At 43.4% G+C, this 143,359-nt stretch overlaps 4 protein-coding genes and 2 pseudogenes across 7 annotated transcripts; 4 read left to right on the top strand and 2 right to left on the bottom strand.

Annotated features, from left to right (window-relative positions):
- The first annotated feature begins 6,221 nt into the window (after positions 1-6,221).
- Positions 6,222-33,199, top strand: ZFP1 (ZFP1 zinc finger protein). Of its 2 annotated transcripts, XM_071209063.1 has the most exons (6): positions 6,222-6,377; positions 14,910-15,013; positions 16,035-16,093; positions 17,732-18,211; positions 29,500-29,626; positions 31,326-33,199. In XM_071209063.1, the coding sequence occupies exons 4-6, from the start codon at positions 17,990-17,992 to the stop codon at positions 32,402-32,404; spliced, it is 1,428 nt and encodes a 475-aa protein (XP_071065164.1). In that variant the 5' UTR covers positions 6,222-6,377; positions 14,910-15,013; positions 16,035-16,093; positions 17,732-17,989; the 3' UTR covers positions 32,405-33,199. The 2 variants fall into 2 exon arrangements, with proteins under 2 accessions (XP_071065164.1, XP_058135680.1); XM_058279697.2 differs by lacking the exons at positions 14,910-15,013; positions 17,732-18,211 and having other exon boundaries at positions 6,223-6,377.
- Positions 33,200-38,262: 5,063 nt separating this feature from the next.
- On the top strand, positions 38,263-47,280 carry LOC101414673 (influenza virus NS1A-binding protein pseudogene; annotated as a pseudogene).
- A 2,464-nt stretch (positions 47,281-49,744) lies between these two features.
- Positions 49,745-52,305, bottom strand: LOC101429676 (chymotrypsinogen 2-like). Its single transcript, XM_004466321.4, has 6 exons — positions 52,144-52,305; positions 51,923-52,002; positions 51,763-51,841; positions 51,340-51,520; positions 50,378-50,511; positions 49,745-49,906 (listed from the first exon to the last, which is right to left on the bottom strand). The coding sequence occupies exons 1-6, from the start codon at positions 52,303-52,305 to the stop codon at positions 49,745-49,747; spliced, it is 798 nt and encodes a 265-aa protein (XP_004466378.3).
- A 16,577-nt stretch (positions 52,306-68,882) lies between these two features.
- On the top strand, positions 68,883-69,939 carry LOC131274302 (circadian-associated transcriptional repressor pseudogene; annotated as a pseudogene).
- Positions 69,940-78,026: 8,087 nt separating this feature from the next.
- On the top strand, positions 78,027-121,277 carry LOC101429250 (zinc finger protein 1 homolog). Of its 3 annotated transcripts, XM_071209062.1 has the most exons (6): positions 78,027-78,217; positions 79,377-79,412; positions 91,198-91,255; positions 97,719-97,845; positions 117,329-117,455; positions 119,108-121,277. In XM_071209062.1, exons 4-6 carry the CDS (start codon positions 97,804-97,806, stop codon positions 120,436-120,438), a joined length of 1,500 nt encoding a protein of 499 aa, XP_071065163.1. In that variant the 5' UTR covers positions 78,027-78,217; positions 79,377-79,412; positions 91,198-91,255; positions 97,719-97,803; the 3' UTR covers positions 120,439-121,277. The 3 variants fall into 3 exon arrangements, with proteins under 3 accessions (XP_071065163.1, XP_058135676.1, XP_012383652.3); XM_058279693.2 differs by lacking the exon at positions 97,719-97,845 and having other exon boundaries at positions 78,028-78,217; XM_012528198.4 differs by lacking the exons at positions 78,027-78,217; positions 79,377-79,412; positions 97,719-97,845 and adding an exon at positions 86,964-88,257.
- A 10,347-nt stretch (positions 121,278-131,624) lies between these two features.
- On the bottom strand, positions 131,625-135,949 carry LOC101428502 (chymotrypsinogen 2). The gene is made up of 7 exons (XM_004466320.4): positions 135,898-135,949; positions 134,087-134,190; positions 133,867-133,946; positions 133,707-133,785; positions 133,284-133,464; positions 132,320-132,453; positions 131,625-131,844 (listed from the first exon to the last, which is right to left on the bottom strand). Exons 1-7 carry the CDS (start codon positions 135,947-135,949, stop codon positions 131,683-131,685), a joined length of 792 nt encoding a protein of 263 aa, XP_004466377.1. The 3' UTR covers positions 131,625-131,682.
- Positions 135,950-143,359: the final 7,410 nt, after the last annotated feature.

The raw sequence follows: 143,359 nt of genomic DNA, 5'->3' as shown, positions 1-143,359 counted from the left end.
GCAATACTACTACTTGGTATAGACCCAGAAGAACTGAGAGCAGCAATATAAACAGACATCTGCACAGCAATGTTTGTAGCGGCATTATTCATGATTGCCAAAAGTTGGAAATAACCCAGGTGTCCATTGCAGCTGTCAGAAGAAATGAAGTCGTGAAGTATATGACAACATGGATAAAACTGGAGGACATTATGTTGAGTGAAGCAAGCCAGACACAGAAGGACAAATACTATAATGTTGTGCTATTATGAATTAAATATATTGTGTAATCTCATGGAATTAATAACTAGAATATGAAACCCCAGAAAAGAGAATCAGGTTATAGAATGGAAACCTGAGAGTTAACTTGTACAGAATTGGTAAAAAGGTTGTGTGCTAATTTTTTGGAAATGAATAGAAAAGGGGAAAGCATAACATGATGTTTGCCACTAGCAGTGCTATTATATAGGGATGACAGTGGTTGAAAGGGAAAGTCTAAGGTCATATATATTGCTAAAAGGAAAGCTGAAAAATGTAACATGGGTCTGTAAAACATAATAAAAGCCCAGGTGAAATATGAATATAGGTAATATTGCATATATAAGATTGTTTTTCTTTGAAACTGAACAAATGTTATGTATGTCAGTGTTACAAGATGTTAATATCAGGCAAAAAAAAAAAAACCCATTATGGTAAGTGAAAGAATGCAGACATAAAGTACTGCATATTGTATGATTCCATTTTATAAAATGTAAATATAAATAAACTCATAAAGATGAAATTGTATTACTGGTTATATAGGCCTGGGGAAGGATAGAGGGATTGAAAGGTGACTGCTAAGGGATGTAAATTTTTCTTTTTGGAGTAATGAAATTGTTCTAAAAATTTCTGTGGTGGGAAGTGGATTTAGCTCAATGGATAGAGCATCCGCTTACCACATGGGAGGTCCAAGGTTCAAACCTAGGGCCTCCTGACCTATGTGGTGAGCTGGCCCACACACAGTGCTGCTATGCGCAAGGAGTGCCATGCCACTACTCAGGGGTGTCCGCCGCGTAGGGGAGCCCCCCACACAAGGAGTGCGCCCCATAAGGAGAGCCGCCCAGCGCGAAATAGTGCAACCTGCCCGGGAGTGGCACCACATACACAGAGAGCAACAAAAAGAGACACAGATTCCTGGTGCTGCTGACAAGGATATAAGCAGACACAGAAGAACACACAGCAAATGGACACAGAGAACAGACACCTGGGGGGGGGGGCGGTGGCCAGGGAAGGGGAGAGAAATGAAAAATAAATCTTAAAAAAAAATTGCTAAATAAAAAAAAATTTCTGTGATGATGAATGCACAATGATGTGATTATACTAAAAACCATTGATTGTATGCTTTAGATAGATTGTAGGGTATGTATATAGGACTTAATAAAACCACTTAAAAAAAACAACAACCCTGCACTTCTGCCCCACCTCAGCACTCTCGATTCTCCTCCATCTAGCAATGATCTCCACCTGCCATGCTCTAGGTTTGCCTAGTTTGTCTGGCTCCCTCACCCAGGCTAGAATGTGAGCTCCACAAGGGCAGACTTTGTGTCTTATTCTCGGCTGTGCCCTTGCATAGCACCTGCATGGAGCAGGTATTCAATAAACACTGGTTACAGAAATGCTGAAGAAAATTGCAGAAAATAAAAACACTTGGGGAAGAAACATTTCAGACTTAAATCTGTTTTCTGATTTCTGGACCCTCAGTTCATTTAACGGCTTGGCAAGGGGAAGGGAATCACTTGTTAATATTTGCTTTCACATTCTCCTTGAACATGGACCTTCTCAAGTTCAGTGTCCAGAAGAAAGAACAAAAAATTGCTAACTAAAATGTAAGGTAGCCAGGAAAATCCAGATTTCATGGGAATGAAGTATCTTCAACAAATAAATTTCAAAGGAAAAAAAAAAAAGATGGGGTGAGGGAACCTATAAAGCATCAAATAATCATAGTATGTGGAATCATCTGGATCCCGAGTTTAAGAAATCTGAAGAAATATGACATTTCATGAAAAATAATTGGAAATTCAAATAATATTAAGGAAATAGCTAATTGTTTATGTGGGGAGCTGGCGAAGCTCTGTGGTTGAGCACCTGCTTCCCATGTATGAGGTCCGAGGTTCAATCTCTGGTAACTCCTTAAAAAAATCAATTGTTAACATGTGATCATGGACTGTGATTATGCTTTTTAAGTGTGACCTGTGGACCTTTTAAGAGAGTGGAAGAATATTATTATTTTCCTCTTTCATTGTTCAGTGTGACTTCTGCTTTGGTGGTACAGGGCCGTGGTGGGGAAAACTGCTGGCACTGCAGCAGGAATCAAGGCAGTGGCCTCAAACTGCAACGAGGAGTCATTGCATCCTTCGCTGTCAAACACTTGCAGGAAACAAATGCTGGTTTCACTTGAGAATGACCTTGATGATCCTGTAAGGACTACTGATTTTGTTAAATCTCTGTCTTTAAGTATACATCTTTTTAATATCATCTGATGGAATGGGAAGTATGCATACTTCTGTTGCATACTGAAGCATGAAGAGTGACTCCAGGAAACGCGTTTGCGTAGTTGTGAGTCGTGAACTGAACTAGCTGTCATTTTTATGGAACACCATTTTTACGTGAAAGAACGACAGACAAACCATGGCTCTTCAGACTATTTGGCAAACATCTCCAATATGAATGAAGTGAGTTGTCATTTCAAGGAAAACAACTGACTAGATTTGTTCCCCAATGGTATATGAAATTGTAAGTGAAAATTAGAATTTTGGCAAAAACAATTACCTGTTTCTCAATACTTAAAGCTTTTCTGATAAGATCAGTGGTGAGTCTGACAAAATTTTTTTGATACTATATAATGGAATTTATGAACATTTAGGAGGATGTGAATAACTCTGAAAAACCAGTATTTTTCAAATGACCATGGCATGATATTACAAAATTGTGCCTTGGTAGAAGATCCACTCAAACTGCAAGGTAGGCCAATGGATTTTAATGTAACAAAGTACAAAAAGTTCATTCATGTGGACATGGGCAGTGATACGTGATCTGTGCCACATGGATGGTGATGTCACTTTAGTAAATAAAAATAAAAATTTTTGTCAACATTCTATGAACACTTCATACTGTTATTTATGTGCGTTGGGATTTTTGCCATTTTAAACTTTCATTATTATTAGAATTAAAATCTCTTTGCATCCAATAGCAAGCAGTATCATTAAAGCATTCTTGCTGGTGGTGCCAGTGCTTGGTGGAATTATAATATGCATCAAGGAGATCCACTGGGAAAGGCTGTGGAATTGATTTAGGGCAGAGTACTCTGAAATCTTAGGGGAAAGTGAAACTAAAATTAAATTAAAAAGTGGTGTTTAAATAAAAATATACAACATATTTTCTAAACACTTTCTCTGCATTTTTCCTTTATTTCTAAAGGAAAATTAATATATAAAATAATGTGTTTTCTAATTTTGCAGGGTCTTCAGAAACTCAGTCCACACACTTAGTATTCTGTGTTGTTTTGCATAAGGAGGTAGGGAATTTTTTTCCACAGTGGGAGGGGAAAGGCCTTCTTTTTGTATATTTTAATGGTTAGTCTTTAAGAAATATGAATAATTTTTACCAAGATGGGATCACACCCTACATATTCTTGTGTAATCTGCATTTTTCCATTTCTCAATGCATTGGACACACTTTCCAAAGAGTACACATTATCATTTTCAATACCTCCCCAAATTCTACCCACAAATCACAATCTATTTTACTTATACATAGTGTAAGGTTTTTTAGATTGCTTCCACATTTCTGCAAATAGAAACTGCAAGATGAAGAACATCGTGGTATATACATTTTTATACAAGATTAAAGGCTTGCACAGAATTATATTATAGAATGATAAACTATAGAATTGTATAGTTTTCCATATTGATCCAACCCTAGATATTATATTTTGAATTGTTGGCCAAATGTATAGGCCAAAAAATGTTATTACGTGTTTTATAAAATTGCTTTTCTTTAATTTTTACAGAAAAAAAATTGGATAAATTTATTGTTCTATGTATTTCTTCTTTAATTGCTTATTCATTTCCTTAGCCTATTTTTCTTATTCTGGTATTCATTTTTAAGCCAACTTTTATGAGGAATTTATATATCAAGACTATTTATCCTGCCTTCCATATATGTACCACATATATTTTCCCAGTTTATTGGCTTTTTAACTTTGTTTATGGCAATTTTTTTCAGAAATGGAAGTGTTAATTTTTTTATAATTAAATTTATCAATAATTTCCTTTATGATTTCTGCCTTTTGGTATCATACCATCTCACCCCAAGAGTATGAAAACATGCACTTATCATTTATTTATAACTACATAAATAGCTTGCTTTAAATTTTAAATTTGTACCAAGGCTGTATTTAATGTGCAGTCCATCTCAGGAATCAAATTCTTTTCCCCAGATTGTTAATAAGTTGCCCAAGAGCAATCATAGAATACTCCAGACTTTCACCAGGCTTTGAAATCAGACACTAAATTAATATATACTGTTGAGTCATTATTTGGTCTTTTCTGGGGCATGTACCAAAAGGTTTTCATTATTTTAACTTTGGTCAACATTTTTATATCTGACAGGTATTCATTTCTTTTTACAAAATGTCCTGAGTTTTCGGTTTTTCTTTCTGATGATTTATGGAATTATCCCACCAAACAAAAAAAATAAACCAATGCAAACAACGAACAACAAAAATAACTTACTGAGTTTAACTGTAATTATATTAAACAATATTAAATTATCCACTTCAGGATTGTGAGGGTTTTTTTTTTTTTAAGATTTATTTTATTTCTTTCTCCCCACCCCCCTAGTTGTTTTTCATTTGCGTAAGTCTTCCTTGTTTCTGTAGGAGACACCAGAAGCCAAACCCGGGACCTCTGATGTAGGAGGGAGGTGTCTAAATTGCTTGAGCCACTTCTGCTCCCTCCTTTTTTGCATCTCTCATTATGTTCTTTCCCACATCTCTTGTGTCATCTTGTTGTATCAGCCTGCCGGGCCTGCCCCTCAAGCCAGCTAGCTGTCTTCTTTAGGAGTCACGGATCAAAACCAGCGACCTCCCATGTGATTGGCGGGAGCCCAGTCTCCAACGTCACATCCGCTTCCTGAGAAGTTTTTTATAATGACACTTCAGTACATTTTATACCTTACTTCATTTAATTTAGCACATTTCTTGCTTAGATTATGCCCAGATATTTATACCTTGTTATTCTTATGAATGGAAGTTTTCTATATTATTGTTGGCACATGAGACAAAAAAACTTAAGAAAAATACTACGTGTTCCTTTAATTAAAAGTTAGTTGCAAGGATCAATAATGGGTGGATATAAAGGGGTATGGGATTTTTCCTTTTGGAATAATGAAAAACATTCTGAAATGGACTGAACTGATGACAGCACAACTCTGTGATGAAACTGGGAGCCACTGAGAGTACACTTTGAATGGATTGTACAAGGACCCTATAATACAGTGAACCCTGTGGTGAATGATGGACTGTGGTTAATAGTACAAATATGAGAATGTTCTTTCATGAACTATAATAAATGTACAATACAAATACATGGTTTTAATAATAGAATGGTTTATGGAAAAAATATATGAAATATAAGTTATGGACAATAGACAGCAGTAATATTACAATGACTTCCTTCATCAATTGTAACAAATGTGTCACAACAATGTAAGGTGGTGGTAGTGGTGGGACAATGTATGGGAATCCTTTTAAGAGTATTCACGATTGTTTTGTAAACTCACAAGTTTTCAAATTGAAAAACACACACACCGAGAAAAAAAAAAGCTAGTTGCAACACCTGATACCTTTATGAGCCAATTTTGCAAAATTATCAAAAGGTGCGAATTTAATGTTACATATTATTACGGAAAGTGAGATTATGGATGATATTTGCTGTCCTCTTTCATTTTGTACACATTTTGTAACTTAAATTCAGTTTTCATGGATGATTTGCATAATTCTTAAAAGCCAGGTTTTTCTATTTTGGGAACATGGTACTAGCTTCCAATTCAAATCCCGCTGGAGAGGGGTGCAATCAAAGGATCCGCTAAACAGGGACTTTACTTAAGAATCCCTAAGGGCGGGGCCCCGGAGGCTTCTGGGAAATGTGGTCCTCAAATTCGCGGATCATCCAGCGGAGAACCCGGGGAACCGCGCGCAACCCCTGCGACTGCGCATGTGCACTTTTGTGAGGGCGCCGGAGGCCGCCCTTCCCCCACCCCAGCCGAGAGTGGGCGACTGGGCCCCCGTCTCGTGTGTCCTCGCCGCCTCGCTCCGTGACCCGACCTGGCACTGAGCCGTGACTGGGGGTGCCCTCCAGGTACAAGGGAGACTGCTAGGCGGCTCCGCGGGGCTGGGGGCCGACGGGCCGGGGATGTGGGATGGCCTCGAGCCCGCGCGGGGTGGGAGCCCAAACTTCGGCGACTCGCAGGCAGCGGTGACCCTCGGGGCTGCCGCGCGCTCCTCCGAGCAGGGCGGGCGGGGCGGCCTGGCGGGACCTGCGGGGACAGGGACCAGGCGGTCGCAAGACTTCCCCTTCCTTTGTCAGGGGAGGCGGCCCCGCGAGGCGGCGAGGGCACCTGGCCGTGCGCGAGCGACTCCGGCGGCTTTGGGGGACGCGCGCGTGACCAGGCCCCGGCGGCGCGGGGCGAGGCTGGGGGCGGGGCAGGCGCACCTGGCGGCACCCGGGCCTGGCGGGGTGTGGCGGGAGCGCTGAGAGCCTCGGCGTGTTGCCCGAGGCGCTCTGTGTGCCCAGGTGAATAGCTGTGGGCGCTGGCAAAAGTCATTTCAGCAAAACGTTCAGCGAATCCTCGCATGTCTCCTGTGAGGGTCCTTATCTGCGCCTCGGAAAAGCAAAGTGATTTATCCAAGGTCACGCAGCGCGCTGACAGTTTACTTATAGGGGTGTCAGATATGTTTTCACTGTTTTTTACCTTTGCTCACTTGGTATTTTTGCCATGCAGATGTTTTGAGAGTTTCTCTGTACCTGAATTTGCTGTTCTTTCCCTTTTTGGCACCCAGAAGCCTGCCACTTTGATATTATACAAAGGTTTTCCAGGGTCCCCTACTAGGACTTTAGAACCAATTGTATTATTAAAAAGTTTGTGTTGATACATTTATTGCACTGGTTATTACACTGGTATTGCACCAGTTATTACACTGGTTGTGTTAAATTAGGAGGAAAGGGCTTTTGATGTCTGCAATTCCCGTACACCTTGTCGTTTGTTCCAAGTCTTTGTTCCTGTTCCTCAGCAGCCTTTCATAATTTTGTTCATAAAAGATTTTCCATTTTTCTTAATTCCTTCTTCTTGCCTTTGGAGATGCAGTCTTTCCCCCCTTATTTTGTCTTTTTTCTCTTATATTTGTTGGTATTTCCCATCTATTTTGTGCATTTGGGATTTCTCCTCCCCCCCTTCATTAGCTTCACTATTCACTTTCTGTTTTTGTTTTCAAAGAAAACTCTTTTAATGCCTGTAGGATTTGTACTGATGTCTCCTTTATTATTCTTGATATGGCTAATTTGTGTATTTCATTTCTATTTCCATTTGGCACTTTGGCTAGAGGTTTATTAATATTTTTAATCTTTCAAAAAAACAGCTTTTGTTTTCATTGAATTTTTGTATTTTTCTGTTTCGAATTTACATGATCTTTACTCTTATGTTTATTATTTCCTTACATGTGCTCATTTTGTGTTTAATTAGCTCCTCTAGTTTTTTAAGGTGGAAGCTGAGAGCTTTAAGACCTTTCATATTTTTTTTAACATAAACCGTGTAATACTATAAATGTCCCTCTATATTCTTTTTTTTGTTAAGATTTACTTATTCTCCCCGCCCCCCGCTTGCAGCTTTCTTTGCTGTCTCTTCTCCGTGTCCATTCGCTGCACGTTTTTTCAGTATCTGCTTGTCTTCCTTTTGTTGCGTCATCTTGCTGCGCCAGCTCTCCTTGGTGCACGGGCGGTCAGTTCTTGGCAGCGCATGGGCCAGCTTTGCCTTCAAAACGAGGCCTGGAATACAAACGGAGGGCCTCCCATAGGATAGACCAGAGCCCAACTGATTGAGCCACAGCTGCTTCCCTCTATGTTTTTCTTTAGCCATATTTGTATGTGTTGTGTTTTCATTTCCATGCAATTCAAAATATTTTTAAATCTCCCTGTGACTTCATTTTTCACCCATTGGTTATTTAGAAATGTTTAATTTCAAATGTTTGAGGATTTTCCAGATCTCTGTTACTGCTATCTAGTTTAGTTCTAGTTTGGTTAAAGTATATACTGTGTTACAGTTTCAGTTCTTTCAAATATGTTGAGCTTTGTTTTGTCTGAGATAGATCTATTTTAGTGAATATTTTTGTGTACTTAAATGTGTATCCATAAGAATAAAATGGATTGGGCTAGTTGATAATATAGTTCAAGTCTGCTATATCCTTACTTTGTTCTGTATCTACTTGTTCTGTCACTTTACTGAGAGGAGATTATTGAAATCTCCAGTGATGCTTTTAGATTTATTAATTTAAAAAATTTTACTTCTGTTGGTTTTTACTTCTTGTATTTTGAGGCTTTTTTTTTTTTTTTTTTTGGTTATATATGTATTAGGATTCTTATGTCTTCTTGGTGATTAGACACTTTTATTATGTGATGTCACTTGTCATTCCTGGTTATATTTCATCTGAAGTCTATTTTGTCTAAAATTAATAGAATTACTCCAGCTTTCTCTTGATTAGTGTTTGCAAGCTATCTTTTTTCATCCTTTTACTGTTTTTTTTTTAATATTTCTCTCCCCTCCCCCCACCCCGGTTGTCTGTTCTCTGTGTCTATTTGCTGCATCTTCTTTGTCCACTTCTTTTGTTGTCAGCGGCACAGGAATCTGTGTTTCTTTCTGTTGCGTCATCCTGTTGTGTCAGGTCTCCGTGTGTGCAGCACCATTCCTGGGCAGGCTGCACTTTCTTTCACGCTGGACGGCTCTCCTTACGGGGCGCACTCCTTGAGTGTGGGGCTCCCCTACGCGGGGGGCCACCCCTGTGTGGCACGGCACTCCTTGCGCGCATCAGCACTGCACATGGACCTCCCATGTGATAGACGGATGTCCTAACCACTGGGCCAAGTCCGCCGCTCCCTTTCACTCTTAATTTATGTTTTTATAATTAAAGTAGGCTGCTTATGCACAGTATATAATTTAGTCTTTTTTTATCCTGGTTGACAATTTCTGTCTTTTATTAGTGTGTTTATACCAATTATTGATGGGGTTAGATTAAAATCTATCATGTTTTTTTTTCTATTCATCTGTTTTTATTTATTTTTCTACCTACTTTTGGATTAAGAATTTTTATGATTCTCTTTTATCTCCACTTTTGACTTATAGTTTACGCCACTTTAAAAAATTATGTTACTGGTTGCCCTAGGGTTTACAATGAACATATTGTGGACCTAAATTATTTACTGCTTCATGTTTAGTATAACATCCTTACAACAGTATACTCCCAATTCCTTCCTCCCATCTTTTAAGTTAGTATTGTCATACATTTTTCTTTTACATGTGCTTAACTCACAATTGCTACTGTTTTTGCTTCACATCATTAGTTATCTTTTAGATTGCTTAAAGTAGGAAAAATGTGTATTTTATATATTATGTCTTCAATTTGACCATCTCAGCGCGTATTGCTCTGTGTTGATTGGGGTATCTGTCTGCTATCATATTCCTTCTACCTGAAAAACTTCTTTTAACATTTATTGGTAGTGCAGGTTTACTGGCAATGAATTCTTTTCTCTCAATTTTTGTATGTATTTAAAATTTTTACTTCACTTTCTTTTTTTGAAGTATTTATTAATATTTGCTAGGGATAGAATTCTGGGTTGATGATTTTTTTTCTTAAAGCGCTTTGAAAGATTTTGCTATATTTTCTTCTCACTTTTATAGTTTCTGGTGAGAAGTTGACTGTGTTTCTTTGTTTGTCTGAAGTTTGCCTTTCCTCATTTTGCTTTCAAGTCTTTCAAGTTTTATTTATTTCTCTCCCCTTCCTCCCCACCCCAGTTGTCTGCTCTCTGTGTCCATTCGCTGTGTGTTCTTCTGTGACGGCTTATATCCTTATCAGCGGCACTGTGAATGTGTTTCTTTTTGTTGCGTCATCTTGTTGTGTAGCTCTTTGTGTGTGCGGTGCCATTCTTGGGCAGGCTGCACTTTCTTTTGTGCTGGGTGGCTCTCCTTATGGGACGCACTCTTTGTGCGTGGGACTCCCCTGCATGGCATGGGACTCCTTGCGCGCATCAGCACTGCACATGGGCCAGCTCCACACGGATCAAGGAGGCCTGGGTTTTGAACCGCAGACCTCCCATGTGGTAGGTGGATGCTCTATCCATTGGGCCAAGTCCGCTTCCCTTGACTTTTGTTTTCAGTGGATGATGTGTATGTATACAGGTGTGGATTTTTTTTTTTTTAAGATTTATTTTTATTTATTTAATTCCCCTCCCCTCCCCCGCTTGTCTGTTTTCTGTGTCTTTTTGCTGCGTCTTGTTTCTTTATCCGCTTCTGTTGTCATCAGCGGCACGGGAAGTGTGGGCGGCGCCATTCCTCGGCAGGCTGCTCCCTCCTTCGCGCTGGGCAGCTCTCCTTACGGGTGCACTCCTTGCGCATGGGGCTCCCCTACGCGGGGGACACCCCTGTGTGGCACAGCACTCCTTGCGCGCATCAGCACTGCACATGGGCCAGCTCCACATGGGTCAAGGAGGCCCGGGGCTTGAACCACAGACCTCCCATGTGGTAGACGGACGCCCTAACCACTGGGCCAAAGTCCGTTTCCCGGATTTTGGTTTTTGTTTTTATTTTTTGGTATTTATCCTCTTAGGGTAAATTCTCTGACCTTTTTGGATCTGTGGTTTAATATCATTCATTATTTTAGGAAAATGCCCAGACATTATCTTTTCAGGTATCTCTTCTGCTCTGTTCTCTCTCTCTCTTCATTACATGTTGGTTAGAACATTTGATATTGTCCCACATTCCTCAGGTGCTCTTTTTTTTTTTCCATTCCACTTTTTGTTTGTTTGGGTAATTTCTTTTGACCTAACTTCAAGTTCATGGAAATTTTCCTTGGCTTTGTTGAGTTTACTGAGCTGTTGAAGGTATTCCTTCATCTTTGTCACCAAGCTTTTCTAGCATTTCTATTTGATCCTTTCTTGGAGTTTCCATCTCTCTGCTGAAGGTTGCTATTCATGCCTGTGACCACCTTTTCCATTAAAGCATTTATCTCGTGAACCATGTTTTGTTTTTGTTTTATTTTTTTAATTCCCTTTCTGATATTTCAGCAGGTGAGCCATTCCTTGAGTTGGGTTTTGTTGATTGCTTTGATTTTTTTTTTAAGATTTATTTTTTATTTATCCCCCTACCCCCATTGTCTGCTCTCTGTGTCTGTTCACTGTGTGCTCTTCTGTGTCTGCTTGCGTTCATGTCAGTGGCACTGAGAATTTGTGTCTCTTTCTTTTTTTTTTAAAGATTTTATTATTTATTTATTTCTCTCCCCTTCCCCCCACCCCAGTTGTCTGCTCTCTCTGTCCATTTGCTGTGTATTGTGTCTGCTTGTATTCTTGTTCAGTTACACCCAGAATCTGTGTTTTGTTTTGTTGCAAGAAAGATTTTATTATTTATTTATTTCTCTCCCCTTCCCCCACCCCAGTTGTCTGCTCTCTCTGTCCATTTGCTGTGTATTGTGTCCGCTTGTATTCTTGTTCAGTTACACCCAGAATCTGTGTTTTGTTTTGTTGCATCATCTTGCTGTGTCATCTCTCAGTGTGTGCGATGCCATTTCTGGGCAGGCTGCACTTCTTTCACGCTGGGCGACTCTCCTTATGGGGCACGCTCCGGGGGCACACTCCTTCCGCGTGGGGCTCCCCTGTGCGCGGGACACCCCTGCATGGGGAACACCTGGCAGGGCACTCCTTGTGCACATCAGCACTGCTCATGGGCCATCTCACCACACGGGTCAGGAGGTCCTGGGTTTGAAGCTTGGACCTCCCATGTGATCTTGGACCTCCCGTGTGATAAGTGGATGCCCTGTCCATTGGGCCAGATCTGCTTCCCTCTGTGTCTCTTTTTGTTGCGTCATCTTGTTGCATCAGCTCTGTGTGTGTGTGGCGCCGTTCCTGGACAGGCTGCGCTTTTTTTGTGTGAGGCAGCTCTTCTTTCAGGGCACACTCCTTGTGCATGGAGCTCCCCAGACACGGGGGACACCGTTGTATGACATGGCACTCCTTGCATGCATCAGCACTGTGCATGGGCCAGTTTACCACATGGGTCAGGAGGCCTGGGTTTGAACCCTGAACCTCCTGTATGGTAGGAGGATGCTCTGTCAGTTGAGCCAAATCCATTTCCCTGCTTTGATTCTTTTTTTTTTTTTCAAAGATTTATTTTTTATTTTTTATTGTCTCCCCTTCCCCCCCCACCCCGGTTGTCTGATCTCTGTGTCTATTTGCTGCATTTTCTTTGTCCGCTTCTGTTGTTGTCAGTGGCATGGGAATCTGTTCGTTTTTTTGCTGCGTCATCTTGTGTCAGCTCTCCGTGTGTGCAGTACCATTCCTGGGCAGGCTGCACTTTCTTTCACGCTGGGCGGCTCTCCTTACGAGGTGCACTCCCTGCACATGGGGCTCCTGTAGGGACACCCCTGCGTGGCAGGGCACTCCTTGCGCGCATCAGCACTGCGCATGGGCCAACTCCACACGGGTCAAGGAGGCTCGGGGTTTGAACCGCGGACCTCCCATGTGGTAGACGGTCGCCCTAACCACGGGGCCAAGTCCGCCGCCCTGCTTTAATTCTTGACAGTGGGTTAAGTCTTGCTCTTTTGGGGTGTTGCGTAATGTTTAAGTGAAGGCTTGATATCGTGCAGAAAGGTTTATTCAGATTTTTTTCTTGACTCCTTTGTGTTTTGTTTTGTTTTGTTTTGTTTTGTTTTGTGTGTTTTTGTTTTTGCCCCTTATAGGCAAACTTAAATTATACTGGTATGAAGTTTTCATGGTAATCTCTTACATATTGTAAATTATCTGTGTATCTTGTGTTTAGTTTCATTCTCCTTTTACAGTTCCTAATATGATTTTATTTGTCCCTGAAGTCTTTTTCTATTTTTTTTAAGATTTATTTTTTATTTTATTTATTTTTACCCATCCCTTTGTTCTTTGCAATTGTTGTGTCTGTTCACCTTCCTTGTTTCTTTGGGAGGCATCAAGAACCAAACCCAGGACCCTCGATCACTTGAGCTACTACCATTCCCTGCTTTGTTGCATCTCATTATGTTTTTCTTCCTGTGTCTTTTGTTGTGTCATCTTTTGTGTCAGCTCTCTGCACCTGCCTTTCACACCAGCTCTCTGTCTTCTTTAAGAGGCACCAGGAACCAAACCAGGGACCTCCTATGTGGTAGCTGGGAGCTCAATCACTTGAGCCTCATCTGCTTCTCAAAGATTTATTTTATTTGTTTATCCCAACCCCTTTGTTGTTTTTCATTTGCTGTGTCTGTTTTTTTTCCTGGTTTCTTTAGGAAGCACCAGGAACTGAACCTGGGGCCTCTTAATGTGGGAGGGAGGTGGCTTAGTGCTTGAGCCACCTCTAATCCCTTGAAGTCTTTTTATTTTAAAAACTCTTGACAGATTTGTCTTTTTTATTAGTCTTCTCTAAGAAATATCTTTTAGGTTTTATTGATCTATAATATGTTTTTTAGCTTGAATAATTTGTTTTATTGTCTTTTTATACTTTCTTCGGGCTTATGTTCATTGTATTGTTGAATTGAGTACTTAATTTTAGCCATTTTTAATATCTGTGCAAGCTTTTAAATGTTTATTGATTTCTCTCAAAGTACCATATTTGTTGCGTACCACAACTTTTAAAATATTATTTTCATTCTAAATATTTTTGCTTTTCCATTATATAGTCCTCTTTTACCCACAAGTTACTTAAGATTACTTTTTAATCTTCAGATATGTGTGTTGGTTTGGATTATTTGTAATTTGATTTCTAGCTGAACTTATTTTTGGTTAAAGTATTCTCTATTATATTGATTCTTTAATATTTGTTGATTCTTTCTTTGTAACAATAATTCCTTTATCACTGAGAATGCCAGTATTAAAATTTCATTAGTCATATTATAATTAAGAGATAAAATTCTCATTTTTTTCACTTCGTTTGTGCAAATCAAATCAAATAAGGTTCATACATTATAATCAGATGGTATGTCATTAAGTCTCTTACTGTATAGGTTCTCCTCCATTTCTTTCTCTGTCTTTTTCTTGTAATTTATTTCTGAAGTAAACCAGTCATTTATCCTATGTAGTTTTACACAGTCTAGATCTTGCTGACTCCATTTTTTGGTGTCATTTAACATGTGCGTCAGTCTCTTAAATTTCCTATAAAGTGGTTGTCAGATTTCATCAGATTTAAATTTGACTAAAAATTAACCAAAAGTCTTAAGAGGTACTATTGTGTTCTTCCATCAGGAGTCTGCCTTGACTTTCTTTTTGTACTATTTCTAGCCACTGATGATCATTGCTTAGATCCATCATTTAATAATTAAGCTATTAGAATGCTGATTTTCTAACTGTAGCATTTGTCTTCTCCTCACTAGTTGTTGAGTCTGAGACACAATTGTGTAGGGAAAATATTTTTGTCTTATATTTCAATGCTTTTAAAATATATTTCAAAGTTATGTGAAAGACACTTTTATCCTTAAGTTATTTCTTTCCTTTTTTTTTTAGGTATTAGGGGCCAGGAATTGAACCCGCACCCTTGTATGTGGAAAGCCAGTGCTTAACCACTGAGCCACATTGGCATCTGAGTTGGATTTTTTGTTTGTTTTGCTTGTTTTTTGTTTTTGTTTTTGTTTTCAGGAGGCACAGGGAACCGAACCCAGGACCTCCCATGTGAGAGGAGGGTGTTCAACGGCTTGAGCCACATCTGCTCCCTGAGTTATTTCTTTATTGTTATATATAGGGTAATTTATTTTTCCTGATGTCCTCCAATCTGTTTTCTATCTGGTCAGTTTAGACTATTTATATTTTTTATGATTTCTGATACTTGGGTGCATTTCTACTATCTAATGTAGTGCTTTATAATTATTATTGGTCCTACTTTTTTTCCTTTGTATTTTTCTCCATTTCTGCTTTACCTTGGCTCTTTTTTTTTTTAAGATTTATTTATTTCTCCTCCCCCCCTTGTTGTTTTGCATTTGCTGACTGCTCTCTGTGTCCATTCATTGTGTGCTCTTCTGTGTCTGCTTGTCAAATCTTTAGGTGTGGGAATGGATCCTGGGACCTTCCATAGTGGGACAGAGGTGTTCAATCTTTTGTGCCACCTCAGCTCCCTAGTCTGCTGTGTCCCTTATTGTCTCTCCTCTGTGTCTGTCTTTGTTGCATTACCTTGCTGCTCCAGCACTCTGTGTGGGCCAGCATTCCTGCATGGGCCAGCACTCCACACAGGCAGCTTGCCTGTACCAAGAGGCCCTGGAAATTGATCCCTGGGCATCCTATATAGTAGACGAGAGCCCAGTTGCTTCAGCCACATCCGCTTCCCACCTTGGCTCTTTGGAAGTATATCCTACTTTCATTCTCCTAATAGTTATTAATGTTAATATCTTAAATTCAAAGAAGTTAAAATGCTTTAATTGTGGTCTCCTCGCTCAAGTTTTCTTTTGCTTTCAAGTTATTTTAGTTCCATTCTGTTTTTAAATTGTTGCTATTATTTTTGTCTTGTGTGTTTATTTTGCTTTACTGGCCTGTTTACTGCCTTCTTAGAAAGTTCCTTGTCAATATCCTTATGACCTTGTGAGAGTCTCAAGTCTATTGGTGGGTGCTGCCACTGCCTGGTCCTTTCTGCTTTTTCTGAAATGACAAAGGTATCATCCCCTGGGTTAGTATTTTCCCAAGTGATGTAGGGATTTCTAAACAGGTAATTCTAGGAGTTGTGACACAGGTCAGATCTTTAATAACAATGTCTTCCTTTATCCTCTATTCCAGTTCTGCCTTCATAGTTCTCTGCCTTTACCCAAAAGCTACAGAACATGAACAAGTCCCAGGTGAGTTGTTGCTTACTCCTCATTCTCTTTCAGTGCATTTGAGGAAGTTTGTAAGGGATCAGACAGTGAGATAGGAAATTATAAATGAGTAAAACTCAAAGAAAACGTAGTTAGGGATAACTGGTCAATACCAGTAGCAACAAGACAAACATTATGTGACTTGCATCGATTATGAATGCCAGTTCTGTAGTTCTTTAGCCTTAGGTTTGAATAAATTGTAAGGGCCTTCGTATAGATGGTGTTTTGGACAGCATCCCTAAAAACAACCCAAATAAGTAGTTATCAGTTTGTTTGTGGCTGATTCATATACCATGCTTCAGTAGAAGTGCTAAGTATAATTGTTTATATGTTATTTTTCTACCAGATTAGCTTGCTGCCAAAGAACTCTTAAAATATGTAGGTGTATGTTCGAAAATTTCCTGTGGAGAGCAGATGTAGCTCAAGCAGTTGAATACCTGCTTCCCGTGTATGAAGTCCTGGATTCAATCCCCCAGTACCTCCTAAAAACAAAGAAATGAAAAAACCACCTCTCACTTGGGAGCATATGTAGCTTAGTGGTTGAGCTTCTTCTTAAAAAAATTTTTTTCCATATCCCCCACAGTTGAGCATTGTTATTGCTTTTTTGAGTAGTTTTTGAGAGTTTCTTTAGGCATATGTATGCAAGTACAACTACAGGTAATAATAAGATTGCATATTAATCACATTGTTTTGTGCATGTGTGTTTCTTTCAACGGGATATCATCAAAATCTTTATCAGCACACAGTGTTTCCTTATTCTTTTTGTTTCTCATTTTTTTTATTGTGTACTATAACACATATACAAAGGAATGTTGTAATAACATGTATAACATTGTATACATTAAAAAGAAAATAATAAAATGGGCATCTGTATACCCACCCAGGCTAAGAAATAGAGCATTACCTACTCTTTATAATGCATTCTCTTCTTGATTCCTCCTCATAGGTAGCTTCTGACTTGATATTTTTCTTGCTTATTGCCTTGGTTTCTTAATGGTTGTACCACTTATGTATGTATCCCTACTCAGTATAAAATTTAGTTTTAAAATCTAAAATGGGAATTTACACTACCTTGTTTTGCATTTCTTTCTTTCTGACTGGTGGAGGTAGTTTTCCTTCAGACACATGAGATCTAATATGTCCTTTTATGCACTCATGTACCCTTTATCTAGATTTAGGTTTTTTATTTGTTTCTTTATTTTTAATAATTACTTTTTAAAATTACATTAGCCAGTGTTAGAAAGAAGAAACCACCTGTGCATTGCTGGCAATATACTGATACAGCCTTACTAGGGAGCAATGTGATAATACTTTTCAAGCAAGCACAAATCTAGCTGTGTACAGAAATTTTGCCACTATTGGACAAAGGCTTCCAGGAGAAGATGAGCTGAATAGGGTCTCTAGGTCATAACCTGGCTTCAGCTTTCCTGAGAGTTTACAAAAGTCCCATTTTGGGAAGTCATTGTCAAGGTCATGAGTAAGTCCTCAGAAACACAGGGCTCAACCTACTTGGGCAATCTGGCAGGGTCCAAGTGAGAATCAGGTATTGAATGTCTGACAGAATATAATTATTAATAGAAGGACTGGGCTCTTCTGTATTTTTTTTGCTTCTCATCTCAGTGGTCACCTGCCAACTCTAAGGAGTAGAGGAAAGCAGAAGACTTCTGTGGGATACAATGAGTATCCTTATCTGATCCAAGGCAGCTTGTGCGGAGGGAAGAAGCAGATGTCATCAGCATATGTTCGAGAGAAACCAAACCAAGTTCAGATAAGAATCTGGGGGAAGCGGACTTGGCCCGATGGATAGGGTGTCCGCCTACCACATGGGAGGTACACGGTTCAAACCCCGGGCCTCTTTGACCCGTGTGGAGCTGGCCCATGCACAGTGCTGATGCGCACAAGAAGTGCCCTGCCCTTCAGGGGTGTCCCCGCTTAGGGGAGCCCCATGTGCAAGGAGAGCCACCCAGAGCTAAAGAAGGTGCAGCCTGCCCAGGGATGGCACCACACACGGAGAACTGCACAGCAAGAAGACGCAACAGAGGGAGACAGAGATTCCCAGTGCTGCTGATGGGGATGGAAGCAGTCACAGAGGAGCATGAGGTGAATGGACAGAGAGAGCAGACAAGGGCGGGGGGAAGGGGAGAGAAATAAATAAGGGGTAAATCTTTAAAAAAAAAAAAAAAAGGATCTGGGCCAGGCTCAACCAAGCCTTCTGCACTCAGGTTAAAAAGGCAGTACGATAATGACAACCCTCAAAATGCCTGCTTTTGAATCACACTGTTCCAGTCTACACTGTAAGCACCTTTATACAGAAGAGAATCACTGCTGTGCTGTGATCTCCCTTCAAACTCCTCCTAGGGATTTCCTCTGGTCATTCTGATTTCCCCTTGCTGTGTCTTTGTCCTTTTTGGGTTACTCTCATCTTGTTGAAGTATATTCTTCAGTAGCTTTTATTTTATTTTTTAAAGGTACTTAGATTATTTAATGTTACCTAAAAAACAGGGAATTTCCATATGTCCCACTCCCTACCCCTCCCACATTTTCCCACATTAACAACATCCTTCATTAATATGGTACATTCATAACAATTGATGAACCCGTTTTGGAGCATTGCCACTAAGCATGGATTGTAGGTTATATTGTAATTTATACTCTCTCCTGCACAATTTTGTTGGTTATGGTAAGATATATAAGGGCCTGTATCTGTCGTTACAATGTCATTCAGGGTAATTCCCAAATCCTGAAAATACCCCATATTACACCTGTTTAATATGGGGGTACTCCTTCCCCTCAGAACTTCTAGTGGCCACAGCCTCCACATCAATGATATAAGTTTTTTGTTTTGTTTTTTAAGATTGATTTATTTATTTCTCTTCCTTCTCCCCTGCCCCGGTTGTCTTTTCTCTGTGTCCATTTTTTTTGCTGCGTCTTTGTCCGCTTCTGTTGTTGTCAGTGGCAAGGGAATCTGTGTTTCTTTTTGTTGCGTCATCTTGTGTCAGCTCTCCGTGTGGGTGGCGCCATTCTTAGGCAGGCTGCACTTTCTTTCACGCTGGGCGGCTTTCCTTACTGGGCGCACTCCTTGCACATGGGGCTCCCCTACGTAGGGGATACCCCTGTGTGGCACAGCACTCCTTGAGCACATGAGCACTGTGCATGGGCCAGCTCCATACGGGTCAAGGAGGCCCAGGGCTTGAACCGCAGACCTCCCATGTGGTAGACAGATGCCCTAACCACTGAGCCAAGTCCGCTTCCCGATATAAGTTCTTATATTGCTAGAATCACATTAAGTCTGTAGTAGAATACCAGTAAGTCTACTTTTTTTTTTTAAGATTTACTTTATTTATTTCTCTCCCTTTCCCCCCCACCCCAGTTGTCTGTTCTCTGTGTCTATTTGTTGTGTGTTCTTTGTCTGCTTCTGTTGTCATCAGCGGCACGGGAATCTGTTTCTTTTTGTTGTGTCAGCTCTCCGTGTGTACGGCACCATTCCTGGGCAGGCTGCACTTTGTTTCGCGCTGGGTGGCTCTCCTTACGGGGTGCACTGCTTGCACGTGGGGCTCCCCTATGCGGGGGACACCCCTGCATGGCATGGCACTCCTTGCGCACATCAGCACTGCGCATGGGCCAGCTCCATATGGGTCAAGGAGGCTTGGGGTTTGAACCATGGACCTCCCATGTGGTAGACGGACGCCCTAACCACTGGGCCAGGTCCGCCGCCCATCAGTAAGTCTACTTTAGTCCATTGTTCATTCCCTCATCCTGAGGATGCTGGGATGGTGATGCCCATTCCACCTCTTCCTGAGAGGGGGCTTTGATTCCATAGAGCAGTTGGATGGGACTATCTTGCTTGCAGTTGCAGATTCTCTGTTCCTTAGAATGGTCGTTGTCCATCATCATATCCTTGTTTGTTGTCCTGAATAAGACCAATGAACTGGAGAGAGAGTAGATATTGCAAGTCTTTTGAGATTCAGAGCCCAGCTGGCACATGGACAGACCAAAGATTTAAATCTCTTGGATGTACACCTATCAACACTAGTACTAATTATAGGTTCAAATAGTAGGGGCAGAATGAGCCGTTTGTAGGGAAACCACAACTGAGTCCAACTCTGTCACAATCGGGGAGCATAAATTCCAAAGTAGGGCCCACTGGCAGGGCACCAAACTCCTGAGCTGTCTGCCCTGCCTGTAGTGTTTGGTTCCTTCTTGACAAAGGGTAAATGAAGGGTAAATATTTTTAGATTTCGCATTTCTGAAAATGTCTTCATTTTGTTCTGGTGCTTAATTGATAGTTATGATTGCGGACTAGTTAAGATTGTGGATTTGCCCAATTCTTCTTTTATTTCTGTCTGTTTTTCCTTGCTGTAATTTGAAGTGAGGTTACTAACGTTTAGGATTATTCTGTCTTCCTGATTGACCTTTTTATCATTTGGAAATGTCCCTTGTCTGATATAAATATAGTTATACAGGCTGATTTATAATTTTTTATGTATTTGTGGTATATCTTTTTCCATTCTTTTTGTCTTGACTTCTTTGGGTTTTATATTTATGGTGTATTTCTTCTAAATGGTGTGCAGTGGTGGTTTTTATTAATATTTTTCTTACTGATTTTATGATTAATTACAGGTATAGTTGGATTTAAGTCTGTTATCTATTTGTTTTTATTTGTCCTATCTGTACTTATTTTCCTTTGTATCTTTTCTTTTTTAAAGTGACTACTCCAGAAATTACAGCATATAACTTTACTGATCATCTTGAATTAATATTATACTCATTAATTAATGAGTTAAATTAATATTAACCTCATCCAATGAGGTTTTAATTTCTATTATATTTCAGTATAATAGAAACTTATAACTCTGTTGCTATTTATATCTCCTCCTTTGTTATCACTATTGTCATGGATCTTACTTTTATGTGTTATACCCCCATTCATTATTAGTATTTTTGCTTTAAATAGTAATTGGTCTTTTAAATACCATTAATTGTCTTACATTTACCCATGTATTTATCCTCAAACTGCTGTTAATTCTTCTGTGTTTTTTGTTTGTTTGTTTTTAAGTTATTTTTCTTTAGCCTTAGTGTTTTATTTTTACTTCGGGTCTCCTGGCAGTGAATTCTCTCAGCTTTTGTTTGTCTGAATGAGCCTTTATTTTCCTTTCCTTTTAAATTCATTTTCACTGGATATAGACTACTAGCATTGTTTTGTTTTGTTTTATTTTCCAGTACTTTAAAGATGGCATTCTGTTACTGTCTGGTTTCTGTTAAGAAATAAGTCTTAATTTTTATTTTCTGAAGTTAATGCATCTTTTTCTTCTGGCTACTTTTAAGGTTTTTTGTCTCTGGCATTCAGCAGTGTATGATATATCTAGGTATGATTTTCTTTATATTCTGTTTGGGCTTTGTTGATTTTTCTTGCTGCCTTTTATCAAATTTGGAAAATTCTCAACTATTATTTCTTGAAATACTGTTACTGTCCCATTCTCTTTCTCTTCTTTATCTGAGACGAAATTATCCTTTTTTGGTTCTTTTACTGTTTTAAGCAGTTATGTGCTCAGATTTTTGGCTACACTCCACATCTCTCTGCTTCTGTTTGGTTATTTTCTGTTGACTTATCTTCAAGTTTAGAAATCCAGTCTTTTCTGTCCAGTCTACTATTAAATCCACCCAGTGAGGTTTTAATTTCCAATAATACATTTTGCAGTTCTAGAATGTCCATCTGATTCCTTTTTATAGATTCCAGTTCTTTGTTGAAATAGTCTCCTGATGCATCCACCTTGTCCTTTCATTTTGTTTTCTTTTACTTTACATTTAATCTGAAGTCTTTGCTAACTCTAAGACATGAATTATCTCTATGTCTTTGTCTTTTGACAGTTTATCTCTTGATTGTTGGTCACTTCACCTGTTCTTCCAATTCATGCATGTCTAATAATTTCAGTTGCTGTGCTGGCTATCTTGTATTCTACCTAATTCTCTCTAAAGAATATTAAGATTTGTTATGTCAGTTAATTATTGGCAGATGAGTTTGATCCTGCTGAGGCTTAGTTTTAGGATTTGCTAGTGTGTGTCTACTTCTGCTATGGCATAGTCCTTTCTGAAGGGTATGGTACTTACTTCCAGGGCATGACCTTTCTGACACCTGTTTGCCAGAGTCTCTATCCTGGCAGAGCCCCAACTGCAGTATCTCCCCACCACTGTGTGAGCCTCTCAAATCTTTGTTTAATTCTGTCTCATATTTGCTGCCCTCTGCTAGCTCTCCTGGAGACTTAATCTCTCTCTGTACCTGGTAGTCTGCAGCCAAAGATCTGAGGTGTATATTTTATGTAGATTTTAAGGGCATTGTTACCATGGCTTCCTTATCTCCATTACTTTGTCCCCCAGATCCCAATTGCTTTGTAGCCCTAAATGCCAGTACCAGCAATACTCTCATTTTCTATTTGGGCTCAATTTCTCTGTGCCATGGTTTAGAAAATGTCCTTAGGGTTATTTTGCTAGATATAAAATTCAAGATTGGTAATATTTTCCTTCAGCACTTTCAGATCAATGTGAATGTGAAGCACACCTTTATACGTTCTGTCTTTTGATGATTATAGCCCTGCAATGGTTGGTCTTCAGTGCCTGCAAATGATTGTTTTGTTTATTTTGTCCAACTTTCATGAATTTTCAGAATCTTGAAGTCATTGCTTTATTTATTTATTTTTAAGATTTATTTTTTATTTATTTCTTTCTCCCCTGCCCTGGTTGTCTGCTCTCTGTGTTCATTCGCTGTGTGTTCTTCTTGACCCCTTCTGTCCTTATCAGTGGCACCGGAAATCTGTGTTTTTGTTGCATCATCTTGCTGTGTCAGCTCTCCATGTGTGCAGCGCCATTCTTGGGCAGGCTGCACTTTCTTTTGCGCTGGGCAGCCCTCCTTATGGGGCGCACTCTTTGCACGTGGGGCTCCCCTATGCGGAGGGCAGCCCTGCGTGGCATGGCACTCCTTGTGTGGCATCAGCACTGCCCATGGGCCAGCTAAACACGGGTCAAGGAGGCCCAGGTTTTGAACCGTGGTCCTTCCATGTGGTCGGTGGATGACCTATCTGTTGGGCCAGGTCCACTTCCTGAAGTCATTTGCTTTTTAGTGTTGTGGTCCAGAAATCCAGGGCCTTTTATTTTATTATCAGAATGTGGCCTGTTTTGTTCTCTCCTGAAACTCACATGCTTTTTTCCTTGTACCCAGTTTTATTAGTCTATGTTCTCCAGAGAAACAGAACCAACAGGGTGTGTGTGTATGTGTGTGTGTGTAAAGAGATTTTTTTATAGGGGATTGACTCATGACAAGCATGGGTGGGTAAGTCTGAACTCAGTTGAGCTGGCTACAAGCTTGGAAAGTCCAGTAAAGATGATGTTGAAATCCTTAGTTCAAATATGCCAGGGAAGTTTGCTGCCTAGAAATTTCGGCAAGAACAAATATTGAAGTTAAGGCAGAAATTCTTCTTCTGACCTCTGCAACCCTCAATTCTGACTTCTGTTGCTGAGGGCAGCCTCCTTTGTTGACTATAGGTACAGGTAACTGGTTGTAGATTCAATTTCTATCCATGAAATACCCTTTTACTAACAAGCAAGCCAGTGCTTGACCTAACAGCTGGATACCCTCACCTAGCCAAGTTGACAAATGAAATTAACCATCACACCAGTGTTCTGAAATTTCCTGATGATTGTTTTTTCTTTTCTTTCTTTGTTTCTTTTGGTCTGGTAGTTCATACTTTTTTTTTTTTTTAATTTTCTTACCTTTTTTGTTTGAATTGGAAAAGTGTGAAAAATGAACATAAAACAAATGAAATCATACTGGTTCAAACCATATTAAATTATCATTTTTGTAATAAAAATAATTGAGTATCAGCAATTTTAATACTACATACCATGGAGATATTGTAGGTTCAGTTCTTGACTATTAAAATAAAGCAAATATCACAAAAATGTGAGTCTCAGGAATTTTTGGGTACATATGAAAGTTATGATTACGTTATACTATAGTATATTAAGTGCAAAAGCTTTATGTCTAAAAGAATTGTGTACATTACCTTAATTAAAAAATGACTTTATTGCTTAAAAAAATGCTAACCATCTTCTGAACCTTCAGCGAGTCATAATCTTTTTGCCAATGGAGGATCTTGCCTTGATGGTGATTGGCTTCTGACTGGTCAGGGTGATGGTTGCTGTATTAGCACCCAAAAGTGTGCTGATGCGAAGTACCAGAAATCTGTTGGCTTTTTTATAAAGGGTATTTACTTGGGGTAAAAGCTCACAGTCCCAAGGCTGTGGAAAGTCCAATTCAAGGTAACATAAGATGGACTTTTTTACCAAAGTCAACTGTGATTTGTTGAAACAAGATGGCAAGCCATCTCTGCTGGGTTTCAGCCTTCCCCTCTGGGCTTATTCTCTCTCTCTTCTGAGACTTTGTGGGCCCACCTTCTTCCCAATCTCAGTTGTAGGCTGGCATAAGGCTTGTCTCAGGGATTCCTCTCTCTTTTGGCAAATGGCTCATTTCTTTCTGGGCCTTCTTTATCAGGCTAGCTATTCTGTTCTTTTCCCAAGGTCAGCTGCAAACTATCAGGCAAGTGGCTCATCTATCCCTGGGACCCCAGGATCAAAAATAACAGAGCCCTCTCTTCCAGGCATGTCTTCTTGAGTGAGTGTCTGTTTATATCAGCCCACCAAGGGGGTAGGGACTCAACGTAAGTCACACCATACTGATGTGGTCAAATCAAAGCCTTACTCTTAACAGGTTATTTAACCAAGGACCCCTCAACTGAATCCATTATAATCAAAGAGTTTCACACCCAGAAGAATAGATTAGTTTACAAACATAATCTTTCTCTTTTGGGATTCACAAAAATAATCTCAAACTGTCACAGTCACTGCAGGTTGAGGTGGCTGTGGCAATTTCTTAAAACAACAGTGAAGTTTGTTCCATTGATTGACTCTTCCTTTCACAAAAGATTTCTCTGTAGTATGTGATGCTGTTTTATAGCATTTTGCCCACAGTAAATTTCTTTCAAAATTGGAGTCGAAGAAAAAAAAGAAAACAAAACAACAACAAAAAAAATTGGAGTCAGTCCTCTCAAACACTGCCACTCCTTTATCGTACATTAATGTAATATTCTAAATCCTTTACTGTCATTTCAACATTGTTCACTGCATCTTCATCAAGAGTAAATTCTGTTTCAAAAAACCGCTTTCTTTATTCATCCATAAGAACACCTCATCCATTCAAGTTTCATTGTGAGATAGCGGCAGTTCATTCACATCTTCAGGCTCCATTTCTAATTCTAATTCTTTTGCTGTTTCCACCACATCTGCAGACTTCCTCCACTGAAGTCTTGAACCCCTCATACTCATCCATTAGGGTTGAAGTCAACTGCTTTCAAGCTCCTTGTGAAGGTTGATATTTTGGCCTCCCATGAATCACAAATGTTTTCAATGGCATCTAGAATGGTGAGTCCTTTCTGGAGGGTTTTCAATTTACTTTGCCCATATCCACCAGAGGAATCACTCTCTATGGCAGTTACAGTTTTACAAAATGAATTTATTAAATAATTAGACTTGAAAGTTGAAATGACTCCTTGATCCATGGACTGCAGAATGGATGTTGTATTAGCAGGCATTACAACAGCATTTTCTTGTACATCTCCATCACTTGGGTAACCAGTTGTATTGTCAACGAGCAGTCATATTTTGAAAGGAATTGTTTTTCTGAACAGTGGTTCTCAACAGTAGGCTTAAAATAGTCAATAAAGCATGTTGTAAACATGTTTGCTGTCATCCAGACTTTGTTGTTCCATTTCTAGAGCACAGATTGAGTTGATTTAGCCTAATTCTTAAGGACCGTAAGATGGTAAATAAGTATTGGCTTCAACTTAAAGTCACCAGCTGCAGCAGTTCCTAACAATTGAGTCAGCCTGTCCTTTGCAGCTTTGAAGTCATGCATTGACTTCTCTCCAGTTTTGAAATTCCTTGATGGCATCCAGTTCCAATACAGGGCTACTTTGTCTGCATTGAAAATCTGATGTTTAGTGTATTCATCAGTCATCTTACATGGATCTTCTGGATAACTTGCTGCAGCTTCTACATCAACACTTGGCTGCTTCACCTTGCACATTTTTTTTTAGGTACCGGGGCTGGGGATTGAACCTGGGACATTGTATGTCGGAAACTGGTGCTCAACCACTGAGCCACATCGGCTTCTCTGAGTTGCTTTTTTCATTTCTTTTGCTTGTTGTTTGTTTTTTGTTTTTGTTTTTGTTTTTTTTTTAGGAGGTACTAGGAACCAAACCTCTGGCCCATGTGGGAAGCAGGCACTCAACTGCTTGAGCCACATCCACTCTGTTGCCATGCATATTTACATTACAGAGACGACTTCTTGCTGTAAACCTCATAAACTAACCTCTGCTAGTTTCCAACTTTTCTATGCAGCTTCCTCACCTCTCTTAGCCTTTACAGAGTTGAGGAGAATTAGGGCCTTTCTCTGCATTAGGCTTATGGCTGGTTTGATCATCTAGCCACTAGAACTCCGCTTTCTCCATGGTAGCAGTAAGGCTCTTTTGCTTTCTTACTCATATATTCACTGGAGCAGCACTTTTCATTTCCTTCAAGAAATTTTCCTTTGCATTCACAATCTGGCTAACTGGAATAAGTGGCCTAACTATAAAACCTAACTCAGCTTTGACATGTCTTCCTCACTAAGCTTAGTCCTCTCAAGCTTTTGATTTATAGCGTGAGACATGCGACTCTTCTATGTGACCAGTTAGATCCATTGTACAGTTAATAATTAGCTTAATTTCAATATTAATATGTCAGGGAAGTAGGGAGGCCCAGGAGAGGAAGAGAGAAAATGACCAGTGGAGCAGTCGGAACACATAACATTAATCAATTAAGTTTACCGTCTTATATGTGCACTGTTTGTGGTACCCCAAAACAATTACAATAGCAGCATCAAAGATCACTGATCACAGATCATCTTAAAAGATGTAATAATAATGAAAAAACTTGAAATATTGTGAAAATTACTGAAATGTTACACAAAGACATGAAGTGAGCACATGCTGTTGGGAAAATCATATCAATAGACTTTCTTGATGCAGGGTTGTCATAAAACTTAGATTTGTTAAAAAAAAAAAAGCAATATCTGGGAAATGCAGTAAATTAAAGCATACTATAACAAGGTATATTCAACTTAATAGCTACCACCTAAAATTATACCATCCAGTAGTAAACCCTCCTTATTTTGGTATATTTGCTTCTTTAAATTATATATACTGAAGTTTTCTTTTTCCTTTCTATTACACAATTTATATATAAATCTGTCTCTTACTTTCTCACTGTTGCTTTATTACGGCTTTGCCCTCGCCAGCATTTGCTCTCTCTTTGCTTTAGTTCACCTCATTGTATTCTAATGCCTATTGACCATTCTTTTTAAAGCTTATTCCCTTCCCTTAGAGAAGTCACTGTTATAGGTTTTGTGTGGGTCTATCTAGTCCTCCTCTTTTTTAAATACTTCCATATGGATTCATAGAATTATATAGAATTTTTGGGTCGTGGTATATGCATATTTTTGAAATTCTGTTTTAGCTAATTATTGATGTTCCTGGGCCTTTTATTTTTAGGTATTATGTTAAGATTGCCTTTCATAAAAGTTTATATATTAAAAAAATAAAAGACCTCAGAGTTTTGCTTTTATTTTTATAATAGATTTTAAACATTTTTTTAAAGATACATAGATCATAAAAAAAATTTTGCTTTTAACAAACATTTATCCCGTTTTTATTTATTTTGTTACTAATTTTTGATCCATTTTTCTCTTCTACCAATCTATCAATATATTACCATGCTTTTTTAAAGATGTATCTTACTCTTTTTCTGTGCTTATTTAAATGTGCATTTTAAACAAAGTTTAAGGTAAATCAGAATTAAAACCTTCCTTCATTCAATATTTATTTTAAAAACATGTTTTATGCATTTATTTACTGACTAATTGGCTTATTGTGTCCAACTAATTTCTTGCTAGGTTTGGTTTTCTTCTTTTTGGAGTACAGAGGTTGAGGGTAGTAATACGTAGCTTATTGTGTTCCAGTCATAATTCTAGATCAGGGGTCGCCAAACTAAAACCCATGGTTTTTGAGAGACTGGCGATATAAAAATGGCTTTCGTCTTTTTTAAAAGTTGGGGAAAAAATCAGAATTTTCATGACATGAAAATTACATGAAATTCAAATTTCAGTGTCTGTAAATCAAGTTTTATTGGAACCCAGCCGTGCTCATTTACTTACACAGTCTTTGTGGCTACTTTTGAGCTATAATGACAGAATTGAGTAGTTGCAGCAGAGACCATATGGTCTGCAAATCCTAAAGTATTTACAGCTTAACCTTCCTAGGAAAAGGTTGCTGGCTCCTGTTCTAGATGTTTTCTATGCTTTGAAGATATTCTATCATTTCTTTATTTTCTGGCTTCCATTGTATCTGTTGAAAAGTTAACTGTGTTATTGTTATACCTTTCCAGTAATATGCCATTTTTCCTGTGGGATTTTTGCCATTTTTATTATGATATTTTTTTGTGTGTTTATTTGGCTTGGATTTAATGGTGTTCTAACTGTGACCTATTGTAAGCTGCTTCACCTCAGCCATCATCTCTTCAAATATTGCCTGTGCTTCACTCTTGCTTTCCTACAGGGGCTCCACTTGTGGTGATTTTATTTCCCATCTTTGTTCTTACTGTACTTCAGTGTGGATATTTTTTATTGACCTATCTTCAGTTTATTAATTATTTCTTCATTTGTGTCTCATCTGCCGTTCAACCAGTTTATGTATTATTAAAATAGCCTTTCTACCATTTTTATGGCTTGGACATGTTGGAGAGATTTTGACTTGTACCTATTATTTTGTCATTAAATATTTGTCTTTGAATATTGAGAGTTTTCATTTGCTCTTTAATATTGTCTAATTTATACCACAAAAGTAATGCTAATTTGATAACATTCCTTCTTTTGCAGTTTTACATTTAACTTTATATGAGATTCATCACCACATTGATAGCATCTTACTTTATATTTATGATTATGTGCTTGTCTTCCTATACACATGTTGAGAGCATACAAGGTGTTTTATTAATCTTGGATACACATCAAACATGACAGTACAAAAGATATAGGGGAATCTAAACAAATGTTTTAAATGTTTCTAAAAAAGACCTTGGAGACATGACAAAACTTAGTAACAAGATGTACAATTGGGTCTTCTATAAATTTTCATGTTGACTGCCTCTTGTACAACAACATGGTAAGAATTAAGTTTTCAGACATCCTTTCCACGTCACAAAATGCTGATCTTTTCAGAATGAATAGCAATATGCCATTTCAGGGATCGGTTTCGTTTACGGATGTGACTGTGGACTTCACCCAGGAGGAATGGGAGCAACTGGACCCTTCTCAGAGGATCCTGTACATGGATGTGATGCTGGAGAATTACAGCAACTTGCTTTCAGTGGGTAAGGATAGTTTTCAGGTGTAACTCAGTGTTTACCTGATAGCATTCAGGTCCTTCTTAATTACCAAAAGTTAATGGACTTCTCAATTACTAAATGGATTAGGCCTTGAGCTCCAGGCATTCCAGCTGAGAGATGATCCAGCCCCTGAAGTTCTACCTTCTTTATTTTCAGGGTCTCTGAAGTCCAACCAGTTGGAGCTAAGTCCCTTTAGCAAGTTCTCTGATATTATCAAACCAGATGTGATTTTCCTGTTGGAGCAGTGAGAAGAGCTGTGGATAGCAGAAGTAGAATGGCCAATTCAGAGCTTTCCAAGAAAGAGATGGAGGGAGAGAAGGAGACTCAGATAGACAGAAGCCAGTGGAAGTAATATCCCAGAGATTGCAAATGGGTTGGTACCTTTGAAATATTTTTCAGGAATCCACTTTTCAACTTCCTAAACCTTCAGAGACGGCTGAAGAGAGACCTGTACACCTCAGAGCTCTGAATCATACCTCCAAAAGTCACTCTCTTCCACCTTAATGTTTGTAGATATTTGCCTCTCACACCTGAGGCTTGAATCTGATACTCGCCTAACATACCTTAAACCTTTCTGTTGTGATTACTTGCTCTTTCTTTAGTATTCTGAATTTGCCAGAATGGTGACTGTTATATTTCAGCACACATTAATTGTGGTGGCCTGTGGGAAGATAAAAATTTTTAGTATAAGAGTGATGATGTTGTCCTGGACACAGATGGCAGCAGGATCAGGGAGTCAGGAACAAACAATAATAACACAGATGAAAAGAAAGGTTATTAAAGATTTGGTCAAAATTGGGTATTTTGATTCTTAAGATCATTTCAAATAAAACCACATATAAAAGCAGGCTAACACTAGCTTGGAGAAGAAGTTAAAGATAATAAAAGAAGAAAAGTAGGATATGATGGTGAAAACATGTTCACTATCAAGTAAGGTCAGTATAGAAATAAAAGAAAAACCAGTAGCAGCAGCAGCAGCAACAAATCATTCTATTCTAAGGATGGCTTCCTCTTCCATTTATTTTTTATTTTCTATAGAATGTATGAGTTCCTGGTTCTTGTCATTCCCTGGCAAAAGAGTCTTTAAAGATTTGAAGGTCCTCCAACAGAATTGTCTCTGCAAACCTGTGAAAAATGCTACCTTTAGATGCTATTTTGGTACAGACAAGAATATACAAGAAAGAGCTGAGAAGCATGTAGTCTAGTCCTGATCCTGCCCTAGTAATTTAGGGAAAAGGTGTTGGTTGCTACACTCAGATCTGCCTAGGTAATTTTCCCTAACTTCTTTACTTATTTTCATGGAGTTGGTGCTGTTAGGTGTTCTTGAGGACTCTTTGACTCTCCTGGAATTGCCAGCCTTCACATATCATTTATGCCCTGTTTACTGCCCTCAGATTTTATTTCATTTTCTCTACTTGCTTTTGAAAGTCATTTTTACTCTGACAGTATGACTTGTGTCCATTGACAGTTTCCATTTCTTTTTACCACAGCATTTTATATTTCTGTATTTTTCCTTTAAAATTTGAGATCCAAGGAAATTTTTCACTGGGGATTTTTTAATACTGGGAGACTGGGTCACAAACTAAAGAGTCAGTTCTACAGTAGAACATTTGTGATGACTTCTCATTCTGTAACATCATAGTGAAGGGACTGGCAACATTTTTTTCCCTGTGGTCTTTCCTAGAAGTGTGGAAGGCTGATGACCAGATGGAGAAGGACCATGGAAACCCAGATGAGCAGACAAGGCAATTTATAATCCTCAAGAACCAAACACCAATTGAGGAAAGAGGTAATTCCTTAGGAAAAACATTTACGCACAGCACAGACTTTGTTTCTTTAAGACATGTACCCTATAAATATGACTTATATGAAAAAACTTTGAAATATAATTCAGACTTACTTAGTAGTAATAGCTATGCAAGAAAGAAAGCTGATGAGTGTAATGGATTTGAGAAAGCACTCCTCTATCTGAAGCAAGAGAAAACCCATACTGGAGTGGAATACTCTGAATATAATAAAAATGGAAAAGCCCTCAGCCATAAAGAAGCCATTTTTAAGCATCAGAAAATTAGAAATTTGGTCCAACCTTTTATTTGTAATTACTGTGACAAGGCCTTCAGCTTTAAGTCACTCCTCATTAGTCATAAGAGAATACATACTGGAGAAAAACCCTATGAATGCAACGTATGTAAGAAAACCTTCTCACATAAGGCAAACCTCATTAAACATCAGAGAATTCATACTGGGGAGAAACCCTTTGAATGTCCTGAATGTGGAAAAGCTTTCACCCACCAGTCAAACCTGATTGTACACCAGAGAGCACATATGGAGAAGAAGCCCTATGAATGCAGTGAATGTGGCAAGACATTTGCCCAGAAGTTTGAACTCACTACACATCAGAGAATTCATACAGGAGAGCGGCCCTATGAGTGTAATGAATGTGCAAAAACCTTCTTCAAGAAATCGAACCTCATTATACATCAGAAAATTCACACGGGGGAGAAACGCTACGAGTGCAGTGAATGTGGGAAATCTTTTATCCAGAACTCGCAACTCATTATACATATGAGAACTCATACAGGAGAGAAACCCTATGAATGTACTGAATGTGGGAAAACTTTCAGCCAGAGGTCAACGCTTAGACTGCACTTGCGAATTCATACAGGAGAGAAACCATATGAGTGTTCTGAATGTGGGAAGGCCTTCAGCAGGAAGTCCCGCCTCAGTGTCCATCAGAGAGTTCATTTAGGCGATAAACCCTGAGACTGCAACAAGGTTGGGCTCTGGGAAACTTGTCCACAAGAACCCTTCTCCAGGGGTAGAAACCTCATGAAGGAACTTAAAAAATATGGGGATTCATACTGAGGTACAATCTATCAACTTAAAAATGTATAAAAATAGGATCCCATAAGAACAATATTGTACTGCAATTTAGAAATGATACCCAGCTAATGAATACATTTCAGAATACATCCAGTTGTATATAAACATGCCCGGCTAGCTATATTACAGGGAGCCTTTTTAAAACTTTGAATAAATTGAATATTCCAGGCAGCAGTATCAAGGATATATAAACAATATCCAAAGTATGTAGTGATTATGTGTGAGATTATGCCATAAGAAACAAATTATATGTTTTAGATCTGCACATGTGAATTGAACACAGTCACTGGGAGTTTGAAATTCTTGTCCTCTGTGATAATTAGGACACATCAAAGATTTTCCATACTAAACATCACATGTGTTTTTCAATACCCTTACAACCTAATATGCATTCCAAATGAGATATGAAATATATTCACCATTTTAAAGTAGCATGTAGCATATCTTTTCTCCTACTGCTTGCTAGCTTACATAAATTGGAATGGACGTTTTTACTGAGATGCCTCTTCAATAAACAAGACAATATTGTTGAAGATTTGACCTGCCTCTGAGTTTGATGATGATTTTGTAGAAGTAAGGATGAAACACGAGAGGTATTAGAGAGTGAATGGAGGCAGATGTGGGCTGTGTTGTACAATGTGCACCAAGAATAAAAAAATAGGTGTCTAAAGAGAATGTCTCCATCTGTTGTACTCTTGTTATTTTTCAGAGGAGTATTTATATACAATTGCATGAGTATTGCCAACAAATTGTATAACCCAAAAATCACCTGTAGTTTTATTTGTGTGTTGCCCTGTTTCTCTTAATATTTTAGGTATCATCTTGCAAAAACTGTTAGGATGATTATGTAGTTCACAACTGTTAGTTATGTTTCAGTGTTTAGAGGAAAATTTATTTTATTTTGAGAAACTGTCAAGAGAGGTCTGTTTTCTTTAAAATTATTTTTTTAAATTTCCATGTGCATAGTCCACTTTAGGAATGAAGTTGTTTAAAGAGGTATTCCTACTTTCTTGAGTTTCATTGTAATCACCCTAAAACATTTGCTTTGGAACTTAATTTATGGTAAATTATATCTTTCCTTTAAAAATTCACAAAAGCAAATACATTCTAAGTTAAGTTTTTTGGTGATCTCTCCATATATTGTTTCATGATTAACATAAAAACATCTCTTTTGCATAAGTAGATACACCATATTAGGCTCAGTTCCAGGTTCACAGTTCAGGCTTTCCTTATTATTCACAAATCATGCATTAGAATTTTAAACAGCAGCGATAAGTATCCTTTTTTCTTATTAGTTGTTTTAAAAGGTCCTTGTTGTGCTGTGACTACATATAAAGATGTATGAAATGACTTTCTGAACAAATTTATCTGAACATCCATAGTTCTGTAAGTCTTTGTCTTTCTAAGTTGTCATCTTCCCTGCTAACGGTAAGGAAACAGGCAAAGCTTTGTTTCATACACTGCCCTTGGAAATGTAAATTGTGACAGCCTCCTTGGAAAACACTGTGACCCTGTCTTTTCATATTAAGAATATACACACTCTTCAACCCAGGGGGTCTTACTTCTGAGAATCTTTCCCCCCAAAAAAATATAAAGTTCCAGTACCTAAGATTACATGTTTATCAGTGTATAGTGTTGTGTTTTTTGGTAGGGACCAAATAAATGGAAACATAGTGAGTAACCATCAGCAAGGGAAAGGATAAATTGTGGTAAAAATCAGCCATGGCTGAGTGATAATCCAGTGAAAGAATGTGCTTGCACACTCCTCCAGGTGAGGTAAGGAAAGCAAGATGAGAGAGTGTGTGTATCTGTACCAATTTTTATAATACAAAGATTTAAAAAACTTACACGGGTATATATTTGTGTATGACTTTATGGGCCTGGAGAATAGATTCCTTCCATTGTGATATTGGGAGCTCATCAGCTGTATCAGTGAGAGTTTGAGCAGGAAACTGAATTAGCCCCTTATTGTTCAGAAGAAGGAGCTAGGGATTACCTAAAGAAGTAAGGAAAAGATTTGGGGACTGTAGCAGCTTGATATAGTTATGAATTCCAAAAGTAGGTATTACATTATGTTTGTAAACTGGTCTGTACCTGGGAGTGATTAAAGTATTATTAGGGCTATGTAACAGTTTGATATGGTTATGAATTCCAGAAATAGATACTGGATTATGTTTGTAATCTGGTCTGTACCTGGGCGTGATAAAGTTATGATTAGGGCTTTGATTGGGCCATGTCATTAGGGCACTGAGTCCCCACCCCTTGGTGGGTGGGAACTCACAGGTAAAAGACATGACAAAGGATAGAGTTGGGGGGTTTTGATGTTGGAGTTTTGATGTTCGAGTTTGATGCTGAAGTCTTAAGCTGGAGCCCTGGGAAGTAAGCTCACAGAGGAAGAAGCAAGCCCCTGGAAGGGAGGAACCCTGGAAGCCTGAACCCTCAGACATCGGCAGCCTTTTGCTCCAACATGTGGAAATAGACTTTGGTGAGGGAGGTAACTTAATGCTTTATGGCCTGGTATCTGTAAGCTCCTACCCAAAATAAATACCCTTTATAAAAACCAAACAATTTCTGGTATTTTGCATCAGCACCCCTTTGGCTGACTAATACAGGCTTTGATTGGGCCATGTCAGTAGGGTGTTAGCAGGTAAAAGGCATGGCAAAAGGCAGAGTTGGAAGGTTTTTAATGTTGGAGTTTTGATGTTGGAGTTTGATGCTGAAGTCTTAAACTGGAGCCTGGGAAGTCAGCACACAGGGGGAAAAGAAGCAAGCCCAGGGAAGAAAGGAACCCTGAAGCAAGAGAGAATCAAGACCTGGGAAGAGAAGAACCCAGGAATCCTGAACCCTGGCAGACATCAGCAGCCATCTTGCTCCAACATGTAAAAATAGACTTTAGTGAAGGAAGTAACCTATCCTTTATGGCCCGGTATCTGTAAGTTCCTGCCCCAAATAAATACCCTTTATAAAAGCCAACAGGCTTCTGGTATTTTGCATCAGCACCCCTTTGGCTGACTAATACAGGGACCAAACGAGATGGTAAGACACCTAGACACTGGCAACAGCAGAAACCTGTTGTCTCATAGGGTTGAAGGGACAGAGGGAGGAAATAGTTTTTTAGGAGCCCACTGGCAGCTGGACCTTAGAGGAGGATCTTCTGAATGGACACGGAAGCCCTAGAGAGATGCAGTGGCTGCAAGAAACAGAACCAAAACCAGGAGTGGGGAAGGAAGCCTTCACCTCCCTTTGCTGTCACCATTCCCCAGCAGTTTCTTCCCTTTAACTGAACCCAACCAGGTGCCCAGGTGATGCAGTCCTCCTGGATTAAGCAGGGCTGAATATAGTGGACAGTGGATCCAGAAGACAAACAGAGCAATAAAAATAATCTGTCATCTCTTGTTTTCAACCTTGCTCGCCAACTGTAATGAACCTTTCCCAGGAAGACCCTACTTCCCCTATCATCTCCAGTGGCAACACTTTTCTCTCATGTGAGCCATGTGTTTGGAGGTAGGAAAGGTGTACAAAACTGAGTTTCAGAAGAAATAGAAATTTAGCATTCATTACGTGGATGGTATAGTAAGCCATAAAACTAGGTGAGATAACCTTGGGAAAGAGTATAAAGAATGTCAAGGCCTGAGCCCTGAGAACTCACCACAATGTTTATAGGAAATGAGAAGAAACTGGAAAGGGAACTAAAAAGAAGCAATCAGATGGTCAGGTTGAAACCCAGGAGAGGATGGTGTCCTGAAAGCCCATTGAAAAGAGTATTTACAGTTAGAAATAGAGATAAAAGTATAAAATACAATTAAAATCTGTTTATGTGTTGAGAATTGTCCCCCAGTGAGGTTACTTTAATAAGAGAGTTTCAGTGAAATGGTCTGGGCAAAACTTCTGGGGAGGATTCAAGGTAAGATTGGAAATACTAAGTATGGAAATGGTGCAAAGTGTCAAGGACAGTGGAGAGTGAGGTTTTACCCTACTTGTAAGCTAACAAGTTTATGGATTCTGGCAGAAGAGCCAAGAGAATGAATAAGTGATCAGGTTAATGGTGTTGACCCGGAAAAGTAATCTGTAGTCTATTATTCCTCCTGGAAATAGCAGCCAGAGAATTATTTTCTTGTGCCAGTTCCCCAAGGCCCTTTTCCCTCATGGTGTCATGAAAGGATCACGTGATGCCTACAGGGAATGGATTGTATTACTGGATCGGACTTCTGTATTTAGGGACATGACTCCTTTGTAATTGGCTGCAACCAGAACTACCTGTCTTTGGTCCCCAAGGGAGACATTACCTTTGTGATAAGAGACTAGAAATAAGCCTACTCTCTGCTCTGGAGGAAGATGCTATATCTTCCAAGGCCAGACACCCTCAAATGATAGTCTAGAACACTGGAAGGTATGAACAGAAATGGTAAAAGAATGTGGTTGCGTGTGGGATTAAGAACAGGTAGTTACTTCTAGTAATGAGAAGATTGATGTGTCTGAGAGAGAAGGAGGGAGGAGGATGTCGTCATTGGAAAACAGGAGGTCATGGAACTGAAGCCAAGTACAAAAAGATTCACCAGAAATTTAGCTAGTGCTGGTGTTAGAGAATGAATGGGAAGTAAAATCTTGAAGGAAAAATAAGTGGGTGGTAGAGTCTGATGACCTGATCTTCAGAGCTGTAGGGTTTCAGAGAGGATGAAAAAAGTGATCTGGCTCAGATACGACCTCTCTGCACATGCCTATTCTGTCACTTTCACTGAATCTGTTGTTGGGGCTGGGCTTGGTATATGCTCAGGAGACATCAGTCTCTGGACTGTCCATGTGCCAGCTGGGCCCTGAGCCTCAACAGAGTTGCAACACCTACTCTCTGGTTTGTTGGACTTACCCAGATCAGCTGACAGACAGATGAGAATGGTCAACCACCACACCAGGGAACCGAGAATGTCTACAACTGCAAGCAGGAGAATTATATCCATCAGTCATGTGGGCTCTAAGTCCCCTCTGGATATAGAGGTGGAGTGGACATTGCCATCTCAGGGTCCACAAGATGTAGGAATATAGTATGAATTGGAGTGGACTTGCTGGTATTCTACAGTAGAACTGTTGTGACTCTGGCAATGGAAGAAATTGTATCGTTGATGTGCAAACGGTGGCCATGGGAGTTGCTGAGGGCAGGGAGAAGGAGGAAGAGAGGTAATGTGGAGCATTTTTGGGACTTGGAGTTGTCCTGAATGATATTGCAGGGACAGATGCAGGACATTGTTTATCCTGCCATAATCCACTGGATGGACTGGGGGAAAATATAAACTACAATGTAAACTATCGTCCGTGCCGTGTGGCAGTCCTCCAGGGTGTATTCGCCAAATGCAATGAATGTACCTTACTGATGAAAGGGGATTTTGATGTGGGAGGAGCAGGGGGGAGGGAGGTGATGGGGAATGGGGTATATGGGAACCTCTTAACGTTTTTTAATGTAACGTTTTGTGTGATCTATTTTTAAAAAGACAAAAATACGGTTAATAATTTTTTAAAAAGTGATCTGGGGGAACAGAGGTGGCTCAAGCAGTTGAGCGCCTGCTTCCCATATAGGAGATCCCAGATTTGGTACCTGGAGCCTCCTAGAAAATACAAAAAACAAAACAAATAAGCAAACGAAAATACCAACTCAGGGGAGCCAATATGGCTTGGTGGTTGAGTGCCAGCTTCCCACAAAGGAGGTCCTGGGTTCAATCCCCAGCCCCTAGTACCTCAAAAAAAAAAAAAAAAGAGGTTTGAAAGCAGCACAGACACCTCTGCACTCCCAAGCCCAGTAGCTGGGGTGAGGACGGTATAGGGGAGAGTACAGTCACACCTAGAGGATTGGGGTGAAGCTATTCAGAGATCCAGCCTGCAGTCACAGTAGAGGAAATGTTGAGGTTATTGAGAAAAACTGATGGTGAGTCTCCAAGGCACAGTGGAAGGAGGAGTGAGAGATGGACCCAGAAAGGAGATATGCAGAGCCAGGGGGAAGTTTAGAATGGCCGGTGAGCCAGGAAGTGACCTGGGGAGGCTGGGCTTCTTGTGGTGGTTGAGTAGTAAAGGTAGTAATGAGATCAAGGCTGCCAGTGTCTGAGGGGGAGAGTGGCTGGGAGCATTGGGAAGGAGGGAGAAGGGTCTTGCCAGGAGCACTCTTGAATTCTGGGGACCCCTCTTGACTCCTTATAATGGAAGTGTGGAAGCCAGGGGTGCAGCTTACTCCAAGCACTTGGGGCTCCCTCTTGATCCGTGCAATAGGCCATTAGAACAATGTTTGACTAAATTACGGTTCATCCCATGTGCTGGAATACCACAGCGCTGGCCAAAGGGAGAGTGGTCAGAGTAATGGTGTAGACCTGGAAAAATCTCTGATAGAAGTTTACTAAAGGTACTACACCAATGCACAGTGTTCTTAATGGAGCGGGAGGTGGGGAGTAGAGTTTATAGGAACTCTATTCTGCATGAATATTCTGTAATCCTGCAACAAGAAAGTTGCAGAATGTGTGTTTGTAAAATAATGAGAATGTGGCAAAATATTATCAATTGGTGATTCTAGGTGAGGGTATATATGGTTGTACATTACACACTTTCTACTTTTCTGTAGGCCTGAAATTTTTAAATAATACCAAAAGAACTAGAGTGATATGTGTAGCATGTTTCTGTTTTTATAGGAGCAGATGTGTGTATATATGCATAGATGGAGATAGATGTGTAAACTTAGGTAAAAATCAGGAAGGAGCTGCACCAAGTCATAACAGTGGTTACTTGCGGGGGAGGGAGGTAATATCACTTGATATGTAATCACTTCCAATTTGATAGAATTTTAAGTAGAATAGTGGTGAAATGTGACTTGTACATTTAGAAGTCATTTTCCAGGGAGCAGATTTGACTCAAGCAGTTCAGTGCCCACCTCACACACGAGGTCCCAGGTTCAGTTCCTGGTGCCTCCTGAAAACGAAAAAACAAACAAGAGAAGTGGATGTGGCTTAGGAAACTGAACTGCTGCCTACCACACAGGTGGTCCATGTTTCAGTTCCAGTGCCCCCTAAAGAAGACAAATGAACTGGCACGACAGGCAGATGCAGCAAGCTGATTCAACAAGAAATACAAAAAAAGCATAATGAGGGAAAAGGATGTGGCTCAACTGATAGAGCATCCGCCTGCCATAGAGGAAGTCCAGGGTTTGATACCCCAGGCCACCTGGCCTGTGTGGTGAGCTGGCCCACGCGCAGTGCTGCGACATGCAAGGAGTGCTGTGCCACGCAGGGGTGACCCCCGTGTAGGAGTACCCCACATGCAAGGAGTGCGCCCCACAAGGAGAGCCGCCCCTTGCAATAAGCACAGCCCACCTAGGAGTGGCACCGCACACACGGAGAGCTAACACAGCTAGATGACGCAACAAAAAGAGACACAGATTCCCTGTGCCACTTGACAAAAATGCAGGTGGACACAGAAGAACACACAGCAAATTGACAGAGCAGACAATGGGGGGGGGGAAGAAATAAAATCTTTTAAAAAAAAAAGCATAATGAGAGACGCAACAAAAAGCAAGGAGCTGAGGGTCCCTGTGCTTCCTTAGGAAAATGAGCAAGACAGCAAGCTGACACAGCAAGATGATCCAACAAGAAACACAAGAAGAAAAAATACAATGAGACACAGCAAAGCAGGGAACGGAGGTGGTTTAAGCAATTGAACACCTCCCTCCCATATCAGAGGTCCCAAGTTCTATTCCCAGTGCCTCATAAAGACACAACACACAGCAAGTGCAGTTAACAAGGGGGTGGAGAGAAATAAAAATATATATAAATCTTAAAACAATAAAACAAGCAAAACAAACAAGAAAACCAACTCAGCAAAGTCAATGGGGCTTAGTGGTTGAGCACCAGCTTCTCACGTACAAGGTCCTGGATTCACTCTTACCTCAAAAATAATAGTTATTTTCCAAGTATTCAAAAAAGTAAAATTGGTATAAAGTGATGTACTCCCAGGTTTAAAGTAACATGTATATAACACGATTTTATATATATATAGAGAGAGAGCTATACAGCCTGCGTGTATATATAATATGTACACATGTTTTTGTTTTTGTTTTCCTTTGAGATGTATTCCGCTCCCCCATCTGCTCTCTGTGTCCATTCGTGGTGCGTTTTTCTGTGTCTGCAGAACTGAGAACTGATCTGGACCTTGTGGAGTGGGAGAGAGGTGCTCAATCTCTTGTACCACCTCAGCTCCCTGGTCTGTCTGTATCTCTTTTTGTTGCATCATCTGACTGTGCCAGCTCTCTACTTGGGCCAGCACTCCTGTGCAGGCCAGCACTTCATGTGGGCCAGCTTTTTCTGCTCAGGCCAGCTCACCGTGCATGCCAGCTTGCCTTCACCGGTAGGCCCCAGGAATATAGACCTCTCATATGGTAGATGGGGTCCAATTGCTTGAGCCACATCAGCTTCTCCTTATTCCTGGATATACCAGTTATTTAAAGTTTAAAGCAGGGGTTCTTGACAAGGGGTCTGTGAGCTTGAATTGAAATTAAGAAAAACATGATTCTTGTGGGGACATGTTGGTGCAGGTGTGATATATTTATTAAATAATACACAGTATAGTGTGAACTTAGTGAGGGGTCTGCAGTTTTCACCTGACTGGCAAAGGGTCCATGGACCAAAAATGGTTAAGACCCCTAGAGTTAAAAAACAAGCCTGGTTTAAAGTTAGATAATGAGCTACTCTGTGCCACGCTGTGTATGTTCTTCATCTTCATTCTTTCACCTGCCGCACCTGGGTAGTTTGTACCTGAAGAACCCTTCATAAGTCAAAAATACCATTAAATCCAATGGAGACATTTTTATGCAATCCTTAGTCCCTCAATGAACACTTCTTTATACTAAAACAATCCATAATCCATTAAAAAGGACACAATTGTTCCGGGGCACGCGTGGAGGTCGGACGCTTGGAGCTGCTGGGCGCAGGCTCTTCTGCTGCTGTGCGAGCAAGCGAGCGAGCCCCCGCGAACCCTCGGTGGCTCTCCGCCCTGCCGGCAGCCCCTGTGGACTGGCCACTCGTCCTCCTGCCCCGTACCTCCCCCTCTGCCGTCTCGAGGTGCTATCTGTTGGGCCGATTCCCTCTTCCTTCGCCCCATTGAAGCTCCAGAGATGAATTTTTCCATCTCTTCAGAGAGGAACCAGATTATGATGCGTGATTATCACAGAAGAAATTTGTGTTTATAGCTCTTAAGGAGTCGATTACATCATTTTCAAGCCTGATGGTTTTGGAATCACCATTAGAGCTTAAGACTTAACTACCTTCTCTTCAACCACCTGTCTTCATACCTCAACCAGGTGCTGCATTTTAACACTCCTTGGATTATTTAAAACTGCCTGGAAATAACTTTTTCACCAGTGTAATAGCCAAATTTACAAGTAAAAATGATTTCCAACAGATATTTAATGTTTGAAGATGAAAATTTCATTGAGTCTTCTGTTGCCAAATTAAATGCCCTGAGAAAAAGTGGCCAATTCTGTAATGTTTGACTTCAGGTCTGTGGCCATGAGATGTTAGCACACAGAGCAGTCCTGGCTTGCTGCAGTCCCTGTTTATTTGAAATCTTTAATACTGATAGTGATCCTCATGGAGTTTCTCGTGTTAAATTCGATGGTCTCAACCCAAAAACTGTTGAAGTCTTGCTAAACTATGCATATACTGCTCAATTGAAAGCTGATAAGGAATTAGTAAAAGATGTTTATTCTGCAGCAAAAAAGCTGAAGATGGACTGGGTAAAGCAGGTTTGTGGCGATTACTTACTGTCTAGAATGGATGTTACCAGCTGCATCTCTTACTGGAATTTTGCAAATTGTATGGGAGACTCACGTTTGTTGAATAAGGTTGATGCCTATATTCAGGAGCATTTATTACTGATTTCAGAAGAGGAAGAGTTTCTCAAACTTCCAAGGCTAAAGTTGGAGGTAATGCTTGAAGATAATGTATGCTTGCCCAGCAGTGGTAAATTGTATACAAAGGTAATCAGCTGGGTGCAGCGCAGCATCTGGGAGAATGGAGACAGTCTGGAAGAGCTGATGGAAGAGGTTCAAACCTTGTACTACTCAGCTGATCACAAGCTGCTTGATGGGAATCTACTAGATGGACAGGCTGAGGTGTTTGGCAGTGATGATGACCACATTCAGTTTGTGCAAAAAAAGCCACCATGTGAGAATGGCCATAAGCAGATAAGTAGCAGTTCCACTGGATGTCTCTCTTCTCCAAATGCTACAGTACAAAGCCCTAAGCATGAGTGGAAAATCGTTACTTTGGAAAGACTTCAAATAACACTTAACTTGTGCCTGGCTGTGCTGGATGGTATATTCTGTGTAATTTTTCTTCATGGGTGAAACAGCCCACAGAGCTCACCAGCAAGTACACCGAGACTAAGTAAGAGTTTAAGCTTTGAGATGCAACCAGATGAATTAATAGAAAAGCCCTGTCTCCTGTGCAGTATGCACGAGCTGGTCTGGAAACAGAGATGAATGGCAAACTCATAGCTGCAGGTGGCCATAACAGAGAGGAATATCTTCAAACATTTGAATGCTATGATCCACGTACAGATCACTGGTCCTTTCTTGCTCCCATGAGAACACCAAGATTCCGATTTCAAATGGCTGTACTCATGGGCCAGCTCTATGTGGTAGGTGGATCAAATGGCCACTCAGATGACCTGAGTTGTGGAGAGATGTATGATCCAAGCATAGGTGACTGGACTCCTGTTCCAGAATTGAGAACTAACCATTGTAACGCAGGAGTGTGTGCTCTGAATGGTAAATTATATATTGTTGGTGGCTCTGACCCATATGGCCAAAAAGGACTGAAAAATTGTGATGTATTTGGTCCTATAACAAAGTCATGGACAAGCTGTGCTCCTCTTAATAGCCATAGATACCAATCTGCAGTCTGTGAGCTTGGTGGTTACTTGTATATAATAGGAGGTGCAAAGTCTTGGAATTGTCTGAACACAGTAGAACGTTACAGTCCTGAAAATAGTACCTAGACTTTAATTGCACCCATGAATGTGGCTAGGCGAGGAGCTGGAGTAGCTGTTCTTCATGGAAAACTGTTTGTAGGTGGTGGCTTTGATGGTTCTCATGCCATCAGTTGTGTGGAGATGTATGATCCAACCAGAAATGAATGGAAGATGATGGGAAACATGACTTCACCAAGGAGCAATGCTGGGATTGCAACTGTAGGGAACACCATTTTTGTAGTGGGAAGATTTGATGGCAATGAATTTCTGAATACGGTGGAAGTCTATAATGCTGAGTCAAATGAGTGAAATCCCTATACAAAGATGTTTCAGTTTTAACAAATTTAAGATCCTTTCAAACTAACAGGCTTAGTGATGTAATTGTGTTTAGTACCCTTGTGAATAAGGAGGGTGGGTGGGTATAGATGTTGCTAACAGCAAAACAAAGCTTTTGCATATTGCATATTATTAAACATGGTGTACATAAAAAATATTAAAAAAAGGACACAGGGAAACGGACTTGGCTCAGTGGTTAGGGCGTCCGTCTACCACATGGGAGGTCCGCGGTTCAAACCCCGGGCCTCCTTGACCCGTGTGGAGCTGGCCCATGCGCAGTGCTGATGCGCGCAAGGAGTGCCGCCCACGCAGGGGTGTCCCCCGCGTAGGGGAGCCCCACGCGCAAGGACTGCGACCCGTAAGGAGAGCCGCCCAGCACGACAGAAAGTGCAGCCTGCCCAGGAATGGCACTGCCCACACGGAGAGTTGACACAACAAGATGACGCAACGAAAAGAAACACAGATTCCCATGCTGCTGACAACAGAAGCGGACAAAGAAGACACAGCAAATAGACACAGAGAACAGGCAAGCGGGAGGGGGGAGGAGGGAGATAAATAAATAAATCTTTAAAACAAAACAAAAACCCTCCCTTGCCATGCCTTGTGGTAATTGTATCCATCTGGCTTCGGAGGCTTACCCAACTCCTGGCTCCTGGTGTTTTCAGCTCCCAGCACCCTCATTACCATCAGTGGTTCTCGTTGTGTGATGGCATCTCCTGCAGTCACGTGGCCTCTAGAGGAGAGCCATTGCTGAACTCCTCAGCTATGCTGATGCCCCTCTCACCAGCACATTGCTTACGGCTTTGGGAGCTGGGTGCATCTTTCACACACTCTGTGGGACTAGGTCATCTGCCTTACCTAGCACACACACTCTAGCACACCCCCATCTTCAAGCCTTTTAATCCTTCCACCCTCCACCAAGCAGTACTGGCGTTTCAACTTCACTTAGCATAGTAGACCATTGCTTTTTCCCATGTTCCAGGAGCCATTCTGGCACATGGTCACTCTATCCCCATGGAGCCTGGCCAGGGTGTTAAATCCTGTATCCTGGGTTTTTACTTACCCAAATAGACTTTCCCTTATCCAAATTTATGTTCTACCCTCCTCAGTCCAGCATGTCCCAGCCAGTCCCAGTCCCACCTCCCTGCTCCTGCCAACACATGGCAGCTGGGTCCTCCAGCCCCTTTGGATATAGGAGCTCCTCACATCCTAGTGAGCAAGAATAGAGGCAGGGACAGATCCTGGGGGTGCAAGTTCTACAGCGGGGCTCCTCTGCATTGCCTTTAGGCAAGGGAGGAGTACTGGTCAGTACGGAGCAGTGGACAGCTTCTGTGCACTCGGCAGGTTTAGTGGACTCTGGGATTCAAGATTTGGGATGCGTCATATCTTGAATCCCAGTACTTTACTAACTAGGGCCCTGACCTTGGCCTGGCAGGCCTATCTAGGTTAAGAATTTGGCCTCTTTGGTCCTTGGCTGCTCTCATGACTGAGGCCTGACCTATTGCCTAGCTTCCTTGGCCTTGAGATTGCTGGAGATGAGAGCCTTTCGTTTGTTACCATGCTTAGCTTTCATTTGCCTATAGTCATCAGCTGTTTTGTGGGGTTTTTTTGTTTTGTTTTTGTTTTTGAGGTACTTAGGGCTGGGGGTTGAACCTGGGACCTTGTATGTGGGAAGCTGGCACTCAACCGCTAAGCTACATTGGCTTCTCTGAGTTGGTTTTATTGTCTGTTTTGCTTGTTTTTTCAGCAGGCATTGGTAACAACCCAGGACCTTCCATGTGGGAGGTGGGCACCCAACTGTTTGAACCACCTCTGCTCCCTGTTTCTTTTTCAAAAGCCTTAACTGTGCTTAGCAGTAGCTACCAGTTTCACTGTCTTATAGTTTACCCTGTCCCAGTGGCACCCATGAGTGCATTCTTTTCCACTAAAACACCATCCCAGTTCATCAGTGGTGGAGGTTTGAACAACATCACTGCTATCTTCTGTCAGGGGCTCTCTGTGCTCACCCTCCCATGAGTGATGGGCTTCTCACTGCCAGCTGGGCAGTCAGTGATGTAAAATCGCATCTCATCAGCATCTGCTTTCTCAGGACCAGCTGTCACAGTTTGAGGCCCCCAAGGCAGCAGACTGAGATGAAGATGAGCAGGCAGGAAGTTTATCAGAGCATACTCCCAGATCAACACTTGTGGGGAAGGGGAGAAATGGAACAGGGTCAGGCAGAGGGATACACTGTACTGTGGTGCAGTCACAACAGAAACCTCAGCCGAGCCCCAGGGAGGTCCAAAGTGAGACTGGACCTTCAGCTTTGGCCAAGTTTGGGTGAAAGTGCTGGGCCTAAAAACCCCACATCTTGGGAAGCGGACTTGGCCCAGTGGATAGGGCGACCACCTACCACATGGGAGGTCCGCAGTTCAAACCCCAGGCCTCCTTGACGCATGTGGAGCTGGCCCACGTGCAGTGCTGATGTGCGCAAGGAGTGCCATGCCACGCAGGGGTGTCCCCCGCGTAGGGAAGCCCCACGCACAAGGAGTGCGCCCCATAAAGATAGCCACCCAGCGCTAAAGAAAGTGCAGCCTGCCCAAGAATGGCGCCGCACACACGGAGAGCTGACATAGCAAGATGACACAACAAAAAGAAAAACAGATTCCTGGTGCCGCTGATAAGGATAGACGCGGTCACAGAAGAACATACAGCGAAAGGACACAGAGAGCAAACAACTGGGGGGGGGGGGGGCGATAAATCTTAAAAAAAAAAAAAAAAAGACCAAAAAACCCTACATCTTGGGATGTGGGCTGCCGATGAAGGGTCATGGCCTTGTCGAGATGCTTCTTGGCCAAAGCCGTTTCCAGAGCCCTAATAAGCAAGGGCGTGAGCCTTCAGTCTTGGCAGCAGATCTGGACAGCTCATGGCTCATCAGTGTTGCTGCAGGTGTTGGTGGGAGCTGGTGACCATTTTTTTCTGAGCCCTGCAGGTGTTTTTAGTTATATGGGAAGCAGTGTTTTCTACTGAGAACGGAAGTAGGAAGGATGCATAGGGCCTAACATGGTCTGAATCAAAGCAGGGATGGGAGGGTCCCTGCTCAAGGGTGAGTCTGTGTTTGCAAACTGAGTTAGAATCCTGATTGAACTTGAAACTTCTCGTTTAACCATACTTTTCAGTATAACACCTAATTGGAAAACTTTTAAGTGTATTTGGAACAACTTGGATATGAAGCTTGTGTAGTTTAAATACAGATCAAATATTTCCAATGAAAATTTAGCATCCGTGTTGGGAAGTGGTGTAAAATACACACTGATTTCAAAGACTTACTAGGAGAAAAAGAATGTGAAATATATTGTAACTTAAACTATTGATTACCTGTGGAATAGTATTTTTTTCTATATTGGGTTAAGGTATAATTAAAATTTACATATTTACTTTTACATTTTTAGTCTATTATATGATTTAAAATTACGCTTTTGGCTTACTTTTTTTTTTTTTTTTGGACAAGTGCAGAGCTAGAAGGAAAAGGGGCAAGGCACAGCCATGCTGTTTTCATATTGGCCACCAGGTGGCAAACTTACCCCAGGCCTGCGTGCTCAGCCTTACTGGAAGACAGTGGGATGGTCGGCCATGGAAGAGACTGGTCTTAATGGAAAGTGAAGAAGTAACTCAACTAGGCTTGTGCTTGAGACTCCCTTTCTATATTTGTCACATCTGACATTGATTTGCATGTAAAGGGTTGTTGATGATCATAACATAGTTGTCCTTTGCGCTCTGCTTAAGTGCAGTACTCCCCTCTGTGCTGAGGGGAGTTTCCTTAAGACTGAGCTGTTAATCGTATTTCTAAAAGTTTACCTCAGGTTCCACCCCTCTGCCCCAACCCTTCTCTCTCATTTTTCTTTTCTCCCTTTCATATGTCCATTCTCCATGTAAGTTCAGCTTTTTGGACTCTTTTCATGTCCTTAGTAATTAAAATGCATTAAATTATGTATGCCACCTTTATTTTTTTTTAAGGAGGTACTGGGCATTGAACCCAGGACCTCATACATGGGAAGTAGGTGCTCAACCACTTGAACCACATCTGGTCCCCTAATTTCAACATATTATGATGCACCATCAGAATAGCATTCTTTTCCAGGAGACAAAGATGTGAGGACAACTGAAAGAGAAATTCAAAAGGCAGCCCAGTTCCTTTCCTACCAGGATGCCAGGTTAGTATGGACTGCGGGTTACCTCTCCAAGACCAGCCTTGGTGGAACTTCAGAGGGAAACATGCCAATGTGGAGAAAACTGGGAGAAAGCCCTAGGAAGGGGAGGGATGGTTTGAATCCCTGTGCGTGTGTGGTTGTCATGATGGCCAAGGGCAAGAGGCTGTTGGCCTGGCTGTGGGGGGATAAAATGGGACAATAATGGTGAGAATTCTGCTGGTGCATCCCCCAGAACTCCATGGCCTTGGGGAGTTTTGGACCACAGTGCCTGCCCCAGGCCCTGCGGTCCAGTATAATGTCTTCAGGCTAAAATGGGTTGTTCAAAAGCTCTGGGTAGGTGAGGATCCGAGGACAGGAAGAACACCCCCAAAGCCCCAGCCTGCCCTTCCCATCTTCCTCTCCCTCCCCCCCCCCCCCATTTATTTCTCCCCAAGAAGGAACATGAAACCCAAACTCAAAAGAACAGTTCCTTGGTGGGGAGAGGAGTGGTTTTATGGTGCTTGGGGCTCTCCAAATTAGGGCTCAAATGCTCCTTTCCACTCCTTGAGCTTGAGCAACTGACACCCACTAGGAACTTTTGACTCCTCTCCCTGCACATCGGAGGACCTAGGACTCAGTGCCCCACAGGAATGTGTGTTCATTGGCCGATCTGAGGAGTTCCTCTGCTTCAAAAGAAAACCCACAAATTAGGACCTCAGATTCCATTGGAAACAGATATTGGACCAAGAATTTACAGTTGCCGTAATAAACACGTTAAGCAAGATGTGTTAGCAGTATCAAAGAGCAAAAAGCCATAAAAAGAATCAAGTGGAAATGAGAGGCATGGCAAGTGTAGTGATCAAAGGCATGGACGTTACAGAAGGGATCCATACTGGAATTGATAAACTTGAGGAGTTAGGGGATTGGAAGGTCAGATTAAGAAAATTTCCCAGAAGAAGCCTGAAAGGGTAAAGAAACAAAGAGCAAAGGTAAGGGATATGAAGGCTAGAAGAGGAAATGCCAGCACACAACCCAGCAAGCAAGAAAAATGACAGAAAAGGAAACAGTCCCCCAACAGATGAAATAATGGAGATAAATTCCCCAGATTGAAGAAAAGGTGAACACCTTAGATGCCTCGTGGGGAGGGCCCCCAGCTCTGCCGGCCTGGCCAAAGGAAATGGGCCTGAGTCAGATCAAGCCTCTTGACCTTGTGGCCAAGTCACAGGAAATACAGAGGACAAGGAGGAGTCACAGGAAGGGAGCTGAAAGGACACTGCTACCTCTAATCCTGGATTGATGATTTCCCAAGCTATGCAGCTCAGTAATAAAGTACAACGTGGGCAGGGGTGTTGGGGTCTGAGGCAGGGAAAGCCGAGAACTGGATGTATGTCCCTTGACCTTGGATAAGGAGGGGCTGAGGACAAGGAAAGGGGCCTGGAGTCTATGGGGGAGGGAGAAGCCCTAGGAGGAAGGCTATCTGGTCCCAACACCATCCCTTTAAGGTCCTGGAATGCACAGCCTGGCCAGGGACTTATGCCTTCCAGAGGTCCCTGGGTCAAGCTCCAAGGATCAAGCTAGCAACAGGGACAGCTCCAGCCCCAAACTGCCCTCCTCTCACGCCCTTTCCCACAAGAGAGACATGCAGTCAGTGCTTCTGTCCAGATGCTTTTTATGAAAGACTCGGGGAGGGGAGGTGGGAATCACAGGAGCCACATCCTCAGTTGGCGGCCAGGATCCCATACACCCAGGGCAGGAGCTCAGTGACGCGGGCGTACACACCAGGCATAGAGGTGGAGCAGGTGCTGCTGCCCCAGGACACGATGCCAACCAGGGTCCAGGCTCCATCCTTCTGGCAGACGAGGGGGCCACCAGAGTCACCCTGCAGGAGGGAGGACAACTTGTTCCTAGGCTCCAGGGATCCTGGCCTGGCGGACTCCGGGGAGGTTGGGGGTGCAGAGAAATTACAAGAGTGGGCACAGCAGGGCCTCACTCTGGCTCTGCACAAGTGACTTAGACCTGCATTGACATCTGAGCTCGGCCATCCAGTTCTGGACGGCCCTGGGAAAGGTGACTTCACCTGTCTCAGCCTGGCTGTCATCTGTAAAATGGGTTGGAAACATGCAGCTCACAGCCAGGGGGAAGGAGAAATGCCGGAAAGACAGCGGCACCACGTGTGCAGGAGGAAGCGCAGAAATCTAGTGCTGCTAGTCCTGGCTTCTGCTGGGGCATTGTGCCAGGAGTGTGGTTAAGTAGCTCCTGGCAGAGGGGAGTGGGGGACCCAGGCCTCCAGGGGAGGGGCCCTGCAGCCCCTGTGGCCCAGCCGAGAGGGGGGTGTGGGTGAGGCCAGTACCATGCAGGAGGAGACGCCACTGGCCCCGGCGCACACCATCGTGTCCTTGATCTTGTTGCCCCAGAACGTCTTGCATTCAGCGTTGGACAGGAGGGGCAGGGCCGCCTGCTGCAGGCGCACAGCGCTATTAACAGCTGGAGGGACAGAAGGACAAGGGTCAGGGTCCACAATCCCACACGGCCCACCCCAGACAGAAGAGGACTGGGGCCACCTCCAGACGCCTGCCCTCCCTGTGCATCTCCCTCCTTCATGGTCAGACGGCGAGGCCAGGTGGTGCGCCCCACCTTCCCTTACTGTCCTTAACCCGGACAGTGGACGCAGCTCCTCTCAGGTTCCACGCCAGGCAGTGGCGACTTGGCTTCCAACTAAGCTGCTAAAACCAGCCCCGCCTGGTCCAGCCCTGGCGCAGCCTTGGCACTGCCAGCCACCGTGTGGGTCCTGTCCTGCAGGGAAGGGGGTTTACTGGGGGGCCCAAGGAGGGGAGCTGCGGCCTGGGCAGAAGGACCTGGGTGTGAAGGAAGAAAAGCAGCGGAATCCACCAGGGGCAGAGGAGACACTGGACCAGACTCCAGAGCTCAGAACCAGGCCTGGAAACTTGACCCCAGCCAGGACTTCATGGCGACCTTGACACCCCCACACGACCCAAATGTGGAGGGAAGCCCAGGCGAGGAACACGATACTATGGAACTCATTGCAGGGTAGTTAAGGCAATACTTGTATTTGGTGTTTCTTTTTGGAAAGATATGCTATTCAAGTATATCGTATTTGAACCTTGCTTTTATTTGAATTGGGTAGGTTTTTAATTAGGAAGATTTAAAAGAATTTGAAAGATATGTGTGCTGTAAGTTAAACCCCCACTCCAAATAAAAGAGACATATACACAGGTCACAGTGAGAGACTCGCTCCACAGGCAGCCCCGACTCCAGGACAGCTCCTGTCGGGGAAAGGCTCCTCAAACTCACCATTGTGCTTGGTCAGGCCCCAGCCGGTGGTGGCGCAGAGGGTGCCAGCAGGGAAGTCGTCGCCCTCCTGGGGCAAGCACACGGCAGACACGGTCGGGGAGAAGCGGGCGGGAGTGGCCAGCTTCAGCAGGGTGATGTCATTGCTGACGGTGAACATGTTGAACTTGGGGTTCTTGAAAACCTGTGGATGAGGGCAGAGACCTGGAAATGGGCTGCAAGTTTCAAGGAGGCAGACTTCTTGCCTGGAGCCCATTCAAGGGAAAGAGACCCACAGGGGCCCGGAATGAGAATTCTCAGGCCACCAGGCCTCTCCCCCGCCTCCCCCGCCCGCCAAGCGCGTCTCAAGGAGCCGAGGGTTCTTCCCCTTCCCATCCCCGGCCCTCAGCGGAGCCTCCTCAGGCGCCTCGCAGGGCCTGCGCCTACCTGGGCAATCTTCAGCACCTGCACATTCTCTGCGTCTGAGTCCTGGTCAAACTCCCCGGCCACGACCACGTGGGAGGTTCTAGACAAAGCATGGGGGGTGAGGGCTAGGACTGCACCCTCCCCCTCCCTCCCCAGCGGAGCTGGCAGCAGGGGCCCTCACCTGACCCCACAGTGGGCGGCGGTGACCACCCAGTCCTCGCTGATGAGGGAGCCGCCGCAGAAGTGGAAGCCGGTGCTGTCCTGCCAGGAAGACCCGGAGGCTCAGTGCCGGCCCGAGCATCAGCAACTCCAGCCGGGAGCTCCTGCCAGCCTGGCCACCACCTCAGTGTGATCCCCACCCCACCTGCACCCCCACCCACCCACACGAGGGGTGCTCCTCACCTGCAGGGACACCTGCCAGGGCCAGGAGCCGGGGACAGCGTCCTCCCCATTGACGATCCTGGACAGGCCGTTCAGCACGGGGTGGATGGCGGGGACCCCGCAGCCTGGGAGAGGGTGGGGGGAGAGCTGAGGCCAGAAGCCAACTGGGACCCATGTGTCCATGGGGCAAAACTCAAAACTCGCGGGCTCTCCGTCAGCCCATCAGGCTGGCCAGAAGCCCTTGCGTTGCTCCTGCCTCCTCCAGCAACTTTCCTTGGCCCCCAAGATCCCGGCTCCAGGATCTCCTGGCTTCAGTCTGCTGACCCCACTCATGCTTCTGGGGTGCAGCAGGACCAGGCCCTGCCCCCCAGCTGCCTGCAGGAGCGAAAAACAGGCAGGGGACCAGGACCTCCTGGCTCAATCCTAAGCCAGCCTTCTTGGCTGTGTGACCTCAGACCAGCCGCTGAACTGATTCCTATGCCACAAGAGTAGGTGGGGAGCAGAACAATGTTCCCTCCACAGGTCGAAGCTCGTTCCCCAATTGGTGGGAAGGGGATGTGGAATGAAAATCTGATGAGCCCAAATCTATAGGGACTGGAGAACTCTACCACTTGCTGATGGGGTGTAAATGGCCATTCACACTGCTATGCTCACGTTGAATACCCTTTTTCTGTCACCACTAAGGAAAGATTCATTGCAAAAAGCTTTGGTTTCTTAATTATTTAATAAAATGGGACTCTGTTTTTTGTGGGTTTTTTTAAGATTCATTTATTTCTCTCCCCTTCCCCTCTCCCCCCACCCCAGTTGTCTGCTCTATTTGTTGCGTCTTTAGTCCCCTTCTGTTGTTGTCAGCAGCACGGGAATCTGTGTTTCTTTTTGTTGCATCATCTTGTTGCGTCAGCTCTCCGTGTGGGCGGTGCCACTCTTAGGCAGGCTGCACTTCCTTTCACGCTGGGCGGCTCTCCTTACAGGGCGTACTCCTTGCACGTGGGGCTCCCTTGCGCGGGGACACCCTTGGATGGCACGGCACTCCTTGCACGCATCAGCACTGCGCATGGGCCAGCTCCACACGGGTCAAGGAGGCCCGGGGTTTGAGCCATGGACCTCCCATGTGGTAGACGGACGCCCTAACCACTGGGCCAAGTCCGCCGCCAGGGACTTTGAAACCACACCGTAAAAGGACACATTAGGGAACAGATAACATTACCTAATTTTCTAGTACGAAGAGAAAAGAGAAAGTGTGTGTAAGATACCCAACAGGCACTTGTGCTAAGTCAGGACCAAAGACTTCTCAGCACCTGCTTTGCAGGTCCCCAGGGCAAGGAAAGTGAAACAGGTACAAGGGGGACAGCCCCCACGTCACCTCTAGAGTCACAGTCGCCTGCTACAGGCCCAGCACCTCTTACTTTGGCCCATGGGCACATGGGTGTGTGGACAAAGCCATTCACTGAAGCTTGTTATCACCCAAAAGGAGTAATAATCTTCTGCTTTTCGTAATAGCAAAAACAGAAACAAATGGTGTATTCAGTGACAGAGCACTTTATAGTGATGTAAATGAATGAACTGGATCTACATGCCAACGTGGATAAAACAAAAATACATAATACAATACTGTTTACATAAATTTACCATTAAGTGTATACATCTCTATGAAAATATAAATATGTAGTCAATTCGTGAAAACCCATGTTGCAATATTCCATGGCAAATTCAGAATAGGGTTTACCTTGCAAGGAAGAAAACAGTGGCAAGGAGCACATAACTCAACCTTTTATTTTTCAAAAAGAAATACCTGAAGCAAATGTAAAGAAAGTCAACAAGTGTTAAATTCCAGTAATAGTGACATGGGTGTCATATTATTTTCTGTATTTTTTACTAGCTCATAACTTTATGAAAGCAGAGAGGGAACCGCTTAGCAAGTGCCTGGCAGAAGAGAATGGCCTAATGGAGGCCTTGGGGGTCTCCTTCCACCACAGCCTCCCCCGCCCACAGCACTCCCCTGCTGAGCCCTTCTGGAGCCTCCAGCCAAGGCGAGCCCGTCCCGTCCTGTCCCGCTCTTCTCTCCTCCCTGGCCCAGAAAGCCCCAGAAGGAGCACCCTCAGGCACAGCCTCAGATGGCCTGTGCCTGGCTGAGGCCGGAGGTTTCAGGGAGAGGAGACTCAGATCTCCCTCAGGCCCTTCTAATGGGGCCTGGCTGTGGCTCCATGCAGGGCTCCCACCTCCAGGGCCTGGCCAGCCCCTGGACCCCAACACTCACCAAAGGCGGCCCCCACGAGGGCGAAGCAGGACAAGAGCCAAAGGAAGGCCATGATGTGGTAGTCAGGGCAGAGTGGGACCTGCCTGCCCGAGGGGCCCCTTTATGTACCCTGGGGCCCTCCCAGCCCCACCCAGCTGCTTTGTCCTGCCCCTTCAGGAGGTGAGAGCCACCCTCACCCCTACCCAAGGACCCTGGGTGATAAGCAGGGCCACGTGCCCCTCAGAGCCTGGCCTGGCTCCCAGCCCGGGACACCCCAACCCCTGGGAAAAGCAGCTGCTGTGGCCCAACGTCACCCATAAACCTTGGCAAGGCCGGGCGTCCCCAAGGCACTACAGGATAGGCCAGTGCCCCGGCTGAGGGCTGCTATGCAGAGCCCATCTCTGTGCAGCCTGTGCAGGGAGGAGGGACCGGCACTGTCCTCGTTCCCGCTGTGACAGGGAGGTCCCAGCTCTCAGGGAAAAGCACTCCCACCACAGGGCTCAGAGAAGCCCAGCTGGTCCTTGCTGGCAGGAGCACAAGAGATGGCCCAGCTCAGGAGTTCTCAGATGGGCCCCAGTTTCAGGAACGTGGGTGAAGCTCCTGTGAAAGCGAGTGTTGGGCATATTCCATCAAAAACAAAGCCCAGGCCAGACCTAGGGGGTCTCAGGAGGCGCAGGGGAAGGAACCACTCACCAGGCCGCTGCTAGCTGACTGCCCCCCACTGCCTGCACTGTGCTCTCATGAATGCTGTCTGTGATAATTCTCTAGTCATTTCATAAAGTTTTAGTTTCTTCTAAATGGAACGTTTCCACACTGAGGAAACAAATGACTTGAACTGTCGTTTGAGAAAAGAGCAGGCGCAGAGGAGATGCCCGCGGTACATGGCACAGGGTCACCACCAGTGACGTCTCTGCATCCCCATGCACGGCCTCCTTGGCTCACTCCTCGGACCAGACGCGGCTCTAAGCAAGGTGGACGTCCAGGAAGAGCCACACCACGGCCCTGCACTTGTCGGACTGAGCCACTAGACAGACAGAAAAGCAATCAATAGAAACCAGGCCAAGGAAGGCAGGGTGGGGGGATGCTGCCCCCAGTGGGGCCTCTCCGAGGAGATGGCTTGACAAGGCCCACTCCAGCGAGCCTTCATTTAAGGCCTTTGCGGCTCTACAAGCCACCTCTCTTGGGTCACTTGCTTTTGGGAAACCAGGTCCACACCAGGAGGGCACTCAAGCAGCCCTGTGGAAAGGTCAGATGCCTCCTCCAACGACCAGCACTAAGTCACCAGCCATGAGAGTGAGCCATCGAGAAGCCAACTCTCCAGCCCCGGGCAAACCTTCAGATGACACAGCCCTGTCGTCTTGACTACAACCACATGAGAGACCCTGAGCCAGAGCCACCCAGCTGAGCTGCTCCTGGAATCCTGATCACAGGAGATGATGAAACAGTCAGTGCTCATTGTTTTAAGACCCTACATTTTGGGGTAATTTCTTATGCAGCAAAAGTAAGCTAACAAGAAGTGAGCACTATAGATGGAACATGAAGTACCCATCCAGAAAATGGATTAGAGGGGTGACCATGCTGTGTAGCCGCCCTTGGCCTCTCCGGGCCCGCTCTGCATGCTTCTCCTCCCTGCTTGTGCCCAAGGACACTGACCCTGCAACCGCTTCACGGCCCACTTTGCCCTTTGGCTTCCGGGTGGGGTCAGGCAAAGGGCTGGCTGCTGGGTCAGCCAGCAGCAGATCAGAAGGTGGGAAGGTCAAGTGCTTCTCCCTTGGCCACCTGCCCAGATGGTTGGGTTGACCGTGGTCTTCTCTGGAGGGCCACAGCCCAGAGGGAGCCTCCCCCATGCATGTTACCTTCTTGTGTCTTGCAGTGTCAGCCCCAAAGCACATCCCTCCTGTCGTTAGCCCTGAGCTCCTGTATTATCCTTCTAGTCTCCCTAAACCATGTGTTTCATGTGTTGCATGTGCCATGTGTTTCCTGCTGGAACCATAATACATTCATCCAACGATACTATCAATTATCCATCACCTATTATTATATATACCACTAAGGGGGAAATGCTCCAATTAAACTATGAAACAATGCTTTTTTATCACTTAGAATTTTTAAGTTAAATTTATGATTGTAAGACCTACATTATTTACACATAGATTTTTTAAATTGCTTTCTTTTTAAAGATAGATCACATAAAACGTTACATTAAGAAACACAAGAGTTTCCCTTATACCCCACTCCCCATCCCCTACACAAAGATTTTTAAAATCATCTATCACTTGTGCATACAGAAAAAGGCAAAATTTAAACAAACCAATTAAGGTTTTCCTAAATCATGCTCACTAGAATCTGCCTCTAAAACTCTTTTTGTCTGACAGTTACCAATGTTCATCTCTTTGTGCACAGTATCCCCCCCTATGCTAGAAGGGTATCAGTGAAGCTGCATTCCTTAGGCTTGCACAGAGGTGTCTGGGGCATTCATCCAATTTGCCGGAAGGAGCTCACAGCCCCGAGGACGGACGAGGGGTGGGTGTTCTAAGTGAGCATGATGGTCAAGTTCATTGTCAACTCGGCTAGGTTAATGTCCAGTTGTTTGGTCAGGCAAGCTGGGGCCTGATGTTACTGTAAGGGTATTTCATAGATAAATTTGTGTGTATAGTCTGCAGCTGATTGTGTCTACAGTCAACAAAGGAGAGCACCCTCAGCAATGAGGGGAGTCTCCTCATATTTCACAGTTGGCTGGTGGTCTTAAAGCCAGAGCTGAGGATTTCACAAGTCAGAAGAATTTCTCTCTCTACCTCAGTCAGCCAGCTTCTGGGAATTCGGTGTCACCCTTATCAGAATTGATAGCTTACAGCCTGCCCTATGGAATTTGGATCTGCCAATGCCCAGTCATGTGAGGATATACATACCTATGTATGTGTATCTATATAAGTGCACGTGTGTTTGTGTCTGTCTGTCAGTTCCAGTTCTCTGCAGGTCACTAACACTGGAAGAAACAGCAGGGCAAAGGCACAGAGGCAGGACGTTTTGGGCTTATGGATTTGGAGAACGGTGACTGAAGTCTTAGGTGCAAAGGGGACTGTGAGGAGACATGAGGTTTGAAAGATCATTTGAATTGTATCTTTATTGCTTTTTTTTTTTTTAAGATTTATTTATTTCTCCCCCCTTCCCCAACCCCCAGCCCAGCTGTCTGTTCTCTGTGTCTATTTGCTGTGTGTTCTTCTTTGTCTGCTTCTGTTGTTGTCAGTGGCATAGGAATCTGTGTTTCTTTTTGTTGCATAATCTTGTTGGGTCAGCTCTCCATGTGTGTGGCCCCATTCTTGAGCAGGCTGAACTTTCTTTCATGCTGGGCGGCTCTCCTTATGGGACACACTCCTTGTGTGGGGGGCTCCCCTACCCGTGGACACCCCTGCGTGGCACGGCACTCCTTGCGCGCATTAGCACTGTGCATGGGCCAGCTCCACACGGGTCAAGGAGGCCCAGGGTTTGAATCGCGGACCTACCGTGTGGTAGACAGATGCCCCCTATCCACTGGGCCAAGTCTGCTTCCCTCTTTATTGCTTTCAACTTCTTGAAAAGTACACTCACATTATTCTGTAGTTAAAAATTTTAGTACAGATAATGAAGATAATTTAAAAATGATCTACAATATCTGCAGCGAACCCTCAAATACTTAAGCAAAAATACATGGGAACATATGTGTATGTGTACGTGTGTGTGTAAGCACATCAGAAGGGGCAGGAAGAATTGGCGAAGGAAGATGAGGGAGGCTCGACATGGGGCACGTGATCGAATCCTCCTGTTTGGCTCTTAAAGGACAGATGGACAATCAGAGTGGAAACAGTGTCCAGTCCACACACACCTGCCTTACCAGTCTACCGTTCTACTTCATAGTGCCCGCCCAAACATGGGAGAAACTGGTTCAAAGACTGGGCACGATGTTTATAGCAGCTTTATTCAAATTACCCCAAGCCAGAGAATGGACAAATTGGGGTGCATTCATACAGTGGAATACTGCTTAGCAATTAAAAGGAACGGAGTGCTGATACATGCCAGCCACAAATGGACTTCAAAAATAGCCTGCTGAGGGAAGAGAGCAGACCAAAAAAGAGTACTCAGGGCATGATTCCATTCACGTGGAATTCCAGAACAGGGAAAATTGATCTGTGGGGAAAAAAGTCAGAACAGTGGTTGTTTCTGTGGACAGAGGATTGAGTGGAAAGGGGCAAGAGGGAATCTTCTGGGGTGAAGGAAATGGTTTCTAAGTATCTTTAAAAAAAAACCAAACATTTATTTATTTATTCACCCCTGTTGTCTGCTCTCTGTCCATTCACTGTGTGTTCTTCTGTGTCTGCTTGTATTCTCATCAGGCAGCACTGGGGATATATGTCTCTTTTTGTTGCGTCAATTTACTGCGTCAGCTCTCTGTGTGTGGCACCGCTCCCGGGCGGGCTGCAGTTTTGCACGGGTGGCTCTCCTTGTGCAGGGGCCACTCCTTGCATGGGGGCCACTCCTTGCACGGGAGGCACCCTTTATGCGGGGCCATCCCTGCGTGGGCTGGCACTCCTTGCACGCAGCAGCAGTGCCCGGGGCCAGCTCACAGGAGCCGGGAGGCCCTAGGTGTCAAACCCTTGGACCTCCTATATGGTAGGCAGACGCTCTATCTGTTGAGCTACATCCACTTCCCTCTATGTATCTTAAAGGTGTGGCGGTCACGGGGTATATGCTTTTGTCAAAACTCATAGACTTACATGCAAAATGGCTACATTTTACCTTAAGTAAAATACACTTATATTTAAAAAAATAAAAGGAAAAGGTGGCTGAGGAGCGTGGAATCTTTGGGGACCCCAACACACACCTCTGCCTGCCCTCTTTGTCTTGCAGAGGCCCCAGCGCTGCTGGCACCCTGCCCGCTCCCCATCTCTCATCTTGCCCTGAACGTGGAAGGGGCCAGGTCCCCAGCCTTGCTCCCTGACTCCTGGCAGAGGCCACCTGGCATCCAAGTACTCCCCCTTTCAGGTGTCCTTCACCTGGGGTGGGGGTGTGGGGAGCACGCTGGCTCCACGTGTGCTCAGGGTAGCAAAGGGCCCCTGGAGCTGCCATCCCCCGAGTAGCAAGGGGGCCCCTGCGGCCCGGAGCACTCTCCCCGCCCCCGCTGCAGCTGCGCCACTTCCCAAAGCCTCGCAGCCTCTGTGGGAAGGGGGTGCAAGTGCGCCCGGCCAACTGTCGGCTCCCATGGCCACTGCCACGGGGCAACCGGGCCTGGCCTGGCCGTGGGCCGTGGCCCCCCTCCCCAGTCCTCCCCCAGCGCGACCTGCACCTTGTGCCCCAGGCCAGACCCTCGCAGCGTCAGGGCGGCTGCCTTTGCCTTCAGGGGCTGCCACAAGCCTGCCACGGCAGTTGCCTGCAACTGGCCCTCTGAGGCCATAGTATATTTAAAAATAAAAATAACTCCTTAGCTGGGACATGTATATTTTACTTATTTTTTTTTTATGTGGTACCTGTGATTGAACCCAGGACCTTGTACAAGGGAAGCAGGTGCTCAACCACTGAGCTCCATCGGCTCCCCAATAAGAGAGACGTTTTTCATTTTCGTTTTGTTTTGTTCTTAGGAGGTACTGGGGATTGAACCCCCTCCCAGTACTCACTTTGTAATGCACTCTTTTCCCCTGCCTTCCTACCCCTCTTCCCAGGTAAGTTTGCTGAAGGTAGAAATTTGTGTTTATTTTGTTGTAGTCCAGAGCACCTGGAGCACCTGGAGGGGGCGCTGGGGGAGTGGATGATGAGCTTGAGGGTGCTGTATGGCTTTACGCAGAAGGGCCCACCCAGTGCCTCTGCTTTGTGTCCTGATGTCTCGCCCGCTAGCCCCATCCCTCACATCATCAAGCGTCTAGAATGCACTAGAACAGGCGATTCTCGCAAGAAACAGAGCAGCGAAAAGAATGAGCTGTGCTGGGTCTGGTCCTAGCATGCTTACGTGTGCTCACCCTTACCTCCACGAGACCTGTTCCCCAGGCACCCCCATTTCACATGCACAGAAACAGGGTCCAAGAGCCTGATAAACTTGCCCAAGCCCCCAGCTGTGGTGCCAAAAAGTGCCGTGAGCCCCTGCCCGGCCCGATCGTCAAGGCGATGGAAACCAGTGTCAGGAGAGCACCGGGCCTGACCGCCTCTGCTCGACATTTCTCCCTCCCCAGCTCCCAGGTGCTGGGAAGCCACTCCACTGTCTACCCTGGTGCCCAAGCCCCAAACCAGGTGCCCGGCGCCACAGCCCTGCCCAGAGCTGACCCCATGTGCCTTTGCCTGGGTGAGAGCAGGAGCCTGGGGCCGGTCTCTGGACCCCAGTTTTACCCCAGGGTGCCGCCTGCTCAACCTGACCCGTTTGCCTGGTGCCTCTGGACCACAGTGGGCCGCTTGCCCCTCCAAGCCACAGCGCAGGAGCCTGAGCGACCAGCCCATGTCGGCCTGAGCCTTCAGTTGCGCCTCTTGCCCACCCTGAGGCCAGGTGGAGCCTGCTCAGCCCCCTGGCTGCCCAGCACCCTGGTTCCAGGCCTGGCTCCCTCAACTTTCCCAGAGTCGACGGCCCCGCCAGGGGCTTGTGAACCACTAAACAGAGGGAATCAATCATTCGTCCAAGATGCTCCGGACCGCAGGAGGCTAGACTGGGCTTCAGCCCCAGGCCTTCTGGACTCAAGTTGGAGGGGCCTCCGGGCCAGGCCCGCTGTGCCCACACGACCCCTCAAGAGGCAGGGCCTGGGGAGGAAGCCCGAGCAGCCCAGCCCCCTCCTCTTGGCTCAGGAACAGGCAGCTTGTTCAGCCCTGGCCTGACCTTGGCCCTGGCCCCACGCTCAGCCCTGGGTCGCAGCTGCTGCTGTCCCAGGCCCTGGCGCCAAAGCCGTGCTGGCATTCCCTGACCAGGTGGGCAGAGTCCCAGGAAAGGGCTTATCGCCCCAGTCTCCAGATAACAGCCTGGGCACAGGCATATAAGGGGGAGCCTCAGGCGACATCCCTCACCCTGCCTGTGGCACCAGGACCCTCCTCTGGCTCCTCCCCTGCTGGGCCCTCATGGGCTCTGCCTCTGGTCCATGCTGGGCCAGGCAGAGGCCGGAGCCTGTCTCCCTCCAGCCCCAGCCCTGAGGCCAGCAAGGGGGAAAGCGGGGTGACTGTCTCCTGCTCTGAGCCTCAGACTCATCTCTACCACAGGGAGGGTGGGGGCTTGGCCCAGACCACCAGGGCCCCCTCAAGGTGGCGCCGCTCCCCTTCCCAGCACCCGGGATGTTCCTGGGGTGCCCTGAGGCCTTGCACCCATATGCTGGGGGCAGGGAAGCCGAGTGTAGAGGGACCGAAATTCCTGGGTGCAGTTGGCGGTTCCCATACAAGCTCCGAAGGCGAGCAGGTGGGCTGAGCTGTGGCTTGGCTCTGACATCCTTTTAGGGATCCTGAGCCCAGCCCTGTCAAGCTCCCATCCACTACTGAGCCCACTAAATCGCCTTGAACCCCATGAGGTGGGCAACTTGATGGCCCCATTTTACTGCTCGGGAAACTAGATTCAGAGCAGTGGAGCCGGGCAGTGACTGCACCGGGATCCAACCCAGGGGCCCAAGGCCCTGCCCTGTGATGGACCAGGGGCCACGTGCGGCTGCTGTGGTGGACCCCGCACTCCACCTGGCTGCCTAGTCTGGGCCTGAGGCTGCCCCAGGACCCCCAGGTGGGGTGGAGTCTGACTCGCCTGCATCCCACTGCCTAGCAGAGGCAGATGCATTGCCCCTGGCACATTCCCAGACTGCGGTGGGCAGCCAGGGCAGGCTTCCAGGAGGGGGTGAGGCGTCCCAAAGGCTGGGTGAGGGCTGGGGTGAGTGAAGCCTGGGGCATGGGGACCGTGGGCAGAGCCACAGCCCACCTTGCCTCCAGCCCTCACCTCAAGGCCCACCCCCAGACAATGGGGTTCCTGCCAATCCCCACGCCCTTAACCCCATGCCCAGCAGCCTCTAGGGAAGTGAACTGTCAGTAGGGAGGATGCTGTTTGGCTCCTGGCCCTGGCAGGTGACCCTGGAGGTGAGAACCTGGAAGGAGGCCAAGGAGGGAGGAGAGTGGGTGTAGGGGGAAGGCAATACCCAGGGTGGGGCTGGGGGGCCTGCAGTCAGCACTGACCCTTGCTGTCTCTCTAGGCTATGTTAACTCCCTACCATCTGTCAAAATGTAGCCAGAAGGGCCCCTGCCTGTCTGGACTGTCACTGAACATCACACTCGTTCACTAATCAAGACATGTTAATTGGATAAGGTGAATAAGAGGCAAGGGTATTGGAGGCCTTGCTAAGACAGATGCAGTGAAGGGGGGATGGAGAGAAACCCTCTGGAGCTCCAGGGCCCCACCACCGCAGTGCAGCTTTTAGTGTGTAGATGTCCACAACATCCACCCCCGCCCCACACCGAAGTGCAGGACAAATTCTTTAAATTTGCACCTCGAACAACAGGGAAGGAAGCACAGCATCTGGTACACCTCTTCAGGTTCTCAGGCAGTACGTTCTGTCCTTGGGACACTGACCTGCCCCACCAACAGAGTGACACAGAGCCTGCTGGTTTTGAGTGGGGCCCAGAGCAGGAAAGTGCACCGCAGCAGTCCAGATGACAGTGCACACAGCCCTGCCACCGGGGCCATATCACTGGCAGACCTGGCGTATTAGAGGTTCTGTGTTCAGGGAACGTGCCGGGTAGAGTTCATGGTGAGGCCCCAAAGGAGCCCAATGGAGAGCCCTAGGTCCTGGGGCAGGGCCCTGATAGCTGCAGCAGACAGCGATACACCAGTCAGGAGACTCCTCCTGGGCTGCCGCTGGGCCCTGATGGACGTGCTGTGTCTGATCATGAGCCAGCACGTGATCCTATCACCAGAGCTGCTCACCATGAATTGCATTCTAGCAGACCTGCCAAGTCATGAAGTCAGGTAGGTCCAAAAGCAATCCATCGCCCGAGGAAAGGGACACAAACCAAAACTGGGCACCAGCAGGGCCAGAGGGCAAAGTAAGCTGTGGACATAAGTGACCCAGACTCCAGTTATCCATCACTGCTTCCCCAGCGCCTCCTCCTCCCTCAGCTCACACCAATGGCCATATGGGTGACCTCACGGCCAGCTGACAAAGGAGGAAAAGGTTCCAGGTTGATTCATGAATGGGTTGGCAGAATATGGGGATATAAACTGCAAATGGACTGAGGCTACACTAGCACCCCACTTACAGCTAACCCTGAAATCCTCCCAATTGGCAGAACTTTGGTCTATGTTCTAGGGAAAGAAAATGGGCCAAGATAAGACTATACATGGAATTAACAAGTGTTGGAGAGGATGTGGGGAAACTGAAACCCTTGTACATTACTGGTGGGAATATAAAATGGTGCCCTTGTGCACAACAGTATGGCAGTTCTTCAAAAAGTTAAATATACCCAGAGAGCTGACACAGCAAGGTGACACAACAAAAAGAGACACGGATTCCAGGTGCTGCTGACATGAATACAGGCGGACACGGAAGAACACACAGCAAATGGACAGAGAGAACTGGGGGGGGGTGGGCAGGGAAGGGAAGAGAAATTTTTTTAAAAGTTAAATATAGAATTACCATATGACCCGGCAATTTCAATAGTAGGTATATACCCCAAAGAATTGAAAACAGGTCTCAAACAGATACTTGTACACCAATGTTCATAACAGCGTTATTCACAAGAGCGAAAAGGTAAAAACAGTCCAAGTGTCCATCAACAGATGAATGGTTAAACAAAATGTATATACATGTAATGGAACATTATTCAGCCATAAAAAGGAGTGAAGTTCTGATACATGTGACATCTGATACATGAATGAATCTTGAAAACATTATGCTGTGAAATATGAAATATCTGGAAATAGCAAATTTGTAAGAATAGAGGGTACCAGGAGATGGAGTTATGGGGAAAGTGGGTGTTGGAGAAAATATGGCACTTACTGGGACACGGAGACTGACTGACTAGAGACAAAGATTTATTGAGAAGTTTTCCCAACAGAGGGGGTCTGAAGAACAGACTCAGCCCCTCCACCAGCCTGGAGGGGTTTAGAGAGACTTCAGCCCGCCCCTGGAAGGGGGGATTTGGATTTATACAGAACTTTCCTAGGCGGGAAATGATAGTTGGTAGGAGGGGTTGAGAGTCTGAGTGAAGTGCAGGGGTCAATGGGAAGTCCTTAGAGGTGGAACTTTTCCTGATAGTGACTAGAAGATAGTGGGTTAGGGAGTTCTGATTTCTTGGAATGCTGCAGGAGCAGATGTTTCTTTGTTTTGTAGGAATTTTATCTTCCTCTGATATGTAGGTAGGGAAGGTTTCCATTTTCCTTTATTCTCATCTCTATGTGGTTTCTTTGTTTACCCTGCGGGGAAGTGCCTGCCCTTGGACACGTAGGCTGATGGGGGATGGGTTTGCCTTTCCCCAATGCATATCAGGGGAAACTGAGCTACAGCTTGTTAATTATTGCAAACCTCTAACAATGGGAGCTGTTGTTTGTGGGTGCATAGTGTTTGTGAATTTTGGAAATTTTGAAATAAAAAGCATTTTAAAATGTACATGGGGAGAGGATGTTACTCAAGAGGTTGAGTCTCTGCTTCCCATATGGAAGGTCCCAAGACCAGTCCCTGGTGCCTCATTAAAAAAAACAAAAAAAAAACACAAGAAAACAAATGAAAAAAACAGCTCAGGGGATCCGACGGGATTCAGTGGTTGAGCACTGGCCTCCCACATACAAGGTCCGGGTTCAATCCCCAGCCCTGGTACCTCAGAAAAATATATGTGTGTGTGTGTGTGTATATATCTATACATGGACCCATCGGCAATGGTGAATGACTTGACTGATAGGTGAGGGGACTATAAGGAGGAATATTGGGAGATCAGGGTCACGGAGGTTTGAGGAAAAGGCATGACAACGGATCTATGGGTATGGGCACAAAGTGAGATTTTTTTTTAATGGTTAAAATTGGTGGATTTTATTGACTGTAAATTATACCTCAATAAAATTTATTTTTATAACAGTCACTCACAAAAAATATCTCCCAATGCTTCCTGCCTCACTTGGAGTAAACGCCCAAATCCTTACAGTGGCTCACAAGCCCTGCACGACCTGCCCCCAGCTACCTCTATGGCCTTATTCCCTCCTCCCCACTTGCACACTTCTCTTCAGCTACACTGGCCCTCTTGCCTTTCCTTGCACATGCCAGGCACGCTCCTGCCTCGGGACTTTTGCACAAGCTCACATCTCTCCCTAGAAGAATCCCTCCCTCCAATTTCTGTTCAAAAGACATCAGAGAGGCCTTCCCAGCCCACCCTACTGTGAAATAACCCCTCCCATCCTGACATAATATCTTGCTTACAAAGTGAGATCTTTGTATCATATATATCACATGTTGTTTTTTGTTTTTTGTTTTAAAGATTTATTTATTTATTTAATTTCCCCCCCTCCCCTGGTTGTCTGTTCTTGGTGTCTATTTGCTGCGTCTTGTTTCTTTGTCCGCTTCTGTTGTCGTCAGCGGTACGGGAAGTGTGGGCGGCGCCATTCCTGGGCAGGCTGCTCTTTCTTTTCACGCTGGGCGGCTTTCCTCACGGGCGCACTCCTTGCACGTGGGGCTCCCCCACGCGGGGGACACCCTTGCGTGGCACGGCACTCCTTGCGCGCATCAGCGCTGCACATGGCCAGCTCCACACGGGTCAAGGAGGCCCGGGGTTTGAACCGCGGACCTCCCATATGGTAGACGGACGCCCTAACCACTGGGCCAAAGTCCGTTTCCCTATATCACATGTTAACACCCCCAGAGAACATCTACCAAGGAAGAAACTAGACAACCAAGTAGACAGCATGATTCAGCCAGGCCTGGAAAAAATCCTCCTGGGCACTGTATTGTAAAGCTGCTTAAATGCAAAGACAAGGAGACTAGCTAAAAGTGGACAGAAAAAAAGAGACTGATTAACTTCAAAAGCAAAGCTGACTTTTCAACAGAAAATATGGTAACCAGGAAACAAGAGAAGCCTATCTTCATAGTGCCACAAGAAAATAATGGCCAATTTAGAATTCCACACCAGTGACATTTAGTTCCCTTTATTCCTAAAAGGAAATTAATATAAAATAATGCAGTTTCAAATTTTTCAAGATTGGGAAACGGATGTGGCTCAAGTGATAAGGCCTCTGCCTACCATATGGGAAGACCCAAGTTTGATCCCTGGGCCCTACTGGTGAAAAAGAAGAGAAAACGGACCTGCATGGCAAGCTAGTGCCCGCACGGCAAGTTTACTGCCCATGTGGGTGCCCGCACAGTGAGCCGAGTGCCCATGTGCTGAGCCGAGTGCATACACAAGTGCCTGTGTGGTGAGCCGAGTGCCCATGTGATGAGCCAGTGCCTGCACAGCGAGCCAGTGCAGCAAGCCGAGTGTCCACTAAGTGAGTCACGCAGCAAGATGACTACGTAACAAAAGAGACAAAGGAGAAAGTCAAGGTGAAGCGCAGCAGAGACCAGGAACTGAAGTGGCACAATTGACAGGGAACCTCTCTCCACATCAGAGGTCCCCAGGATCCAATCCTGGTGAATCCTAGAGGAGAAAGATGAGAAAAGAAGACAAAAAGAGAGAAACAGGTACAGAAGATCACACAGTGAATGGACACAGACAGAAAAAAAAACAAACAGCAGGGCAGGAGTGGGGGTGGGGAAGAAAAATAAACAGAAAAGATATTTTTTAAAAAAATTTTAAGGTCTTCAGAAAATCAGTCCACATACTAAGTACACTGTGTTATTATGTATAAGGAGATAGGAGGTTTTTGTCAAAGGGAGGAGGCCATCTTTTTGTATAGTTTAGTATTTAGTGTTTAGGATATATGCATAACTTTTACCAGTATGGGATCACACCCCATATATACTTGTGCTACCAGATTTTGTCCAAGTTCTTAACGTAAGCTATAAGAAATGAATTTCAAGAGCAAGCCAGGAAGCAGATGTGGCTCAAGTAATTGGGCTCCCCTCTACCATAAGGGACATCCAGGGCTCGATTCCCAGGGCCTCCTGGTGAAGGCAAGCTGGCCTGTGCAGCGAGTTGATCTGAGTGGAGAGCTGGCCCACGTGGATCGCTGGGCTGTGTGGAGTGCTGGCCCATGCAAGAGTGCTGGCACATGCAGTAAGCTCGCCTGAGCAGGAAGCTGGCTCAGCAAGATGATGCAATGAAAAGAGACACAATGAAAGGAAGAGAGACAATAGAGTCGCAGCAGACCAGGGGGCTGAGGTGGAGCAAAAGATGGAGTGCCTCTCTCCCACTCCAGAAGGTCCCAGGATCAGTTCTGGTGCTGCCTAAAGAGAAGACAAGCAGACACAGAAGAATGCACAGCAAATGGACACAGAGAACAGACAGTTGGAGGGGGGTAAATCAATCAATCTTTAAAAAACAAATCGAGCAAGCCATGTTGATTAGGCTAGTATTTATTAAGATAGGGAGGGAAAAGAAATAGGAGAAAATAACGGATCATGGGTCCCAGGTAGAAAGAAAGGGCTGAAAAGCAATAAAGAGGGCTGGTTTACAGACAATTGTACATTATAAATTACAAATGCCCAGGTTTTACTTGCGTATTGATCCAGGCAAAGGCAAAGGCAGCCAGAATAAGGCAGGAACAGGCATAGGAACTCAGAATAGGGCAGGCCCCAGGACAGGGCCGGTTTGCTTTCCTGTTTGCCTTTTAAACTATTAATTATTCCACCCCTTTGCTAATGACTGGGGAGGAGTTCCAGCTGTTTACTGTTTTGATTGATTACTCCACCCATCAATCCCCTGGGAGGGCCCAGTGATAACGTCCTTGGGGAATATCCCCGGCTTCTCCTGGCTTCCAGAGGAAATCTCGTTCCGAATGGGATTTCTCATGAGGGTCTTCCAGCAGTCATCTTGGGAGTTCCAAAGGACACGTGTTAATGGCAGCAGTTTAACTGCCAGGTTCCAGATCCATCTATTGATTCCCTATCTAGCCTGCTTCACTTGTGTAATCTGCATTTTTCCCCTTTTCTTAATGTATTGGACACCACTTCCCATTTAGTTAGTACACATTAACATTTTCAATACCTCCCCAAACTCTACCTACAAATCACCATGATTTATTTTACTTATACTTAATGCAAGACTTTTAGATTGCCTTCAAAGTTCTGCAAATATAATATGCAATGCAGAGAACATCCTGGTATTTACATTTTTGCACAATTTTAAAGACTATGATATTTTAAAATTTTTAAATTGTGCTACAACGTAGTTTTCAGGAAGATATTATATATACACTTCCAGTCAGAAATGTATAAAAAAACATTTTTCCAAATTGACCCAACCCTGGACATGTATTGTCCAAAAACAATACATGGGTAGGGGCGGGACCCTCTGAGAGAGGCGGAGGTGGTTAGCCTAGATGGAGAGAGGCGGTAAGGGAACGAGAGAGAGCCCAGAATGAGCCGACCCGCACAGGCATTGACCCAAGGTTTCCAAGAAACATCATACACCATCTCACCTGAACAGCAGGGCTTGGCTTCTCCCATGGCAGGATCTGGGATCAAATGGTCAGGAGATGGTGAATTGGAGACCAGTCTAAACATCCAGAGTTGTATCACAAATACATACTCTTTGTTCAGAAGTGTAAAGAGCTCCAAGGATTTATTCGCCCCCTCACAGACCTACTAAATGTGCTGAAGATGGGTTGCTTTGAGAGAGGATTGAGCAGTTTCCAGCAGTGTGTGGCAATGGACAGGATCCAGCATATTGTAGGTGTCTTGCAGAAGCCACAAATGGGGGAGCGTTATCTAGGAACCCTGCTACAGGTAGAAGGGATGCTGAAGACTTGGTTTCCTCATATAGTTGCCCCAAGGTCATCATTGGGTTATAGCAGACAGCAGCTGACCAAGCACTTGCCAAGCCACTATACTAAACTAGCTGATTACTCTCCTGCACCTCCCATGGAAAATATGGAGAAGATGCAGCTAAGGTATCTTGTTCTGAAGCAGAAGCAGCCTTGGCACCTCACAGAATGGCCAGCTATGAACCTCACCTGGATCCATACCACTCCAATTTGCAACCCCCCTCTCAGTACCCCAGTAACCATCTCCTTTAGCCATGGTCCTTTAGGCACTGGAACCAGCATTGGCCGCATCCTTTTCCTCCAGCATGGAGTGCAGTCCACCCACTCTGCCCCAACCACTCCAGTTCCACCTACTACAGCATCTCCTTCCATCTCTGGTGATGCTAAGAAACTGTCTAGAAAGGGGCTCTGATGCCACAGTTTGCAAAGGACTCTAACATCAGACTAGAAATGTACCCCATCTCCTCCTGGTCTACCTACCATAGCCAGAGAGAAGATCATGGGACACCTAGAGGTGATGAGAAGCCATCCTCTGGTTGCTCCTGATGCCCATCTTCTCAACCCCTAACCCAGGACATGAGTCTCTCCTCTGTGGTTTCTAATTTGCAGTAATTATGTGTGTATCTATTTTTTACTTTTAATGTGTGTATTTGTGTTGAGGGAAGATATGTCCTTTCTGATTAAAGATATTTTATATCTAAGAACAAAAACAAAAAAAAAAATAAATGTTTTATAATATTGCTTTATTTTTAATAAAATTTTTTTGATGTATTTATTTTTCTATATATTTTGTCTTTGACTGCCTATTCATGTTCTTAGCCTATTTATCTTAATGGGAGTGTTCATTTTTAAATCTAAGAGGAATTTATAAATTAAGACTATCTTTTGTCCTCTATGTATTCCCAGTTTATTTGCTTTTTAACTTTATAATTTTTTTTTTCAGAAATGGAGGTTTTAATTTTTCTGTAATTAAATTTGTCAATCACTTCCTATATGCTTTCTGCCATAAGATGTCATACCTTCTCACCCAAAGAGTACAAAAATTTGCTCTTGTCATTTTTTATAACAACTTAAATAGCTTCCATTTAAAATTTTAAACCTTGATCAAGATTACATTAAGTTGTTCTAATGTACAATCTCAGGAATCTAACCCCTATTCCTCCAGATTATTAATGTTGCCCAAGAGCAATTATGGAATACTCCATACTTTCACCAATGCTTTAAAATCAGACTCTAAATTAATATATATCCATTGAGTCTTCAATTTTTTTCTGGAACCAGTACCAAGTTTTCATTATTTTACCTTTGTAATATGTTTTTATAATTCATAGGTATTACTTTCATTTAACAAAATATCCTGTTCAAGGAAGATGGCAGAAAAATAGCCATTCTCTCCCAGAAAAATAGCTTCTCTCCCAGAAAAATAGCTAGAGGACAGGCTGACACAGCCTGGAAAAAAATCTTCTAGGGTTTAGGATGCCAGGTGAAGGCTGGACACTGCCCAGAAGAGAGAGGGGCCGAGGAAAAGAATCGCGATGGCAAAACTGAGTAAAAGCCAGCAGCTCCTGCTGCCAGCACCCTCCCCCACACTAAAGACACAAAAATTCTCAGGCCTCTGGGCTTGTGGTAACAGACAAAGGGGGCTCCCAGGATCCACTGTCCCAGGAAAGGTGAGAGAGAGGGACAAACCCTAAGGCTGACTCAGCTTTTAACCCACAGATATGGTTGCTGTGTCCCACAAGCCCTTCCAGGCTGGGTGGGGCTACGACATTAACCCTGGGAGCCAGCAAGAGGCTAAAGATATAGGACCCTCCCAATCTCCTTCTGCACTAACCTGGACTGATTGTTGAGGACACAGAGGGGAGTGGAATTATTTCCTACCCAGGAAAAGAGAAGGGGCTGCCAGCAAAGGCTAGAGAATTGTCACTGAAAAGTTTGAATTACAAGGCTCTTAGCCTCCAGGCAGGAACCTCTTTCACATGATCCAGTCCCTGTTGAGAAAACACTCCAACCAAGAACTGAACTGAGAGGGCTCCCAAAGAGCACCATCTGCTGGCAGATGAAGGAAATACATGAAAGAAAATTTAAGTAAGAGAGGCTTTTCCCAACCTTTATAACCTCCCTCAACAAGGCCCTAGGAAGTGGGTTTGAAACCCATTACTAGGTCCAGAGCCCAGTTTTGAGCAACTAACAGGGACAATCAGATTGATCCAGGTTGAAACAAGAATGAAACAGCAGCAATAACACATAGCTTCCCACCACTAAATCCCAACAAAAGAGAGAAATTGAGCATTTGAGTAAACTACCATCTAACCAGGTACCTAGACATCAGCAAAAAATTACAAGGCATACTAAGATAATGGAAGACGTGGCCCAAGAAAAGGAGTATATTAAAGCCCCAGAAGAGATGCAGGATTTGAGACAACTACTTAGCAATATGTACACATATTTCCAAAATTAAATTAATTAGTTAAAAGACAATATGCCTAAAGAGATAAATGACATCAAGAAGACATTAAGGGAAGCAGATGTGATTCAAGTGTTTGGGCTCCTGTCTACCATATAGGATGTCCAGGGTTTGATTCCCAGGGCCTCCTGGTGAAGGCATGCCAGCCCAAGCAGCAAGCAGACCCAAGTGGAGAGCTGGCCCATGCAGGAGTTCTGGCCTGCATGGAGTGCTAACCCAAATGGCGTGCTGGCCCACACAAGAGTGCTGGACTGGGAAACGGACTTGGCCCAGTGGTTAGGGCGTCCGTCTACCACATGGGAGGTCCGCGGTTCAAACCCGGGGCCTCCTTGACCCGTGTGGAGCTGGCCTATGTGCAGTGCTGATGCGCGCAAGGAGTGCCGTGCCACGCAGGGGTGTCCCCCGCACAGAGGAGCCCACACACAAGGAGTGCGCCCCGTAAGGAGAGCCTGAAAAACCCACAGCTAACAACCATTGTTATTCAACATTGTTCTAGATGTTCTTTCTAGAGCTATTAAATAAAAAAATAATAATTAAAGGCATCCAAATTGGAAAAGAGGACGTTAAACTCTATTTTCTAAGTGATCCTATATTTAGAAAATTCTGAAATGTCTACAGCAAAGCTACTTGAGCTAATGAATGAGTTCAGCAAAGTGGCAGGATATAAGTCAACATGCAAAAATCAGTAATGTATTTGTACAGCAGTAATGACCAATCTGAGGAGGAAATCAGGGAAATGATTCCATTAACAATAGCATCAAAAAGACTCAAGTACCTAGGGATCAGTTTAACCCAAGATATACAGGACCTATATGAAGAAAACAAGAAAAACAACACTAAAAGAAATCGATGAAGACCGAAACAAATGGAAAAACAGTCTGTGTTCATGGATTGGAAGACTAAATATCATGAAGATGTCAATCTTACCCAAACTAATTTTTAGATTCAATGCAATGCCAATCAAAATTCCAAACGCCTACTCTGCAGAAATAGAAAAGGCAATTACCAAATTCGTTTGGAAGGGAAAGTGCACCCAAATAGCCAAAAGCATTCTAAAAAAGAAGAGTGACTTAGATGGAATTTCAGTGCCTGACAATGAAACATATTACAAAGCTATAGTAGTCAAAACAATATGGTACTGGCATAAACATAGACACAATGATCAGTGGAAGAGAATTGAGAATCCAGAAATAAACCCTTGCCTCTACTGTAAACTGATTTTTGACAAACCTACAAGTCCATGTTAAGGGGATAAAACAGACTCTTCAACAAATGGTGCTGGGAGAACAGGAAGTCTATCACCAAAAAAATGAAAGACGACCCCTATCTCACTCCCTATACAAGAATCAACTCAAGGGAAGCGGACTTGGCCCAGTGGTTAGGGCATCCGCCTACCACATGGGAGGTCTGCGGTTCAAACCCCGGTCCTCCTTGACCCATGAGGGGCTGGCCCATGTGCAGTGCTGATGTGCGTGAGGAGTGCCCTACCACACAGGGGCGTCCCCCCACGTAGGGGAGCCCACACGCAAGGAGTGCACCCCATAAGGAGAGCAGCCCAGCGCGAAAGTAAGTGCAGCCTGCCTAAGAATGGCTCCACCCACACGGAGACCTGACACAAGATGACGCAACAAAAAGAAACACAGAAACACAGATTCCTATGCCGCTGACAACAACAGAAGCGGACAAAGAAGAAGATGCAGCAAATATACACAGAGAACAGATAACCAGGGCAGGGGGGCGGGGCGAGGCGGAGAAAAATAAATAAATCTTTAAAAAAAAAGAATCAACTCAAAATGGATCAAAGTGATGAATGCACAAGTATGTGATTATATAAAATTCCATTGATTGTACAGTGTGGATGAATCGTATGCTTTATTAATATGTATCAATAAATTTGATTTATTTGGCAGCGGACTAGGCCCAGTGGTTAGGGCATCTGTCTACCACATGGGAGGTCCACAGTTCAAACCCGGGGCCTCCTTGACCCGTGTGGAGCTGGCCCATGCGCAGTGCTGATGCGCGCAAGGAGTGCCGTGCCACCAGGGGTGTACCCGTATAGGGGAGCCCCATGCGTGAGGAGTGCACCCCGTAAGGACTGCCGCCCAGAGCCCAAGAGAGTGGAGCCTGCCTAAGAATGGCTCCACCCACAAGGAGAAATGACACAACAAGATGACGCAGCAAAAAGAAACATAGATTGCCATGCCGCTGACAACAACAGAAGCAGACAAAGAAGGCGCGGCAAACAGACACAGAGAACAGACAAACCGGGGTGGGGGGAAGGGAGAGAAATAAATAAATAAATCTTTAAAAAAATTTTTTTAATTCATTTAAAAAAAGAGTATAATAAAAAAGAATTTGAAAAATATCCTGATTATTGTTCTGATACTTATGGAATATTTCATCAACAAAAAATAAAACAGTATAAACAATACAGAACAAAAATACTTTGCTTAGATGTTCATTGTAATAATATCAAAGGATAATGAATTATCCCATTTGGGAAAGTGGAGAGTCTTTCGCAATGACACGCAGTACATTTTCATATTGCTTCACATAATTCTGCACATTTCTTGCTTATACTTTTGTTATTCATATGAATGGAAATTATTTTCTATATTATTATTGTTGGCACATGACAAAAAATTTATTAAGAAAAATGCTATGGCGATGCCCAGAGATGTACTTACCAAATGCAATGGATGTGTCATAATGATGGGAGAGAGTGTTGCTGTAGGGGGAGTGGTGGGGTGGGGGCAGTGGGGTTGAATGGGACCTCATATTTTTTTAATGTAATATTTTTAAAAAATGAATTAAAAAAAATGCTATGTATTGCTTTAATTAAAAGCTAGTTGCGGAAGCGGACTTGGCCCAGTCGTTAGGGCGCCCATCTACCACATGGGAGGTCCGCGGTTCAAACCCCAGGCCTCCTTGACCCATGTGGAGCTGGCCCACACACAGTGCTAATGCGCACAAGGAGTGCTGTGCCATGCAGGGGTGTCCCCGTGTAGCGGAGCCCCACGCGCAAGGAGCGCACCCCGTAAGGAGAGCCGCCCAGCGTGAAAGAAAGTACAGCCTGCCCAAGAATGGCACCGCACACATGGAGAGCTGACACAACAAGATGACACAACAAAAAGAAACACAGATTCCGGTGCCACTGACAACAACAGAAGCGGACAAAGAAGAAGATGCAGCAAAATAGACACAGAAAACAGACAAGGGGAGAAATAAATAAATAAATAAATCTTTTTTTAAAAAAAGCTAGTTGCAAGACAACCAGCAAGATGGGGAGTTGAGACATAAAGGAATTGAGACAACTAATCACAGATGTTCAAACAAATCTCCTTGATAAATTCAATGAGATGGCTAAAGTGATTAAGTATATTAAGAAGACATGGATGAGTACAAAGAAGAATTTGAAAGCATATACGGGAAAATAGCAGATCTTATGAGAATGAAAGGTGCAATCAATGAAATTTAAAAAACATTGGAATCATATAATAGCAGATTTGAGGAAGCAAAATAAAGGATTGGTGAGCTTGAAGAAATGACCTCTGAAAGTGAACATAGAAAAGAACAGATGAAGAAAAGAATAGAAAAAACTGAACAAGGTCTCAGGGAACTAAATGACAGCAAAAGGCATACAAACATACATGTAATGGGTGTCCCAGAGGAGAAGAGAAGGGAAAAGGGGCAGAAGGAATATTTGAAGAAATAATGTAGAAAATTTCCCAAACTTATTGAAGAAAAAAGATATCCATGTCCAAGAAGCACAATGTACTCCCATCCGAAAAAATCCAAACAGACTGACTCCAAGACACATACTCATCAGAATTTCACATGCTGAAGACAAAGAGAGAATTCAGAGAACAGCAGAGAAAAACAATGCATAACATAGAAGGGATAAGATTAAGTGCTGATTTCTCACCAGAAATCATGGAGACAAGAACACAGTGGTCTGATGTATTTAAGATACTACAAGAGAAAAACTTCCAGCCAAGAATATTATTGGGAAAGCAGATTTGTCCTAAATGATAGGGTGTCCGCCTACCACATAGGAGGACTAAGGTTCAAACCCAGGACCTCCTGACCCGTGTGATGAGCTGGCCCACGTGACCTGCTGATGTGTGCAAGGAGTGCCCTGTCACAAAAGAGTGTCCCTGGTGAGCGCCATGCGCAAGAAGTGCGCCCCATAAGGAGAGGCATCCCACGTGAAAGAAAAAAAAAAGTTCAGCCTGCCCAGGAATGGCAACGCACCCACGGAAAGCTGATGCAGCAAGATGATGCAACTAACGAGATACAGATTCTGGGTGTCGCTGACAAGAATACAAGTGGACACAGAAGAACACACAGCAAATGGACACAGAAAGCAGACAACTGTGGGGGGGTGGGTGGAGGAGAGAGAAATAAATAAAAAAATAAATCTTAAAAAAAAAATAATCTTGGGAAACGGACTTTGGCCCAGTGGTTAGGGCGTCCGTCTACCATATGGGAGGTCCGCGGTTCAAACCCCGGGCCTCCTTGACCCGTGTGGAGCTGGCCATGCGCAGTGCTGATGCGCGCAAGGAGTGCCGTGCCACGCAAGGGTGTCCCCCGCGTGGGGCCCCCACGCGCAAGGAGTGCGCCCGTGAGGAAAGCCGCCCAGCGTGAAAAGAAAGAGCAGCCTGCCCAGGAATGGCGCCGCCCACACTTCCCGAGCCGCTGACGACAACAGAAGCGGACAAAGAAACAAGACGCAGCAAATAGACACCAAGAACAGACAACCAGGGGAGGGGGGGGGGAATTAAATAAATAAATAAATCTTTAAAAAAAAAATAATAATAATAATCTTATATGCGGCAAGACTCTCTTTCAAAAACGAGGGCAAGATTAGAATATTCACAGATAAACAGAAACTGAGAGAATTTCTAAATAAGAGACCAGATTTTCAGGGACTAGTAAAAGGGTATGCTTGAGCTTGAAAAGAAAAGACAGGAGAGACTTGGAAGACAGTCTAGAAATGAAGATTATAGCAATAAAAGTAATTACAAGTGTCAAGAGTGGGGAAAATAAAATATGCAGATAAAACTCAAATACTCAGGAATAAACTTAACCAATGATGTAAAGCACTTGTATTCAGAAAACTGCAACTCAAAGTTAAATAAAAAAAGGCCTAAATAACTGGAAGAACATTACATGCTCATGGACTGGAGACTAAGTATCATTTAGATGTCAATTGTTCTCAAACTGATATACATTCAATTTGATAAAAATTCTACCAACATTTAAAAAAACATGAAAATACAATAATCAAATTTATTTGGAAGGGTAAGGGATCCTGAATAGCCAGTAACTTCATAAAAAGGAACACCAAACACTCATCTCCAGACTTTAAATCATATTACCTAACTATAGTGTTATCAACAGTATGGTACTGGCATAGAGACAGACACAGACTAACAGAATCAAATTTATGGTTCAGGAACAGACCCTCACATGTATGGTCAAGTGATTTTTGACGAGCCTGTCAAACCCACACAGTTTGGGCAGAACAGTCCATTCAACAAATGGTGCTGAAAGAATTGGATAGCCATAGCTCAAAGAAGGAAAGAGGACCCTTATCTCACACCTAATGCAAAAACTACTCAAAATGGATCAAAAAATAAAAATAAAAGCAAGAACCATGAAACTTCTAGAAGAAATTGTAGGAAAATATCCTCAAGACCTGGTGGCAGGTGGTGAATTCTTAAAGGAGATAAGAGGAGGACCGAGATGGACTACTGCTGTTTAATGTTCAGGAATCCTTGAAACATGTGCGCCATTCTCTCTATTTGCGATTGCCATGAGAGGAACACAATGGCAAAGATTAAGCTCATATTTTTCCATTTTCTGTTAACTTTGCAATGTAGAAAGTTGAAGTTTATGGGTCTCCCAGTTCATTTCAATTTGACTGTTTAAATCTTTTTTCAGTTAATAAAAAATTCTTGTAAAAAAAAAAAAAGCTAGTTGCAACACCTGACACCTTTACTGTCCAATTTCGGAAAAATATCAAAAAGGTGTGAATTTAACGTTATATAGTTAAAACGTGGGATAACGGGTGATATCTGCGGTCTTATTGTACATATTTTCCAATTTAAATTGCGTTTTCATATATAATTTGCGTAATCCTTAAGACCAGGCTTTCGTATTTGGGGAAAGTAACAATAGCTTTAAACGCAAAACCGGATGGTGAGGGGTGCAATGAAAGGATCGATAAACGAGGTCTCAGACTTTCCTGAGAGACCAGAGGGGCGCTGCCCCGGCCCCCCGGAGGCTTCTGGGAAATGTGGTCCTCAAGTTCGCGGATCACCCAGCGGAGAACCCGGGGAACCGCGCGAAACACCTGCGACTGCGCATGTGCACTTTTGTGAGGGCGCCCGTGGCTGCCCTTCCACCACCCCAGCCGCGAGTGGGCGACTGGGCCCCCGTCTCGTGTGTCCTCGCCGCCTCGCTCCGTGCCCTGACCTGGCACTGAGCCGCGACTGGGGGTGCCCTCCAGGTACAAGGGAGACTGCTAGGCGGCTCCGCGGGGCTGGGGGCCGATGGACCAGGGATGTGGGATGGCCTCGAGCCCGCGCGGAGTGGGAGCCCGAACTTCGGCGACTCGCAGGCAGCGGTGACCCTCGGGGCGGCATCCGGGGCTGCCGCGCGCTCCTCTGAACTTGGCGGGGAGAGGCCCGTCGCGAGACTTGCCTGCCTTCCTTTGTCAGGGGAGGCGGCCCCCCGAGGCGGCGAGGGCGCCGGGCCGTGCCCGAGCGACTCCGGCGGCTTTGGGGGACGCGCGCGTGACCAGGCCCCGGCGGCGCGGGGCGAGGCTGGGGGCGGGGCAGGCGCACCTGGCGGCGCCCGGGCCTGGCGGGGTGTGGCGGGAGCGCTGAGCGCCTCGGCGTGTTGCCCGAGGCGCTCTGCGTGCCCAGGTGAACAGCTGTGGGCGCTGGCAAAAGTCATTTCAGCAAAACGTTCAGCGAATCCTCGCATCTCTCCTGTGAGGTCCTTATCTGCGCCTCGGAAAAGCGAAGTGATTTATCCAAGGTCATGCAGCGCGCTGGACTTTACGTACAGGGGTGACCAATGTTTGTCTTTTACCTTTGCTCACTGGTCATTTTTGCCACGCAGACGTCTTTAGTTTCTCTGTACCTGAATTTACTGTTCTTTCCTTTTTTGGCTCCTGGAAGCCTGCCACTTTTAGATTATGCAGAGGTTTTCCAGGGGTCCCTACTAGGACTTAAGAACCAATTGTATTTTTTAAAAGTTTCTGTTGATACATTTATTGCCCTGCCGTAATGATTGCGTTAAATTGGAGGAGATTTTAAAATGATGTCTGTCTTCCTCCTATACACCTTGCCGTTTGTTCTAGTCTTTGTTCCTGCTCCTCAGCAACCTTTTATAATTTTATTCATGAAAGGTTTTGCATTTTTCTTCACTCCTTCCTATGTAGTCCTTTGTTGCTATTGGAGATGCAATCTTTTTTCCATTATTTTGTCTTTTTTCTCCTGTAGTTGTTGGTATTTCTTACTCTTCTTATTTTGTGTATTTGGAATTTCTCCATCCCCCCCCCCCAGTTGATTAGTTTACCTAATGATTGCCTGTTACTGTTTTCAAAGAAAACACTATCTGTAGGACCTGAAGTAATGTCTCCTCTCTCTCTTTTTTTAAAGGAGGTACTGGCGATTAGACCCAGGACCTCCTACATGGTAAGCATGAGCCCAACCACTGAGCTACAACTAGCTCCCTGTATAGCATTCTTGATATGGCTAATTTGTGTCTTTTCTTTTTTTTAATTACCCTTTGGTCAGTCTGGCTAGAGGTTTATCAATATTAATCTTTTGAAAAAACCAGGTTTTCTTTAATATAATTTTTTTTCTTTTTCAGTTTAATTGATTTCTGCTCTTTATTATTTCCTTCCTTTTGCTCACTTTGGATTTAATTAACTCTTTCTACTTTCTGTAAAGATGGAAGCTAAGATAATTGATTGAGACCTTTCCTGTTTCCTAACATAGTTTAATATTGTAAATGTCCCTCTAAATATGATTTAGCCTCATTTTGATGTGTTGTGTTTTCATTTCCATTCAATTCTAAATTATTTCAAAATTTCCCTTGTGATTTTCTTTCAGCCTTTGGTAATTTAGAAGTGAATTGTTTAATTTCTGAAGGTCTGAGGATTTTCCAGATTTCTGTTATTACTCTCTAGTTTAATTCTACTTTGGTTAAAGTATATATAAATTATATATATATACTAAACAAATACAGCTTATTGGTACATATTAATAAAGCATACAGTTCATCCAAAGTGTGCAATCAGTGGTATTTGGTATAATCATAGCTGTGCATTCATCACCTCAATCATCATCAGAGCATTTTCATTATTTCAGTAATAATAATAAGCAACAAATAATTAATCACCTCTTGATCTCCATATGCTTCTCCTGCATAGCTCCTATTTCTGGCTATTTTTACACAATTATTTATTAAGCAATTTTATTGAGGTATATTCATTTACCATATGATCTATCCAAAGTTATAAACAGTGGTCTTTAGTATTATCACCAGTGGCCTTTAGTATAATCACAATGTTGTGCATTGTGTAATGAATTTTAGAACAATTTCATTACTCCAGAAAGAAAAGCTGCACGCCCCTTAGCAGTCCTTCCCCAGCCCTGTATAACCATAATCTAATCTCATCTTTATAAATTGATTTATATTTAAATTTAAATAATTGGAATCATACAATATGTAGTACTTTGTGTCTGCTTTCTTTCAGCTAACGTACACTTGTTTGATTTCAAGAAAAAAATCTTATATATGCAATTTTACCCATATTCATATATCACATGCTGTATTATTATGCTTTATAGTTCTGTGTTATGTTTTTAGCTTTCCTTTTAGTAAATATACATGACATTAGACTTTTGCTTTAAACCCCAAATGGAATTTTTCCCCTAATTTCCTCCTCAGGTTGTTCAATACTGGTGCACAAAAGCATTGATTTTTTTCTTGTGTTGATTTTTGTATCCTGTCACTTTGCTGAATTTGTTTATTAGCTCAAGTAGCTTTGTTGTAGACATTTCAGAATTTTCTAAATATAGGCTCATGTCATCTGTAAATAGTGAAAGGCTTAATCTTTTCCTATCTAGATGCCTTTTCATTATTTTCTTGTCTAACTGCTCTTTCAAGAACTTCTAGCACAATGTTGAGCAACAACAGTGGTGACAGTGGGCATCCATGTCTTGTTCCCAATCTTAGAGGGAAAACTTTCAACCTCTTCCCATCGAGTATGATGTTGACTGTGGGTTTTTCATAGATTCCTTTTTTCATATTGAGGAATTTTCCTTCTATTCCTATTTTTCAAAGTGTTTTGCAAGAAAGAGTGCTGGATTTTGTTGAATGCCTTTTCTGCATCTATTGAGATGATCATGTGGCTTTTTCCTTCATTTGTTAATGTGATGTATTCTTATGCTGAACCAGCCAGGAATAAATCCCATTTGGTTGTGATATATAATTCTTTTGATATGCTGTTGGATTCTGTTTGCAAGTATTTTGTTGAGAATTTTTGCATCTGTGTTGTTCAGAGAGATCAGTCTGTAATTTTCTTTCCTTGTAGTGTTTTTATTTAGTGTTGGTATTAGGGTGACATTGGCTTCATAAAATATGTTGGGTAATTTTCCCTCCTCTTCAATTTTTTGAAAGAGTTTAAACAGGATTGGTGTCAATTCTTTTTGAAATGCTTGGTATAATTCAATGTGAAGCCATCTGGTCCTGAACTTTTCTTTGTTGAGAGAGTTGATGACTGATTCAATCTCTTTAAATGTGATTTTTTGTTAAGTTATTATATTTCTTTTAGTGTCAGTGTAGACTGTTATTGTATTTCAAGTAGTTTATCCATTTCATTTAGGTTGTCTGTTGGCATACAGTTTCTCATAATATCCTCTTTTTAAAAAAATTTATTCATTTTTATTTATTTCTCTCCCCTTTCCCCCCTTTACCAGTTGTCTGCTCTCTGTGTCCATTCACTGTGTGTTTTTCTGTGTCCTCTTGTATTCTTGTCAGCAGCACCAGGAATCTGTGTCTCTTTGTTTCATTCTCTTGCTACATCAGGTCTCTGTGTGTATGGCACCACTTCTGGGCAGGCTGCACTATTTTTGCATGGGGCTGTTCTCCTTGTGGGGTGCACTCCTTGTGTGTGGGGCTTCCCTATGCAGGGGACACCCCTGCGTGGCACAGCAGTCCTTGTGCACATTAGCACTGCGCGTGGGCCAGCTCAGCACATGGGTCAAGGAGGCCCTGGAGATCGAACCCTGGACCTCCCATGTGGTAGGTGGATGCTCTCAGTTGAGCCAACTCCACTTCCCCATAATATCCTCTTATGATCTTTTTATTTCTGTGGGGTCAGACTTAATTTCTCCCCTCCCCTTTCATTTCTGAATGTGTTTAATTGCATCTTTTTTTTTTCTTTGTTAATATTGCTAGGGGGTTGTCAATTTTATTAATCTTCTCAAAGAATCAGCTTTTGATTTTGTTGATGTTCTTTTTTGTTGTTGTTGTTCTCAGTTTCATTTATTTCTTCTCTAATCTTTATTATTATTATTTTTTCCTTCTGCTTGCTTTGGGAGTGGTTTCCTATTTTTCTAGTTTCTCTAGTTGTTCAGTTATATCTTTGATTTTAGCCTTTTCTTCTTTTTTAATATAGGTATTCAGGGGTATAAATTTCCCTTGCAGAACTGCCTTCATTGTATCCAGTAAATTTTAGTAAATGTGTCTTGTTTTCTTTCGTCTCACTGTGTTTACTACTATCACTTTCAATTTTTTCTTTGACCCACTGATTAGGATTGTGTTGTTTAGCCTGCACACATTTGTGGATTTACCTCTTTCCTATTTCTCATTTTCAGTTTTATTCTATTATGATCTGAGAAGGTGCTTTGTATAATTTCAATCTTTTTATATTTATTGAGAGCTGCATTGTGACATAATATGTGATATATCCTGGAGAAAGATCCATGGGCACTTGAGAAGGATGTATAACTTTCTGTGTTTGGGTGCAACTTTCTGCATATTTCTATTAGGTCTAACTCGTTTTTCATATTGTTCAAGTTCTCTGTTTCCTGGTTGATCTTCTGTCTAGTTCTATCTAAAGAAGTGAGTGGGATATTGAAGTCTCAAAGTATTGTAGTGATGTCTATTTTTTCCTTTGTTTTGCCAGGGTTTGCCTCATGTATTTTGGATCACCCTAGTTAGGTGCATAGATATTTACGACTGTTATTTCTCACTGGTGGATTGTCCCTTTTTTTAGTATTTAATGGCCTGTAGCTCATAACTTTTTTGCACTTAAAGTCTGTTTTGTCTATTATTAGTGTATGTATCCCTCCTCTTTTTTGGTTACTGTTTGCATGGAGCATCTTTTTCCAGCCTTTCACTTTGAGCCAGTTTATATCCCAGTGTCTAAGGTGAGCCCTTTGTAGGCTGCATATTAATGGGTTATGTTTTTTAATCCATTCTCTCAGTCTAAATTCAATATTACTGTAATGCATTATTTTCTTCCACTCTTCTGTTGTTTGGTTTTCATATGTCATATCTTATTTTCATCTGTCTTTTTCCTCTTTTGTCCATCCTTTCTGCTATTCTTCTTTCTCCAAGCCTCTCCTGTCTTTTTCTTTCAGGCTCTAAGATTTCCTTTAATATTTCCTGGAATGGTAGATTCTTTTTTATTAACTCTCTTAGTTTTTGTTTGTTTGTGAATATTTAGAACTCACCTTCATATTTGAAGGGCAGTTTTGCTGGATAAGAATTCTTGGCTGGCAGTTTTTCTCTTTCAGTATCCTAATTGTATCATATCACTGTCTTCTCGCCTCCATGGTTTCTGATGAGAAATCCACACTAAGTCTTACTGGGCATCCTGTGTATGTGATGGTTTGCTTCTCCCTTGCTGCTCTCAGAATTTTCTCTTTATCTTTGATGTTTGATGTTCTGAGTAGTATATGTCTTTGAGTAGGTCTGTTTGGATTCATTCTGGTTGGGGTATGCTGTGCCTCTTGGACATGCAAGTTCATTTCTTGCATGAGAGTTGGAAAACTCTCAGCTTTTGTTTCCTAAATACTCTTTTTGCCCCTTTTTCTTTCTCTTCTCCTTTTGGAATGCCCATGGCCCATGACAGGTATGTTGCTGCAGGAGTGCCCTGCTTCCATTCTCTTCTTTCTCTGTTCTTTTCTCTCTTCAATTTCAACTGTTCTCTTTTTGATATCACTTATTCTTTCTTCTATCATTTCATATCTACTCTTGTATGCCTTTAATATACGTAATGAATTTTTTTTAACAAATCCATTTTATTGATGTGTATTAATTTAGCATACAGTTCATCCAAAGCATACAATCATTGGTATGTAGTGTAATTACATACTTACGCATTTGTCACTTCAGTTATTATTAGAGCATTTTCACTATTTCAAAGTAATAAAAAAACAACAACAAGAGAATTCTTCACCTCTCAATCTCTGTTTACTCTGCTATACATGGCTGCTATTTATGGCTATTTTTGCAGTTATTTATTTAGTTATGAAGCAGTTTTACTGAGATATATTCATAAACCATACACTCTTAAGTGTATAATCAATCACTTTTAGTATAATCACAATGTTGTGCATGTATCAGTGCAAAAACTTTTAGAATTCTTTCTTTCTTTTTTTAAGATTTAGTTTTTATTTCCCCTCCCCCCCCATATGCTCTCTGTGGCCATTCACTGTGTGTTCTTCTCTGTTTGTATTCTTGTCAGTGGCACTGGGAATCTGTGTCTCTTTTTCTTGCATCATCTTGCAGCATCAGTTCTCCGTGTGTGCAGTGCCACTCCTGGGCACTCTGCACTTTTTTTGTGTGGGGCGGCTCTCGTTGCGGGGCACCCTCCTTGCGCATGGGACTCCCTTATGCAGGGGCAGTACTGAGTGGCACAACACTCCTTGCGTGCATCACCTCTGTGTGTGGGCCAACTTGGTCAGCACGGGTCAGGAGGCCCTGGGTTTGAAGTCTGGACCTCTTAGATGGTAGGCAGACACTCTTATCAGTTGTACCAAATTTGCTTCCTATAATTATTTAATTACTCCAAAAAGAAAAACTCCATACCCCTTAGTGTATCTTCCTTAGACCTACATAACAGCTACCTAACTTTCAGCTTTATAAATTGATTTATATTTACATTTTATATAAATGCAGTCATACAATATGTTACACAATATATTTCATTCATAGTAATGCTGTCATACAGTATTTGTCCTTTTGTGTTTGGCTTGCTTCACTCAAAATAATGTTCTCCAACTTCATCCATGTTGTAATATGCTTTACAACTTCATTTATTCTTACAGCTGCATAATATTCCATCATGTAAAAACACCAGTTTGTTTTTCCTCTCATCGGTTGATTGACACCTGGGTTGTTTCCATATGTTTTTTTGTTTTTGTTTTTTGTTTTTGTAATTATCCCCCTCCCCTATTGTTATTTGCACTCACTCTCTGCTCATTTTCTTTTTAGGAGGCACTGGGAACCAAATCCAGGAACTCCCATGTGGATGGGAGGTGCCTGATTGCTTGAACCACCTCCGGTCCCACTTGTTTTGTCTTTCATTGTGTTTCCTCATTGCGTCTCTTCATTGCATCATTTTGTCAAGTTATCTTGTGTCAGCCTGTCAGCTTGCTGTCTTGCGTGTATTCTTAGGAGGCATCAGGAACTGAACCTCGGAACTCCCATGTGGTAGTGGATGCCCAACTGTGTGAGCCATATCCGCTTTCCCACATGATGTGTGTGGGGTTTTTTTTTTCTGTCTTTTCTCCCCTCCTCCCCCACACCCTGCTGTTTTGCTGTCTGTGTCCATTTGCTGTGTGATCTTTTAGTCTGTTTCTTTTTGTTTTCTCTTCTCGTTTTCTCCTCAAGTGTTCACCAGGATTCAATTCTGGGGACTTCGATGTGAGAGAGAGGTACCCTGTGGCTTGCGCCACCTTAGTTCCTGGCTTCTGTCACATCTCGCCTTGACTCTCCCCATGTCCCTTTGCTGTGTTGCTCCCCACTCAGGCCTGGCTCACTGAGCAGGCCTTGCACACCTTTACCAGGAGGCCCCACGGATCGAACCCGGGTCCTCCCGTATGGTAGAGGGAAGCCCAATCACTTGAGCCACATCTGCTTCCCCCATTATAGTGTTTTTTTATCCCAACTCTTCTGGGGCTTTAATATATTCCTTTTCTTTAGCCATTTCTTCTTTTTTCTTAGCATGGCTTGTGAGTTTTTACTAATGTTTACGCATCTGATTATGTTGGTGAGTTTACTCAGATGATCAATTTCTCTCTCTTTCATAGGGACTTAGTGGGCAGAGGCTGTGTGTTGCTGCTGTTTTTAATCTTGGTGCAGCCTGTTCTGGATCTTTAGGATTGTCCCTGTTAGTTGCTCAAATTTATGTTGACAATTTCAGTTTTTAAATTGATGTGTTTATACCATTTATTTATGGAGTTAGAGTAAAATCTATTATCTTGCTATTTTTTCTGTTCATTCATCTGTTTTTATTCCTTTTTCTGCCTACTTTTGGATTAAGAATTTTTTTATGATTCTGTTTTATCTCTACTACTGACTTATAATTTATGCCTCTTTTATGAAAAATTTGGGTGTAGTTGCCCTAGGATTTACAATAAATATCTGTGGACCTAAATGATATTTACTGCTTCATGTTTAGTGTAAGTTCTTATAAATGTTTTTTTCCCAATTCCATCCTCCCATCTTTTATTGTCATACACTTTGCATTTACATATGCTATAAATTCACAAAACTTTGCTACTGTTATACTTTTGCTTTAGGTAGTCTGTTCTCTTTCAGAATGATTAAAAGTAAGGAAAAATGTATTTTATATTTATCTTCTTTTTAACTATTCCCAGAGCTCTTCATTTCTGTTAGCTGAGTTTCTGTTTACCAGCACATTCCTTCTACTTGGAGAACTTCTTTTAACTTTTCTTGTAGTGCAGGTCTATTGGTGGTGAGTTCTCTCTCTCAGTTTTTATATGTTTTTAAAATTTTTACTTCACTTTATTTTTTGAAGTATATATTTGCTGGGTATAGAATTCTGGGTTGATATTTTTTTCTTAAAGCATTTTAAAAAAGATTTTGCTACTTTTTTTTTTTTTTTTTTTGGTTCATATTCTTTTGACTTTTACAGTTTCTGATGAGAGTGGCTGTGGTTGTCTTGGTTTGGCTGTATACAATGTGCCTTTCCTTGTTTTGTTTTCAAGACTTTTCTTCACTTTTGCTTTCAGTAGTGGATGGTAAATGATATATCTAGGTGCAGGACTTGTTTTCGTTATTGGCTTTTTTGGTATTTATCCTCTTTGGATAAATTCTCTGACCTTCTTTGACCTGTGGTTTGATATCATTCATTACTTCTGGTAAATGCTCAGCAGTTACCTGTTCAGATAAATTTTTGTCCTGTTTTCTCTCTCTTTCCATACATATTTATTAGACCATTTGATATTGTCCCCCAACTCTTGGGTGTCCTCTCCTTCCCCCACCCCAACTTTTTCCCATTTTTTTATTAGTTTGGATTATTTCTTTTGACCTATCTTCAAGTTCACTGAAATTTTTCTAGGCACTTCTGAGTTTACTAAGTCTTTTGTGGTTTTTTTTTTTAAAGATTTATTTTATTTATTATTTCTCTCCCCTTCCCTCCCCTCACCCTGGTTGTCTGTTCTCTGTGTCCATTTCCTGCATGTTCTTTTTCCACTTCTGTTGTTGTCAGCAGCACGGGAATCTGTGTCTCTTTTTGTTACGTCATCTTGCTGAGTCAGCTCTCCGTGTATGCGGCGCCATTCCTGGGCAGGCTGCACTTTCTTTCACGCTGGGCAGCTCTCCTTACGGAGCGCACTCCTTGTGCATGGGGCTCTCCTACGCGGGGGACACCCCTACGTGGCACGGCACTCCTTGCGTGCGTCAGCACTGCGCATGGGCCAGCTCCACACAGGTCAAGGAGGACCGGGGTTTGAACTGCAGACCTCCCATTTGGTAGACGGACGCCCTAACCACTGGGCCAAGTCCGCTTCCCTTACTAAGTCTTTTGAAGGTATTCTTTCATCTCTATTACTGTTTTTTCTTTTCTAGCATTTCCATTTGATACTTTATTGGAGTTTCCATCTCTCTACTAAAGGTCCTTGTGATGGTTCGGTTAATGTGCCAACTTGGTCAGGTAGTTGTGCCCAGTTGTTTGGTCAAACAAGCATTGAGCTAATTGTAATACAAAGATATTTATGGGCTTTAGTCATCAGTGAATTTACTGCATAGATGGCTGATTACACTGATTACATCTACATCAACCAGGGAGAGTGCTGTCAGCAATGAGTAATGTTTTATCCAATTAGTTGAATGCCTTAAAAGGGGAAGTGATTTCAGCATTCAGAGTGAGTTTCCCAGCTTATCTTTGGACAGCCAACATCTCCTGGAAACTCAAGGACCTTCATTGGACTTTCATCTGAACCCCTGGTTTGCACCCTGCCTGCGGAACCTGGACGTGTGCATCCCCACATTAACGTGAGAGACTCTTATATAAAATCTCATACTATTACAGATATCTCCTGCTGATTGTTTCCCTAGAGAACTCTGACTAATATAGTTCCTATTTGTCCATGCATGTTGTCCATCTTTCCCAAAAGACTCATTAACATATGTATCATGATTACTTTAAATTCCCTCTCTGCTATTTCAGCAGTTGAGCCATCTCTGAGTTGGTTCTGTTGATTTGTTTGATTCTTAATAGTGGGTTGTTTCATTCTTGCTTTTTTGGGTGTCTCATGGTAATTCTATGGAACGCTTGTCATTATATGTAGAAAACAGGTTTATTCACACTTTTCCTCTTCTTGAGTCTATTTTGTTTCCTTTAAAAAATGTGGGTTTTTTATTTTATTATTTTTCTTGCCCTTTCTAGGTAAGATTTCATATTTGCTGGTATATAGTTTTCATCGTAGTCTCTTACAGTATTTGTAAATAATCTATATATCTTATGTTTTATGTTCTCTTAAAATTACTAATATGATTTATTTGTTTCTGCTTTTATGGGTTCTTAAAAACTTTTGAAAGATTTGTTTTACTAATCTTCTCAAATAAACATTTTTTAAAAATTTTATTGATCTACAGTATTTGCTTTTCAGTTTGAATAACTTGTGCTTTATTATAATTTCCTACTTTCTCTGGATTTATGCTGTTCTTTTTGTTATTGTTCAATTAGACAGTTATTTCAACATTTTAAATATCTGTACAAGCATTTAAGTCTCTATAACATTCTGTCACAGTACCATATCTGCTGCATCTCACAACTTTTAAAATGTGTTATTTCATGATCAGTTCTAAATATTTTGACTTCTCCATTATATATTCTTCTTTTACATATTAGTTACTTAAGATTATTTTTACTTCCAAGTATAATTGATTGGGTTATGTGGTTGTTTTTCTGCCACTTATTGATAAGTTAACTTATTTTGGTTAAAGTATTCTGTCATGTTCTTTGATACTTGTTGAATCTTTCCTTGTAACAAGAATTCCTTTATTATCGTCAAAGATCCAATGAGTATTAAAATTTCCTAGTTATCATATCATATGAAATGAAGTTATCTCATACTTTATTTTTTCACTTACTTTGTTCAAATCTGGATCCAAATAAGGTTCATACATTATAATCAGCTGGTATGTCAATAAGTCTCTTTTAATGTATAGGTTTTCCTCAATTTCTTTCTTTCTGAAATAACTTAATCACTTATCTTGTATAGTTTTCCATAGTCTAGATTTTGCAGACTGCCTGTTCTGTTGTTATTTAACGTGCTCACCAGTTTCTTGAATTTCCTGTAAATTGGTTGTCAAATGTGCTCAGATTCAGGTTTGACTAGGAGAGGCCCAAAATCTTCATAGGTACTATTGTGTTCTTCCATCAGGACTCTGCTTTGACTTTCTTCCTGTGATACTTCTTTTGTGATATTTCTAGCCACTGATGATCATTGCTTAGATCCATAATTTAATTAGGACTGAAGAATGGTAATTTTCTCATTCTAGCATTTTTTTGTCTTCCTCTCACTGTTTAGTCTGAGAAGGAGTTTTTATAGGAAAAACATTTTTGTCTTATATTTCATTACTTTCTTTGTATTTCAGATATGTTTATGTTAAAAAGACTTTTCTTCCTTGGGTTATTCCTTTATTGTTTTATGTAGGGTAACATACTTTATTCTTACCAATGTCCTCCAATCTGAAAACCTGTTTTCTACCTGGTTAGTTTAGATGATTTATATTTTTTATAATTTCTGTTATTTGGATACACTTCTTTATAATGTAGTGCTTTATTATTATGAGTGGCCATAATTTTTCCCTTTGTTCCTTCCTCCATTTCTGCTTTCCCTTGATTCATAGTTTGTCTCATATTTCCTCTTTTTCCTCTTCTAGAAGTAGAGCCTTTCATTCTCCTAATAATTTATTTTTTTAATATTTCATTTTATTTATTTTTACCCCCACTCCAGTCCCTCTCATTGTCTCCTTTTAGTGTCCATTCGCTGTGTGTTCTGTGTCTGCTTGTATTCTCCTTAGGCGGCTCCAGGAACCAATCCTGGGATCTTCTGGAGTGGGAGGGAGGCAGTTACTCTCTTGCACCACCTCAGCTCACCTGCTCTGCTACATCTTCTTATTTTCTCTCCTCTGTGTCTCTTGTTGTGTCATCTTGGCTGTACCAGCTTTCCACACGGGCCAGCACTCCATGTGGGCCAGCTCGCCATGTGGGCCAGCTTGCCCTCACCAGGAGGCCCTGGGCATCGAACCCTGGACCTCCTTCCTGTCTGGTAGACGGGAGCCCAATTGCTTGAGCCATTTTTGTATTTTATTTCCCTTTTGTATTTTATTTTATTTTAAGACAATCCCCCCCTCCCCCAGATGTCTTCCTCATCTGTCTGCTCATTGTCTGTTTGTCTTCTTCAGGAGGCACCAGGAACCAAACCCAGAACCTCCTATTTGGGAGGGGGCACCCAACTGCTTGAGTCACAACTCCTCCCCCTCCTCTAATAGTTATTAATGTGTACACATTACTTAATGTTGCAAATTCAAAGAACTTAACGTGTTTTAATTATGGTTTCCTTGCTCAAGTCTTGTTTTGTTTTCCACTTCTTTTACTTCTACTCTTTGTCTTTTTAAAATAACCCTCAAATTGATTGTTGCTATTATTTTTGTTTTGTATGTGTTTGTTTTACTTTACCAGCCTTTGTACTGCCTTCTTAGAAAGTTCCTTGTCAGTGTCTTCATAACCCTGCCAAAGTCTCAAGTCTATAGGTGGGTGCTGCCACTGCCTGGTCCTTTCTGCCTTTTCCAAAGAGACAAAGGGACTATTCTATGGAGTTGTATTTTCCCAAGTGGTGTAGGGAATTCTAACCAGGTAATTCGAGGAGTTGTGAAGTGTGTCATATCTTTAATAACAATGTCTTCCTTTATCCTCTATTCCAGTTCTGCCTTTGTAGTTCTCTGCCTTTACCAAAAGCTACAGGACATGAACAGATCCCAGGTAAGTTGCTATTTATTCCTCAGTCTCTCTCAGTGCATTTGAGGAAGTTTGTAAAGGAGGAGACAGTGAAATAGAAAAATTATAAATGAGTAAATCTTAAAGAAAACAGGTAGCAATAACTGGTCCATACAAAGAGCAACAAGACAATTATGTGACTTGCATTGATTATATATGTCAATTCTGTGGTTCTTTAGCCTTAGTTTTGAACAAATGGTACAGGCCTTCATAAAGATGGTGTTTTAGACAGCATCCCTAAAAACAACCCAAATTAAGTAGGTTATCAGTTTGTCTGTGACTGTTTCATGTAACATGCTTCAGTGGAAGTGCCAGGTATAAGAGTGCATATATTATTTTTCTAATCAAATTAGCATGATGCTCAAGCACTCAGTAAATATGTGAATGCGTGCTTAAAATTTCCCCTATCCCCACATGGGATAGCATTGTTATTACTTTCTTGAGTAGCTCTCAGGTATTTATATATGCATATTTACGCAAGTACAAATACAGCTTACTCTAAGTTTGCATATTAATCACGCTATTCTGTGTGTCTGTGCTTTTTATCATGTAACAGTATATCCTCAAAATATTTTATCAGTTCATTCAGTGATTCCTTGTTATTTTTTTCCTCATTTTCTTTTATTGTGTACTATAACATATACAGAGGAGCATTATAACATGTATAACAAACATGTGTACGTTAAAAAGAATAATAATAAAATGGGTGCCCATGTACCCACCTAGCTAAGAAACAGAGCATTACATACTCTTTGCTGCTCTCTTTTTCCCTTCGCCGTGTGTTCTTCTGTGTCTGCTTATATTGTCATTAGGCGGCTCCGAGAACCGATCTTGGGACCTTCCGGAGTGGGAGAGAGGTGATCAATAATTTCTTGCTTCACCTCAGCTCCCTGTTCTGCTAAATCTCTTATTGTGTCTCCTCTGTGTCTCTTGTTGCATCATCTTGCTGTGCCAGCTCTCTGTGTCAGCTGCCCTGTGTGGGGCGGCACTCCACATGGGCCAACTCGCTATGTGGGCCAGCTTGCCTTCACCAGGAGGCCCTGGGCATCAAACCCTGGACCTCCTATATGATAATTGGGAGCCCAATTGCTTGAGCCACATCCATTTCCCAAACCTACTCTTTATAATGCATTCTCTCCTTGATTTCTCCTCATAGGTGGTCATTGTCTAGACATTTTTCTTGCTCATTGCCTTGCTTTCTTAATGGTTTTATCACTTATGTGTATGCATCTTTAATCAATATAAAATTTAGTTTTGAAAAACTAAAATAGGAATTAACATTGCCTTGTTTTGTATAACATTCATTCTGATTGGTGGAGGTTTTTTTCCTTCCAGACATATGAGATCTAACAGATATCCTTTCATGCACTTATAAACACTTCATCAAAACTTAGGCTTTTGTTTTTTCTTTTAATTTTTAGTAACATACAACTAAAGGTTCCCCTTTTAAACTACATTCGCATATGTAGTTCAGCGCTGTTAATTACATTCACAAAGTTGTGCTTCCCTTACCATCAATTTCCAAAACTTTACAATCAACCCCAGTAGAACCTCTGTCTAATTTAAGCCTAACTCCCTATTTCCTACCCCCAACCCCGCCCTGGGTAATCTAGATTCTAGATTCTGTCTCTATGAATGTGCTTATTCTAATTATTTCTTTATCAGTAAGAGCATACAATATTTGTCCTTCTGTGTCTGGCTTATTTCACACAACCTGATGTCTTCATGATTCATCCATATTGTTGCATGTTCAGGACTTCTTTTTTTTTTTTAGTCTGTATTTTATTTCATTGTGTGTATATACCACAGTTTGGTTTTCCATAATTCGGTTGATGGACACTTGGGTTGCTTCCATCTTTTTTAGTTTTTTGTTTTAATAACTCTTTTTTACAAATTACATTAGCCAGTGTTAGAAAGCAGAAACCACTCATGCGTTGCCGGTGGTAGCATAAAGTGATACACCTTACTAGGGAGCAGTGTGGTAATACTTTTCAAGCAAGCACAAATCTAGCTTTGTACAGAAATTTCGCAACTATTGGACAAAGGCTTCTAGGAGAAGATGCACTAAAGAGGATCTCTGGCTCATAGCCTGGCTTCAGCTTTGAGTTTACTTGGGGAAGTCATTGTCAAGGTCATGAGTAAGTTCTGGGAAACTATAGTGAGAATCAGGTATTGAATGTCTTACACAATATAATAATTAATAGAAGGAGTGGGCTGCTCTATGTATTTTTTTTAATTTTTAAAAAGTTTTTAAAAATATATCACTCATACATAAACATACATAATAAGTGTATAATAGTTGTGACCTTACAAAACAAAAATATATAATATCATACTTATATAACATCTCACCCTACCACCAATAACATATTATTTTTAAACCTTTTTAACGAATGATTAAAGAGCATTGTCAAAATATTATTACTAAAGAAAGTTTTTTCCCCTAACCAATCCTACTATTATTATCTTTATATCATTTATATATGAACATACATAAACGATTAAGTGTATAGTAAGAGTTGTGAACTTACAGAGCAAACATGCATAACATCATACAGGGGTCCCATACGTCACCACCAACACCTTGCATTGTCATGAGACGTTTGTTACAAATTATGAAAGAATATTGTCAAAATCTTACTACTAATCATAGTCCTTATCTTACATTTGGTGTGTTTTCCCCCAACCCACCCTATTATTATTTTTTAAATATATTTTTTTATGACAGAAGTTGTAAACTTACAAAACAATCATGCACATGTGCGGAATTCCCAAAGAACACCCCTCCCTCAACACACCACAATGCGGTGCATCATTTACTACAGATAAAATAATATCATCTGATTATTACCATGTCCATAGTGTACATTTGGCTCACATTTTCCATACTGCCTCAATATCAACACAGTACATCTTTTGCATAGATGTAAGAATATGTTATTACTATTAACTACAGTCCATAGGTCACTCCAGCTGTGTTTTTCCCATGCTTCTCCACATTCCCAACACCCTGCAATAGTGGTGAACATTAGCTCTAGCTCACAAAGGACACTCTTGCATCTGTACCATCAACCACAATTCTCACCCACCTCTTGGTTTACTGTGCTATCCAGTTCCTAGATTATTCTCTAGCATTTTGTCAGTTGGCATTTACATAACCAGACTACCATTTTCAGTCACATCCCCATTTATAAACTAACTGTTACTCCCTGTGTGTTACCATCCACTCTATACATTTACACACTTTCATAGTAAAGCTAATTAAAACTTCTCATACATTAAACATCAGTAGTCCACTCAGTCCTTCTCTTATCTCCTTTAAGAATCCACCACCTACCACCAGGTCTTGAAGATATTTTCCAATAATTTCTTCTAGAAGTTCCATGGTTCTTGCTTTTATATTTAGTTTTTTGATCCATTTTGAGTTAATTTTTGGATAAGGTGTGAGATAGGGATCCTCTTTCCTTCTTTCAGCTATGCTATCCAATTCTTTCAGCACCATTTATTGAATGGATCTTTCTGCCCAAACCGTGTGAGTTTGACCATACCTGTGCGGGTCTGTTTCTAAACCATAAATTTGGTTCCATTGGTCTGTTGTTTCTGTCTTTAGGCCACTACCATGCTGTTTTTACCACTATAGGTAGGTATTATGATTTATAGTCTGGACTTGTGCATTTATTTTTCCCTTTTATGATATTTCTGGCTATACAGGACTCCCCACCCCTCCAAACAAATTTAATGATGATGTTTTCAATTTTTTCTTTAATGCTGGTGGAATTTTTATCAGGATTACATTAAATCTGTACATCAATCTGAGTAGAATTGACATCCTAATGATATTTAGTCTTCCAATCCATGAGCATAGAATGTTCCTCCAGCTATCCAGGGCTTTTTTTATTTAACATTGAGTTGCAGTTTTCCAAATACAAGTTTTCCACATCATTGGTTAAATGCATTCCCATTTGAGTTCCACCTGTCACATTCTACCTTTCACCATTCTTTCGACACTTTTAGTTTTATTGATATAATCTTCATTTCTAGACTCTCTTCCAGGCCCCTCTCTCCTGTCTTTTCTTTTCAGGCTCTAGTACACCCTTTAGTATTTCCTGAAAATCTGGTCTCTTGCTTGGAAATTCTCTCAGTTTCTGTTTATCTGTGAATATTCTAATTTCACCCTCATTTTTGAAAGACAGTATTGTGGGATATAAGATTCTTGGCTGGAAGTTTTTCTCTTGAAGTATCTTAAATATATCAGACCACTGTCTTCTTGCCTCCATGATTTCTGGTGAGAAATCAGCACTTAATCTTATTGAATATCCCTTATATGTTATGCATTGCTTTTCTGTTGCTGCTCTCAGAATTCTCTCTTAGGCCTTCGACATTCTGATGACTATGTGTCTTGGAGTTGGTCTCTTTTGATTTTTTCAGGTGGGAGTATGTCATGCTTCTTGGACAAGGACATCTATGTCCTTCAGTAGGCCTGGGAAATTTTCTACTATTATTTCTTCAAATATTCCTTCTGCCCCTTTACCTGTCTCTTATCCTTCTGGGACACCCATGACATGTATATTTGCACGCCTTTTGCTATCATTTAGTTCCCTGAGACCTTGTTCGTTTTTTACTATTCTTCATTTGTTCCTTTGTATTGTCACTTTCAGAGGCCATTTTCTCAAGCTCACCAATCCTTTCTTCTGCCTCCTCAAGTCTGCTATTATATGATTCCAATGTTTTTTTAATTTCATTGATTGTACCTTTCATTCCCATGAGATCTGCTGTTTTTCTATGTATGCTTTCAAATTCTTCTTTGTGCTCATCCAATGTCTTCTTAATATGCTTAGTCTCTTTAGCCATCTTATTGAATTTATTAAGGAGATTTTTTTGGAATATCTATAATTAGTTGTCTCAACTCCTTTACGTCATCTGGAGGTTTATCCTGTTCCTTAAACTGGGCCATAGCTTCCTGTTCCTCAGTCTGGATTGTAATTTTTTGTTGGTGTCTTCTCATCTGGTTTACTAGAGTATTTATTCTGAGTGCAGTTTTTCTCTTTAGTTTAGGGCCTCTTATCCTTTCTCCCTTGCTGTTTGTACAGTAGGAGCCAAGCATGTAGTTGGTGCTGTAAGCTGTGGAGGCTCAAGCTGCCCTCATTGTGCCAGGGACCAATGAAGCTTCTTCCAACTTTCTCCTTTGCCAGAGGTAGGGACAAAGTCACAGCTATGTGGAATAATCCAAGTGCAGGCCTAGACTGTAGTTGCCCAGAGAGATGAAGCTTCACATCCCTTTCTTCCCTGCCTGGGGCAGGTATGGAGTTGCAGGTGTGGGCAGCAGTCTATGCAGTGCAGATCCAAGTTGACCGCAGTTGCCCTGATAGTCTCATTTTCAGTCTGTGCCAGCCAACGTTACCTGCAGTTACCTGTATAGGCTGGTGCAGACTCTTCATCCTCCTCCCCGCCAGAGGCAGGACTGAAACCTAGGCTAGGGCTGCAGGGTGGTCTGAGTGAAAGAAACTCGTTCCTGCTGACACGGAGAATTTCAGTCAGCCCGAATTCCCTTATGGCTGGGGACAGAATCAGAATGGTGGCTACTGACATATTTCGGCCTTGGGCTGGTTCACACCTCAGCTGTTCCCAGGGTTATCTCTTAGCCAGCCAGGTCTACCAATCGTAGCCAAAATCAGCAACGAGCTGTGCCCTCCTCCCCTGTTTCTGGGAAATGGAGCTTCCAATTCCAGGCCCAGAACAGCTCCTGCGGTGGCTTGTGCCGCCAGAGTAAGATAATCCCCAGCCTTTGCGGCTTGGCCAGTAATTTCCCGGAAAGGCTGGTGCAGGTCCCTGCAGCTTCCTCCCTGCTGGAGGTAGCTCTGGGGCCTAGGCTGGAGCTGCACTCTGTTCTGGATGGAAAGAAGCCAGTCCCCACCAGTACTGGGATTCTCAGTCCACTGCACTTCCCCTCATGCCAGGCACAGAGTTAAGATGGTGGCTCCTGACCTTTTTCTGACTTGGACAGGCTCAAACTTTAGCCGTTCTCAGGATTATACTTTAGCCCACTGAATTTACTCATCAGTAGTTGAAATTGGTGCCCAATCGTCTCTTCCTCCCCTGTTTTGGGGAAGTGGAGCTTTCAATTGCAGCCACGGAATAGCTCCCGAGGCAGCTTTTGTCTCCAGTGGAGGATGGGCACCGGTCTTTGGGGCATGGAGCACTCCACTTATGAGTCTTCTCTGCAGATGGGCAGACTCCTCCTTCTACTCCTTCAAGGACATTGCAGGATGCTCTTCTAGTCTCCTGGAGCCCCCAAACACGTGCTTCACCTAGCTCCAGAGCGCTCTGGGTGTTTACTAACTGCCCTGTAGCAGGAGCTGACTCTAGGAGCTCCTTACTCTGCCGCTATCTTGCTTGTTTCCTGCTCTGTATTTTTTGCTTATCTCACTGGTCACCTGCCAACTTTCAGGAGTAGAGGAAAGGAGAAGACTTCTGTGGGATACAGTGAGTATCCTAATCTGATCCAAGGCAGCCTGTGTGGAGGGAAGAGGCAGATGTCATCAGCATGTCGTCGAGAGAAACCAAACCCAGTCCAGGTAAGAATCTGGGCCAGGTTCAACCAAACCTTCTGTGCTCGGGTTAAAAAGGCAGAACGAGGGAAGTGGCCTTGGCTCAATGGTTAGAGCATCTGCCTACCACATGCGAGGTCCATGGTTCAAACCCAGGGCCTCCTTGATCCATGTGGAGCTGGCCCATGCACAGTGCTGATGTACACAAGGAGTGCCGTGCCACGCAGGGGTGTCCCCCGCATAGGGGAGCTCCACGCACAAGGAGTGCACCCCGTAAGGAGAGCCGCCCAGTGCAGAAGAAAGTTCAGCCTCCCCAGGAATGGCAAGACACACACGGAGAGTTGACGCAGCAAGATGACACAACAAAAAGAGACACAGATTCCCATTGCCACTGACAAGGATAGAAGCAGACACAGAAGAACACTCAGCGAATGGACACAGAACAGACAACTGGGGTGGGCTTGGGAAGGTGAAGGGGAGAGAAATAAATAAAAATAAATCTTTAAAAAAAAATAAAAGGCAGTACAATTATGACAGCCCTCAAAATGCCTGCTTTTGAATCACACTGTTCCAGTCTACACTGTAAGCACCTTCATGCAGAAGAGAATCACTGCTGTGCTGTGATCTCCCTTCAAACTCCTCCTAGGGATTTCCTCTGGTCATTCTTGTTCTGATATGATAATTTTTTTTTCATCATCAATGAATATTTAACGACTATATACATCAAATGGAAAAACTGTATTGCTGTTAGAACCAACAATTTTTAAAATGTATTTATGTACATTCTCTGAAGAAAAATAAGTGCTTATCTACAAGGAAGTGTGTAGTTATTCAAGGCTAAAAGGTTCATATTACCAAAATAGAACATCTTGTGCACATGCCAGTCAACTAGAAACATTTTAATAAATGATAGCCATAAATTATATGGAATATTATGTGGAAATTAAAAATAGTGGGAAAAATATAATAATGAGACAAATGTACATTTACCTACCTGAAAATATCCCTAAAACCTTACATACCTAAGAAAATATGTTGAAGAACTGTACCCATCCATGTTATATACTATAATACAAATACATGGAAAAAAATTTTTTTTAATATTTTTCATTATTTTTTAATATCCCAATTTTTAAATTTTATTTTTTAGGCCAATTTATTATTATTATTTTTTTGTCTTTATTTTTCTAATGTTACATTAAAAAAATATGAGTTCCCCATAAGGCCCCTACCCCCCTCCCTCCACTCCTGCCCCCATAACAACCACCTCCTCAATCATCATGAGACATTCATTGCATTTGGTGAATACATCTCTGAGCACTGCTGCACCTCATGGTCAATGGTCCACATCATAGCCTACACTCTCCCACAGTCCACCCAGTGGGCCATGGGAGAGCATACAATGTCCAGTAACTGTCCCTGTAGCACCACCCAGGACAACTCCAACTCCCGAAAATGCCCCCACATCACATCTCTTCCTCCCACTCCCTACCCACAGCAGCCACCATGGCCACTTTCTCCACACCAATGCCACGCTTTCTTCGATAACTAATCACAATAGTTTATTGGGAAGTGGACTTGGCCCAGTGGTTAAGGCGTCTGTTTACCACATGGGAGGTCCGTGGTTCACACCCCGGGCCGCCTTGACCCATGTGAAGCTGGCCCATGCGCAGTGTTGATGCGCGCAAGGAGTGCTGTGCCACGCAGGGGTGTCCCCCAAATAGGGGAGCCCCACGCACAAGGAGTGCACCCCATAAGGAGAGCCGCACAGCACGAAAGAAAGTGCAGCCTGCCCAGGAATGGCGCTGGCACACATGGAGAGCTGACACAACAAGGTGATGCAACAAAAAGAAACACAGATTCCCGTGCCGCTGACAACAACGGAAGCCGACAAAGAACATGCAGAAAATAGACACAGAGAACAGACAACCAGGGTGGGGGGGAGAAGGGGAGAGAAATAAATAAATAAATCTTAAAAAAAAACAACAATAGTTCATGAATAGAATATCAGTAAGTCCACTCTACTCCATACTCTATTCCTCCATCCTGTGGTCCTTAGAGTGGTTGTGTCCCCTCCACATCTATATCAAGAGGGGGCTTAGATTCCACATGGATGCTGGATGTAATTCTCCTGCTTTCAGTTGTTGGCACTCTTGGCTCCCTGGTGTGGTTGATTGACATTCTTCACCTCCATGTTAGATGAGTGGGGTAAGACCAATAAACCAGAGTGTAGGAGTTGCAAGTCTGTTGAGGCTTAGGGCCTAGCTATCACATGGTCAGTCCAGAGATTCAGGTCCCCTGGGTATACATTAAACCCCAGCACCAACTACAGTTCCGGTAAAAGAAACAGGAGAGGCTTGTGGGCAAAGATCACATCTGAGTCCAGGGCCATCACACAGGAACACAAACTCCAAAGTGGGGTCAACTGACATGGCACTGAACTCCATCTGCCATGACCATAGAACCTGTGGGTCTCTGTAGCCCTCAGAAGAACCAATACCTGAGGTTGTATCTACTTTATCTGTCTCTGGGACTCTGCTCAGGTGTGCATAAGGGCAATCCCTCTCATAACCTCCCGGCTCTTTTTGGAGACTCATAGCCATATAAACTCATTTGTCCTTTCCATTTCCCCCTTTGATTTAGGTCAAAAAGCATTTTTAACTCCTGGTATTATATGTAGCTTGAGATATTCTGCTGGTCCTAGTCGACCCTTTTATTCAAGGTCATTTTCTAGTTACATCATCAGCTGGTACTTGGTAGTAATCCCTCGGCGCCAGAGAGGCTCATCCCTGGGAGTTATGTCCTACAATGGGGGGAAGGCAACACATTTACATGCTGAGTTTGACTTTGAGACTGGCCACATTTGAGCAACATGGAGGCTCTCAGGAGGTAACTCTTAGGCACCCTGCAGCTCTAGGCCTTGTTCTTATTTCAGGTTCACAGGATCACAAGCATAGTCATTAGTATCAAGGGCTCATTGTTGGACCGTCCTTCTTTTTTGGTCTTTGCATTTGCACTTGGGGGATTGTTACTGTTCCTTTAGGGACTGTGATAGAGCTCCCCTGGCTAGGAACTCAGCACTCCCTCAGTTATTGGTTTTAATTGTAACCACTATGAAAATATCCAAACATTTTAATGTACCCCTGGATTTATGCCCTGGAGAACTCCCTGCCAACCATGTGACCCCTGTCAATAACATCCCACACCAGTATTCCTTGTCTGCCATTGTTGAACCTCCCTGTGATCCAAAACTTCTTCAAAAGTGAAGCCCAATATATTGCCAGGGTCCATTAACAGTAAAATGGAATATAGTGATGAGTTTAAAGGTTAGATATAGAATACATATTAATTTAGAAAAATTAAGGTAAAAATAAATTGGGGTATCAAAAAATTTAAAAATGCAAAAGCTTTGTTTTTGATATTTTGCCTTCTGTCACTGCAATAAGTATTGCCCTGTATGCAAATTGACAAGGCAACTACTTCCATCTTTTCCTCAGTGTCTACGTCCTTTTTCTCTTTTTGTCCTAATTATTAAGCTTATCTTCACAAAAGTTTTAGATCACAGTAATTCATATATGCAATATACAGTATTCCCACATATCCAACATAAAACCCTTTTCCCTTCCACAGCAATAATCTTTTTACATATTCTTATTATATTTACTGAAACTGAGGTACAGATATTGAGACAATAGCTTTCAAACAAGGTAACATTTGGGTTTACATTGTGGTTTATATTTTAGACTATACAATTTTCTAAATTTTTATTTATCTTATGTTTTACATTATGATTTACATTTTAGCCTATCAGTCCCTATATATTTTTGGTGTAATTTTACATGTCTTATATACATCCTTGCGTACTCTTGTGGAACACTTATTGCCCACACAGTTACACTGGCTCCATCTATTCAATACCTCTTTCCCCCTCCCTTAGGGCTCACAGTGACAGTCAATCTTCATTGTTTGAAGGGTCATGTTCAGAGATACTTGCAATGGTGTTGAGGGCTTAACATGCTCAACTGCCCTAATGCACTGGGAGCCATCATTTCTCTCTCAAGACATACAATTCCCTCTATTTGAGAACATCAGTCTTCCCCAGGATGTGGATATACCTTCACTCTTCTTATATGGGTCTCTATCCAATGATCTAACCCACTATGGCAAAATGAGCATTCACATACTCCCTAGGAGCCTGTCCTGTGTCGGATTATCCCCTCTAAGCATCTTAAATAGGTAACCTTCCTTATTATATTTTTGAAAAAGTCTTCTCAGCATTATACTCTCAACCAAATACCTGACAGTCTCCTATGTTCGTATGTTGTCCCACCCTCCCCCCAATTTCTTGGGCAATATTACCCATCCTCCCATCCCTACCCCCCTCAAGCCTGCAAAGCCCCACCCAAAGGTAACTCTGTGCCCCATTTTATCCCTTCCTTGTAAATACTTACCTCCAGCTTATCATAGATTTCACCCATGTAGGTGTCAGCTTACATCCTTCCTCTACCCCGATTTCCTGTAAGCCTATCATCCAGTCTCTAGCTCTCTGAGGCAGCTTGGTGTACTTATTTCATATGATTGAGGTCATGTAGTATTTGTCCTTCAATGCCTGGGTTGCTTCACTCAACATAAGGTTCTCAAGATTCATCCATGTTATCACGTGTGTTTGTAATGTATTCGTGCTTAAAGCTGAGTACTATTCCATTGTATGTATATACCCCATTTTATTTATCCATTCATCTCTTGATGGGCATTTGGGTTGATTCCAACTTTTGGCAATAGTGAACAGTGCTGCTGTGAACATTGATGTGCATATATCGGTTTGTGTCCTTGTTTTCAGTTCTACTGGGTATATACCCAGCAGTGGAATTGCTGGGTCATATGGCAGATCTACAGCTAGTTTTTTGAGAAACCGCCAAACTGTCCTCCAGAATGGCTGGATCCTCTGCATTCCCACCAGCAGTGGATGAGTGTTCCCATTCCTTCACATCCTCTCCAGCATTTGTAGTCTTCTGTTTTTTTCATAGCTGCCAATCTTATGGGAGTAAGATGGTATCTCATTGTAGTTTTGATTTGCATTTCCCTCATAGGTAGAGATTTAGAGCATTTTTTCATGTGCTTTTTAGCCATTTGTATTTCTTCTTTGGAGAAGTGTCTGTTTAAATTTTTTTCCCATTTTTTTAACTGGGTTGTTTGTCTTTTTATTTTCAAAATATAGGAGTTCTTTTTATATGCAAGATATAAGTCTCCTGTCAGATATATGGTTATCAAATATTTTCTGCCATTGTATAGGCTCTCTTTTCACTTTCTTGACAAACTCCTTTGAGGTGCAGAAGGCTTTAATTTTGAGGAAGTCCCATTTATCTATTTGTTCTTTTGCTGCTTGTGCTTTTGGTATGAAGTTCATGAAGCCATTTCCTATTACAAGGTCTTGTATGTGCTTTCCTACACTGCTTTCCAAAGTCTTTATGGTCTTGGCTCTTATATTTAGGTCTTTGATCCATCTTGTGTTGATTTTTTGTATAAGGTGTAAGGTGGTAATCCTCTTTCGTTCTTTTACATGTGGATATCCAGTTCTCTAGGCACCATTTGTTCAATATGCCATTCTCTCCCAGTTGAGAGGGTTTAGTGGCTTCATTGAATAATATATGACTATATATATGAGGATCTATATCAGAACTCTCAATTCGGTTCCACTGGTCTATGTGTCTCTCCTTGTGCCAATACCATGCTGTTTTCACTACTGTAGCTTTGTACTATGTTTTGAAGTCAGGTAGTGTGATTCCTCCAATTTCATTTTTCTTCTTCAGTATGTCTTTGGCTATTCGGGGCCTCTTTCCTTTCCAAATAAATTTCATAGTTAGTTTTTCTAGTTCCTTAAAGAATGCTGTGTTGATTTTTATTGGAATTACATTGAATGTGCATATCAGTTTTTGTAGGATAGACGTCTTAATAATATTTAGTCTTCCTATCTATGAACAGGGAATATTCTTCCATTTATTTAGGTTTTCTTTTATTTCCTTGAATAATGTGTTGTTCTCTGTGTATAAGTTTTTTACATCTTTAGTTAAATTTACTCCTAGGTATTTGATTTTTTTATTTACTATTGTAAATGGTATTTGTTTCTTGATTTCCTCCTGAGCTTGCTCATTATTGGTGTACAGAAATACTACTGATTTTTGCACATTGATCTTATAACCTGTGGCTTTACTAAACTCATTTATGAGTTCTAGAAGCTTTGTTGTAGATCTTCAGGGTTTTCTCTGTATAGGATCATGTCATCTGCAAATAATGAAATTTTGACTTCTTCCTTTCCAATATGAATGCCTTTTATATCTGGTTCTTGCCTTAGTGCTCGAGCAAGTACTTCTAAGACAGTGTTAAATAGAAGAGGTGATAGTGGGCATCCTTGTCTTGTTCCTGATCTTAGAGGGAAAGATTTTAGGATTTCACCATTGTAAATGATGTTGGCTGTGGTTTTTTCATATATACTCTTCATCATGCTAAGAAAATTTTATTGTATTCCAGTCTTTTGCGTTGTTTTTATCAAGAAAGGGTGCTGTATTTTGTCAAATGCTTTTTCTGCATATATAGATAAAATCATGTGATTTTTTTTTTCCTTCGATCTGTTTATATGGTGTATTACATTGATTGGTTTTCTTATGTTGAACCATCCTTGCATACTCGGAATGAATCCCACTTGGTCATGGTGTATAATTCGTTTAATGTGTTGTTGGATACGGTTAGCAAGTATTTTGTTGAGGATTTTTGCGTCTAGGTTCATTAGAGAAATTGGTCTGTAATTTTCCTTTCTTGTGGTGTCTTTGGCATTGGCACTAGGGTAATGTTGGCATCATAGAAAGAGTTAGGTAATGTTCCTTCTGTTTCGATTTTTTGGAAGAGTTTCAGCAAGATTGGTGTTAGTTCTTTCCGGAACGTTTTGTAGAATTCACATGTGAAGCCATCTGGCCCTGGGCTCTTCTTAGTTGGGAGGTTTTTAATGACTGATTCTATCTCTTTAGTTGTGATTGGTTTGTTGAGATCATCAGTTTCTTCTTTCATCAATATAGGCTGCTTATGTGTTTCTAGGAATTTGTCCATTTCCTCTGAATTGTCATTTTTGTTGGAATATAGTTTCTCAAATATTCTCTTAAGATAGTCTTTATTTCTGTGGGGTCAGTGGTGATATCTCCTTTCTCATTTCTTGTCTTTGCATCTTCTCTCTTTTTTTCTTTGTTAGTCTAGCTAAGGGTTTGTCAATTTTATTGATCTTCTCAAAGAACCAGCTTTTAGTTTTGTTTATCTTTTCAAGTGCTTTCTTATTTTCTATTTCATTTAGTTCTGCTCTTATCTTTGTTCTTTCTTTTTCCTGTGGGGTTACTTTGTTGTTTTTTTACTAATTCCTCCAAATGTGCAGTTTGTTTTTCAATTTTTGCTCTTGTTTTTTGATGTATGAATTTATGGCTATAAATTTCCCTCTCACTACTGCTTTTGCTGCATCCCATAAGTTTTGGTATGTTGTGTTATCATTTTCATTAGTTTCATGGTAGTTCTTAATTTCTTTTGAGATTTCCTCTTTGACCCACTGTTTTTCTAAGAGCGTGCTGTTTAATTTCCATATCTTGGTGTGAAATCTGGGCCTCTGGCCCTTGCAGATTTCCAGCTTCACTCCACTGTGGTCAGAGATATTATTTTGTATGATTTCAATCTTTCTGAATTCATTGAGCCTTTCTTTGTGGCCTAGCATATGGTCTATCTTGGAGAATGATCCATGTGCACTAGAGAAAAATGTATATCCTGCTGTATTCGGGGTAATGATCTGTATATGTCTATTAGATCCAGCTCCTCTCATATACTGTTCAAAGTTTTTGTATCTTTATTGATTCTCTTTTGGGATGTTCTGTCCAAAGTTGATAGTGGTGTATTAAAGTCTCCCACTATAATTGTAGAGGCATCCATTCTTTCACTTAGTTTTTCCAGGGTTTGCCTCATGTATTTGGAGGCGCCCTTGTTAAGAGCATAAATATTTATGATTGTTCATTCTTCTTGAAAGATTATCCCTTTCACTAATATGTAGTATCCATCTTTGTCTCTCACAATTGTTTCGCATTTAAAGTCTATTTTGTCTGACATTAATATAGCTACTCCTGCCCTTTTTTGGTTATTGTTTGCTTATAAGATTGTTTTCCAGCCATTCATTTTCAACCTCCTTGAATCCCTGGGTGTAAGATGTGTTTCTTGCAGACAGCATATAGATGGTTCATATTTCCTTATCCAATCTTCCAGTCTGAATCTTTTGACAGGTGACTTTAATCCATTGACATTCAGTGTTATTACTTTTGAGGAATTATTTATGTTAGCCATATTTTGTTTGGACTTGTGTTTGTCATATTTTGTTTGTTTTTTCCTTCTCTTTTTGTCTTTTTAGTTATTCTTACACTCTCCTCCAATTCTTACTGTCCTGTTTTTTTCTTTCTTCCTGCAGAACTCCCTTTAGTATTTCTTGAAGGGCAGGGTTCATGTTGGCATACTCTTTTAATTTCTGTTTATCTGTGAATATTTTGAATTCTTCATTATTTTTGAATGCTAGTTTAGCTGGGTAGAGTATTCTTGGTTGGAAATGTTTTTCTTTTAGTACGTTGACTATATCATACCACTGCCTTCTTGCCTCCATGGTTTCAGATGAGAAATCAGCACTTAATCTTATGGAGCCTCCCTTGTATGTGATGGTTCTCTTTTCTCTTGCTGCTTTCAGGATTTTCTCTTTGTCTTGAGCATTGGATAATTTGACAAATATATGTCTTGGGGTTGGCCTGTTGGGATTTATGGTGTTTGGGGTACATCGTGCTTCCTGGACATGTACATCCATTTCCTACAGTGGATTTGGGAAGTTTTCAGCCATTATTTCCTCCAACACTCCTTCTGTCCCCTTTCCCTTCTCTTCTCCTTCTGAGATGCCCATAATATGTATGTTTGGTGTGTTTTGCATTGTCATTCAGGTCCCTAAGTCCTAGCTGGATTTTTTTCTATCTTTTTATCAGTTCTACTATCTGTTTGATTTCAGATGTACTGTCTTCCACGTCGCTAATTCTCTCCTCTGCGTCTTCTAATCTGCTGCTATTTGCTGAGAGTGTATTTTTGATTTCTTGAACTGTGGTGTTCATCACCATTATATCTGTTATCTTTTTGCATATGTCTGCAATTTCCTCTCCAATGTTTTCTTCATATTGTTAATCTCTTCCTTTACTTCATTAAGTTGGTCTCTAATGTATGTTTCGAAATATTTAATTACTTGTCCAATGTTCGCTCCTCTTCCTGGTTTTCAGTTTGTTCATTGGATTCAGCCATGTTTTCCTGATTATTGGTTTGGTTTGTAGTTTTTTGTTGCTGTCTGGTCAACATTTTATCTTGACGGTTTTAATCAGTTCCTTAGCTTCTTTGTCTAGTCTTGGGGATTAATTAGTTGTTGTTCCTGTGTAAGTGTTATGTCTTCTCTTTGTCACTTTGTTCTTTTTACTCTGTTTTCTTGTTGCTGGCTAAGTTCACTTTGAAGGAAAATATTAAGGCCAGGGAAAGCAAAATGAGTAAGAAAAGAAAATGTATAAAGTAATATTGTTAATAAATGTTAACAGAGCAACAGTGTGAGATCTGGGAGAATGGATATTAGACTTATGTAAGTTGTGTAGAGTTATAGCAGTAAGTAGAGTACCTATAATGAGATAGTCAACTGTATATGGGGAGGAATATAGTATGAATTAAAAGGCCAGTGTTTTCATGAGAGAGGGAAAGAGAAAAGAAACACAATAATATCAAGAGTGGATAAGAGACAGAAGACAGAACAAAGGTATTAGAAATAAAAAGTCAGACAATTTGGGGACCAAAGAAAGGGAGGTAGAATGTAAGAGAAACAGCAGATGATGGAGGATAGAAAGATGTGGGGGAAAGGGGATAGTGTAGGTGGCCAAAATCAATACACACAGAAAAGAGGAAATGGAGGATGAGGAAACACAGCACATGTGAAGTGCTCCCTGCCACACCTATTATATAAAGAAAAGAAAATTTAAAAAGAAGAAAAAGAGAGAAAAGAAAAAAAAAAGAGGGGGGGCAAAGTAAAGGGAAGGATACAAGCAAGAAAAAGAAAAAGAGAAAAAAAAAACTAAATAAATGAAAAAGGAGCTTGAGGGGATACAACAGAAGAAAAGACCAGGAGACAATGCAATATTAGCAACCATGCCAAAAAAAAAAACCAACGTTTCAAGCTAAGAATCCTCTTTGCAGTTAAATAATACACTTAGGGATCTGACCCCCCTTCTCCTTTCCTCACTTCTCTCTCTCTCCCAGGGCAGCAGGAAAGCTGCCTGAGAGGTCCTTTAGGAGATTCAAGTAGGTTCTTGTTGATCCAACTCAACATAGAAGACTATGACTCTTTATTTCCAGCATGAGAGCACCAACACCTCACCAGAAACCCCAAATGTGTTATTGGAAGTTTGGATAGCACCTCCTACAGTCCCTCCCCCTTAGGTGTGCTAGGCGAGGTCTAATTGATTTTCTGACTCCACCTTCTCCCAGACCAAGTTTCCTATCCCAGGACGTTTAGGTAAATTGGGCTTTCTCAGCAGATTCGCCTCTCCTTTCTTCCCAGACTCCCCAAGTCAGCTGGTACACTCCTCCAAGTTCAAGGAGATAGAGAGAGAGAAGAAAAACAACAACACAAAACGCCAAGGGCTAGGGTAATCAAGGACCTCAGATGGACCTCAGGGCACGGTGGATTTGGGGATGGGAAGTCCGTGATATTGCAGACTCAGGGTGTGTGAGTCTCTGGAGCGTGGGCCACCAGGGTTTAGAGACACAGACCTGGGAACCACCCATCCGGTTAACACGGGGCCTGGGAACACCACAGCACAACAAAGGCTTCAGGGATCGCAGTGGCCAGGCCGCCAGCCATAGGAGGAGGGGTCTCCCCCACAACTTCTGACCTCCGTGTCAGAAACCCAAAATTCCACCTCTCACAAGAATCTCTTCTGTCACTGTCTCACCAAATCAACATCCAGACACCTCCTGCCCTGCAAGCCCCCGATACAGCCCGTTCAGGGTTTGGGAACACCCCAGCACAGCAAAGATCCCAGGGATAGCTGCAGGCGGGCCGCCAGCCCTAGGGGGAGGGTCTCCACCCACAACCTCTGACCTCTGTGTCAGAAACCCAAAATTACACCTCTCGCAAGAATCTCCTCCGTCACTGTCTCACCAAATCGACATCCGGACACCTCCCGCCCTGCAAGCCCCTAAAACAGCCCGCTCAGGGCTTGGGAAAACCCCAGCTCAACAAAGCCTTCAGGAATCACAGCCTGACACATAACTTGATTGCCCCTTCTGTTGTCTTTGTCCTTTTTGGGTTACTCTTATCTTTTTGGAGTACATTCTTCAATAGTGTCTTGACAAAGGGTGAATGAGGGATAAATCTCTGCAGATGGGCAGTCTCCTCCTTCCATTCTTTCAAGGATGTTACAGGATGCTCTTCTTCTCTCCTGGGGCCCCCAAAGAGATGCTCTAGATAGCTCTGGGTGATTACTAAACACCCTGTAACACAATCTGTCTTCAGAAGCTCTTTATTTTGCAGCCATCTTGCTGCTTATCCCCATTGCGAGTTTATTTTTGTATACGGTATGAGGGAGAGGTCTACCTTCATTCTTTTGCAGATGGAGATTTCTTGGTTTTCACATTATCATTTCTTGAAGACACTCTTCTTTCCTAATGGAATGGTATTTATCCCTTTGTCAAATACAAGTTGGCCGTAAATGTAAGGGTTGAGATCTTAGTTCTCTTTTCAGTTCCACTGGTCTATAAGTCTCTCCTTGTGCTTGTTCCATGCTGGTTTTTTTGTTCTGTTTTGTTTATTTCTCTCCCCTCCCTCCCCCCCCCCACCCCCGTCTGCTCTCTTTCTATTCAGTGTGTGTGCTTCTGTGTCCGCTTGCATTGTTGTCATGCCGTACTGGGAAACTGTCGCTTTTTTGTTATCGTTGCATCATCTTGCTGCATCAGTTCTCTATGTGTGTGGCATCACTTCTGTGCAGGCTGTGCTTTTTTCACACGGGGCGGGTCTCCTTGCAGGGCACACTCTTTGTGCATAAGGTACCTGTTCGTGGGGGACACCCTAGCGTGGCATGGCAGTCCTTACTCACAGCAACACTGCACATGGGCCAGCTTGCCACACAGATCAGGAGGTCCTGGGTATCGAACCATGGACCCTCAATGTGGTAGGCAGACGTTCTATCAGTTGAACCACAGACTGCTTCCCTATACCATGCTGTTTGATTACTATGGCTTTGTAATAAATTTTAAGATTGGGAAATCTGAGTCATTCAACTTTGTTCTTTTTCAAGATGGCTTTGGCTATTTGGAGCCACTTACATTTTCATTTAATTTGATGTTTGCTTTTTCCATTACTGCAAAAAAGGTTGTTGGAATTTTGATTAGGATTTTGTTGAATCTGTAAATTGGTTTGTGTAGAATTGACATTTAACAGTATTGTCTTCCAATCCATGAATACAGAATGTCCTTCATTTCCTTAGTTCTTTTTTCTTTTAGCAATGTGTTGTAGTTTTCTTTGTACAAGTCCTTTACATTCTTTGGTTAGATTTACTCCTAGATATTTGATCTTTTTAGTTGCTGTTGTAAGTGGAATTTTTTTCTGATTTCTTCTTCTATTTTGTTCATTGCTAGAGTATAGAAACAATACTGATTTTGAGTGTTGATCTGTACCCTGTTGATCTGTACCCTGCCACTTTGCTGAATTAATTTTTAGCTCTAGGAGCTTTGTTGTGTATTTTTCAGGATTTTCTGGATATAGGATCATGTCATCTGAAAAGTTGGAAAGCTTGTCTACTTCATTTCCAATTTGGATATCTTTTCTGCCTCTGAGAAGATCATGCTTTTGGTTTCTTCATTCTATTAATATGATGTATTACATTAATTGATTTTCTTACGTTAAACCACCATTGCATACTAAATCCCATTTGGTCATGTCTATAATTCTTTTAAAGTGCTGTTGGATTAGTATTTTGTTGAGGTTTTTGCATTTATATTCTTAAGAGATATTGGTTTGTAATTTTCTTGTGGTGTCTTTATCTGGCTTTGGTATGAGGGTGATGCTGGCTTCATAGAATGAATTAGGGAATGTTCCTTCCTCTTCAATATTTTGGAAGAGTTTGAGTAGATGTGATGTTAATTCTTACTGGAATGTTTGTTAAAACTCCCCTGTAAAACGGTCTAGTCCTGGGCTTTTCTTGGCTGGGAGTTTTCTGTGTGTGTGTTTTGCTGATGTTGTTATTTTTAGGAGGAACCAGGGATTGAACCTGGGCCCTCATACATGGTAAGAAAGTGCTCAACCACTGAGCAACACCGGCTTCCCATAGCTGGGAGTTTTTGATGACTGATTCAATCTCTTAACTAGATACAGGTTTGTTGAGATCTTTTATTTAATCTATTTTTTGAAAAATTATTTAAAATTTACAGAGAAGTTACAAAAATAGTACACAGAAGTTTTCATTCCCATTACTTAAATTCACCAACTTTTAACATGTACACATTGTTTTTTCCCTTGAACCTTTTAAGAATTATTTGCATGCATTATGTCCCTTTATCTCCATTTAAAAGAAATATAGCAATGTTACAAATTAACTCGGTTAGCCCAAGGCAATAACTATAATAACAATAAATCCAGGGAAGCCTATGTGGCTGAACTGATAGAGCATCCATCTACCATATGGAGGGTCCAGGGTTCGATCCCCAGGGCCTCCTGACCCGTGTGGTAAGCTGGCCCACATACATTGCTGCCACATGCAAGGAGTGCCGTGCCATGCAGGGGCGCCCCCGTGTAGGGGGGTCCCACGTGCAAAGAGTGCACCCCCTAAGAAGAGCCACCCCATGTGAGAAAAGTGCAGTCCGCCCAGGAGTGGTGCCGCTCACACAGAGAGCTGATGCGGCAAGATTATACAACAAATAAGACACACAGTTTCCTAGTGCTGCCGATAATGCAGGCGGACACTGAAGAACACACAGCGAATGGACAGAGAGCAGACAATAGGCAGAAAGGGGAGAGAAATAAATAAAATAAATCTTTAAAAAGAAGCACAAACAAAGCCCAGTAAATCCACTGTAGTCAGTGGTTACAGTTCCCTTTATTTTTGTTCATTCCTCAATCTTGAGGGCTTTAGGACAATGACTGTTCTGGCTTCTTTAGGCTGAAGAGGGACATAGATATTATGGGGTGAGGGATGGAATTGTTTTGCTTGCATTTGAAGATACTTTTTGCTTTCAAGATGGGACTGATCCATCATCATCATTTTGTTAGTTGTCCAGGGCAGGCAAAAAGAACTGGAGAGTGGGAGTTGACCTCATACCTGCTGGGATTTATGGCTCAGTTGGCATAGGAACAGTCCCAAAGTCTCTTGGAAATAAACTTAACAAGTAAATTGAAAATTACAGGTTCAAATAAAATAAGTAAAAGAAATGTGATTAAGGGATTTAGAAGTGAATATAACTGTATTATATTGGGAAATAGCTTTTCATAGATTCTCAGAGCGCAGTGAGAGGGTGTGTTGATTTCATGTAGCCCTGTGGCTTGCCTGTGGTGTCTTGATGTTCCTAGAGCCCTCTGGAGCACTTTTGTTTGAGGCTTTGCATACTGTGGCAGTTTGTGAAGTCTGACTGAGACCTGCATAGGGGTAACCTCTAGAATGACCTCCCAACTCTACTTGACACCTCTTTGCCATAGAAACTATATTTTATTTAGTATTTCCCCCTTTTGATCAAGGTCTTTCCAAATGCATTGCTGATTAACACTTGGTAATAATCTCTTGGTGCCAGGGAGGCTTATTCCTGGGAGTCATGCCCCATGTATGGGGGAAGATAGTAAATTTATTTGTAGAGTTTGACTTAGAAAGAGGATACAGTTGAGCAACAAGGAGGTTTTCCAGGTAATAACTCTTAGACAATTATAATTAGGCTTAGTTTCATTATTACAGAAAACAAGGTTCATAAGTGCAGCTTTCAGATTGAAGGCTTGGCTTATTTTCTTTTATTAAGCAAGGAATATATATTCTGGAGCTTTTGGCTATGTTACTTAAGAAAGTAGCAGGAATTCCCCAGGTGAGAAAGTATAATAGTTGTTTGTTTGTTTTTTTTAACTACTCTGAGGGCAGTAGCCTTGTGACAAGGAAAAAGCCTTTATCCAGAAAACAGACTTACAATAACAAGGATACATTTATATCCCATAGAGGTATATAGCTATATAAAGTTCAAGATGTCCAAAAGGACCATGGCAGTTGAGACACCTGACTTTGTCCCACTTTACATTCTTACCAGGGTTATGTTAATTGACAGGTAGAACATAATTTATATATGCCTTGCTTCCTATGTAATGGTTTTGGGTTTTTTTAAAAGAACTATTTTTTATTTATTTCTCTCCCCTTCCCCCCTATTGTCTGCTCTCTATGTCCATTCCCTGTGTGTCCTTCTATGTCCACTTTTTGTATCCTTGTCTGCAGCACCCGGAATCTGTGTCTCATTTTGTTGCATCATCTTGCTGCGTCAGCTCTCCGTGTGTGCGGTGCCATTCCTGGGGAGGCTGCACTTTTTTCATACTGGGCAGCTCTCCTTATGGGGTGCACTCCTTGCGCGTGGGGCTCCCCTACATGGGCACATGGCACGGCACTCCTTGCGCGCATCAGCACTGCACGTGGGCCAGCTCATCACATGGGTCAGGAGGCCCTGGGTTTGAACCTTGGACCTCCCATGTGGTAGGCAGACGCCCTATCTGTTGGGCCAAATCTGCTTCCTTGTAAAGCTTTTTAAATTTATTTTTTATTTTTTTTTTCCTTTGGTAAAGATGAGGCATTGACCTATAGCTGACCACATGCACTTTCAGAGAAGTAGAGAGAAAAACACTGTAAATCAGATTTGCTTGCTTTGCACATGTAACATTTTTCAAAAACTAAAAAAATACAGCATTCTCAAATACCCCTCTATTGTTGACACTTAGAATTGGTATGGTACTTTCATTAGAATTGATGCAAGAATATTAAAATATTACTGTTAACTACTAAAATTTTGTTTTATGTGTATTTTTTCCTATATACAATCCTATTATTAACACCTTGTAATAGTGACATACTTTTATTATAGTTCCTGAAGAACATTCTCATATTTGTGCTATTAACCACAGTCATTGTCCACATCAAGGTTCACTCTGTTCTCCAGTCTCATGTTTTATCCTCTAGCTTTTCTTCTATTTTAGTTCTTCTTGAGTGAGTGTAGGTGGTTTGTGTGTTTCCTTTACCTTATATTTAATCTAGAGTCTGCTGGCTAGCTCTGATACATGGGTTATCTATATCTGCTTGTTTTGAATTTTTATCTTTTTGATTATTGGTCACTTCACCTATTCTTTTTTACATGTTTAATAATTTTAATTTGTGTGCTTAACGTCTTATATGCTACATAGTTCTCTCTAAAAGAATGTTAAGTATTGTTCTGTTAGTTAAGATCAGTCTGATCCTGCTGAGGCTTAGTTTTAGAATTTGCTAGTAGGGGATACTTGAGTTATGGCATATCATAGGCCCTTACTTCTAGGGCATGACCTTTCTGACACCTCAGCTGTTCTCCAGAGTCTCAACCCTGGTAGAGCCCCAACTGCAGTGTCTTGCCAGCACTGTGCAGCCTTTCAAATCTCTGCTTAATTTTCAGATTTGCAGTTGTTGTCCTCTGCTAATTCTCTTAGAGTCTTCACCTCTAGCTCTACATATTAGGAGTCAGCCAAAGTCCTGAGATGAGTTTTCATGCAGATGTTTAGAGCTCCTACACCATGGATTCCTTATTTCTGTTACCCTGATCCCCAAATCCCAATTGCTTTGTATCTCCAAATGCCAGCTTTTATTCCGTGTAGCAACACTTGCACTTTCTGTTTGTGCTTTTTCTCTGTGCAGTGGTTTAGAAAATATCTTTAGGGACATCTTTGCTGGATATAAAATTCAAGATTGGTAATTTTTCCTTCAGCACTTCCAGCATCATTGTGAGTGTGAGGCACAACTACGTACAGGTTTTCTTTCAATGCTTATAGCCCTACAGTGGTTGTTCTCCATTGCCTGCAAATGGTTGTTTTATTTATTTTGTCCAACTTTTAATGGTTGTTTTCTTCTCAGAATCCTGAAGTCATTGTTTTTTAGTGTTGTAATCAAGAAATCTAAAGGCCTTCTATTTTATCGGAATGTAACCTATTTTGTACTCTCTTAAAACTCAGTCTTTTTTGTTTATACTCTGTTTATTAGTCAGTTTTTATAGAGAAACAGAACCAATGGTGTGCATACATATGAATAAAGAGATTTATTGTAAGGAATTGGCTCATGTGACCATGGTGACTGGCAAGTCTGAACTCAGTAGAGCAGTCTGCAAGCTGGAAAGTCCAGTAAAGGTGATGTTGAAGTCCTTAGTCCAGATTTGCCAGGGGAAGTTGGCTGATAGGAAATTTCAGCAAGAGGAAATGTTGAAGTTTAGGCAGAAATTCTTCTGACCTGCAACCCTCAACTCAGGCTTTTAAGTCCTCCATCTGATAGGATGAGATAACCCACATTGCTGAGGGCAAATTCCTTTGTTGATTACAGGTGCAGTTAACTGATTATAGGTGCAAATCCTATACCAGTGTTCTGAAATTTCCTGATGATTGTGGCTTTTTTCTGCCTTTTGGCCTGGTAGTTGGTAGGTCATAAGAATTTTTTTTCTTACCTTTTTTTGACTTGGAGAAATGTGACAAAGGCACATTAAACAAAAGATTATTAGGTTGAGAGAGATGAAATTTCCATTTTTGTAGGTCAAAACATTTGTGTCAGCAGTTTGAATATGGTTCAATCTACTAACTACCAACACCATCCAGTAGTAGATAATATTTGGTTTATTTGCTTCTTTAAGTTATGTATCTTACTCTTTAGTCTCTCTCTCTTTTTTTTTTTTTTTGGTACCGGGGAGGGATTGAGCCCAGAATGTTGTATGTGGGAAGCAGGTGCTTAACCTCCACTCCACCCTGCTCCCCAATCATATTTCTTTATTAGGGTCTGTCCTCCTTAGCATGCTCTCTCATATTTCTGGAATTCTGTTTTAACTAATTATTAATGTTCCTGGTATCAGCTTTTCTGGACTTTTTTATTTTAGGCATCATGTTAATATTGCCTCTCATAAAAGTTTGTCTCTGTTAAAAAAAATTGAGAGTTTAGTTTTTAACAACCATTTATCCCATTTTGATTTATTTTGATTACTAATTCTTGATCCCTTTGTTCTCTTTTGATCTGTCAGAATATATCCTCAGCTATCATCTCTTCAAATATTGCCTTTGCTCCACTCTTACCTCTCCTTCTGGGACTACACTTGTGAAGATATTAGACTTTTTGACTTGTCTCGTGTCTCTTAGGATTTTTTATTTATTTCCCATCCTTTGTTCTTAACTGTACTGCCCTATCTTCAGTTTGCTCATCATTTCTTCATTTGTGTCTCATCTGCTGTTCAACCTGTCTATATATTATTAAAATATCTTTTCTGCCATTTTAATGGCTTCGCCATAGTGGAAAGATTTTGATTTGTACCAAATATTTGCCTCTATTTATTTATTTATTTTAGATTCATTTTTATTTATTTCTCTCCCTTTCCCCCACGCCCCAGTTGTCTGCTCTCTGTGTCCATTCACTGTGTCTTCTGTATCCCCTTGTATTCTTGTCAGCAGCACCAGGAATTTGTGTCTCTTTTTGTTGTGTCATCTTGCTACATCAGTTCTCCATGTGTTCGGCGCCACTCCTGGGCAGGCTACACTTTGGTTGTGTGGGACAGCTTTCTTTATGGAGTGCACTCCTTGCGTGTGGGGCACCCCTATGTGGGGGACACCCCTGTATGCATCAGCACTGCACATAGGCCAGCTCACCACACGGATGAGGAGGCTTAGATTTGAACCCTGGGCCTCCCAGGTGATAGGTGGGTGCTCTGTCAATTGAGCCAAATACGCTTCCCGTATTTGCCTTTAAATATTCAAAGCTTTCATTTCCTTTTTAATATTGTCTCATTTATACCACAAAAAATAAGGCTAATTTGATAACACTCCTTCCTTTGCAGTTTTACTTTTAACCTTACATGAGATTCATCACCCCGCTGGTAGCAACTTATTACATATTTATGTTTATGTGCTTGTCTCCCTATACACATCTTGAGAGTATACAAGGTGTTTTATTAGTCTTGAATACCCATCAAACATGACAGTGCAAAGGCAGGGGAATTGGAATAAAAGTTTTTAACTGTTTCTAAAAATGACCTTGGAGACATGACAAAGCATAGTAACAAGATGTACAGTTGGGTCTTCTATAAATTTTCATGTTCACTGCCTCTTTTACAACAATGTGGTAAGAATAAGTTTTCAGATATCCTTTCCACATCACAAAATGCTGATCATTTCAGAATGAATAGCAATATGCCATTTCAGGGATCGGTTTCGTTCACGGATGTGACTGTGGACTTCACTCAGGAGGAATGGGAGCAACTGGACCCTTCTCAGAGGATCCTGTACATGGATGTGATGCTGGAGAATTACAGCAACTTGCTTTCAGTGGGTAAGGATAGCTTTCAAGTGTAACTCAGTGTTTACCTGATAACATTCACATCCTTTCTTGATTACCAAAAGTTAATGGACTTGTGAATTACTAAATGGATTAGTCCTTGAGCTCCAGGCATCCCAGCTAAGAGATGATCCAGCCCCTGAAGTTTTACCTTCTTTATTTTCAGGGTCTCTGAAGTCCAACCAGTTGGAGCTAAGTCCCTTTAGCAAGTTTTCTGATATTATCAAACCAGATGTGATTTTCCCATTGGCGCAGTGAGAAGAGCTGTGGATAGCAGAAGTAGAATGGCCAATTAGAGCTTTCCAAGAAAGAGATAGAGGAAGAGGGGGAGACTCAGATAGACAGAAGCCAGTGAAAGTAATAGCCCAGAGACTGCAAATGGGTTGGTACCTTTGAAATATTTTTCAGGAATCCACTTTTCAACTCTCTAAACCTTCAGAGATGGCTGAAAAGCCTGTACACCTCAGATGTCTGAATCATACCTCCAGAAGTCTTTCTCTTCCACCCTAACATTTGTAGATATTTGCCTCTCACACTTGAGGCTTGAATCTGATAATCACCTAACACACCTTAAACATTTCTGTTGTGATTACTTGCTCTTTCTTTCATGTTCTGAATTTGCCAGAATGGTGACTGTTATAATTCAGTGCACAGAATTGTGGTCATTGTGGCAGCCTAAGGGAAGATACAGAGTTTTTTAAATACAAGAGTGATATTATTGTCCTGGACACAGATGGCAGCAGGATCGAAGTATCAGGAACAAGCAGTAATACAGAGATGAAAATAAAGGTTTTAAAGCTCCTGGTCAAAGCTGGGTAATTTGATTCTCAAGATCTCTTCAAATAAAACCACGTGTGAAAGCAGGGGCAAGGCTAGTCTACAGAGATGTTATCTATAGTAAAAGAAGAAAAATAGGATAAGTTGGGAAAGCATGCCATTCTTCTACAATTTCAATAGAGGGAAAAGCAGAAAAACCAGTAGCAACAACAGCAGCAAGAATGACTTGCCCTTGGATTTATTTTGCATTTCCTAAAGGGCATATGAGTTCCCAGAGCTTGCCATTCACTAGCAGAAGATCTTACTTTAAAGATATGGAGCTCTCCAATAGGATTGTCTCTGTAGACCTGTGAGAAATGCTGCTTTTAGATGTGATTTTGGTAAAAACAAGTTGTGGGAAAAGAAGCAGGAAAGAGCAAAGAAGCATGTAGGCTAGTCTTTCTCCTTCCCCAGTAATTTAGGGCCAAGTTGTTCGTAGCTAAACTCAGATCTGTCTAGGTAATTTCTCCTAACCTCTTTCCTTATTTTCTTGGAGTCTGTGGTAGGTAGCCTTGAGGACGCTATGAATCTCCTGGAAATGCCAGCCTTCCCACATCATTTGTGCCCTGTTTACTGCCCTTGGTGTTTCTTTCACTTTCTCTACCCACTTTTTCAGATAATTTTGATCTGATGATGCTACATGTATCTATTGTTGGTTTCCACCAATTTTATTTTTGGGGGGGGGGAGCGGAAGATTTTTAAGATACTGGGAGATTGGGTCCCATGTGAAAAAGTCAGTTCTTCAGTAGAACATGTATGATGACTTCCCATTCTGTAATATTAAAGTGAAGGGATTGACAATGTCTTTTCCTTGTGGTCTTTCCTCAAAGTGTGGAAGGCTGATGACCAGATGGAGAAGGACCATGGAAACCCAAATGAGCCTGCAAGGCAGTTCATAATCCTCAAAAACCAAACCTCAATTGAGAAAAGAGGTATTCTCTTTGGAAAAATATTTAATCAGAGCACAGACTTTGCTTCTTTAAGACAAGTACCCTATGTATACGACTTGTATGTACAAATGTTGAAATATAATTCAGACTTACTTAATAGTAATAAAAGTTATGCAAAAAAGAAAGCTGATGAGTTTAACGGATTTGAGAAAGCACTTCTCTATCTGAAGGAAGAGAAGAAGCATACTGGAGTGGAATACTCTGAATATAATAAAAGTAGAAAAGTTCTTGGCTGTAAAGAAACCATTTTTCAGCATCAGAAAATTAGAAATTTGGTTCAACCTTTAATTTGTAATTACTGTGACAAGGCCTTCAGCTTTAAGTCACTCCTCATCTGTCATAAGAGAATACATACTGGAGAAAAACCCTATGAATGTAGTGTATGTAAGAAAACCTTCTCACATAAGGCAAACCTCACTAAACATCAGAGAATTCATACTGGGGAGAAACCCTTTGAATGTCCTGAATGTGGAAAAGCTTTCACCCACCAGTCAAACCTAATTGTACACCAGAGAGCACATATGAAGAAGAAGCCCTATGAATGCACTGAATGTGGCAAGACATTTGCCCAGAAGTTTGAACTCACTAAACATCAGAGAATTCATACAGGAGAGCAGCCCTATGAGTGTCATGTATGTAAGAAAACCTTCTCACATAAGGCAAACCTCACTAAACATAAGAGAATTCATACGGGGGAGAAACCCTTTGAATGTCCTGAATGTGGAAAAGCTTTCACCCACCAGTCAAACCTGATTGTACACCAGAGAGCACATATGGAGAAGAAGCCCTATGAATGCAGTGAATGTGGCAAGACATTTGCCCAGAAGTTTGAACTCACTACACATCAGAGAATTCATACAGGAGAGCGGCCCTATGAGTGTAATGAATGTGCAAAAACCTTCTTCAAGAAATCGAACCTCATTATACATCAGAAAATTCACACGGGGGAGAAACGCTACAAGTGCAGTGAATGTGGAAAACCTTTTATCCGGAACTCACAGCTCATTAAACATATGAGAACTCATACAGGAGAGAAACCCTATGAATGTACTGAATGTGGGAAAACTTTCAGCCAGAGGTCAACACTTAGACTGCACGTGCGAATTCATACAGGAGAGAAACCATATGAGTGTTCTGAATGTGGGAAGGCCTTCAGCAGGAAGTCCCGCCTCAGTGTCCATCAGAGAGTTCATTTAGGTGATAAACCCTGAGACTGCAACAAGGTTGGGCTCTGGGAAACTTGTCCACAAGAACCCTTCTCCAGGGGTAGAAACCTCATGAAGGAACTTAAAAAATATGGGGATTCATACTGAGGTACAATCTATCAACTTAGAAGTGTGTTAATATGATCCCTAAGAACAACAACAACAAAAATAGAATCCCGTAAGAACAATATTGTACTGCAAGTTAGAAAGGATACCCAGCTAATGAATACATTTCAGAATATATCCAGTTGTGTATAGACATGCTTGGCTAGCTATATTACAGTGAGCCTTTTAAAAGTTTGGATGAATTGAATTTTCCAGGTAGCAGTATCCAGGATATATAAATGGTATCCAAAATATGTAGTGATTATGTCTAGGATTATGCCATAAGAAACAAATAGTTATGTTTTAGATCTGCACATGTGAATTGAACACAGTCACTGGAAGTTTGAAATGCTTGTCCTCTGTGATAATTAGGATGCATCAAAGAAGATTTTCCATACTAAACATCATGTGTGGTTTTCAGTACTTTTGCAATCCAGCGTGCATTCCAAATAAAATATGAAATATGTTAACCATTTTAAAGTAGTATGTAGCGTATCTTTTCTCCCACTGCTTGCTGGCACACATAAGTTGGCATGGCCATGTTTGCTGAGCTAACTGTTCAATAAATAGAACACAGTGTTGTTAAAGTTTTAACCTGCCTCTGTGTTTGGTGATGATTTTGTAGAAGCATTATTTACATATACACACAATTAAGAGGAGATTCCGAGAATGAATAGAGGCATATGTGGTCTGTGTTACACAATGTACACCAAGAATAAAATTATGTTGTATAAACAGAATATCCGCATCCATTGTGCTCTTGTTGTTTTTCACAGGGGTATTTATATACAATTGTATGTGTATTGCCAAAATATTTCATAACCCAGAAACCACCTGTATTTTTATTTGTGTGTTGTCCTGTTTCTCTTAATATTTTAGGGATCATGTTGCAAAAAATGTTAAGATGATTTTGTAGTTTACAGCTGTTAGTTACACTTCAGAGACTTTAGAGGATAATTTATTTTATTCTGAGAAACTGTCTAGAGAGGTCTGTTTTCTTTAAAATTATTTTTTAAATATCAATGCACACAATCCATTTTAAAAATGAAATTGTTTAAAGAGGTAATTCTACTATATTGAGTTTCACTCTTATCACCCTAAAACATTTCCATTGGGACCTAATTTACGAAAAATTATATCTTTCCTTTAAAAATTCACAAAAGCAAATATTTTCTAAGTTAGATTTTTCAGTAGTCTCTCCATATGTTCTTTGATGATTAACATGAAAACATTTATTTTCCTTTGCATAAGTAGATATACCATTTTAGTCTTGATTCCATGTTTAGAGTTCAGGCTTTCTCTGTCATTCACAGGTCATATATTAGAATTTTTTTTAAAGATTTATTTATTTATTTATTTATTTATCTCCCCTTCCCCCCCACCCCCCCCAACCTGGTTGTCTCTTCTTTGTGTCTATTTGCTGTGTCTTCTTTGTCCGCTTCTGTTGTCAGTGGCACGGGAATCTGTGTTTCTTTTTGTTGCATCATGTTGTGTCAGCTCTCCGTGTGTGTGGCACCATTCCTGGGCAGGCTGCACTTTGTTTCACGCTGGATGGTTCTCCTTAGGGGTGCACTCCTTGCACGTGGGGCTCCCCTATGCGGGGATACCCCTGTGTGGCAGGGCACTCCTTGTGTGCATCAGCACTGTACATGGACCAGCTCCACACAGTCAAGGAGGCCCGGGGTTTGAACCGCAGACCTACCATGTGGTAGATGGATGCCCTACCCACTGGGCCAAGTCCGCCACCTTAGAATTTTAAACAACAGCCATAAGTGTCCTTTTTTCTTTTGTTAGCTATTTTGAAAGATCATTGCTGTGCTGTGACTGCATATACATAGGTATGAATGACTTCTTAGCAAATTTATCAGAACTTCCATAGTCCAATTATCTTGATCTTTCTAAGTTGTCATCTTCCCTGCTAATGGTAAGGAAGCAGAGGCAATGGTTCAGTTCATATGCTGTTCTTGGAAATGAAAATTGTGACAACCTCCTTGGACATCATTGTGACTATTTTGTTATAATAATTTTTGGTTTTGGTTTTGGTTTTTTACTTATGTTCATGTGGATTTTTTTGTCTATATTTTTTTGTTGTTTTCAACTCTTTTATATTAAGAATATATACATTTTTCAACCCAGGAGTGTTATTCCTGGGAATCCATCCCTAAGCAAACAATAAATTCCCAGTACCTAAGATTGCCTGTTTATTGGTATACAGTGATGTGTTTTTTTTGGTAAGGACCAAAAAAATGGAAACGAAATAAAGGACCATCATCAAGGTAATGGCCAAATGTATTGTGGTAAAAACCAACCATGGCTGGATGGTAATCCATTGAAAAGAATGTGCTTGCATACTCCTCCAGGTGAAGTGAAGAAAGTGAGGGGAGAGAGAGTAGTACGTGTGTACGTTTTTTCTATAAGAAAGATCTAAAAACCTTATATATGTGTGTATTTGTGTATGACTTTATGGGCCTGGAGAACAGATTCCTTCCATTGTGATATCTGGAGCTCATCAGCTGTATCAGTGAGAGTTTGAATAGAAAACTGAATTAGCCCCATATTGTTCAGAAGAAGTGACTACGGATTACTTAGAAAGGTGAGAAAAGGTTTAGAGACCAAACAAGGGATGGTAAGACACCCAGAGACTGGCAACAGCAAGAAGCTGTTGTCTCTTGGGACTAAGGGACAGAGGGAGGAAAGGAACCCAGTAAGAGCTGAACCTCGGAGGAGGGTCTTCTGAGTGGACACTGCAGCCCTAGAGAGATGCAACTGCTGCAAGAAACACAGAACCAAAGCCAGGAGGGGAGTGGAAGGAAAGCCTCTGTCTCCCTTTGCTCTCACATTCCCCTGCAGGTTCTTCCCTTTGACTGAATCCAACCAGATGCCCAGGTGATGCAGTCCTTCTGGATTAAGTAAGGCTGAATATGGTGGACAGTGGACCCAAAAGAAAAACAGAACAATAAAAATAATGTTCAGTCTCATGTTCTTAACCTTGCAACCAACCTTAGCCTTTCCCAGGAAGACCCTGCTTCCCCTATCATCGTCTCCAGTGACAATGCTTTTCTCTCACGGGAGCCTTATGTGTTTGGAGGTAGGAAAGGTATCGAAAACTGAATTGCAGGGGAGATAGAAATTTAGCATTCATTACGTGGATGGTACTGTAAGCCATAAAACTAGGTGAGATCACCTCGGGAAAGAGTATAAAGACTGTCAAGGCGTGAGTCCATTGGACTCACCACAGTGTTTAGAAGGAAAGGGAAGAAACGGCAAAGGGAATGAAGAAGCAGCAAGCAGATGGTCAGGTTGGAACCCAGCAAAGGGTGGTGTCCTGACAGCCAAACGTAAAGACTGTTTCCAGGTGGGTGGGGGAACGGGGGGTGGCAAACCTAATCTGTCACAGGTTACAGATGCTGGCAGAAGAACCAAGAGAGTGAGTGATCAGGCTAGTGGTATTGACCAGGAAGTATATCTGTAGTCTTTTCTTCCTCCTAGAAATAGCAGTAGCCAGGGAATCATCGTTCTTTTGTTCCTGCTCCCCAAGGCCTGTTCCCAGGCAGTGTCCCTTTGAGGACCACATGATGCCAACAGGCAATGGGTTGCAGTCCAGGAGAAGAGCTCCAAGTTTAGTGAACCCGAATCTTTTATAATGGGCTGCAAGCAGAACTACCTGACTTTTGTACCCGAGGAAGACATCACCTTTACCATAAGAGGCCAGAAACAAGTCTGCTCTGATCTGGAGGGAGACACTATATCTTCCAAGGCCATTCACTAGTTCAGATACCCCCAGATATCTGGGACACTGGGGGGTATGAACAGAAATGAAAAGAGAATGTGGTTGCATGTGGGATTATGAATAGTTATTCCTAGTAATAAGAAGATTGATGTGTCTGAAAGTGAAGGAGGGAAGAGGACATTGTTATTGGAAAAGAGATGTTCATGGAACTGAGACACTAAGTTTGAAAAAAATCACCTACAAATTAAAATCACCAGGAATTTAGATAGTGATGGTGTTAGAGAATGAATGGGAAGTAAAATCTTCAAGGAAAAATGAGCCAGGGACCAGAAGGTGACTGCATTGAGAATAGTGGGTAGTAGGGTCTGAAGACCTGAGCTTCAAAGCTGTGGGGTTTCAGATAGGATGAAAAGAGTGATCTGGGAAAGCGGACTTGGCCCAATGGATAGGGTATCTGCCTGACACATGGGAGGTCCATGGTTCAAACCCCGGGCCTCCTTGACCCATGTGGAGCTGGCCTATGTGCAGTTCTGGTGCACGCAGGGGCTGCCCTGCCACGCAGGGTTGTCCCCTGCTAGGGGAGCCCCACGCGCAAGGAGTGCGCCCCCTAAGGAGAGCCGCCCAGCATGAAAGAAAGTGTGGCCTGCCCAGGAATGGCACCGCATACACGGATACTTGATGCAGCAAGATGATGCAACAAAAAGAAACACAGATTCCCGTGCCACTGACCACAACAGAAGCAGACAAGAAAAGAACATGCAGCAAATGGACACAGAGAACAGACAACTGCGGCAGGGGTGGCGGGAGAGAAGGAGATAGAAATAAATAAACCTTTAAAAAAAAAAAGTGATCTGGGGGAGTGATGTGGCTAGAGCAATTGGGCACCTTCTTCCCACATGGGTCCCGAGTTTGGTTCCTGGTGCCTCCTAGAAAATACAAAAAAAAACAAAACAGAACGAAAAATACAACTCAGGGGAGCTGAGTGGCTTGGTGGTTGAGTGCCGGCTTCTCACATACATGGTCCTGGTTTCAATCCCCAACCGTTGGTACCGCACACGAGAGAGGTCTGAAAGCAGCCCAGACACCTCCTCACTCCCAAGTCCAATTGAGGGGTGAAGGAGAGAAGACAGCCACACCTAGGGATTGGGGTGCAGCTGTCTTCAGCAGAGATCCAGCCTGCAGTCACTGTAAAGGGAATGTTGAGGTCATTGAGAATAACTGACTGCAAGAACCTGAGGCACAGTGGAAGGAGGAGTGAGAGATGGACCCAGAAAGGAGATATGCAGAGCCAGGGGGAAGTTTAGAATGGCCGGTGAGCCAGGAAGTGACCTGGGGAGGCTGGGCTTCTTGTGGTGGTTGAGTAGTAAAGGTAGTAATGAGATCAAGGCTGCCAGTGTCTGAGGGGGAGAGTGGCTGGGAGCATTGGGAAGGAGGGAGAAGGGTCTTGCCAGGAGCACTCTCGAATTCTGGGGGCCCCTCTTGACTCCTTATAATGGAAGTGTGGAAGCCAGGGGTGCAGCTTACTCCAAGCACTTGGGGCTCCCTCTTGATCTATGCAGTAGGCCATTAGAACAATGTTTGACTAAATTATGGTTCATCCCATGTGCTGGAATTACCACAGCGCTGTCCAAAGGGGGAGTGGTCAGAGTAATGGTGTAGAACTGGAAAAATCTCTCTGATAGAAGTTTACCAAAAGTACTACACTAATGCAGTGTGTTCATAATGGGGTCAGAGGAGTAAGAGCTTACGAGAACTGTATATTCTCCATGATTTTTCGGTAAACCTGCAACTTTTCTAATTAGGGGAAAAAAGTAAGTTTCAAAATGTGTGTAAGATAACAAAAATGCAGCAAGATATTATCAATTGGAGAATCTAGATGAGGGTGTATATAGGTGTTCATTATATACTTTCCACTTTTCTGGAGGCCTGAAATTTAAAAATAATACAGAAGAACTTGGCAGTGATATGTGTGGCATGTTTCCATTTTTATAGGATCAGATGTGTTTATATGCATACATGGAGATAGATGGGTCAACTTAGGCAAAACTCAGGAAGGAGCTGCACCAAACCTTAACAGTGGGAGGGGGGAGGGTTTATTATCATTTGATTTAATTACTTTAAATTTTGTAAAATTTTAAATAGAATAGTAGTTAAATGTGACTTCTACATTTTAAAAGTTCCTTTCTGGGAGCGGAGGTGGCTCAAGTGATGGGGCACCTCCCTCCCACATGGGACGTCCTGGATTTGGTTTCTGGTGCCTCCTAAAAAGAAGACAAGCAGACATAGCAGACACTGAGTGCAAACAACAAGAGGGTGGAGAAATAAAATTTTTTTTTTTTTTTAGTAAAATTTTAAAAATTTGTTTCCAAGTAGTTAAAAAAATAAAATGAGTACCAAGTGATGTCCTCTCAGTCTTAAAATATACATATAACAATGTATATAGACATCATGATATATATATAACCATACAATCTGATATGTATATATATGTACACATCTTAATTCTAGATATATCAAGTATTAAACAAGTTGAAAGATAATGAGCTACTTTGTGCCATGCTGTGTGCTGTGTTTTTCTCATCTTCATTCTTTCACCTGCCGCACCTGGGTAGTTTGTACCTGAAGAACCCTTCATAAGTCAAAAATACCATTAAATCCAATGGAGACATTTTTATGCAATCCTTAGTGCCTCAGTTAACACTCATACTAAAACAATTCATAATCCATTAAAAAGGACACAGTTAAATAATTCACAGTAGCTAACATAGCAAGATATAATGCAGACCCTCTTAATTATGCTAGGAAGTGGCTGTCTGCTGTTTTCCGGCTCTTTCATAGCTGTTCTGTGGTGTATGATTTTGGCTGTCCTCTCAAAGCAAAGAACGCCGGGAGAGGTATTGAAGAATTGACGTTACTGGAGAACAATGGGAGCAATCCCCATGAGGTCCTGAACCAGACAGCCAAGAAGGATTGGCCTGGGCCCTGTCTTGCTGTTCACAAAGGGCTTTCTTGGGGGAAGCCAGCAGAGTCAACTCAGGAGGATGGGTGAGGACATTGCCAGCAGAGGAAGCATCAGGTGTGAAGGCCTACCTGTGAGAAGATGGCACTGCATCCCAGCAGCAGGTACAGAGTCTGGGCAGAGGACGGGGCTATGCGATGAGGCTGGAAAGACAGGTAAAGACTAGGCCTACCCCTGTGAGAAAAATGTGGAGCCATGCTGGGTTTTTAAATAAGGAAGAGGGAAACGGACTTGGCCCAGTGGTTGGGGCGTCCATCTACCACATGGGAGGTCCGCGGTTCAAACCCCAGGCCTCCTTGGCTGGTGTGGAGCTGGCCCGTGCGCAGTGCTGATGCACGCAAGGAGTGCCTTGCCACGCAGGGGTGTCCCCCGTGTAGGGGAGCCCCACGCGCAAGGAGTGCACCCGTAATGAGAGCCGCCCAGCGCGAAAGAAAGTGTAGCCTGCCCAGGAATGGTGCCGCCCACACTTCCTGTGCCGCTGACAACAACAGAAGCGGACAAAGAAACAAGACACAGCAAATAGACGCCGAGAACAGACAACCAGGGGAGGGGGGGATTAAATAAATAAATAAATCTTTTTTAAAAAATAAAAATAAATAAGGAAGAGTCTCTTGGTTTGGTTTGTCAGACTGGTAGGACAGTTACCACTGACTGGCTGGATTTACCACAGGAAGTTACTGTCTTATGGTTGTGGAGGCTAAAAACCTAACATCAGGGACACTGCAAGACCATGCTTTCTCCCTGGACTCTGTAGGGTCCTGCTGCTGGCTTGCAGCAATCCTTGGTTCCTTGGCTGGCCCCGCTGTCTCTCATCGTGTGGCCACCTCTCCTTTGTGTGCTCTTCAGGTTTCCTCTGACTTGCTGCGTCTGGCATCTCTCACCTTCCTGGGGCCTTCTCTTTATAAGGCTTTGGGTTATATGGACTAAACCCCACCTCATACAGTTGGCCACACCTTAATTAATGAAAACATCTTCAGACTGTCCTAATTACAGATAAATTCACACCTACAGGAACACAGGTTAAGAACCTGCCTTTTGTTGAGGTACATAATTCTGTCACAAATAGCATGATCTGATTTGCTTCTTTTTTAAAAGATCTAATAGCATGAAGATATCTATGTAGATCAGAAGTTTAAAAAAAAAAAAAAATGAGCTTGAAGAGAATTTGGGTCTAGTGGCCTGGCAGCAGAAACCCACATTGATGCCTCAGAGGTGAATTTCTGCTAGTTCATAACACCTGTTTCATTTGCTGCCAGCAAACCAAGTAATTGTTTCTGTTTCTTATTGTTGGCAAGTAGTAGGAAATCACGTGCAAGGATCCTTAGCCACTTGAGTTCCTTCTGCTTTCCTAGTTCACTATTCCTAGTGTCTTCTGATGTTTGCCCCACTGCACCTGCCTACAGTCCCAGTCGCCTGAGAAGTACCCATCCCTGCTTCAAAACTCTGGAATTCCGTTCGCCACAGACACATTTAGAGGAATTATGCAGGTTGTCTGGGGTAGGGCTGCTGCACCTTCTCTCTGGTTGATGCCAGATGTGAGAAGATGGAGTTATTGGAGGCCTGTGTCCCTGGGGTTGGTGAGGCCATTAGTGGAAGTGAGAAAAGGAGGGGCAGCACATGTGGACAGGATGATCTGTCTCGGGGAAATGGAGAGAGGAAGGGACTGGAGCCCAGATCTGAGCAGAGGCTGCTCCCTTGAGTTGAGGAGGCAGAGACTGAGATGTATATTTAGAACAACGTGGATGTGTGGATTAACTATTTTAGCTATAAAGTCTATACAATTTAAATACAGATCAGGTGTTTCTGATGAAAATTTTACCATCCAAATTGGGGTGTGCTGTAAGTGCAAAATACATCCTGATTTCAAGGCTTATATGAGAAAAAGAATGTAAAATACAATTTTAAAACATTGATTGCATGTTGAAAACATTTTTGTATATGTTGGGGTAAGTAAGATATATGATTAAAATCAGTTACCTGTTTCATTTTACATTTTTAGCAGGCTACTATATAATTTAAAATTTCATTTTTGACTCAATTTTTTTTGGGCAGCACTGGGCTAGGCGAAGTTGAAGGGGAGACACAGCCATGCCATTTTCATTTTGGCCACCAGGTGGCAAACTTACCCCAGGACTGCATCTCAGCCTCACAGGCGCCCTGTTGGTATTTTCCAGGCAAGAATGACTAGACTTTAAAGGATAGCTCATCTCAAACTTGTAAAAAGCAGAAATAAGTTATTAAAAAAAAAAAAAAGCCATGTCACTTATGAACGTATAAAAAATTATAAAATGCAATTTAACAGTGTATGAAAAAGATAATTCACCTGAACTATAAGCATAGTTCAAAAACAGAAAATTTGTATGTGTATCTTATCTCATTAACATGAGGACAAAGATTTTGAAATATGGAATATAAAACCATTATAAAAACTTTTATATTAAGAATAGAAAAGAAGTTCCTTAACCTGGCAAGGACTATCTAGTTTTAAAAAAGAAAAATTTCTGCCACACACATTCTCAATGAGGAAACACTAGCAGATTCTGACTACAAACTTAATTTCAAGTATAAATGGCCTGAACTGCTGTCAGCCTGTAAGATCTCAGGAAACAGATTCTTGTGAGCCCTTTCTTAGGCATCTACCAGAGAATGACCTTCAGACACCGAAATGATGGCCGAGACATGTACCTGAGGACTGGTGGTGAGCCTCAGATGTACAATCCCTTGTCAATCTAAGACTCCCTGAGGGGTAAAGGAGAATTCATCATATCTAATGGCTATAAACTCTGACAATGGAGATGTCAGAACAACCAGTTTTAAATGGGGAGAGCAAATATCTTTTAAAATGGCTGTTTTCAATAATTACATTGGTGATGATAGTATTGTGATCCTCCAAATGTGTGTAATGTAGGAAAAGCAAGTAACTAACTGTAGGATATCCTAATGCTCTCATTCCTCACGTACTTGGGATTAGTACAAGGATGAACATTCTTGATATCGAAGAAAAAAAGGTGCAAACATACAACTAAATTGGCAGTGAATAGAAACCCTCAAGTTGTGGATTTGAATTGGAAGTATCAATTATGAATTCTTGAGGTATTTTGTTTTTAAATACTGCTTCACTGTGTACATTGAAAGGCCTAGAAACAGTGACCAATACAATAGCCATGGGCATCCCCAGTACCCAGACTGGTCTTGAAGTACCTTTTTCAGCCAAAAGGGAATTTTGAAAATGTAGCTGATCCCAGGCCTGCGCCAACTTGTCATGCCCAAGGCCAGGAAGCTCTTAAAGCCCACATGGGTCTTGTTAAAATGTCTTAGGAGCCAACTTGAAGAAGCTCCCATTGGTCAGAGGGGGACACATTGTTTGACTTTCAATAAGGACACTAATTACAATTAATTGAAATGCTCGAATGTTCTTAAATCCAGGAATTCCTAATGATTCTAAAAAAGAAAACTAAAAGTTGGGTCACCTTTGGGGAATGGTAGCGGAGTAAACTCATGATCTTGAAAACCAGTAAAGGGAAAAGAATCAAGCATTTATTTCCCCTGCCTGTTCTGTATGAACAGCACCACTGCAAATGGAATGAGAGAGGGAGACAGGCATTTTTACAATGTGTTCTAACCAATGGAAAAGAAAGACTAGGACTAAGAGAAACCATTTTGCATCCCTTGCGGAAAAACTGATGTGACCCAGCCTTGAGGATCCAGCCAGCCCTGCTGCCTCTTGAGGAGCAGCCCCAGCTCTGCCCTCGGCCTGACCAAAGGAAACAGGCCTGAGTCTGATCAAACCTCTGGATCTTGCAGCCAAAATATAGGAAATACGGAGGACAAGAAGGCGACAAAGGGTGGGAGCTGAAAGGAGACTGTGCCACCTCTAATGCTGGACTGATGATTTCCCAAGCTCTGCAGTTTAGTAAAAGTATGTGGGCGGGGATGTTGGGGTCTGAGGCAGGGAAAAGTGGAGACTGGATACGTGTCCCTTGACCCTGTGTGAGCCTTGGGGCTGAAGACAGGAAAGGGGCCTGGAGCCTGTGGGGGAGGAAGAAGCCCTAGGAGGAAGCCTCTCTGGTCCCAACACCATCCCTTTAGGGTCCTGGAATGCTCTGCTCCTGCCTTCCAGAGGTCCCTGTGTCAAGCACCAAGGATCAAGTTGGGCCCAGCAGCCAGGGCCCATTTCTGTCCCAGGATGGAGTCCTGAGTGGGGAAGATGGTATCCAAAGACCCGGGCTGTGGAAATGAGCACTAACCTAGCCCCTTGGTGGGTGACAGGGACAGCTCCAGCCCCCAAGCCCCCTCCTCCCATCCCCGGGCACACAAAGAGAGACATGCAGTCAGTGCTTCAGTCCAAATGCTTTTTATGGAGGACTCAGGGAGGGGGATCGCAGGAGCCACATCCTCAGTTGGCGGCCAGGATCTCATAGACCCAGGGCAGGAGTTCAGTGACGCGGGCGTACACGGCAGGAACGGAGGTGGAGCAGGTGCCGCTGCCCCAGGACACAATGCCCACCAGGGTCCAGGCTCCATCCTTCTGACAGACGAGGGGGCCGCCAGAGTCACCCTGCAGAAGGAAGGACAACTTGTTCCTAGGCTGCAGTGATCCTGGCGTGGTGGAGTCCGGGGAGGTTCAGGGTGCAGGAAAATTACAAGAGTGGGCACAGCAGGGCCTCACTGGGTGACCCTGCACAAGTGACTTAAACCTGCACTCACATCCCAGCTCTGCCATCCAAGACAGCCATGGCAAGGGTGACTTCACCTGTTTCAGCCTGGTTGTCATCCATAAAATGGGCTGGAAACATACAGCTGGCAGCCCAGCGGGGAGGAGAAATGCCGGCGAGACACGGGTACCACATGTGCAGGAGGGAGCCCGCAGCCCAGAAACCTAGTGCTGCTAGTCCCAGCTTCTGCTGGGGCATTGTGCCAAGAGTGGGATAAGTAGCTCCTGGCAGAGGGGAGTGGGGGACCCAGGCCTCCAGGGGAGGGGCCCTGCAGCCCCTGTGGCCCAGCCGAGAGGGGGGTGTGGGTGAGGCCAGTACCATGCAGGAGGAGACGCCACTGGCCCCGGCGCACACCATCGTGTCCTTGATCTTGTTGCCCCAGAACGTCTTGCATTCAGCGTTGGACAGGAGGGGCAGGGCCGCCTGCTGCAGGCGCACAGCGCCATTGACGGCTGGAGGGACAGAAAGATGAGGGTCAGGGCCCACAACCCCGCGCACCCATCCTGGACGGAAGAGGACCGGGGCCACCTTCAGACGCCTGCCCTCCCTGTGCATCTCCCTCATTCATGGTCACACGGCAAGGCCAGGTGGCGCTCCCCACCTTCCCTTACTGTCCTTAACCCGGACAGTGGACGCAGCTCTTCTCAGGTTCCACGCCAGGCAGTGGCGACTTGGCTTCCAACTAAGCTGCTAAAACCAGCCCCGCCCGGTCCAGCCCTGGCGCAGCCTTGGCACTGCCAGCCACCGTGTGGGTCCTGTCCTGCAGGGAAGGGGGTTTACTGAGGGGCCCAGGGAGGGGAGCTGCGGCCTGGGCAGAAGGACCTGGGTGTGGAGGAAGAAAAGCAGCAGAATCCACCAGGGGCAGAGGAGACACTGGACCAGACTCCAGAGCCCAGAACCAGGCCTGGAAACTTGACTCCAGCCAGGACTTCATGGTGACCTTGACACCCCCACACTACAGAACTGCAGAGGGAAGCCCAGGCTAAAAACACGATGCTGTTGAACTCACTGCAGGTTAGTCAAGGCAATACTTGCACTTGGTGTTTCTTTTTTGAAAAATATGCTATTCAAGTATATCGTTTTTGAACCTTGCTTATTTGTATTGGGTAGGCTTTTAATTAGAAGGATTTTTAAATATTTGAAAGATTTGTGAATGTGCTGGAAGTTAAGACCCCCACCCCAAATAAAAGAGTCATATTCACAGGTCACACCAGGAGAATTGATCCGCAGGCAGCCCCAACTCAAGGACAGCATCTGCTGGAGAAATGTTCCTCAAACTCACCATTGTACTTGGTCCGGCCCCAGCCGGTGGTGGCGCAGAGGGTGCCAGCAGGGAAGTCGTCGCCCTCCTGGGGCAGGCACACGGCAGACACGGTCGGGGAGAAGCGGGCGGGAGTGGCCAGCTTCAGCAGGGTGATGTCATTGCTGACGGTGAACATGTTGAACTTGGGATTCTTGAAAACCTGTGGATGAGGGCAGAGACCTGGAAATGGGCTGCAAGTTTCAAGGAGGCAGACTTCTTGCCTGGAGCCCGTTCAAGGGAAAGAGACCCACAGGGGCCCGGAATGAGAATTCTCAGGCCACCAGGCCTCTCCCCCGCCTCCCCCGCCCGCCAAGCGCGTCTCAAGGAGCCGAGGGTTCTTCCCCTTCCCATCCCCGGCCCTCGGCGGAGCCTCCTCAGGCGCCTCGCAGGGCCTGCGCCTACCTGGGCAATCTTCAGCACCTGCACGTCCTCTGCGTCTGAGTCCTGGTCAAACTCCCCAGCCACGACCACGTGGGAGGTTCTAGACAAAGCATGGGGGGTGAGGGCTAGGACTGCACCCTCCCCCTCCCTCCCCAGCGGAGCTGGCAGCAGGGGCCCTCACCTGACCCCACAGTGGGCGGCGGTGACCACCCAGTCCTCGCTGATGAGGGAGCCGCCGCAGAAGTGGAAGCCGGTGCTGTCCTGCCAGGAAGACCCGGAGGCTCAGTGCCGGCCCGAGCATCAGCAACTCCAGCCGGGAGCTCCTGCCAGCCTGGCCACCACCTCAGTGTGATCCCACCCCACCTGCACCCCCACGCACCCACACGAGGGGTGCTCCTCACCTGCAGGGACACCTGCCAGGGCCAGGAGCCGGGGACAGCGTCCTCCCCATTGACGATCCTGGACAGGCCGTTCAGCACGGGGTGGATGGCGGGGACCCCGCAGCCTGGGAGAGGGTCGGGGGAGAGCTGAGGCCAGAAGCCAACTGGGACCCATGTGTCCATGGGGCAAAACTCAAAACTCGCGGGCTCTCCGTCAGCCCATCAGGCTGGCCAGAAGCCCTTGCGTTGCTCCTGCCTCCTCCAGCAACTTTCCTTGGCCCCCAAGATCCCGGCTCCAGGATCTCCTGGCTTCAGTCTGCTGACCCCACTCATGCTTCTGGGGTGCAGCAGGACCAGGCCCTGCCCCCCAGCTGCCTGCAGGAGCGAAAAACAGGCAGGGGACCAGGACCTCCTGGCTCAATCCTAAGCCAGCCTTCTTGGCTGTGTGACCTCAGACCAGCCGCTGAACTGATTCCTATGCCACAAGAGTAGGTGGGGAGCAGAACAATGTTCCCTCCACAGGTCGAAGCTCGTTCCCCAATTGGTGGGAAGGGGATGTGGAATGAAAATCTGATGAGCCCAAATCTATAGGGACTGGAGAACTCTACCACTTGCTGATGGAGTGTAAATGGCCATTCACACTGCTATGCTCACGTTGAATACCCTTTTCCTGTCATAGTTCACCACTAAGGAAAGATTCATTGCAAAAAGCTTTGGTTTCTTAATTATTTAATAAAATGGGACTTTGAAACAACACCGTAAAAGGACACATTGGGGAACAGATAACACTACCTAATTGTCCAGGACGATGAGAAAAGAGAAGGTGTGTGTAAGATACCCAACAGGCACTTGTGCCAAGTCAGGACCAAAGACTTCTCAGCACCTGCTTTGCAGGTCCCCAGGGCAAGGAAAGTGAAACAGGTACAAGGGGGACAGCCTCCACGTCACCTCTAGAGTCATAGTCGCCTGCTACAGGCCCAGCACCTCTTACTTCGGCCCATGGGCGCATGGGTGTGTGGACAAAGCCATTCACTGAAGCTTGCTATCACCCAAAAGGAGTAATAATCATCTACTTTTTGTAATAGCAAAAATAGAAACAAATGGTGTATTCAGTGACAGAGCACTTTACAGTGATGTAAATGAATGGACTGGATCTACATGCCAACGTGGATAAAACTAAAATACATAGTACAATACTGTTTACATAAACTTTACCATTAAGTATATACATCTCTATGAAAATATAAATATGTAGTCAATTCATGAAAACTAATGTAGCAATAATCCATGGCAAATTCAGAATAGGGTTTACCTTGCAAGGAAGAAAACAGTGGCAAGGAGCACATAACTCAACCTTTTATTTTTTAAAAAGAAATACCTGAAGCAAATGTAAAGAAAGTCAGCAAGTGTTACATTCCAGTAATAGTGACATGGGTGTCATATTATTTTCTGTATTTTTTACTAGCTCATAATTTTATGAAAGCAGAGAGGGAACCGCTTAGCAAGTGCCTGGCAGAAGAGAATGGCCTGGTGGAGGCCTTGGGGGTCTCCTTCCACCACAGCCTCCCCTGCCCACAGCACTCCCCCGCTGAGCCCTTCTGGAGCCTCGGGCCAAGGCGAGCCCGTCCAGGTCTTCTCTGCTCCCTGGCCCAGAAAGCCCCAGAAGGAGCCCCCTCGGCGCAGCCTCAGATGGCCTGTGCCTGGCTGAGGCCGGAGGCTGCAGGGAGAGGAGACTCAGATCTCCCTCAGGCCCTTCTAATGGGGCCTGGCTGTGGCTCCATGCAGGGCTCCCACCTCCAGGGCCTGGCCAGCCCCTGGACCCCAACACTCACCAAAGGCGGCCCCCACGAGGGCGAAGCAGGACAAGAGCCAAAGGAAGGCCATGATGCGGTAGGCAAGGCAGAGTGGGACCTGCCTGCCCCAGGGGCCCCTTTATGTACCCTGGGGCCCTCCCAGCCCCACCCAGCTGCTTTGTCCTGCCCCTTCGGGAGGTGAGAGCCACCCTCACCCCTACCCAAGGACCCTGGGTGATAAGCAGGGCCACGTGCCCCTCAGAGCCTGGCCTGGCTCCCAGCCCAGGACACCCCAACCCCTGGGAAAAGCAGCTGCTGTGGCCCAACGTCACCCATAAACCTTGGCAAGGCCAGGCGTCCCCAAGGCACTACAGGATAGGCCAAGTCCCCGGCTGAGGGCTGCTATGCAGAGCCCATCTCTGTGCAGCCTGTACAGGGAGGAGGGACCGGCACTGTCCTCGTTCCCACTGTGACAGGGAGGTCCCAGCTCTCAGGGAAAAGCACTCCCACCACAGGGCTCAGAGAAGCCCAGCTGGTCCTTGCTGGCAGGAGCACCAGAGATGGCCCAGCTCAGGAGTTCTCAGATGGGCCCCAGTTTCAGGAACGTGGGTGAAGCTCCTGTGAAAGCGAGTGTTGGGCATATTCCATCAAAAACAAAGCCCAGGCCCACAGGGCCCACTCCCCAGGGGGGCCCAAGAGGCGCAGGGGAAGGAACCACTCACCAGGCCGCTGCTAGCTGACTGCCCCCCACTGCCTGCACTGTGCTCTCATGAATGCTGTCTGTGATAATTCTCTAGTCATTTCATAAAGTTTTAGTTTCTTCTAAATGGAATGTTTCCACATTGAGGAAACAAACGACTTGAACTGTCCTTAGAGAAAAGAGCAGGCGCACAGGAGATGCCCGCGGTGCATGGCGCAGGGTCACCACCAGTGACGTCTCCGCATCCCCATCCATGGCCTCCTTGGCTCGCTCCTCGGACCAGACGCAGCTCTAAGCAAGGTGGACGTCCAGGAAGAGCCACACCACGGCCCTGCACTTGTCGGACTGAGCCACTAGACAGACAGACAGAAAACCAATCAACAGAAACCAGGCCAAGGAAGGCAGGGTGGGGGGATGCTGCCCCCAGTGGGGCCTTCCGAGGAGATGGCTTGACAAGGCCCACCCCAGCAAGCCTTCATTTAAGGCCTTTGTGGCTCTACAAGCCACCTCTCTTGGGTCATTTGCTTTTGGGAAACCAGCCCCACACCAGGAGGGCACTCAAGCAGCCCTATGGAAAGGTCGGATGCCCCCTCCAACGACCAGCACTAAGTCACCAGCCATGAGAGTGAGCCATCGAGAAGCCAACTCTCCAGCCCCGGGCAAACCTTCAGATGACACAGCCCTGAGGTTCAGCTGTCATCTTGATTACAACTGAATGAGAGACCCTGAGCCAGAGCCACCCAGCTGAGCTGCTCCTGGAATCCTGATCACAGGAGCTGATGAAACAATCAACACTCACTGCTTTAAGACCCTACATTTTGGAGTAATTTCTTATGCAGCAAAAGTAAGAGCTTACAAGGAGTACTATAGATGGAACATGAAGTACCCACCCAGAAAATGGACCAGACGGGTGACCATGCTGTGTAGCCACCCTTGGCCTCTCCGGGTCCACTCTGCATGGGGCAACTTGGCCTGGCCTGGCTTTGGGGCATGGTCCCCCACTCCCACCCTCCCCCCCACGACCCACACCTTGCACCCAGGCTAGACCCTCAAGGCATCAGAGCGGCTGCCTTTGCCTTCAGGGGCTGCCACAAGCCTGCCACGGCAGTTGCCTGCGACTGGCCCTCTGAGGCCATGATATGTTTAAAAATAAAAATAACTCCTTAGCTGGGACATGTGTATTTTACTTATTTTTTTTTAGGTGGTACCTGTGATTGAACCCAGGACCTTGTACAAGGGAAGCAGGTGCTCAACCACTGAGCTCCATCGGCTCCCCAATAAGAGAGACGTTTTTCATTTTCGGTTTGTTTTGTTTTGTTCTTAGGAGGTACTGGGGATTGAACCCCCTCCCAGTACTCACTTTGTAATGCACTCTTTTCCCCTGCCTTCCTACCCCTCTTCCCGGGTAAGTTTGCTGAAGGCAGAAATTTGTGTTTATTTTGTTGGAGTCCAGAGCACCTGGAGGGGGCGCTGGGGGAGTGGATGATGAGCTTGAGGGTGCTGTATGGCTTTACGCAGATGGGCCCACCCAGTGCCTCTGCTTTCTGTCCTGATGTCTCGCCCGCTAGCCCCATCCCTCAAATCATCAAATGTCTAGAATGCGCACAGGGCTAGAACAGGCGATTCTAGGAAGAAACAGAGCAGCGACAAGAATGAGCTGTGCTGGGTCTGGTCTTAGCATGCTTACATGCGCTCACCCTTACCTCCACGAGACCCGTTCCCTAGTCACCCCATTTCACATGCACAGAAACAGGGTCCAAGAGCCTGACGAACTTGCCCAAGTCCCCAGCTGTGGTACCAAAAAGTGCCGTGAGCCCCTGCCCAGCCCGATCGTCAAGGCGATGGAAACCAGTGTCAAGAAGAGCACCGGGCCTGACCGCCTCTGCTCGACATCTCTCCCTCCCCAGCTCCCAGGTGCTGGGAAGCCACCCCACTGTCCACCCTGGTGCCCAAGCCCCAAATCAGGTGCCTGGCACCACAGCCCTGCCCAGAGCAGACCCCATGTGCCTTTGCCTGGGTGAGAGCAGGAGCCTGGGGCCGGTCTCTGGACCCCAGTTTTACCCCAGGGTGCCGCCTGCTCAACCTGACCCGTTTGCCTGGTGCCTCTGGACCACAGTGGGCCGCTTGCCCCTCCAAGCCACAGCGCACGAGCCCGAGCAACCAGCCCATGTCGGCCTGAGCCTTCAGTTGCACCTCTTGCCCACCCTGAGGCCAGGTGGAGCCTGCTCAGCCCCCTGGCTGCCCAGCACCCTGGTTCCAGGCCTGGCTCCCTCAACTTTCCCAGAGTCGACGGCCCCGCCAGGGGCTTGTGAACCACTAAACAGAGGGAATCAATCATTCGTCCAAGATGCTCCGGACCGCAGGAGGCTAGACTGGGCTTCAGCCCCAGGCCTTTTGGACTCAAGCTGGAGGGGCCTCCGGGCCAGGCCCACTGTGCCCACACGACCCCTCAAGAGGCAGGGCCTGGGGAGGAAGCCCGAGCAGCCCAGCCCCCTCCTCTTGGCTCAGGAACAGGCAGCTTGTTCAGCCCTGGCCTGACCTTGGCCCTGGCCCCACGCTCAGCCCTGGGTCGCAGCTGCTGCTGTCCCAGGCCCTGGCGCCAAAGCCGTGCTGGCATTCCCTGACCACGCGGGCAGAGTCCCAGGAAAGGGCTTATCGCCCCACAGTCTCCAGATAACAGCCTGGGCACAGGCATATAAGGGGGAGCCTCAGGCGACACCCCTCACCCTGCCTGTGGCACCAGGACCCTCCTCTGGCTCCTCCCCTGCTGGGCCCTCATGGGCTCTGCCTCTGGTCCATGCTGGGCCAGGCAGAGGCCGGAGCCTGTCTCCCTCCAGCCCCAGCCCTGAGGCCAGCAAGGGGGAAAGCGGGGTGACTGTCTCCTGCTCTGAGCCTCAGACTCATCTCTACCACAGGGAGGGTGGGGGCTTGGCCCAGACCACCAGGGCCCCCTCAAGGTGGCGCCGCTCCCCTTCCCAGCACCCGGGATGTTCCTGGGGTGCCCTGAGGCCTTGCACCCAATGCTGGGGGCAGGGAAGCCGAGTGTAGAGGGACCGAAATTCCTGGGTGCAGTTGGCGGTTCCCATACAAGCTCCGAAGGCGAGCAGGTGGGCTGAGCTGTGGCTCGGCTCTGACATCCTTTTAGGGATCCTGAGCCCAGTCCTGTCAAGCTCCCATCCACTACTGAGCCCACTAAATCGCCTTGAACCCCATGAGGTGGGCAACTTGATGGCCCCATTTTACTGCTCGGGAAACTAGATTCAGAGCAGTGGAGCCGGGCAGTGACTGCACCGGGATCCAACCCAGGGGCCCAAGGCCCTGCCCTGTGATGGACCAGGGGCCACGTGCGGCTGCTGTGGTGGACCCCGCACTCCACCTGGCTGCCTAGTCTGGGCCTGAGGCTGCCCCAGGACCCCCAGGTGGGGTGGAGTCTGACTCGCCTGCTTCCCACTGCCTAGCAGAGGCAGATGCATTGCCCCTGGCACATTCCCAGACTGCAGTGGGCAGCCAGGGCAGGCTTCCAGGAGGGGGTGAGGCGTCCCAAAGGCTGGGTGAGGGCTGGGGTGAGTGAAGCCTGGGGCATGGGGACCGTGGGCAGAGCCACAGCCCACCTTGCCTCCAGCCCTCACCTCAAGGCCCACCCCCAGACAATGGGGTTCCTGCCAATCCCCACGCCCTTAACCCCATGCCCAGCAGCCTCTAGGGAAGTGAACTGTCAGTAGGGAGGATGCTGTTTGGCTCCTGGCCCTGGCAGGTGACCCTGGAGGTGAGAACCTGGAAGGAGGCCAAGGAGGGAGGAGAGTGGGTGTAGGGGGAAGGCAATACCCAGGGTGGGGCTGGGGGGCCTGCAGTCAGCACTGACCCTTGCTGTCTCTCTAGGCTATGTTAACTCCCTACCATCTGTCAAAATGTAGCCAGAAGGGCCCCTGCCTGTCTGGACTGTCACTGAACATCACACTCGTTCACTAATCAAGACATGTTAATTGGATAAGGTGAATAAGAGGCAAGGGTATTGGAGGCCTTGCTAAGACAGATGCAGTGAAGGGGGGATGGAGAGAAACCCTCTGGAGCTCCAGGGCCCCACCACCGCAGTGCAGCTTTTAGTGTGTAGATGTCCACAACATCCACCCCCGCCCCACACCGAAGTGCAGGACAAATTCTTTAAATTTGCACCTCGAACAACAGGGAAGGAAGCACAGCATCTGGTACACCTCTTCAGGTTCTCAGGCAGTACGTTCTGTCCTTGGGACACTGACCTGCCCCACCAACAGAGTGACACAGAGCCTGCTGGTTTTGAGTGGGGCCCAGAGCAGGAAAGTGCACCGCAGCAGTCCAGATGACAGTGCACACAGCCCTGCCACCGGGGCCATATCACTGGCAGACCTGGCGTATTAGAGGTTCTGTGTTCAGGGAACGTGCCGGGTAGAGTTCATGGTGAGGCCCCAAAGGAGCCCAATGGAGAGCCCTAGGTCCTGGGGCAGGGCCCTGATAGCTGCAGCAGACAGCGATACACCAGTCAGGAAACTCCTCCTGGGCTGCCGCTGGGCCCTGATGACGTGCTGTGTCTGATCATGAGCCAGCACGTGATCCTATCACCAGAGCTGCTCACCATGAATTGCATTCTAGCAGACCTGCCAAGTCATGAAGTCAGGTAGGTCCAAAAGCAATCCATCGCCCGAGGAAAGGGACACAAACCAAAACTGGGCACCAGCAGGGCCAGAGGGCAAAGTAAGCTGTGGACATAAGTGACCCAGACTCCAGTTATCCATCCCTGCTTCCCCAGCGCCTCCTCCTCCCTCAGCTCACACCAATGGCCATATGGGTGACCTCACGGCCAGCTGACAAAGGAAGAAAAGGTTTTGGCAAAATATGGGGGTATAAGTTGCAAATGGACTGAGGCTGCACTAGCACCCCACTTACAGCTAACCCTGAAATCCTCCCAATTGGCAGAACTTTGGTCTATGTTCTAGGGAAAGAAAGTGGGCCAAGATAAGACTATACATGGAATTAACAAGTGTTGGAGAGGATGTGGGGAAACTGAAACCCTTGTACATTACTGTGGGAATGTAAAATGGTGCAGCCCTTGTGGAAAGCAGTATGGCCGTTCATCAAAAAGTTATAGAATTACCATATGACCCAGCAATTTCACTACTAGGTATATACCCCAAAGAACTGAAAACAGTACTCAAACAGATACTTGTACACCATGTTCATAACAGCATTGTTCACAAGAGCTAAAAGGTAAAAACAACTCAAATGACCATCAACAGATGAGTAGATAAACAAAATGTATATGCATATAATGGAACATTAGCCATAAAAAGAAGTGAAGTTCTGATACATTTGACATCTGATATATGGATGAATCTTGAAAGCATCATGCTGTGAAATATGAAATATCTAGAAATAGCAAATTTGTAAAAAATGAATAGGTTAGAGGGTACCAGGAGATGGAGTTATGGGGAAAGCAGGAGTTGTTTTTTGTAGGTGCATAGTGTTTGTGAATTTTGAAAATTTTGAAATAAAATCCTTTTTAAAATAAACATGGGGAGAAGATGTTACTCAAGAGATTAAGTGTCTACTTCCCACATAGGAGGTTCCGGGGCCAGTCCCTGCTGCCTCATAAAAGCAAAAAAACAAACAACAAGAAAACAAATGAAAAAAACAACTCAGGGGAGCTGACATGGTTTAGTGGTTGAGCACTGGCTTCCCATATACAAGGTCCCGATTTCAATCCCTGGCCCTGGTACCTCAAAAAAAAAAAAAAAAAGTGTATGTGTGTGTATATCTATACATGGACCCATGGGCAATGGGCAATGGAGAAATATCGGGATATCAGGGTCAAGAGGCATGAGGATGGATCTATAGGTATAGGCACAAAGTAAGACTTTTCTTTTTAATGGTTAAAATTCGTGGATTTTATTGACTGTAAATTATACCTCAGTAAAATTTAATATTTATTTTTATAACAGTCACTCACAAAAAGTATCTTCCAATGCTTCCTGCCTCACTTGGAGTAAACGCCCAAATCCTTACAGTGGCTCACAGGCCCTGCACGACCTGCCCCCAGCTACCTCTATGGCCTTATTCCCTCCTCCCCACTTGCACACTTCTCTTCAGCTACACTGGCCTCCTTGCCTTTCCTTGCACATGCCAGGCACGCTCCTGCCTCGGGACTTTTGCACATGCTCACATCTCTCCCTGGAAGAATCCCTCCCTCCAATTTCTGTTCAAAAGACATCAGAGAGGCCTTCCCAGCCCACCCTACTGTGAAATAACCCCTCCCATCCTGACATAATATCTTGCTTACAAAGTGAGATCTTTGTATCATATATATCACATGTTAACACCCCCAGAGAACATCTACCAAGGAAGACACTAGACAATCAAGTAGACAGCATGATTCAGCCAGGCCTGAAAAAAATCCTCCTGGGCACTATATTGTAAAGCTGCTTAAATGCAAAGACAAGGAGACTAGCTAAAAGTGGACAGAAAAAAAGAGACTGATTAACTTCAAAAGCAAAGCTGACTTTTCAACAGAAAATATGGTAACCAGGAAACAAGCCTATCTTCATAGTGCCACAAGAAAATAATGGCCAATTTAGAATTCCACACCAGTGACATTTAGTTCCCTTTATTCCTAAAAGGAAATTAATATATAATAATGCAGTTTCAAAATTTTCAAGGTTGGGAAACAGATGTGGCTCAAGTAATAAGGCCTCCGCCTACCATATGGGAGAACCTGGGTTCAATCCCTGGGCCCTCCTGGTGAAAAAGAAGCAGAGAAAGCATGCCTGCACG

The sequence above is a fragment of the Dasypus novemcinctus genome, chromosome 18 (assembly GCF_030445035.2).
Source record: "Dasypus novemcinctus isolate mDasNov1 chromosome 18, mDasNov1.1.hap2, whole genome shotgun sequence".
Lineage (NCBI taxonomy): Eukaryota > Metazoa > Chordata > Mammalia > Cingulata > Dasypodidae > Dasypus > Dasypus novemcinctus.
The sequence above is the reverse complement of the archived record's forward strand: the minus strand, read 5'-3'. Positions and strand labels throughout refer to the sequence as shown.

Coding starts and splice junctions, on each gene's coding strand:
- ZFP1 (XM_071209063.1), top strand. CDS start 17,990: ATGCACAGTGCTGATGCGCACAAGAAGTGCCCTGCCCTTCAGGGGTGT. Junction 18,212..29,499: donor CAGTCACAGAGGAGCATGAG/GTGAATGGACAG, acceptor ATGCCATTTCAG/GGATCGGTTTCGTTTACGGA. Junction 29,627..31,325: donor CAGCAACTTGCTTTCAGTGG/GTAAGGATAGTT, acceptor GGTCTTTCCTAG/AAGTGTGGAAGGCTGATGAC.
- LOC101429676 (XM_004466321.4), bottom strand. CDS start 52,305: ATGGACACATGGGTCCCAGTTGGCTTCTGGCCTCAGCTCTCCCCCCAC. Junction 51,521..51,762: donor AGGTGCTGAAGATTGCCCAG/GTAGGCGCAGGC, acceptor CCTCATCCACAG/GTTTTCAAGAACCCCAAGTT. Junction 50,512..51,339: donor GGGCCTGACCAAGCACAATG/GTGAGTTTGAGG, acceptor CTGTCCCTCCAG/CTGTTAATAGCGCTGTGCGC.
- LOC101429250 (XM_071209062.1), top strand. CDS start 97,804: ATGTCATCAGCATGTCGTCGAGAGAAACCAAACCCAGTCCAG. Junction 97,846..117,328: donor AGAAACCAAACCCAGTCCAG/GTAAGAATCTGG, acceptor ATGCCATTTCAG/GGATCGGTTTCGTTCACGGA. Junction 117,456..119,107: donor CAGCAACTTGCTTTCAGTGG/GTAAGGATAGCT, acceptor CTTTCCTCAAAG/TGTGGAAGGCTGATGACCAG.
- LOC101428502 (XM_004466320.4), bottom strand. CDS start 135,949: ATGGCCTTCCTTTGGCTCTTGTCCTGCTTCGCCCTCGTGGGGGCCGCC. Junction 133,786..133,866: donor GCCGCCCACTGTGGGGTCAG/GTGAGGGCCCCT, acceptor TGCTTTGTCTAG/AACCTCCCACGTGGTCGTGG. Junction 132,454..133,283: donor GGGCCGGACCAAGTACAATG/GTGAGTTTGAGG, acceptor CTGTCCCTCCAG/CCGTCAATGGCGCTGTGCGC.